The sequence below is a fragment of the Lytechinus variegatus genome, chromosome 14 (assembly GCF_018143015.1).
Source record: "Lytechinus variegatus isolate NC3 chromosome 14, Lvar_3.0, whole genome shotgun sequence".
NCBI classification, from domain to species: domain Eukaryota; kingdom Metazoa; phylum Echinodermata; class Echinoidea; order Temnopleuroida; family Toxopneustidae; genus Lytechinus; species Lytechinus variegatus.
This window is the reverse complement of record NC_054753.1, coordinates 10,826,939-10,971,117: the sequence shown is the minus strand read 5'-3', so window position 1 is coordinate 10,971,117 and position 144,179 is coordinate 10,826,939. Positions and strand designations below refer to the sequence as shown.

Below are 144,179 nucleotides of genomic sequence, written 5' to 3'. Positions count from 1 at the left end.
TGCACAATTTTTATTCTTAGCCAATCAGATTGAAGAATTTCGGTAGCTTTTAACTGTTATTGCCAATTTGTTATTATAACAAGTTTTATGAAACAGGGGCCCCCTAGTTCATTACAGCATGAAGATGGATTGAAAATGCACACAGCAGCTCCATTTACACGGGTTTGTCTTTGTACTTGGGCAATATGACATTATGTCAAGGTCAGTGAAATCTGAAGGTCATATAGAGAATTCTGAAAAAAAGTTTTCTCTAACATGAGAATCAAACATACATGTATTTGATTCTAGAATCAAAATCATGCAACAATCTTTGCTCTTATGTACTATGATGAAAGCGGTGTGTTTGATAATTTTTTCTTTATGTACAATGGTTTTGATTCATAATATTTCAATTAAAATAGTTGAACACTTGGTGCTATGCATAGCAACACACGCATTGATTGTGAGTTTAGAGGTACTCGTCTGCCATGAAAATACTGAGATATCTACCAAACTTTCCTTTTGATTTTGGTAAAATACTTGAAATCAACATGAAAACTACCACATAGTTCACAGAATGGTGAATATCTAAGTAAACCCTTCATCAAGATGAGAATTAATGAAGCCTGTTTGTCAACTCAGACAGACATATTTTTAAGCCATGTTACATAATGGATGACAATTTATTTGCACCTATGCTTAAAGACACTGATCGCCCCCATCTTCAGCTTACAATCTTGTTTGTATATCTGGTCTCTATGGCAACTACAGGAAAAACAGATGTGACTGCCACTGAGTGAAATAATTAATAGGGGTTGTCATGATATTTTCTGATATTTGTTTGGTTTTAAAGGCTGTTGTGTTAGTCTAATTCATGATTTACAAGTGGTAAGTATTCTATGATGAATTGAGCGAAAAAATAATTTGTTATTTTCAAACTTTAAGATTTCTCAATCTTGGGTAAACTCAAAGTAAGTGTAAATGCTCTAGTGTGTGCTTCACTATACAAAGCCAATTGAGCCAAACATTTTTAGGGGGCCAGATATGGCATATAAGACAAAATTTATTTCTACAAAAGCGAGTAAGCAAACAAATTTCACCTTTGTATTTAAAAAAAATCAATTTTTCGACAAATTTTACATGACCCAGAAAACATAATATTTTGTAATGTTTCCTTGTCTTTCTTCTTCTCTTTTTCTTTGTCTCATTTTTTACTTTGTCATGAAATTTTTTGGGCCCATGACCCCCAAGCCCCCATCTATACGCCAGTGCCATAATAAATCAAAGCAGAGTTAGAAATTGAAATTGAATATTTATTTTGTGAAATGAAGTAGTCTGGGGATAAAACAAAAATAACATTTACATTGTGTTTACTGGATTCTGGCAATGATTCATTCATCACTTTGATTATAGGCCTATATTTATATTATTTTTGGGGGGCATGTCTCATTATTTTGTGAATTAATCTTGGACTGAAGCAAATAAAAGCTTTTCAAATTCATAGATGAACCTTTCTTGGATATGTAGCTTGTTGTTGTATTTATTTGTTGTTGCTATGTTAGTTTAGCATCAGGCAATCATTTAAGAGGTCAAAAGCAACAATTGTTTTGTAAGAATACTGATAAATTACTTCATGGGCCCTTTTTCTTATGACCTTGAAGATATTCTGAATGTTGCTAGAGACCTCTGCAAATTTTATGGAAGTAATATTTGCCTGTGATATGTAGCTATTTGATGGGAATTCCTCAAGGATTTGATATCTATAGAAATGACAGGAAATTGTTTTTAAGACTGAACAATGCCCCTACATCAGATAAGAATAATATTTGGCAACACAAGTTCTCTGTCTCTCTCTTTTCTCTGTTGACTCCCAGACAGACAGTCACAACCCCTATTTCTGAATGAATTTATGAATGGAAAGGATTTTTATGAATGGTTCTAGACCCATTATGGGTGATGGTGGCTTGAATAGATTCTGGCCGAGACTTTGGGGGTTCGTCTCGTTTGCCCGCAACGACAGGGGATGAATTGGGCTGCGGAGAGCGAGGGATCGGAGATTCAGTGGAGCGGAGTTCCCCGGAGTTTACTCTGGAGACTGAACAGGGATCTATTTATGAATGGAGTTTAAGATATCTATGCCAAACAGGAGTAGGATGATGTTTTATGATTGAAGCCGATCGTGTTGTTCTATTCTTTGTTAATGGACTGAAAATGGGGGCAACCAGGTGCCTATTAGTCCTAATTAGTACCTTACAAGCACTGGTGCAGTCGGAGCACAATTCGCGTCTGCCAATGGTTCAGAAAAAAAAAGGAGAGAGGAAATATTATTCCTAGTTATATGCCTACTCATTAACTTATTAATTTGTTCTTTTGGGGTAGATTTCTTGGCATTTGGTTCTCCAGTTGACCTCGCGTATAATAACGACTTTGTTTATTCTTGAAGTGTTTTGATATTCTATAAAAAAAAGTGCCATTTGTTCACAAGTCTCATGACACTCATGACCCAAATTTTCAGGTTAGAGAGAAGCTGGCTTGATTTTTTTTTTTTATTATTTGATTTTTATTTAAAAAAAATCACTACATAGGCCTGATGTTTGATCTATGTTATGATGAGAGGGCATGATTGTTATATAAAACCATGGATGATAACTTATCATCAATGATGTTTAAAGCTTTTAATTTAGGCATATTCTACAGTCATTTTTTTTTTTTGGGGGGGGGTATACAGTGGATCGCTCATATTTGTCCCAATAGCAATGATAATAATGAAACGTTTTTGTATAGCGCAAAATACATAAGCAAAGTTGCATGTCTCTAAGCGCTTTTTACAAAAGGAGTGGAGACTGAGGGGAGAGCACCGGGTTCTTACATTGTTTACAAAATGGTGAACAAATGTGTTTTCACGATTGTAGTAGCTACTTCAGCATTGTGTGCTATGCTATCTACAAACACAATCAAAATCAAAGTTTCCATGGAATTTAGCCTAAATTGCAGATACTAAAAAAAGTATTTCATTTGGGACCCACAGTTTTAAACATTCCTGTCTTGGATACATTGTGCTGTTTTATATTTGAAGAGCCAGGTATGTGTAGATATGAATACTGTTCATTGTCTCCTCATCATGATATATATATTTTTTTGATAATTTCTTGAATGTACTCTTTTTAAAGTAAGTGATATAACCATAGGAATGACATTGAAAAATGTCCAAAAAATTCCTTGAGCTTTGCTCCAAAGGCAGACTTGCAGTGAAACATGCCATCAGCTTGTAAATGCATACAGCGGACCATCGCTTTTAACAAATACTACGAACGGAGAATAATGCAATTGTTTTAAAAGAGAATAAAACACCATCACTCGCCATTGATGAAGACCGATTTGGTGGTTGATTTTCTTCACGCCTTTTGCATTCCACCTGTTAAACGCGGGCGCTAATTGTTCCCTCGTGTGGGTCCGTGGGAACCCGTACGGGGTGCGGGACAGGGAAGCGTTGCGGTTGAGGGCAGCAGCCAGCCATGCTTGTATGCCCATTTTTACACACTGCCTGGATGGCATGGACTTTTGTCTTTCCAACACATCAATCATTTTTACAAATGACAAAATGAGCCAATTTGTACTTTTTTCCCCTCCATTTTGAATTTTTCTTTAGCTGTGTAATCCTAGATGAGATTTATTAGAGCACAGATGTTTGGTTGCCTTTGTGTTGATGACAAAGAAACTACTGAGAAAAAAAGCTTTCATATTAATCTTTTAGAAAATAGTAAAACTACCTTTACATTGTAGAGATATTATCTGTGTAGATATCTCCATTATCAAACTAAAATAAGAATAAATACTTAAGGGGAAAAAATGAAAATATACATTAATTGCATGATAGCAAAAATTTACAAAAGCCTGAGACACTTGATATAAAATTTTGGGTAGGAGCCTATTTCAAAGGTTTCAATAGTGCTGAATTATGGAGGCTCTTTTAGAATGTACTTTTAATGTAATCATTTTAGTTGATTAATTAACAGAAGATATAAGTTACAGATAGTGGTCAGCAATGCAACTGATATTGGGTCTCAGTTCTATTGAACTAATCAGCAGGTTATCTGTATGTGTACACAATTTTGTTTAATGTGATATTCATCTGATTGCTTCAGTAATCAGTCATTCTTATTGACATAAGGAAATACTGATATGCACCTTTTCTGGCTTAAGAAATCTTTAGTATTCATAACTAGAAAATAGAAATTTGAAGGAAGAAAAAAATCCTGGTCCAAGTATTGATTTCTCATTTTATCCTCCTCCAATCATCCTAATACTAGAATGTGGCATACCTGAGTAGCTCCTGCTGCCCTTGAAGATAACCCACATACTTCTGTCTGACCTTTGACCCACCTTGTCCTGACATGACCTCCATTTGACCTTGGTGACCTTTGCTGACCTTGTAAGTAGGCTACCTGATACCCCAGGTTCTGCCAGTGCTAGTCACATTGGGATATTCATATGTCTGTAGCTGTATTTGCAGGTGATGTGTAGTCTGGGTGTGCAGACTCTCACTTGACTTGATTTAAAAAATTTTAACGATTTCTACATATTCATGTAATTTTCACAATTTCTGTGAGCTGCCATGGTGTAGCTAAGTTCTACCATGGATCCTGCCAGAAGAGCCAAGTGGTTGAGTTCTCAAGCCATGATAGACCCTGATCCTGATAACTATGTGATGTAGACCTACCTCAATGGAACATGTGCCCCTGGCTCGATACAGGTGAGGGGGGGGGTGCATTTAGTGCGAAAGGACAAGATTGATGAAACAAAAGCAAGAAGTTTTTCTGTAGAATAACCAATGAAGAAGCATTTGCCCCTTGCACTGTTTTTCCTAAGTATGGCTTTGTCATTATCTTGTATTTATGTAGGCCTATATATGGCTTATATGTTGGTACTTATGAAAAGATTGGGCCATTTCTTATGATTGTCAGCACTAGTTGGTTTTCATGATCTGACAGTTACCATAGTAACATGCAGACACCTGTGCTCCCAGCCAATCACATGCCAGGAAAGTTGCAACTTCTCAGATGACAAATGTAGATGAAACATCCCCTCTCCCCATGTTCAACTTATCCCAGATAAAAAAATTTGTTAAACATTGATGTTATCAATGCCAAGAAGGGCAATCTCTCTCTCTTTTTATTGTTCTTTTCTTTGTAATTGTAAATGTATATCATTGTTATTATTTTTAATTAAAAAAAATATACAATACAAACATCTTAATACTTTATATCTTTAGTTAAATGCAAAGATCAACATTCAATGTTACATTGAAATTATTTAATTTTACATTGAAGAGTATAGTTTTAAATTTGAATACCTTATTCTGAGGTGAGACTCAGAGCCAAGCAATTCACTTTTTATTTCTCTGAAAGTCTTGCATTCCTGTCGCAGTCAAGATTTTGGCTAGTTTTCTCCTGTAATTCAATTATTTGATTAAGGGTGAATGTCATGACCGCTTTAGGCCTTCCACATACCTCCATGTGTAATTCTAACTTTTGTGAGGTTTATCATGTTTATGGCAGTGAATACCATTTCAGGATTACTTGGAAATGTCAACTTCATGAAGTGTACTTTTCAACAAGAGTTTGTGACCTTTTGGGGTGAAAAAAATGGGGGGGGGGGTATATTGCAGAATGAGAAAGAAAGGTAGTATAATGTATGGGCACCCAATGGTGCCAAAGTAGGCCCAAAGACTGCTTTAGGTTTGGACTGACTTGCGGAGTTTAGTGTCAATGGAGCCATTTTGTTATGAATAATTTACAAACCTGACAAAATATGACACTGATGTTGGCAAAATAGGCAATATATTCATGTCACTTACATAATTATTTTGATTGAAATAACATTCTAAGAATAATTGGAGCAATTGTTAAAGATAAATTCCAGTTTTGGTAGCAACCTCAAAATGACTTTTTACAGAATCTAATTCAATGACCACTGAAGTGTCTGTTTGTATGAATAAAAAATATGTACCAAAGGATTCTGGAAGAAATTGTGTAATTGCTGAGAAATAAGCAAAATAAGCGCGGATTCGGTCACTTCCGTCGGGTCTTTATTCCAGCAATATTAATACACTGTCCCACATGTGCCTATCTGTGTTGGTGATCTTCAGTGTGAACATTTTTCAGCGTAGATTTCAAGATTTCACAAAGTTCAGTTTATGTTACTCTACCAGATCTAGATCCTCGATGATACACTGACAATTAAGCCTTGTTTTACAGACTTTCTCATGAAATCAGTGTTCACTGCAACTACTGGAATTTCTCTTTAACTCTCTTGAGAAAATTCTTTCTAAAAGTATTTTTGCTTCAATACTACTCAGCATGTGAATGCCGTACCAGTTGCAATATGAGGAGGAAAGTCGTATTCTTCAAAAATTTGGTCCCATTATTTTATGAATGGGTCTGCTTGGAGGAAGAAAGGATGGGGGATTTCTTCCGATTCTCGCGAGAAGGAGACCTCAGCTCTCAAGAATGTGTATATCGGGGTCAGACCTCGCAGAGTTTGTCATGGAAATATCTTGAGCTGTCCGAAATCCGATGAACCCTTGGCTTTGGTTTCAGACCAACCAGATGAACATCGAGTTCAAAGCGATATCCTAGGGGGCATGTTTCATGAAACAATAGTCACTTGATCATTGTTATAAGCTACTAGAAACCCTTACATCTGATTGGCTAAGAGCAAATAAGTCAGTGGTAATCACCGACTAAACTCTTCATGAAATGCTTCCTTAAATGTTAGACTTGGAGGCAAAAGCTCGAATTTAGAACAAGAAAAAAAAAATCGATTTTGTGGAAGCGAAAGAAATATAATAGAATCCAGTAAAAAAGAACAGATGGGTGTTGAATTTCTTGATAGAAGTTACTCGGTCATGATAATTTGGTAGAAGGACTAGTAATTGCTCTTTAATTATCACATAAGCACATTGTTCTGTCAGTTGATGTGTCTCCAATAGTAACGCAACTCCCCTCTTTTATTTTACTGTGTTTTAAATATTTAGCATACTTTGACTTTAGCTGGTTTTATTATTTTTTTCACCGTACTTCCCTTTCTTATAAACTTTGGATGGATGTTTTTGTAAAGCTTGGATGTCTAGAAATGTGAAATGCATTTTATACATGAAAAAATATGTAGGTCATGAATGACTTGATTTGAATGAAAATAAAATATTGTAAATATTACCAAAATTGTGATAAAAACAAATGAGACATCCCCCCCCCTAAAAAAATGGGGGGGATGTTTGACATAACTAGAACCAGACACCAGATCAACTTCATATTTTGTTGGGTTAAAATTATTTACAGCAATATTTCACCACTAATCGGATCCACAAGTCAGTCCAAACTCTAAAACTTTCTGGCAGATTGAATATTCTTGCGTCATATAGAGGGGAAATTCATTTAACGCTCTCCCCTCTGATTCATGCTATTGACCTTCTAGGGCGATGTCAAATAATTATGTAATTATTGCAAAATTCTTCCATGGTCCAAGTCTGACTCCAGTTCTTGGTATTAGTTATAATAATCAGTATTGTTTCCATGGTAACTAGACAAACATTCTCTGTAATCATGTTACAGCAGTGCCTGTCAACATTTGGTTGATTTTGTTTTCAAAATGACGGAGTGACTGTCTTCATGCCTTTATAATCTGTTTTAGAAATTACAGTTTCGGGCCAAACCTTGCTTCCATTTTGTGCTGAAAATTGGTGAAATTGAGCTTGATTTGAGGGTAGATTTGCGTAAATCAGTCACGTCTTTGGGCATTATAGGTAAAATGGATATAGACAAGAAACATTAGATGTGATGACATACAGACATATGTTCATATTGGGGCAATGTGGCATGGTCTATGTGATGGAATTCGTTTTCAATGAAGAAAAAAGGGTAATCGTGTTGGATAGAAACATAATACCATAATAATTGCAAATATTATGAGATAGAAATGATTGTACATATGTAAGGTTTTGAAAAGAAAGTTCACCGCTGTTTCTTTGAAAAGGAGAGATGACCTTTCGATCCTTGTTCTTATATCACCTGTAGTGCTATCTGATCTTTGTCTGTTGACATGTGCAGTCCTCCCATAACATGACTGGAGTAGTTTTAACACAAATGGGTGTTGAATGAACACTATGAATATGATACTGGTGTAAAATGCTTTGTGCTGTCATCTCACAACATCAAATTTATGTAGTTTTAACACCAATGTTTGTTGAACTAACACCATGATATAACACTGGTGTTAAATGTTTGGTGTTTCCTCTCCCAATACCAGCTAGTGTAATTTTACACCATAGCGTTTGCAGTGTTCACTTTTTCATGTTCTCTTTGGTGCACGAGACCCAACTGAAGGTGACTTTGGAGAGCAAAAAAAGTTTTCATGGAAAACAGAAAAGACCCACTATCAACTAAAGAGACAGTAGGTGGTTTCAGACCGCCTCGAAGTTCGCCAGTTCCAGGTATTCTCTGATCGGGAAATTTACCCCGATCAGAAAATACCAGGTATTTTGGTAATGTGAAAGCAAACTACGCGTAATTTCCCCGAAAGAAAATACCCGCTAAATAGTAGGTACTTGGCGAAATTACGAGAACTTTCGTGGGGATTTTTCCTAGGTCGCAGGTATTTTGGCGATGTGAAAGCAAATTACGGGAACTTTTATCCCAGCGTGTCGTTGGGCGCGGCGGCGTGGGTGGCTGCTGGGCAAGTGATTTTGAATCTCCCGCCTTGCCTGCTTATCAGACCACACTGCGCATGCTCGTAACTTCGGGAACTTATCCCGAAGGATGTGTTTCGGGGCGGTGTGAATGCAGGAATAATTAACGGGTATTTTTTAGCCTTAAAAAGTTCTCGTAATTTAACGGGGATTCTTGTAATCGAGGCGGTTTGAAACCGCCTAATAACCTATCAGAAGTCTGCTTATTACAACCTCTAATAATCTCCACACTGCATGAACACCTTCATAAAGTCTTCCGAGACTGCGTTCAGGCAATTTTCCTAATTAGAACCACAAATAAATCTGTCAAACAGACAACATGATTACTATTTTGGAGCATTCAAGTGATTTTTCATCAACACTGATACCCATTCAGCGTATTCCGAAGCATTTGCATTCCAAAATACATCTTATGACTCAAAATTGCTCCAACCTGTTTTATATCAACGTTGTTGATAAACACTATTCAGGGCAGAATTGATGGTTACTTGAACACAGCTAATATAAAGCCGCTTGTGATTGACTTGTAAAAGTCAATTACAGTAATCCTAGATTTGAAGTGAGAGGGTAGTTTAATCTGGATAATATCCTTTGAAATTAGAAAGCAATTAAAGTTATTTATCCAATCGGTCCGTTTTCATTACAAAGACTTTTAAGAGTATCTTTGGAGGTACATGTGAAACTGACAAAGTCGAACTTTTATCTGTTCGATTTAAGTGAAAATGATCTTTGAAGATGTTGATAAACACATGTTGTGCAGCGCCTATTTTTGTATGTTTTGGGTGATATTTTTGTCTTCTAAAAAGTTAATTTTTAAAAGTTATGTAAGCAGAGTTTTGTGTAGTGTGAAAGAACTGTATTTGGCTTTTGGGTTTTTTTTCTTCATTTATATTTATAATGTGTTACTGAAGTGGCTGCATTGCGATGAATTTCAGTTCTTATTCTTGGATTGTTTATTTATTCATTAATGCTCTAGATGAGAATTCTGTATTGTTTTCTGACTTCTGAAATTTATTATAAAAAAGAAGAAAATAAAGGCATTTCCAGAAAGATCAGTACAAAACAATATTTTCGTTTTCGTTTTGTAATTTTTGTTTATATTTTTGTGCAGTGCCCCTAAATGTATGTAGATCTTTCAATGTTATTGGATTACCTACATACCGTCAATGGTCATGAACTACTTGCACTAGTTCATAACACAGTAGTTTATATTATTGTGCAATCCATATACTGTCAGTGTTCAAGATGACCCTCTGACAGCAAAAAGAGCAATGGTTTCGGATCACGACATTAGTTCATAACGCAGTAGATCCCTTGTGACCTTTCGCTAGGCAAATCTTCAAAGAACCACGTTTTTAATACTAGTTTATCAGAAGGTACAATAAAGGGATTATCCTTCTTTTCCCCCCATTTCTCACATTTACCAGACTGTTAATGCTGATTTTTGAAGGCAGCATAATGGGATTTAAAATGCATCCTGCTACGAAAGCATAGTTTAAACGGTTTATATAGGCCAACTGTTTATAATTATATGCACAGTTTAGTCCCAGGTAGAGCAGAATGACCATACATTGTGCATATTTGTCAGAGGTATGTTCAATTATATGATTTGCATTTATATATTTTTTACCTAGAAAGCTGATTTTGAAGCGATTCATGTTATATGACAATATCATGGTCCAGTGTTTAGGCCTTTACTGAAAGATAGTAAGGTTGCAACTTTTCTGAATGAAATGTAATTGCTTAATAATAATAACAATTATTTTGTGTATTGAGCTTTACAAATTTCTCTAAGCCCTGAATATTATTATGACAGCTTGAGCATAACTGGCAATAAAGCTCTTTTAACTACTTCACCCAGGTTGAGTTAGGCAAACATAGATTGATGCCTTGGCAAAGGACACAAATAATACTAAGGAAGAACCAAACCCAGATCCTTAGCACTTGATTGCTAGTCTGGAGTCATATCCACTATACCATGACACCCTTCTGGGTTCATACACAATGTAAAAACAGGGTTTCACACCAGTTGGTGTCTCTAGAGGATCGTATCTTAAAGTGTTAAAATTACACCCTGGAGTTTAAACATTAAGACCAAAGGGTGTTAGCTTACAAATACATATAGATGTTGTAATCACATCTGGGGTGTAATTCTAAACACTATCCCTATAACACTGGTGTAAAATGACTGGTGTTTTCCTCTATGAACGTGGATAACACCACACTCTTTGGTGTATATTCTGGATAGAGAATGGTAAGCTCGGACAGACCAGTCACAAATATACACAATAATATGACTTCATCTCAGGATTTGAGGGAAAGAATAACCGGACACTGTAACAAACCATCTTTTGTGGCAGTTTCCGACCCCATATTATCCCTTTTCCTCCCTTCGTATTGAAATGAATGAGGGATTATCCTATGATTAGCGCAGGAAAAAGTGTTTAGCTCCTTAGAGCATGGAATTAGATCCCATTTTTGAAAGGAGGCAGGGTGAATACATAATGAATTGAGGTGATTTATGGTCAGACAAAATACAAGACTTGTATTTTTTTTCAGAGCCAAGCCAGGTAAATCTGATTGTGCGCAAAATAGGTTTCTTCCCCCCGAAACCCCCAGCATGGTCACTCCTTTCACTGTCTGAATGCTTTGTGCAATCGCTGATTTTTAACATGGATACATGGTTTTCGAAATCTTTTAAAAACCCCAAAACCTTCAACTGAAGGTGCTTAACCATTCAAGGAATTCCTACCTAATTAACCCATTAACTAAACCTGGGTGGAGAGTGGCAAATATAGATAAACACCTCGCCAATGGACATAAGTGTTGTGGTGGGATTTGAACCTTGTTGTTCAAAGTCTGGAGACTGTATTGAAAACCTGAAATCCCCCCGACCTGAAATGCTGAAAGAGAGGCATATTGATGGAGCGTTGTGGCCCAGTGGATAAGTCTTCGGACTTTGAAACAGAGGGTCGTGGGTTTGAATCCCAGCCATGGCGTAATTTCCTTCAGCAAGAAACTGATCCACAATGTGCTGCACTCAACCCAGGTGAGGTAAATGGGTACCGGTAGGAAGTAATTCCTTAAAAAGCTGTGTGCGCTATGAACGCCTAGCTTAGCCGGTTAATATAGGAGCGCCTTGAGCACCTAACAAGATGGATATGTGCGCAATATAAATACCCATATATTGAAAGGAGATTCTCAAGAACCATATACATTAAAAATCAATTGAATTGTCCTGAATTCAGTGTTCTATTTTTAAGAAACACAGTACTTCCATCTGTGACTTAATGAAGATGTAGCAGAACGACTTATCCTTCTTAGGTGGCACACTCATCAATTAACTGAAAACTCTTCCTAAGATGATTGATGATTGGTCTAATATTGACCAATGTTGTACACCTCCTTTAAGAGTTAAGTGTTTGAGAGTTTCTTTGTGAGATCTTCAACCCACTTCATCATGAACTCATGACCCTTTGGATCAACTTCGCTGGGGGTCCTTTGGGTTTGTGAGAAATTTTGGAATCCAATAACTTTTTCCAAATATCACGGATCTTCACCCGACTATGATGGACACCTTTGTAAATACCCCTTCTATGAAATATACTTAATGTTATGGAAGTATAATGCCCACTTAATTGTTATGGTTGAGCAGAATATAGGATTTTACCAATTAGGCCCTAATTTCTTTCAATAACTCCATACATCTACTTGATTTGCTAGTTCAGCCCTCTGGACTGCCATACCCGAATAGAACCCCAAGGATTTAAAAAGCGCGAGCGCGCCCTCTCCCGTTCAGGCTTACTACCCATGATCACCGCGCAACTAGCGTCCATCTTCCTCTTTTGCTTTCGGCAAGCCACCTGTCAAGACGTGCTCAGATAAGTCTCCTAAGAGCTCAAATCTTTTTGAGCTTTGGTTTATTATTTTCGCTTATCTGTGGTGCATTCTCCCTTTTAATATCAATCTTTCCATTTGTGTGTAAGATTGTGTTCAGAATTTACACTTGGCGTGACTTTTTAGACGTGTTTTTGGAAGACACTTAAATTGTTTTTCTAACGTTTGAGTTCTCGTCGCGCCGCATCGCTAGCGCGTTCGCGAGGCACCGGGCTTGGCCTGCCTACGTGGCAGCAAGCCTTCACCACCTGTCATGGTTATTGTTCTTCACGTTCAAAGCGTGGTGGCTTTTGGTGCCGTTTTTGAATTAAATTCTAGACAGCCTCTACACTTTGTTGTCGAGGGTGTTATTGTTATTTCTTTTTGCAGGTTGGGATCTTCAACTCTGTTCCTTCCTTGCTTTCTGGAATTGATTTATTAAGATTTTCGATTGATTATTGATTGATTAATTCTTCAATTCTCTTTCCTTTCTGTTCTGAATAAATTTCTTAATTGATATTTTATTCACAGGCGGATCTTAAAGCTCAATTCCTTTTTCCTTTTGTTCTGAATAAATTTCTTGATTGATATTTTATTCACAGGCGGATCTTAAAGCTCAATTCCTTTTCCTTCTGTTCTGAATAAATTTCTTGATTGATATTTTATTCACAGGCGCATCCTAAAGCTCAATTCCTTTTCCTTTCTGTTCTGAATAAAATTCTTGATTAATATTTTATTCACAGACGCTTCGGGGATTGTTTAATTCGGCTTACGCAATTATACCTGATGATTGTTTGGTTATTCAATCCCCCCTAAAAAAAAAAAAAAAAATTTTTTTGTTCTTTACAGGTGGGGTCTCCTTCCTGTTAGAAATTTTTTTGACCTGTCCCGGAATTGTTTTCTTCGTTCAATTCCCTCTTCCCTCCTAGTCTTATATATTTTTTTATTTCGACAGGCGGGCTCTACGATTCCCTTTGAGGATTTACTGTGTCGTTCTTCCTCTTGGAATCGTTACTAGAGACGTTCCTCCTTCCTCCTGTTCTGAATTTCTTTACCTTTCCACAGGAGGTTACTTTTTTTTTTCCTCTTGGAAATTATCGTAAAATTTCTCTTATCTGGAATTATTTGTCTCTCAATCCCTTTTCTTCCTGCTCTGAAATGCTTGTTTTTGTGTTTCTTCGCAGGTGGAAACTTCGTTCTCTTCTGAACTTGCATTCATTTTTGAATTTTTGTTTCGAATTTTTCCTTCGGGCACAAAAAAAAGAGAATATAGTAGGGGAACCTTGTAGGAGTTTCTTTTTTCAAAGTCTCCGACCTCCTTTTTCTTACAGGCAGATACCTAAACTATTCTTAGGTTCTTCTTCCTCCCTACCCCTCCCCTCTTGTTTTGTTCTGTTTGCTCAAACAAACTCCTTTTAGGAGGAGGGAAAGACCACTCCGGTCTCCACTTTTAATCTAAGCGAGATCTTTGTAAAAAAAAAGAAAAAGAAAAATTCTTGTTTTTCCTTTTTCAGGGTAGAGAGAGGTATCTTTGAATGGGACTAACACAGCCCCAGAGGACCTGGTGCCCTCCACGGGGACCGCCCCGATTGCAAGTTACAGAAGTCGGCCGCCTCCAGGCGAGCAGGAGGGACGCCGCGGTGAGCGCCCAGCGGCGGTGAGTATGAGGGTGCGTCGATCAGCATTCCGAATTTGCGGTCGGATGCTAAGAGAAGGAAGGCCGAGACTGTGGTGCCACGGTCTCGGACAAAGGAAAAAGTGGTAGCCAAGGCTTCCAAGCCTAAACTAGGTCCTGCCGCCGCAGCACCCATAGGGCTATGCGACCCACCGGCTACCGGGTCACCAGAAGTCCGGAGGGAGAGTGCGGTTCTCTCCCCCCGGCACAGGTCAGGATCTCTGCCGTATAAGTCGTCCTCCGTTGACAGCATCGGGAGAGATCGCCCAGCCCCTGACCGCGAGAGGCGTCACACAGACTGTAACCACAATCTGATCGTGACCACAATCTGACCCCGTCAGATTCGGGTGAAGTTTCGTTGTTGGCGGCCGCCCTGCCAGGGGCGGCAAATCGTAAGAGATCACCCGTGCCTCTTGTGCCTTCTGCTCCGGCCACGCCGGCGGAGCCCGCAAAATAAGAAGAAGAAGAAGAGGTCGAAGGAGAGGTCGGCCAGCCCTGTTGCCATGGGCATTCCTCCTTCAGACCCTCTTATCGGTGGCCAGATGTTACAGTCATACATGTTATGCTGCTATATTCTGCTACCGCGAGAGGCGTCACACATCGGGCTGTGACCACAATCTGACCCCGTCAGATTCGGGTGAAGTTTCATTGTCGGCGGCCGCCCTGCCAGGGGCGGCAAATCGTAAGAAATCACCCGTGCCTCTCATGCCTTCTTCTGCCCCGGCCACGCCGGCGGAGCCCGCAGAATAAGAAGAAGAAGAAGAGGTCGAAGGAGAGGTTGGCCAGCCCTGCTGCCATGGGCGTTCCTCCTTCAGACCCTTGTGTCGGTGGTCAGATGTTACAGCTATTCATGCTGCTACATTCTGCTACCGCGAGAGGCGTCACACATCAGACTGTGACCACAATCTGACCCCGTCAGATTCGGGTGAAGTTTCGTTGTTGACGGCCGCCCTGCCAGGGGCGGCAAATCGTAAGAAATCACCCGTGCCTCTTGTGCCTTCTTCTGCCCCGGCCACACCGGCGGAGGCCGCGAAGAAGAAGAGGTCGAAGGTGAGGTCGGCCAGCCCTGTTGCCATGGGCGTCCCTCCTTCAGACCCTTGTGTCGGTGGTCAGATGTTACAGCTATTCATGCTGCTACTTTCTGCTTTCGAGTAGTGCGGGTTCACCCCACCCTCGACGTCTACTCACCCCGCTGATGCCCCTGAGCATCAAGCGAGACAAGTGGGCAATAACCACCAGACACCCGGGAAATCCTCGAGCGATTCTGTTAAATCGCCAGCCAGTGCACCGACTAACCGGGTGCCCCAAGATCGCGTGTGCTTTCCAGCATTTTCGTCGATCTCAGAGCACGTGTCCCAGCCGACACGCGGGGCCACCCCGGCGCTTACTGGACAACCCCCCGGTTCAGTCCATAGAGCGAGACTCCCTTTACGAGGACAACCCCTATCCCGCGGTCGACTTTTCAGTAAGCGCTCAGGCGCTGCTTGACAAGTATCTACCTCACATCTACCCTCCGAGCGGGGGTATTGATGAAGCAAAGGAGTCCATATTTTCTCGCCCCGCCTCTTCAGGCGCTCCGAGCTCAATCGGCCGAATTGGGGGTCTCGGAGAGTGACGGGGTCGCTCTAGACGAGGCGGCTCCTACGACGAGGAAGCCGCCAGCTCCGTGGGTGTAAACCCACCCCCGCTCTGCTGCTGCCCGGAAGCGCCAGGCTCCGGCGCCGCCGTCTCGAAATTTTTCAAGCCTCTCGAGGCTAGCGAGAAGGCAGAGGCGGGGGGGGGGGCGATTATTATGCAGGTACTCCCGAATTCGCCCTCTACGTCAAGCTCACATACGGCGACGACTCCTTCAGCGGTAACTCTCTCCATTCTTCCCCCTAAGCGGGCCCGTAGATTGGAGGTATGAATCTCTTACATACCGCATGCCGCACTTCTCTCGTGAGAATGTTTGGCTGCTTTGAGAGGACAACCTATCACGTCCGCGGACCGTCCGCCCAGGCGACGGGACCGTCGCTTTTCTGGCCTGAACCTCACTTTCTATTCGAAAGTAAGGGTGCCCTGTCTTACTTAGCTCCTACCCTTGCAACGCCAGAGTCAGGGCTAGTACAGACACCCGTTCTCCAGCGATCGCCGCTGAAGAGAGGGCGACTCTGATATGAGCACCATCACCGCTCAGCGGTATGTCTCACTATCTCATAGCTCTCCGAGCTTATGAGTATGTATATCGGATCTGAATGTCACGGCGATTAAAAGTTCTCCTGTGCTTAATAATCGCTATGCCTTCACCACCCGGTGCATTATGGTTATGTTAACCTATTTGTCTCGTATTCGGGCGGCTCGTACGAACCCTGCCCGAGCTGCCATCACCGGTCGTCCCCCCGGACACCGCCGGCAGCACCCGCACCGAATACGTGGAAGGAATCAGCTTTTCATATGCTAGATATCCCTCCTGTTGACATTCACAGCTGTTCCCCGAGTCTTTCCCGGTTGGGTAAACATCATCTCGGAGGAAAGTAACCGCCGTACATCTCATGAGATTGTTGGCTATGTACGCGCGTTCAAACTTGTTTAAAGCCCCAGGATTCTCTGTCGGCATTCTATGCCTACTTTCTGGGCACACCCACCGTACCGGGTCGGCGAGTTCACACCAAACTGTACACCGCCAGACCATCGGTCGAGCTCTAACTGTCTATCTTATAGACTGCCCTCTATGTGGGTCAATCTTGCGGGCGTCTCCGCCGCTCCCTCCTTGTGCGGAGTGGTCTACGGTGGATGTCTTTACCGTGCCCGTTAGTCGAATCGGCTTCTTTCTTAGAAATTTTTTCACGGCACACTCGAGTCGCCCCGCATGCTGCTTTCATCCTCCTTCCATGCAAGGCATGTGGCCAGGGTCACCGCACGACCGAGGATGATGTAACAGTGGATGGATGTATGCTTATGCCTTCCTAACCACGATCACTACGACCCGCCTTCTCTCGGGCCGACTGTGGATGAGCCTCTCCATGTAAGTGATTTACTTCACTGGAGTTCTTCTTTTAGAAATTTAGATTCTCATCCCCCGCTGCTTAGGGCGTCATTTTTGCCGCCCCCCCCCCGCAGCTTTTTGGAGCTCCTTATCTTACCGATATCGGACTTTTCCACGCTGCCGCAACCGGCGCCGGCGGTGCTCGCTCTTACGATCACCTGAGAAACAGGCCTTTTGACTGTTTTCATAAACAACTGGTTCTCACCGCAGACTGATGGAAATTTTGTGATTACTTCCTCAAGTCTCCTTCGCTTGTTTCTTCAAGCGAGGACTTCGACACTCTTAGCCAGTTTCCGTCCCTAACTTGATAGGACAGGGCCGTTGCTACCTCATTCGATTCCGTTGGGAATGTAACGGTTGAGGTATCATATCTGGCGATGTCTGTTCGTTTAGAGCATCTCTTGATGGTCGTTTACACGTAATATCGTGACAGATTTTTTTTCGCCAGCTCCCTCTGGCGTACACTTGCTGCTGCTAGGGATTCCCCCGCCCAGCGGACAGCCATCGCAGCCTAGCCTCACGGGCTCTCTCGGCGATGGTGGCTTGAGCCAAGCCACCTCTTCCACCGCGGGCACTGCACCCTCAGATGGGTGCTTCAATCAGTATGGGAGAAAGGGGATCCTGAGTTCTCTCTCGATCACTCGGTCTAACACACTTTTGTCGTGATGTGTACCGCGCTGTATCCCTGACACGCCCGTTGAGCTGTTTTGACCAGACTGCTCTATTCTACATAGGCAACATGTCCGCGGCATTCCTTATTAACAGGATGGCACTCAGTCGCTTTCTCGACCCTTGTCTGCCTTGCGAGTGGTTTTCTTCCTAAATCCCTACTCTCCGTCGTTCCTAGTCCCCTTCGGACCGCTAGTAACTTTTTACCACAGCTCTCTATCAGAATTCTGCAGATTTCTGCCCTCACGCATTTGAGACAGATATCGAATTCTGGGCGCTTTCTCCCACGCGGAGGCTTCCCCTACAGAAATTTCCAAGCTTGTGGGAAGCGTGCGACTAGCTTGCGCAAGCTTGCGGCATGCTAGTAACTAGCATGCGGTTAGCTTAATAAGCGTGTGATATGCGTACAGAGTAATAGTTAAGCGATCTTTTAGCGAGCAGGGACTGTTCGCTAGCATGCACTCGCTTATTAAGCGAGTGCCCTGCTAGTCGCATGCTAGTTACTAGCAAGCGGCACGCTTAAATTTCGGTAGGGGTTCTGAGATATCTCGCCTTCTCAGATTGGTCGATTGATCACTTACTGAGCCTTAAAAGCTTCAGTTTTCCGATCACGATTCTTGTTGAAATTTTCAACAAATTTCAATTCTTACGCTCTAGTCAGCAGGTGATGTTGTTCTCCTGACACTAGGCCGAGGGCCCATGATACTTAGTATTCCTGAGTATACAGGGCATTCCTCTCGAGGACATTTTTGAGGGCCGCCTTTTGGCGCTCAACTAACTCCTTCACTTTTTTCTACTTGAAGGACATTCCGTCCAGCGAGGCGAGATTTGCTGCTTCGGCGCTTAAAGCAGCTGCGGCTTTTTCCCCCTCTCCCTAAAATTTGTTGTTTTTGTTTTTTCTTTTAAATTTTCTTAGGCTTACAATTGAAAACATGCCTCCCTACGGTTTGAGTCCGTGCTGGTCTAGCAAATCAAGTAGATGTATGGAGTTATTGAAGTAAATTATGAAAATACTTACCTGATTTTCTTATTTACGAGATAACTCATACATCTACTTGATACCCTCCCACCGACCCTCCGCCTTGCGTAGCAACATGTTTCAACGTATGGGCTTGCGAAAGGTGAGGAAGATGGACGCTAGTTGCGCGGTGATCATGGGTAGTAAGCCTGAACAGGAGAGGGCGCGCTCGCGCTTTTTAAATCCTTGGGAGTTCTATTCGGGTATGGCAGTCCAGAGGGCTGAACTAGCAAATCAAGTAGATGTATGAGTTATCTCGTAAATAAGAAAATCAGGTAAGTATTTTCATAATTTCTTTGCAATACAAGAGGAATAGCTGAATGAGTATACAAGTTAAAATGCTTTTGTAATGATGATAATGGTACTGCATATAATTTGTCCAGCTTAAGCAGTTTCCTTTGCTCAGGTGCTCAAGCATTCAAGGATTCCTCCCTATTAACTACACCTGGGCGGAGAGTGACAAATATGGATAAACTCCTTGCCAAAGGACACATGTGTTGTGGGATTTGAACCTTGTTGCTCAAAGTCTGGATACAGTATTTTGAAAGATGCACATAAACCTGCAAATTTACAGGTACTTTCATTGTATTTTTCTACATTTTCAAAAAATTGGTATTTTTGTGATTGGGTGATGCAAAAGCTCGTATTGAGGTTGTTTGCTATCCAGTGATTCTGAACTTCAAGGGGGGTAAAACGTGACCAAATTACACCCCTCACCCCAGCTTCACCCACCCAGGAAGGGGGTCAGGATCTTACCCCCAAATGAATCTGTAACTTACCCCTTTGCTTGAAGGCCAAGTCCACTCACAATGACAAGATTCTTTGAATGAATAGAGAAAAGTCAAACAAGAATAACACTGACATTTAATGAAAACGGGTGCAAGATATGAAAATTGTGACATAATGCATTTGGGCTTAATTAAAAACAGTGATATTCACAATGTGGATCTTACACAAATGAGAGAGCTGACAGTGTGTCACAGGCACCATCCTCACTCAATCTTATGTATTTTATTATGTGAAGTATGAAATGTTTAATTTATCGGCCTTTATTAATTATCTAATAAAGAAGATCTTGATTAAAGGTAAATGCTAGTTTTGGTAACGATATCAAAATAAGTTCGTACAGAACCCAATAAAATGACCACCAAAGTGTCTGTTTGTATGAATAAAACGCATGTGCCAAAGGATTCTGGAAGAAATTTTGTAATTGCTGAGAAATCAGCAAATAAGCACAGGATGCGGGTAGAGCGTTGGGCCCGACGCTCTAAGCAATAATTATAGATTGTCCCACGTGCGCTTATCTGTGTTGGGGATCTTCGCTGTGAACATTTTTCAGTGTAGATTTCAAGATTTCACAAAGTTCAGTTAATGTAACTGTACCAGATCTAGATCCTCGATGATATACTGTTAATTAAGACTTGTTTTACAGACTTTCTCATGAAATCAGTGTTTACAGCAACTACTGGAATTTCTCTTTAAATCATACTGATACAAACATGAAGTTACAGTAATGATTGAACATGCTCAAGGTGGAGACAGACCAATTACTTATTAAGGAAAAGTGAAATCTTATATATTACAATGAAATAAAGAAGAAACAATGATTAAGGAGTATCTAGCAGGAATAATTCCTTGAGTGCACTGAGCACTCCTGATGAAGATACAGTTGGTGCCAATAACACAAATCTTAGCAATGATCATAGAACATTTTTATATGATTGATTGCCTTGACTATAATGTACAATCAATCATGAAAATCAAGTGTGCGATTAATCGCTAACCTCTGTGTTACAGGACTTGGGAGTAATAATAGTTGCCCTTTGTATCCTCTGGAAAAATGTGCTGTATAAATCCAGCTATTATAATGCTATTATTATCATCAATTAATTGCCCATTTCATCACAGTATTATTCTTATAGGCCTGTAGGTGATATGGTACTTCAGGATAACAGATGAATGCTAGGATTATGGAGTGCAATGGAAAAAAATCTGTTTCTGCAATTCCACTGTTCTTTAGAGTAATGTTATCAGAGGATATATCAGATCGAAAGTGGAAGGTTTTCTTGCACGATTGGGCTCAACGGGTGCAATGGGGTGACTTATCTTTCTTGAAAAGCTCTTTAGAGGGTTGGTGATTTATTCCAGGTTTACAGAGTTTTGAAACATTAGTATTTATTGTCAGAGGATGTGGGTTTTGGGTGCAAGCATTTTCTCTTTTGATGCACTCTCATTCCCCGTCATGTGTGTAAAGTCGTAACTGTTCGTAATAGGATTGTGTATGGCCTGTCTGATTCGCAGTGACAGTTTCACTATTCATGGATATTCATTGAGCTCTTAACAAAAGTTACATTTCACATGGTAATGTAAGGATACAAGCTACAGTGAAGTATTAGCATGTTAGTTAATTACATCATGCTTCAACACTTTTGAGCATTCTTGCTTCTTTTGAAAATGCAAATTGCAGTATTAGATTAATTGTCAAAATAAAATGTTGGAGCTGAAATTGATCCAGTGGAGTTGTATATTTCCTGTTATTCAGCTTTAGTGCCCCTGCCATTGGCCTGTCTGCTGTGCAAACCCTTCACTCGAGTTAAGGGTCTGAATGTGCAGCCTACTCATGCCTTGTGTACTGAAGGCCCTGAATTGAAACAAGTTATGTATGTGCTAGTCTTTGCGCGGAGACACACTTGCTGGTCAAAGTTTCAGTCAGGGTCTGTGCCTGCAGACTAGTCATTGTCCTAGGAGATTTGTTGTACTTTTTTTTTCTTCAAATTGTGTCACAATGTATTGTTTAACATCATTGTGCAGTTTTGATTCTTCAGTTGCCCCCCCCCCCCTCTCCTAACCCACAAAAAAGACCCCAATGCAAGTTACTGTGTTACAATATTTTGAAACTGAATGATTTGATCCAGACAAATGCATCCCATCTTCTATCTGGGTTAATCATCTGACATGACAGAGAATGTGCTTGAAGACTCCTGTTAACATGCAATGTGTCATGTTAGACACATTCTCTCATATGTTTCTGTACATTCATGAAAACCCCAAATGATGAGAATCCATAACCGAATTCCCCAAGGAACGTTTAGATGGTTGAAACTGATAGTTCATTTGGGGGTAACCAAAGTCCAGAAGAGCATATCTATAAAAGTATATTTTATATCTATATATTATTATGTCTGTATTAAGATTGTGAATGTGAATGATGTCATGAGCAGCATATCGACATATTTATCTAATTTTCTTACTTCTGGTAGCACCCAATGCTCAATAATTTATTTCGGGTTATGTTTTTAATTCTTATTGCTCATGCATGTTAACGTGACTTGGAATCTCATAACAAATTTATTAAATGCCCATGCTCAACATTTTAGTCAGCATCGATTTACCACAAACTGTTAAACTCAAAGTTAATACCTAATCTTCTATGTTTTGAAACTTAGTAATTTGGTTGCTATGACAACCATGATAGCTCTAGATTTAGGATGCCATTTTTTCTTGTGTTGACGAAAGAACTTCAGTTTTGAATCCCTCTTTATAATTTCTCAAATTTTGTTAACTTTCACCTTTGTTACATTTAATTGCTTCAAGGACAATATATTTCATTTTGTCAAATTTTGGGTTATGTTTTGAATGTATAGAATCATAAATTCACAAAGAAGAATACCAAAGCTTGTTAGATTTTTTTTTACAATCACATTTATAGCTGTGATATGATTTGCTGATTCAGTTATTGTACAATGCAAGTACAGTTTTAGGTGACCCCTATTTTAAAAATAGAATTGAGCGTTTCAGAAGAAACGAACATGAAAACGGAGTATGATGTATCACATGAAGAATGTATGTGGGTTGAATTGATGACTTTCCTCCCAAATAAAAACCAATTATTTCAGGTTTTTCTCAAATTATAGCAACCTCAGCCCACCTGACTTTCATCAGGGATGATTATTGGAAAATTCATATCCGATGACATCATATCTTACCAAAAATTGATACCGATCATAAAAATCAGAAGAGTTGGAGCTTTTTAGATGTGTCTTTTTCACTTCAGCTTGAAATCATTTTTTCCCTGTAATTTGTATTGCACCTTTCAAATTGATATTGTAGCCGATTTCTGGTGGTGGAAATTTGGTTTCAAGAGCAAAATACTCATTCCTACTAATGGAATATATCATACGTACAATTCCATGATGCTGAAGATTTCCTTGTTAAAATTGTTAGTTTGTGAATTGTATAGCTTTAACTGACCCTGATCTTTCAAATGCAAATATTTGAATAACTCCAATCACTTTAAGAAGTTGTACCTACATGTACAACTTCTGGCCAAAGGGTCCATGCAATCTTTTTGTGTGATTTCAAAAAATGACTTCATAAAATTACAGGAAAAGGGGAATCAGCAAATCTGTTATTTTTTTATTTTGTCCGAAGTCTGCAGGCTATAAGAATGAACAGTAAACAGAGTACTATGGTAATATATATGAACTTATTTACAGTGAAGTACTCCAGTAGTCCAATTGAGAACAAAGTAAAAAACATTGAACAAATATTTTCCACATACAGAGTGCAAGATCATGTCCATCTTTATAAATATTGATAAATTAATTTTTGAGGTATGAGAGAAAGAAAGGAAATGGGAGAGAGAGAACCAAATATTTTTTTGCCAGTCGGTGTAATAAATGGTGCAAGTTGAACTATTTCTTGAGGTGTGAAAATCAATCCTCCCCCATTCATAATTTTTTCTGCCGCATTTCAGAGGGTTGGCCCGGGTGTATTAAAGACCTGGGCGGTGCAGGCGGAGTTGAAGGTCAGACACCAAATCAAACCAACTTGTCCCCCTTTAAAGGAATATAATTTCTTTCATCTACTTTGAGTTTTACAAATAAAATATGCTACATGTGGGTCTGCTATTCATTGAAATGCCTGAAGAAGTGTTTTCGAAACAGAAGTAATTTCTTGATATTGCAATCAAAGCGTGTTTCGATTTAAAATTTGGATAAACTGCCAATATCTGATAATAAAAGTGATAAGTCTGGAAACTGTTTTATGTTCAAGCATGTAAAAGTATCATTCCCTTTCCACTCAAATTTGCATTTCATGTACAGATATTTTAATAGCATGCTCTTCAAAGTTGAGCTATGCTTTTGAAGCTGATATCTTTGACAACATAGAGCATATCATCCTCATGTAAATTTCAAAATGGACAGGACCATATTTGACCTTTAAATATCTCCACCTTCTCCCCAATCCTCATTTTCTCCTTATTTTGGAATGAAAAGAGCCCAAACTGCGAAGTCGTCAAGCAGAAAATTGAGGCTTTCATAGTTGGTACTGGATTTTTCTGAGGTGGGTGTAATTATTTTCCGTCCTGTTGCTCCTGACACATTACTTGAGCAAAACGGTATGACATGGCTCTAAAGGCCAATCAAAATATCAATATTGGATTCTTTCATCAAATAAATTTGTAGGAGCTATTCAAAATTTGATGACAGAAAAAAAGGTGGGCTCTAAAAGAACACAAAAAAATACAAGAATACTGGTGATTCATTGTGGTATATATATTTTTTGCATTTTTTGTCATAAGTATTTTAGGTAGGTACTAATAGGCACTAAAAGCATTGTGAAGTGTAGATAGATATAATCTACATTGATATAAGTGGTTATAAATTAATCACCTATTGTTTAGTTGACCAATGTTTGTTTTATTTAATATTCAACAAGATTGTTTTGAATAGGTAGATGACATATGTGATTTATTGTAGTTAAAAAGAGGCAATTATTTTTTAATGAATTTAGTTGTACAATTTACATTTGTAGAAAGCCAACTTTGTTCCACCGATAATACCGAAACAACTCATTTTTGAAAAGAGAGACTGCATGGCATCATCTCTCCCCTTTTTGAATTTGTAGGCCCTACTTAGATTTCGATTTTATTAAATTTATTTATTTCCATTCAACAAAATAAACAAATATAATCGAAGTAATAGTACATATATTCAAATGTGTATTCACCTTTGTATTTTCACCTTGAAGAAAAATTAGGCCTTTATTCTATGCTTGTCATTCAAATTTCCAAAGATTTTTGTCTGAAGTGTGAATGCATGCCCAAATTCTGGCTTGTTTCACATTTCAGTGTGAATATATGCCTTTTTGATACATGTAGATAAACATGTGAATGCAGGCATTCATCAGTATATCCTTGTCCATTTTCATCTGCCAACAGTGTGAATACATGTTCATGCAGCATCTACTTCAAGGCTGTTTCATGTTTCATATGGTGAAATTGTTCACACTTACCCCACCTTTACGCTTGTTTCACGTTTCACCTTAGAAATTCCTCTAGGAAGATAGTGATTTCTTCTCATCATCATTGTCGGATGAGCCTAGCTTTACACAGATGTCAATAATATTATTCCAGTGTCTGTTGCAGGCCGGTATGCTTATTTTCCTGCTCTACATATTTCATAAATCTTTCTTCTTGTATCCTGCTAGCCTGGTTTCAGACTTTTGGTGGTTGAATTCTCTCTGCCATCTGAGAGGAAGAAATTGGGCAACTGAGAACTTTGGAAAACCATAAGATTTAAAGTTATTTTATGTAGGTCATGGTTAAATTTTCAATTAAAATGATAAGCGTGGGCCTAGCCGGCCTACTGTGCTGGCCAATCGCATTTTCATATTGCAGTACATGGATTTGTGATGGTTATTGAAAAATATTAGGATCTTAGCTTTCCATCTTTTCTTGCTTGTATGATTGCTTTGCGAAAGCGTAGATATATTTATCTCCTTCTTGTGTCATCTACAGAGTCCCAATTTTGCTGTCATGTAAAACGTTGTAAGAGTTTGAGTTGAGGAGATATTTATATCTTCCTCTCTATCTGAGCAACATAGAAAATAGGGGTGGGAGGTGTTTGAAGTAGGGGATGTGAGGAGGCATGAGACTCAAAACTCCATCTATAATTTCTCATGGATCCACCCTCGGAGAGATGGGGGGTGAGAAAGATTTGGATTGAAGGATGGACAGAAAAAGGATTCATGATTAGTGTCAATCTCAACAAATGATTTAAGAATGTGCATCCCTGTTGGTGTTTATAGGCCTTTTGTCATGAGCAAGGGAGGGGGTTGGGGAGTTTTGGAAAAAAAAATCCTTGACAGTTATACCTTGGTCACATATGATCTACGGCGGCCGTACGGCGAGTCGACAACAGCCGTTTTATTAATTTCAATTCAAACCACCTAAATGTAGTTGGAACAAAAATGTTGAAACGGCTGTTTTCGACTCGCCGTACGGCCGCCGTAGATCAAATGTGACCATGGTATTACCAGCAGATGAGCTGTTATACCATGGTCACATTTGTTCTACGGCGGCCGTACGGCGAGTCGAAAACAGCCGTTTTAACACTTTTTGTAACAGCTACATATAGGTGGTTTGAATAAAAATTAATAAAACGACTGTTTTCGGCTCGCCGTACGGCCGCCGTAGAACAAATGTGACCATGGTATAATGAACCATCATCAGTGATTTGAGCTTTGAGAAGCAGTGGTGAAAATGTGTTCAGATTTAATAAAGAGAGGAAGGGGAAGATAGGGAATGAAGAAACGGAACAGGTGAAAAGAACATTTCAAACAAGGACAAAAACGTTTTCTTAAACTAGTTTACTAGAAACCAATTCAGGAAACCAGTTCGGAAGATCGATTTGTTAGCGTTCTCACTTGATCACACAAAAGTGGTTTTCGAAATCACTTCATGTGAAGCGACCTTGTTGCTGTAGAAACGCTCTCAGTGGGTCGACACGTTTCGTGCGAAATTCGAAACTGCAGCGTAGGCATTCTACACCTGTCGTGTGGAGTAGCGCGCTCAAAATGTGAGAAGATCGCTTCCCGAAGAACGGTTACATCGCGAGGTGGTTTACTTAACCGGTTTGGAAGATCGCTTCCTAGAACATTTTGACTGTTCTCACTACACTTTAAACTAGTTTCCATTAAACTAGTTTCAGGAAGGGAGTGAGAATGGTGTCCAAGAGAACAGAGAAAAGAACTCCATGTATTTTGTCAGGTGTTGGGGTTTAAAGTAACCCCAGTAATTGGAGGTGAAAGGAAAGAGAGGATTGAAGAACCTCTATGTAAACTCATGATTGATCATACCAAAGAACTTCAATATTTATTTCTGTTTGGGATAAAGCGGCAGCATGAACCTGCATTTGTGGGACTGAAGGCGGTGTACTATTATTGCCTCTTGGAGAGATGTGCAGGTTTGTGATGGAATTTTGGTGTCCCTAGGGACATTTTGATTAATATTCTTGACAAATGTGGCTGATGAAATAAAATAAGACTCACTTTATTCCAAATTCAAAACCTTGCCTTGCCTGTTATGACCCTAGAAGTCAGATGTGCATAGTTTACGAGCGTGTGAAATGAACCTATCATATAATGCTATCATGTCATTTTTATCTTTTGAAAAATTTGTACTGTAAATGTCATATTTGATTGATTGTTTGCAAGCATTGTTAAAATGAAGTGTTTTCATTATCCTTTTTTTCCCTTTTCTTTCATGTTCATCTCTCTGATGTGTCTTGGCAACTTTTCTGATCGGATGTTTTTTTACCCTCGAATCATTTTTACCGTATACAGGTAAGTGAGAGATGGAGATGATCATGATTATGATGATGATGATGATGTTGACAGGAATGATTTGATGTTGGTTTGATGGTGATGATGATATGATGATGATGATGTTGACTTTAATGATTTTGATGGTGATGATGATGATGACGACGACGAAGATGATGTTGAATATAATTATTTGATGTTGATGGTGATGACAATGTTGACTAATGATTTTGATGTTGATGGTGATGACGATGACGACGACGATGATGTTGACTATAATGATTTTGATGTTGATGGTAATAATGTTGATGATGTTGCCTATAATCATTTTGATGTTGATAGTAGTGATTAGGATGACGAGGATGATGATGATGATGATGATGATGATGATGAAAAAGAAAGATGTTTAAGGAAAGTACAAGAATGAAGAGGTTTTAATTTGCTCTATTCATCCAATTTTACTGCTTCTATGAAGCAATTTTTGGCCAAGAGTAGACATATATCTGATATTCTTTTGATGCATGAACTATATTTTTGTTAAATTTCTTTTCTTGAAATTGTCAGTGATGTGTGTGTCACATGGCCTGAATTTGATCATCCATTTGAACAAATCTAATATTTGCCATTGAAATTTTGCCACCTTTATTAGCCATTGACAAAACCATTGAAATCATATCCTATTCTAATTTCTTACTGACTGGCGCCACATTTTGTAATTAATTCCAAAAATCTGCACAGAAAACTTGATATTCTGGCCATTGTAGTTTTGAATTACCGGAATGACCATTGACATTCTGACCGGTAAATGTAAATATGGAAGCTTGCATCCGAAGAAGAGGATAACAAAGGTGAAATGAAAAAGGGCCAAGGTAAAGACGAAAGGAAGAAAGTTTGGATGATTTGGCCCAGTATGGATTTCACGACAACAGAACACTATCTGCCGAGCATACAGAAGGTGAACTTGTCCCATTCTTAAGCGTTGTTTGGTCGTAGAGCTGGTTAAGTTGAAAGTCGGCCATTCTAGCTATTGTAGTTTGGAAATCAACAAAATTCTGATCGGTAAATGCGAATATGAAAGGTCACATCCAAAGAGACGCAAGAAGAGGACAGGAAATGTGTAATCGTAAAGAGAAAGCAGAACAGAAGAAAGTGGAATGACTTGGCACAGTAAGGATTCTTGAGAATGGAACACTACCCGTTGATCATACAGAGGGTGAACTTGTGCGATTCTTCAGAATCAATGGCGTTGTTTGGTTGTAGATTTGGTGAGGTTGGCTGTCGGCCGTTCTAGCTATTGTAGCTTTGGGATCATCGGTTACTCTCTAACCGGTGAATATGAAAATGCAAGTCCAAAGATACATGAGAAAAGGAAAGGCACATTGAAAAAGGAAAGAGGAAAGGAAGAAAGTGGAGTGGCTTAGCCCAGTATGGATTTCATGACAAGAGAACACAATCCATTGATCATACAGAGGTTGAACTTGTGTGATTCTTCCAAATTAAAATCCGTAGCATTGTCAGGTTGTAGATATGGTGAGGTTGAACTTCGGAAGTCAACCATTCTAGCTTTCAGAGTTATGGCATGACCAGTGACTCTGACTGGTGAATGCGAATATGAAAATTCAAGTCCAAAGATACACAGACGAGAAAAGGCATACTGGAAAGGGAAAGAGGAAAGGAAGAGTGGAATGGCTTGGCCCAGTATAGATTTCATGACAACGGAACACAATCCGTTGAGCATACAGAAGTTGAACTTGTACAATTCTTCTGAATCAGTGGCGTTGTAGATCTGGTTAGGTTGGAAGTCACCCTGTTCTGTCCTGCCCTTAATTCCCTTGTGTTTATTGATCTTGAAAGGTGAGACATTGATCAGTCTAGGTGAGCTTGTTGTGTTCACACTAGTCTCATTAGGAACTGTGACAACTTCCCGATCAAGGTTCGCACTATTCCCACTAGGGACTATCACACCTCCCGATCAAGAAATTTGAAGAAGTGATTTTCATCAACAAAATGGCTGTTTTTGACTCGCCTTACACTGTGGAAGTTTTCTTCACAAGTTTTGAGAGCATTCATGCTTTCTGCAAAAGACCATTCATTACATTTTGGATGATATCAAAACACAGTGGAAGAAACATGAAGTTTATTTTAAAAAAAACCTTGAAATATGCATCAATTGTTCATTGAGTGATGGTAGAAGCCTAGACATTTCACACTCCCAGTATTTACCCCACACCTCCAGTCTTAACCCTTTTCTTCTTCTCCTTTATGCTTCTCACCACTCTGTTCCATTCTGGTGAAAGAAAAGTCAAAATCTACATTCATCTCAAATTTTCCACTATTTTTTCACAATAGGTAGGCCTAATTCACACCCACCTAGTTATCAAATACCTTTAAAAATTAAAAGAATCTTGCTTTTCAGACCTCTAAATACCTGATAATTTGTTGGGTTTTTTTTTGCGTTCGCACTTGCGTAAAGCAACCTCACTATTGTATTTCTATGCGAAAGCTGTGATTTCTTCCTATTTTCCATCAAAATTTCTTGTAATTTGCTTTCACACTGCACAACAGCTGATCCCAAGACTTTCAAGAAATTGGAGAGATCCCTGTAAAATTTTTTAAAATTTTGAAATTGTAATCACCGATGTGCAGTATTGAAAAAAAAAAATGTTACCGATGTTTTGCTTTCATACTGGCAAACTAGTTTTTATTTTCTTATCCAAGTAGAATTCTAAGTAGGGAACTGTTTCATAAAGCAAATAATCAGTGATTTTCACCAACTAATTTGATTTTAGCCAATCAGATGCAAGGATTTCAGTAGCTTATTTCAGTTGTCAGTGAAAATCACTGAGTATTTTGTTTCATGAAATGCTCCCCTGGAAGAACCAGATACTTTTTGATTGGGTGGATGTGAAAGGTTGTATTGAAGTCAAAATATTTCAAATTGTTTACATTCATTTGAACAGTACTCTCTTCACACTTAAAAGTTTATTTTTCAAAAAAAATTGTGAATGTTGGATGGGTTAGAGTTCTTTGCTTGTTCACAGGTTTTTGTTTTGTGTTTTGTCTGCATGGCTTTTCAAGATTGTGTGGTAGTGACCATGGCATTACATGGTGTGAAATTTCAACACAGAATAACATTCCAGTCAACTCTTTCAAGTTAAGTCAGAACCATAAGATGCATGCATGAAGAGTTATGGTTGTGAGAGTTAAGTTAGAAAAGTATTATATCAGGCCTTAAATTTCACTATCTTAAAGGTCAAGTCCACCTGAGAAAAATGTTGATTTGAATCAATAGAGAAAAATCAGACAAGCACAATGCTGAAAATTTCATCAAAATCGGATGTAAAATAAGAAAGTCATGACATTTCAAAGTTTCGCTTATTTTTAACAAAATAGTTATATGAACAATCCAAATGAGAGAGTCGATGATATCACTCACTCACTATTTCTTTTGTATTTTATTATATGAAGTAGGAATATTTTTATTTTCTCATCATTGTCATGTGAAATGAAGTTTCATTCCTCCCTAAATGCGTGGAATTCCATTATTTTAACATTTTGTGCTTCAGGCAAGGACGTCCTAATCGTCAAATTCGTAAAAATTGAAATATTGTATAATTCAAACAATAAAAAACAAAAGAAATAGTGAGTGAGTGACATCATCGACTCTCTCATTTGGATGTAACTGGCTTGTTCATATAATTGTTTTGTGAAATGAAGCAAAACTTTAAAATGTCATAACTTTCTTATTTTACATCACATTTTGATGAAATTTTCAGTGTTATGCTTGTTGAATTTTTCTCTTTTTATTCAAATCAAGTTTTTGTTGGGGTGGACTTGTCCTTTAAGGCAAGGACAATTTTCTCTCTAGGACACAATGAATATTAAAACCTAAACAAAGAAAATACAAACAGGTAAAGAATTCATCAAATTATGAAATGAATACAATCAAATTATGAAATTAATAATTTCAAATTATGAAATGAATAATATTAAATGATGAAATGAATGATAATTTTCATATTTACCAAAATATAACTTTTAATTTTATTTTTCATATCACATGAGAGTTTTTCTAACTTTATCATGTAGTCTAGTTTGTTATTTTCCAATGACTTCTTTTTTTTCTTCAAGTAATCTGCCTCTATTGCCATATTGCTTTCCAAATCTATTCCCTGAACAGCAGCATTTGAGACTGTAACTGTATGCATAGCATACAGAATAGTTTAAAGTTCATTCTGCCATGTGACTTCATGTGATTTGAGTGGAAGAAACCTGAGCTCATTAATAACAATTACAGGGGTGAAAGCCAGCATCTATGCCAGCGCCATAAGAGTCTTAACGGTGCTAATGTCGTCTGCCTGTCCCGCCAACCCAATTAGTTATTCACAGAAGATACGCAGAGAGGAAGGGAGGAGATGAGTTTTCTTCATCCAAAGTTTTTCTCCTTTCTTCCTTCCACATGGAAAAGGTGATGTTGTATCTGGAAATAGGGATGTTTGGACAGATTTGGTAATGTTTCCAGAAAAGTCAGTATTTTCACCTTTCCGTTTGATCATGAATATGGTCCAATAATCAGGGTGATATAGTGATACCCATTTTCTATAAGGTGTATAGACCAGTGGTAGTTTCACACCATCACCCAAGCACATCTAAACAAACAGGTGTTAGTGCATATAAATGTATAATCATATTATGTAATCATATATTATACAAATATAATCCTATATTGTTTCAACTAATAATCTGGCACCGATATTTAGAAGGCTATTAAGGCATAAATTCTACATATCTAAGCACTAATATACCGTGTTTACACATTGACTCGGCTCGGGTGTTGAATCCGCGAGCCGGGTTGAACACTGCGAAGAAGGGATCAGAGATCGCGTTTATACGTACATATAAAAAGGCGAGTTCAACACGGCTCGCGGATCTCGAACGGAAGAAGAATTATGACGTCGCAAATTAAACGCGGGAAATTCACCGCCGGAATCGAATCTTGTCTGTGCGAACAACAACAATGCCAAAAGTGAAAGCGCGCGCAGTGAACTGGTCAAGAGAGTTCGACACGGCTTTCTGTTTACACACGAAATAATTGCCGAGTCTGACTCGGCTCGCGGGTTGAAACCTACGATTTTGGCGGATCAAGAAAGCCGTGTTCGACACGGCTCGCGGATCACACTGATCGCGTTTACACAGCATAAAATTGCCGTGTTGAGCACGGCTCGCGTGTCGAACCCCCGAGCCGTGTCACTGTGTAAACACGGTATTAGATTATCAGTACCCAGGTCATCACATCAAATTAGTCATTTGTCTCACAACATATACACATCCTTCACTCCCCAGGGAGTATTCCAGCCATTTGCCGTGCAAGGATCTTTGATTGCGAAACAATATACACTGCAGTGACTTTCACCTCCTTCCATTTACCCATGTGGGTGGAGAGTGGCAGAATTTTTATAAATGCTTTGCAAATGGACTCTAGACCACAGTGGAAATTGATTCACCTAAGAAATCCTTGCATCAAAGAGGTTGATGTATTCTGAACCTTCAAAATCTATTAGTTACTCACTAACGCCATTTTGAATTCTCTTCCATTACTACTGATAATATGGCTGATTTTTGTCGGTCATAGACCTTGACAAATTTGAGCTTATTTTACATGACGGAACCATGGCGCTATCACTCTCAATGTGTGGGAAATTGAGAAAATTCAACCTCATTTTAATGACAGAAATCTTTCAGTTTTGAATATAGGTATATCTCTTTCTCACAAAGTGCAGGTAGATTGCAAGCTGTAAGACTATAGAAAGTTCATTTTCTCTTCCCTAATATCTCCATAATCGTACTTTCGGGACCTTTCATATCAGTTTTGTGAAAAAGAAAAGGTTGGGGAAGTCGAGTGTATAGGTCAGTAAATGTCATTGTAACCAGCCTATTAACAGATGTAGGTAACTAAATATTGTTTCAATTACACCAACACATGTTGGGCGATCGGCAAATGTAAACTGGCATGTGGTTGGTCATGTGAAACCAATAATGATTGGTTATTAATTGGGGTGTATTAATGGGCCAATTTAATGGCAGTATTTAGCATTCAAGGGTAATACTTTAACTACTGGCCATTTGGTAGTGCAGGTGAGGGTCAAGGGATGAAAGGAGGGGGGGGGGAGGGTGGAGAGAAGGGTCTTTCACACGAGGGGGGGCAGTCAAATATATTGCTGTACACACAGGTGACCAAGGAATTTCCAAACACCCCCTGAACAAGTTTTTCTCTGTGTGCAAAATAACCCCCTAAACAAGTTTTCGCGGGCTTTATTTACACATCTTGGCCCCTAAACAAGTTTTCGCCAAAACGCGACCTCGGGGGGAAAAAGCTTTGGGGGAAAAACATACCCTAAATACGTTTGACCCTGTGATTGACCATTTATCAGTCTTTCAAAACCACCCTTTTTCTTGAAAATCTGTGTTTTTGATACCCTTAACGAGTCCACGCGTGGACCCCGTCCAAAACTAAAAAAAAAACCACCCCTTTAAACACGTTTTTTTGGTCACGCGTGTGTTTCACACCCACCAATAAAAAAATAACAGTAAATTATGAGAACCTGTTCAGACATCTAAATACTGGATCCTCTATTTTTTTACATTCACGTAAGCCTGAATCGTATAAATATTCCCTAGTTATAACCTAGCAGCAAAGCTTTTACCATCCTATGCAATACAAGAAGGCAGCTTTTTATCGCTATGTTTCTGAAGTCTCGTATTAAAATTTTAAAAAGTACAACTTGCAGATATTGTCTTTCAGTTGATATACAAGTTTTTCACTTTCAACCTGGCATAATACCTGGTATTTTCTGATTGAAGTAGGATTCTTGATCAGAAAATACCAGATATTTTCTATGATGGGATGGGTATGAGAATCACCTGTAGAGAGACAGAGAAAAAGATGGACAGACGTAAAGAGAGGAGAGACAGGAGGGGGATGGACAAGGTTCATCTCTCCTGTAGTTTTGGGAGTTTATTTTCATTTGGTCCAATGCCAATTCGTCCAATTGCCAACTCGTCTACTATCATTTGGTCTACCATCAGTTCGTCCAATATCCACATGGTCTAATTGCTATTTTGTCCACTCCCCATTTCGTCTAATGACCGGTTGGTCCAGTAGTCACTTGGTCTATATACAATTTGGTCTAATTAGGCTAAGTGTTAATTGGGGAAAATGAATGAAAATAAAACAAATATTAGACCAACTGGTTATGAGACAAAATGGTCATAGATGAACTGGTGATTAGACAAAGTGATGATTAGACCAAATGGTTGTCAGACGAAATGTTGATGGACGGAATGGCATTAGCCTAAATGAAGGTAGATCATGTGGTGTGTGGACGAATTGGCAATTTACCGTAATGAGGAGGGATAGAACAGAGAGAAATGGAAGAGATGAATGTCAAAATTATAACCAAGATAGATTAATACAAAATATTTAAAAGATATCAGAGAGAAAAAGAAAGAAGAAAACAATATATCCAGATGTGGAAGACCTCTTATCTTTTATGGAACAGAGAATCCATGGTTGGAGTAAGAATATCCAGCATCACAGGTGACTTTGAAGGTGTTACTGACTTCCGATACATGAAGGTCACCATTAAAGTTCAACGGTGTTGCGGTTGCACCCTTCCACCCAGGGGGCGAGGGGTGTCAGGTGGGGGGAAAGGTGACACCCTTGGTAGTGAATTTCCTCGGTATTTGAAAACAGTTTATCCAATTTCATACCATGATTTAGATTGAAATGCTGAAATTTAGAATAACAAAGCGGTCTGAAGGGTGCCATTCTCTTGTGTCCTGTAGTGATTATTGCGTTTTGTGTTACAAAGAGCTCGAAGATTTGAGAGGATCTTGGTCAAAACTAATATTTTAATCTATGAATTCATGAAATCATACATCTATGAGTTATAATATACAACAATTATGCATATTTTTTTCCTTTATGTTATAAGCAAAGCAACATGTATCAGATTTAAAGACAGAGTTTGATACAGGAGATATTGAAGTAAGCTCTATTTTTTTTAAATGGTGACTGAAGCTTCTTTAAATTTAGACGGTTTTTAATACATAAAAAATAATGAATAATGATTGAGGAATCAATGATAAATAATGACTGATGAATCTTACAAATAAAGAATAATGGATGATGAATAATGAATATTATATAACAAACAATTGTTAAATGAAATATATAATGCAAAGCTTAAAGCATCACAATTATTGGATAATGGATTGTATGCTGTGAAATACATGTAGATCTACTTGGGTAAAGCATGGATAAGATATTTGAAAAATGAAAATTATTAGAAATGGGTGGATCATAAACATGAGAGAATTTCGAAAAGTACATATACATTTATGTATATGGAATTACAGTTTTATATTGTGTATAAATTGATTCATTTTGACAAGTGCCTTTAGCTGCAAGTCTTAGTATATGCTTACATCTTAATCCATTTTATTGCCAGCCCAAGATTCAATAAGCTACCTGATAAATATAAGCTGCCATGATACCACTGATAGTGTCATCCCCATGTCTTGCCCTCTGTTTAACCCCAATACCATCCAAAGAGGGTCTTTGCATTACCCCTATATTCCAGGTCTCACTCCTTAATCTTCATTGATTGTTCACACCCTACTGCCCATTTTCACGCTCATGTTCCCCTGTGAGGAAGACCCGTCTTCAGGACCAAGGCATCAGACCGCGGTCCCCTAATCAGTTTAATGGTACCTAAGGACCAGCGACTGATTTTATTGATCCGATTGTCGCGCTGGGTTGCTTCTATTTAAGAGTTGTAAATATATTGGTAGACTGTGAAGTGTGACTGGTATTGAATGGAGGCTCTGACGTACATATACTCTCTTGAAGTCCCCCTCGAAGAACAAGATTCTCCAGTAGCTTCAATGTATGTTATACACTATTCGTGTGGCATAGCTGGTTACATGAGTGGTCCTATGATGTTATCCTGAGTAACCCTACAGAGTACTTACTATAACTAATGAAGTGGAAGAGGAAAGACTGATGCAATGATTTAGATATGTTATTACTATTCTTTTTTTATATTTTATTGATTCTGTGGTAAATGGACTGGAATCGGCGTTTGTGTCATTATCCCTCAAAATTGATAATAGGCCTAAAAGATTATTTAGTTGTAAAATAAATTGTTTGGTTCAAAAGCACAGGATTTGTAAAGCATGTTTAAGGAGCAAAAAAAAATATTCTTCAGTTGCACCCTAATCATTACCATTTTGATTTCTCTATAACTTCCCAAGACTTCGCAGTGAAATCATCTCAATATCCATACATTCCATTATCTTGGGAATATTTACTTTTGTTTGGTTTCTATATATATGCGTTCGGGTTTTCTTCTGCTCTCTTTCATCATCTTTTTAAGACTAACTAATGCAACCTATTTCCTTCCTATATTACTCCTGTTTTGAATTTGAACCTCTTCCTTCCAATACCATCGTAAGATTCCACACCGGAATACCATTTCTGAATGAATCCAACTTCCACCATGGTTACTTACCACCAGTCATATTGCTTCCAGAGGGGCTTCCCTTGGCCCTACCCATTCTTGACCCGGAGGTTAGACCCCGCAGCCCATCTCTCATCCCTCCATCTCCCAACGCACCGAGGGTTCAAACATCCAGACTAGGGTGACACACTTTACCCCCCTCTTTATCCTATCAAAGATGCTACCCAGTCAGAGCTAGAAGGGCATGAACTGTGTATAAAGTTAGAGGAACTACTACCCTTCTGCTACCAAAGGATGTGATGTTTTGTGATATGATGTAGAAGTTGTCTGTGTCGCTGTGCTTCCTTACACGTAGAAGTCATTTGTCATCCTTAACGTGTGTCAAGATCCGACTAATATTGTCTGATCTGGATGATGAATTTTTCTCACAGTCTAGATTTTATTTGATAAATGTATCTATTTTATCATTATAGGGTCTGTAATGTTCAGTACCTGTGTTTCTCTCCCTTTATAATTTTTGCAGTGATCTTCCAGCTCTCCTGTTCTGTTCAATATTTTGTGCCATCTTTCCAACCCATCACTCTTTTGCCATGTCTGTCTGTCTCGCTGTCTCTCTGTTTCTCTGTCTCTCTTCTTTATACGCCTCCCTTTCTCTTTATCTATCTTTCTTTCTCTCTCTGTCTGCTTTTCTCTGTCTTTTTCTCCCATCCTCTCGTATTCAGACTACATTGCTTCAGCTAAAGAAACACCGCAGAGAGCAAAGAGATGCATATCAAAGTAGTTCAAGAGAATCGAAACTTGCAAACAAACATGGAATGGTCCTCCAAATCCCCAAGCCTCCTTAATCTCTCTCTGTTTCATTACTTCCTTCCAGTGTTGAAGGAGATGCAAGCCTCCGCTGAACCTGAAATTGGCTTTAAATTTGTCACCATTCTCCGCCTCTTAGAAGCCCATCTTCTTGTCTGTCCTGACCGGTTTCTTAACAGCTGCATCTTCTTTTTCCTTCCTATTTCTTACTTGCATGATTACACACAGAGTCTAAATATTAATGATGACTATTCTGATAAATTGCTTCTTCCCCCATGTCAAATGTGTATTGAAATATAGAGATAGAAAATAAGATAGTGATGAAAAAGTGCAATTTATCGCGCGTTGTCCCAGAGGGTTAAAAGCTCCTCCCAAAATACTGACCATCTGCCACTGGTTTATTTAATCTCCTTTACAAGAATCTTTAGAGATGAGATGATGAAGATGATGGTCTTTAACATCAGGTGCAAACAAAGAAGTACAAAAGATCCATATCTTTATCTTGATCAGTAGTGAATCCTATAAAGTCAAATGCAATATTTTGTAGACACGAGGCGGAAGGTATGATATGATTGGATGAGATGTAAATGTTTATTGTTTGACAGGGATATAGGCCTAGACAGATATGGGATTATATTACCCAGACTATGAAATTCAATATTTTTATGGATGAATATCCAGGGCAATAATTCAATCAAAACACTGACCTCTTCATCTCAATATCATCGTCTATCTCTCTCTCTCTCTCTCTGATCACGGACTTATCCATGCTCTCACACACACACACACACACACTTTTGCTCCACCTTCCATTTCATTGGGGTATATTCCCCCATCTTTTTCTCATTCATTCACTTTGCCCCCATTTTTTGTTTTAATGTCTGTTTTATCTCTTTTGGTTTCCTTTTATTCCCAACCTAGTCCATCAATGTGAACAGACTCTTAGCCACTGACAACTCACAACCTATACAAATAACCAATCCCTGCCCCTTGAAGACTCTTTTTTTTTTGCTTGTCAATTTTTTCTCTGATACAAAATCCTATATTTGGGGTTGAAGACGTTTTTTTTAATGTCAAAAGCTTATAACAGATCAGTTACAATCATTTTGTCATGTAATCACTTGTTCATGAGACAAATCCTAGCATATCAGGAGCTAACTGTCAATGTGAACAGACTCGGTAGTAAGTGCATGAGGGATGATCATAAAGTCCAGCTCATCATATCACTTTAATACATTCATGCTACGATCATGCTCGGGGAAATGCTCCTCACAGCGGGTAGAAATTTGAAACTCCTGCTCATTACACCTCCTCAAATTGGCAGTAACACCATCTACGCAACCAATCACAGACACCCATTATTACTCATGTGATGGGCAGAGGGCATAAATCGTACCAACCTCATGAAATGTTTGGATTCCAACATCAAATTTAATCTGAACAAATTGCATGTAAATTACTCTCATGTATCCATGTTTTTCCAGCTTTTAACATCAAACGATAACATCATTCATAATCTGTAACACACCTCAAGTCGACTGATTCTAGCCATTTAAGCTGCGATCGCCCTCCCCTCGCCCCAAGCCATGATAAAAGCTCAGTAACTTTTCCTTATGGTTGCCATGGCGACCGCATCATCACCTATGTGTTGGTTATGAAATGTTATTCAACTTTGAGTTTGAAACAGGAGCTATGTTGACTCGAGGGTGACCTCCGTGGAGCTGTTGATGCGGTAATTGTATCGTTCACATCTTCCATGATGGAGCTCAATCCTCGGGGATTTAGAGCCGAACATGCTATGTTCTTAGGTCATACCAAGACTAGAGAGGGAGAGAGAGAGAGAGAGGGGGGGGGGAGAAGAGAGATGAACAGAGAGGACAATATAAAAAGGGGATAGACAGACAGAATTAGACACAGAGACAGAGAGAAAAAAGAGAGAAAGTGGGAGACTAACATATCATAGATATGCTCAGAACGTGTTTTCCTAGTAATTGGAATTCACTTGGCTTGTATCATTTTCATATAATCTTGTCATCGCTCTTGCTTGCATGCTGAATTACAATTTAGGCTACCTTAAACTTAAACCTTTTTGTGTATGTTCCTAATGGGAAAGTTGTCCGTTTAAGATTTTTTCATGTTTGCATGAAATATAGGCAATAAGAGTCAAATTTCAGTCAATTTAAAGATAAATTCCAGTTTTGGTAACGAAAATGGCTTTTTACAGAATCTAATATAATGACCACCCAAGTGTCTGTTTGTATGAATAAAAAATATGTGCCAAAGGATTCTGGGAGAAATTGTGTAATTGCTGAGAAATAAGCAAAATAAGCGCGGATTCGGTCACTTCCTTCGGGTCTTTATTCCAGCAATAATAATACACTGTCCCACGTGTGCCTATCTGTGTTGGTGATCTTCAGTGTGAACGTTTTTCAGCGTAGATTTCAAGATTTCACAAAGTTCAGTTTATGTAACTGTACCAGATCTAGATCCTCGATATTCTGACAATTAAGCCTGGTTTTACAGACCTCATGAAATCAGTGTTTACTGCAACTCCTGGCATTTCTCTTAATGCCAGTTATTCCTTTTCTGCCACTTCTTTATTTTTAAAATGCTTAGATTTTGGTTCCACAGAAACATATGGTAGCTTTCAACATGTAGAAATAATTAAGACTGAATGAATGTTTGAAATGTATCAATCTCACATGCTCGGTTTGAACACAGCTCCATGTAAAATACTATAGCTCCCTCTGGGGAAATTCCTAGGAAATTGATTCTTAAGTGGAATCTAAATCTTCCATGAATTATCCCCCTCCTAAAATCAATTTATTAAAATGACACCACCATTTCCCCTGGTCCTGTCTCAAAGCTTCATAGTGCAGTGATAATGTGAAAATGATTTTTCTCCCGACGTCTCTGGTAATATATTTTTTCAGTCCTCATGGGTATTGGTAGAAATGATGATGAAGTACATCCATGACCATATTTGGCATTTAAGGACTTGTGTTAGAATCTAGCTTTTCTGAAAGACCAAAGTAATGTGAAAAAAGTAGTATGAAAGAAATACATATTTTGACATTTTTAGTAGTATGTTTGTCATATTTATTTATCTTCCTATACAGGCTTATGTATTCTATACAAACAATCCTTAGACTTTTCTGATCAAGATAAATTTTAGCATCATGGACAGTTTTAGAAACATAATATGAAAATTTGGGTGAAGAAGATGTGTTTGGGAATTGTGCAGGATGCTAACTGGGTTTGAGGGGGAGGGAAACTGGACAGAATATGAACTACTTTCTAATTAGCCTTAAGACATTGTAGATTTCAGTATTTTATATTTCCAAGGTGTGGCATTAACATCAAGCCACTTTAACATTTGATCGATTGCAGTTGCCTAAAAGAATGTTGTAAACATTATCATGGGTCAAGTACAAACAGATATCAAGTTTATTTTTGTAACAATGCACCACCATAGTCTTAATGTGGTAGTATATTAGTAAACCGATTACTATTACCCCACCTCCATTCTCTGTATGCCCCCCCCCCCCCCCCTTGTACTGGCTACTTCCATACTTAACCAAGGTTTGGACATTTTCATCCCTCTTTACACTAAATCACTTAAAGCATTGTATATGGCAAGGAGACGTAACTCGCTCTATTCAAGGGGATACGTGGTGTTAGGGCACGATTATCAGAGTCAAATTGTCGTCCAAATAAGTCTTAGGTTTTATGATCCAGGGTCGATCATAAAGGCCAAATGGGCGGTGCACTTGATGGTTGTAGAGTAAACTGGTCCTTTTTATTCCTGACGCAAGTTTGTTTTTACTGCATTTTGGAAAGCACAACAGACTGGAGGGTCTTGGAAATTAAATGGATTTAGGAAGGTTGAAAGTCAAAGCCGGTTCTTTCTTTGCTTTTTTTTCCGAGAAAAATTTACACAGTCTGTGATCTGATCTACTTTTGTGACTCATTTTTTTTACAGGGCTGGAATATGTTGAATTATGCTTAAATTAAAAACAAGATTAATTGATGTTTTTGTTAATAAGTGACATATAATCCCTTTTCTCCCCTTTTTCAGTCTCCCCCCCCCACCCCTCTTCCCTTTCGTATCTTTTACCCTCTCTCCCTTACTTCATTTTTACTTTTCTTTTTATATATTTGAATTGATGAAAAAATGAAAATGAGTAAGGGAACTTGTAACATCTGGGCCCTCTGGCCCTGTAACGTGAATATATACAATCAATTGTCCAGTTTTGTGTAACTGAGTGTCTATGGCAATCCATGTACAAAAAGTTACAATTAATCCTAAAATTAATCCTACCTCTTCATGTGACACCCTCCTGGAAGTATCAATTTCCATTGCCGAGTCGTCAACCTATCCACCACCAATCTTTGACTTTATTGTGCTGGACTTGACACTAGCACAGGTAATATGATTTGCTCCACCAAATATAATATTTTTCCCTTGTATGATGTGAAAGAATATGATAAATGGTTGGCATGCAAGGAATGCGGGATTGAGGGACCACGCTTTAGAACCAATTTGCGTGGTGATGTATGTGTGGTCTTGGCAATGAACAAGTACAGATCATACTTAATGAAATATGTTGAGCATTGTGTAAACATGATGTTAAAGGGGATGTCAGAGTGATGGAACTGTATATTTATGGAGAAACAGTTTTAGAAATAGAGAAACTGTTGAAAATTAATAAAGGGGAGAAACAGAGAGGGAGGGAAGAAGAGAGTAGTGATGAGGGATTGAGGGGTTTTAGAATGTTTTTTTTATGGGGGGGTTCAGAGGGGGAGCATGGCTATTTAGAGAGAGGCAGGTGCACTGGCACATCCAAGGGCACAGCAAGCCAGTGCCTCCCCCCCCCCTTTTTGAGAGGCAAAATTAAAATTTGTAATGCAAAAATACCGTGTAAAAAAGACTGTGCCCTCCCTTTTTAAGGTGAAGACTTTTTTTTGCTTGTAAATTTTTTTGTTAGGGAAATGTGCCCCCCCCCCCTTGAAAACCCTGGATCCACTCTTGGGCAGGTGGATCATGACTTTCAGACAAATCTCATTACCAAACATGGATATCAAATGAGAAGTAATAGAATAGGGCTGTGAAACAATTTTTAAAGTTTGTGTGTGGGGGGGGGGGGGGCTGACAATAAAAAAAATCACAATAAGATGCCAGTTTTACGTTTAGTAAATGTTTACAGAAAACAAAATGGGGGAATGAAACCCCCACGGTCCAGCAGCCCCTGTATAGAACCTAAAACATGAAGAGGCAGGGTGCCAGACTTTGAGGAGACAAGTAGCATTTTATGTTTGGATAATGTTCCATGACCTTGTACTCTGTTTATATATCTAGAATATGATATCTCAATGATATTGTTAAAAATAACCCAATTGCGATTGGTTCTGCCATCAATCACTTTCTTTCACATTTTCATTGCCTCAAAGAAAATAATCTTGTAGATATTGCTATAATTGTACTTACATAAAATGCAGAGGGAGAGTACCACAATTCCTTTTACTGCTTTTTAAAGCACTTGTGAAACCCTTTATAAACCCTTTTCAGTTTGTCAGGTTACTTTGGAAGGAATTTCATTGTAATTATCAAGTGTTGAGGAATTTACTACTTATGCCTGTGATAATTTTTGTAAAATATTCATTTTTGAATTTTTTTTTTAGCATGGGTACCTTGAGGAATTTTATAAAGAAATATTCCTTCTTCAATCTAAGTCACTCCTAAACTCATGTTTTTCATGCCTCACTTGGCTTTTTTCACCCCCCCCCCCCTCCTCTGTCTCCATTTCTGTCATTATTTTGGGGGAAATGTGAAATAAGTTTGCTTTATAGTTGATCTTTTTGATTAGCTCGATTTGTCATTCTATTTCAAATTAGTATTTTCAACTATGATCTATTTCATTTACAAAGCTTCAATTTTATAGAGGGGACTTGCCAATCAAATCATACACAAAAAGCCTGCAAAACTGTGAAGGACAAAATAAATTTAAAAAGAAGAGAGAAAAAGGAGCAAAATGATTGTGAATTTGTCACAATAATGCAAGTTTTAAGCAGGTGTTAACAATATAACAGAGAGGGTATTTATTTCACCTTTTGTTGTTTACCTGTTGGTCTGTAAAAGCATTCTTTCATGACATATTTCTCTACATTCCCTTTTCTTCCTCTTTTTAGAATTTAATGGGGGTGGGGCTAGCCAGTGCCTTTTACAGCACTTGGGCCAGCTCTAAAATTTTGCAGCTCATCCAACTTTTTTTGCTGGTGCCTTTTTTTTTTTTCTTCAAATTTTCATTCTGCCCACCCTTTTGCTTTCCAGGATTCCTTTTTTTTTGGTTTAAGTCAAAGGTAATGAGTGTATTTTTTAAAGGTTTTTTTTCCACCCCCTGATTTTTTTTTTTAATTGAAATTCAGAATCAGGTCGAGTGCTCACATGTCATATGATTAAACAAAGGCCTTGCCAGCAGGATGGATTTTGAAATTAATTACAACCCTATTCTTTGCTTTAAATGTAATTTGAAGATCACTATAGGCGGTGTTGCACCAGCCCGAGTTTGTTCAACCTTAAGATTTTATCCCGATCGGCCATGCATCTTCACCTGTAAATTAGCAGGATAATTTGTAAATAGCGCGCTATTTTGCAAATAATCCTAAGTTCGGAGATTAATCCAGCAAACTACCCCGATGATTGCATCTCCATTACAAATAATGTCGAGATTGTTCAGATCGGTATAATTTGGTGGATCAGAAATAGCGTGATTATTTTAAACTCGGGCTGGTGCAGACGGATCTTTTGGACACTATCCTGCTGATTTATTGCTATTTATTGATGTGCATTTCAGCGATAAGAATAATTACAGAATCTAGAATCCAAAGGAACAGTAGGAATTCAGTAGATTAAAAGGATGACAGGAATTTCATATATCAAAGGAGCTTAGGAGAGCATCTTTCAAGCTACCAATTTTATCTCGTGGTAGTTTCGAAAGTCTCTTGACCTATTCTTAAAGAGGTCCCGTTTTGCAGACAGAAATATTCGTGCAATTCGGAAGCAAGGATGGTTGTGGTTGATACCAAACTCAGAATTTTGCTTGGTTTTGATTGTGAATCTGTGATAGAGACATGTTACTTGGCATTTGTGAAATATTTATTGAAAAAGATACAAAAATATATAGTTGAATCTGCCTCTCAGGGGCCTGTTTCATAAAGAGATACAACTATTGTAACTTTGCCATTTTGCCAGCTACCATGGTTACAAAGCCCAGTAGCCAATTACAATCTAGGATTCCATAGGAGTTACGATAATGGCAATGGTTACAATAGTTGTAACTCATTATGAAACAGGGACTCTGGAAACAGTTCATGGTCATATTTTGTACCAGTGAGGATTTGAGGAGTTACAAGAGAAAAGGGAAGGGGAGGGGCAGTGACCTTTTCACCAAAAAAATATTTACCATTTAGAATCTTCAAAGCACAAAGCAATCATTTTAATGTAATATCGTTCATAAACCTTGCTCATCAGTGGCAACACAATGTACAGGACATCATTATATGGTATGCACAATAAAATAATTACATTTCTAGTAATATTTCAAAGAGTTCCTCCAAAAGATTCAAGTAGAAATTTGTCCTGAAATTATGATTAAAAAAAAGTGTGAGGCAAAACACTGAAAATGTAATTAAAAAAGATTGAAAAGATATAAATTTTAATTGTTTCTCCAGGCTGAAAAATGCTATCTAATAGATAATATTTTAGGTATAAGATTTTACTCTCTGTTCAATCATATAATTCTCAGCCCACAGTAACCCTTTAAGTTGGACATGGTCTTTGTCAAGCAAAGCTCAAGTCCATCTGATGGTCATCACTCTCTTCTTGAGGACAAGTATCAACAATCTATTGAAACTGATGACCACAAGTGTTTTCACACGAGGATGTTGCATTTGCATTAAGATTAAACTTATGTTAGTAGTTCGTTGTCTTTACCTGGTTCAAAATGAGAAAAGGTGCGGCCTCTTCATGAATGTCCATGTTGTAGGTAGAAATTATCAAAAAAACTCGGCATGTTGTAAAAATGTTAGCCAAGCTGTTAACAAGCAGAAAAATGTCACATGACTTTAATCATGAATCTGTCTCAAGATCGCCGGAAGCTTTCCCCGGAAGAAAATCTGTTTTTATGTCAAACCATACTAGTAAGCATTTCGTACTGAAGAATCGTTCTGGAAAACACTTCTGGCCTGTTGGCTTGTAACATGAATCACATGATTCAACTTATTCTCTATATTTGTTTGTCGAGCTCCATTATTAGAGATTCATCACTATAATCTTTACCTAATAATTCTTTCGATCCCTCTGACTTTGTATAGGGACCATCCAGGCCACTGGTTCATTCAAATGAAGTAATCTAATCTTCACTCGTGTGAAAACACTCCCAGATGCCTGAAATTGTGTTTACAACTGGGCTGAGGTCATTATCATATCAAACATAAACACAACTCAATATATTGCCATAATGTTTGTCCATGCCAGATTGACTGAAGAATTTCATAAGGTAAGAGGAATTAATACCCTGAGACGCCAAATCCATCAACAAAATGATTTTGAATAACTAGAATTTAATTCGTCATGCGGACGAATTAGGTGGTCTGTCATGATTTTTCATTCAGAGTCGGCTAATGTATAAAATGAATAATTTAGATATGATTGATAATCTTCATTCTAGACATCCTAAGAATAAATTTTGACCATTGCTCAATGTGATTATTAATGTTTCCCATAGACTTTACACGTAAGCAATTTTGAGAATTACAATTCCAATATTGCAAGTGAAAAACGGGCATGATCCCGGCATCTGATCAAAAAGTGGAGGGCACATTACCGAAAGCCCAGAATCTAAGCTATAACATATTAAAAGCTCCGGCAAAACTGACCAGAAGAAATGGAGATATGGCTCACGAAATAGAGGAATGTCGAATCTAGTTTTGAGAAAAAGTCATGTCCCATAGAGATTACACACAAAATACATGTGATATGAAAAAAACAATTATAATCTGTTTTATCTTGCTAAATTTTAACTTTCATACCTTTTAATTATCATAAAGGATCATGTAAGAGGTGGCAAAAAGAAAAAAAAAATGAAAAAAAAATCATCTTTTCTACCCCAGGAATCGAACCTCCGCCCTCGAGAAAGCAAGTCAAATGCGTTATCCATTGAGCCACGATATTCCCCATAGAGATTACACGTAAGCAATTTTGAAAATTACAATTCTAATTTTGCAAGTGAAATACGGGCATGATCCCGGCATCTGATCAAAAAATGGAGGGCACACTTCCGATAGCCCAGAATCTCAGCTACAACATGTTATGAGCTCAAGGAAAGCTGACAAGAAAAAATGGAGATATGGCTCACGAAATAGAGGAATGTCGAATCTAGTTTTGGGAAAAAGTCATGTCCCATAGAGATTACACGCAAAATGAGGAAAAATGACATGCCTCTTTTCATCGCTGTTTTACGCAATGATGCGTTTCTCAAAACGAATATTCATCTTAACTGAGGAGAAAGAGTACATTATAAACTACAACATATTGAAATCTGGGCGAAATATGATCTATATTCGAGAAGTTACAGCCAAATTTGCATAAATTTGATGACGTCATTTTTGAAAAAAATGAAATTTTTAGTTTGGGCGCCTATTTGATGACGTCACGATATAATTTAGGGACAATGGTGACATGAAATCAAATTTACAATTAATACTCTATCGATATATGAAAAAAAAATTGGGGGTCAATGGACTTTTTAAAGAGCTACAGTGAATTTACAATAGGCATGTTTTTGCCCATATATGGCCTATAGTGAGAGCTCGCGCGCACACGTGCTGCAAAGTTTAACGGGTGTTAATTTCGTTATTAATGGTTGTAGAAAGTTGATCAAGGTATCAAATTGCTCAGAATTTTATTAGCAATGCAATGATATTAAAGAAACGGTTTTTCTGCGTTGCGTTAAGGTGTAACGCGCGGAAACGCGCGCGCATATGTGCGCGCGCGCAAATTTTTGAAATGCTTAAAATGACCTGAAACGTACCCAAAAAAATTTATAGGTCATTTGGACGATTTTTTTACCTTTGACGCGCGCGTACGCGCGCGTCATGACCTCTACATGACCTTTGATGACATTGACATTTGACCCTTGACATGAAGTTAATGTCATGTAAATATTGTTAATTTTTGACAATTGATAATGAAGATATGATCAAATGAAGAATTTTACAAAATGGCGCGTAGATGACGTCATCATGACCATATGACCTTGAAAAGCTTATTTTGCCGTCTCTATGATAGATTCTATATATGACGAAAAAATCAGCAAAATTGATTCAGCCAATTTCGAGAAAAGTTGGCGACAAAAAATAGGTACTATGAATAAAGAAATAAAGAAAATTCTGACGAAATCAAGAGGTGATCTGTCGTAGACAGACCACCTAAAAAGAAAAATACCAGAAGAAATAGCTCGATAATTCCATATAAATTATGTAGATATATTTTTGGGTCGGTGTAAAAATTGCAGAGGTGGAATAGCGGGGAAAAGGCAGAGGCGAAATGGCAGGGGTAAAAATCGCTGAGGTAAAAATGCACCTCTGCCATTTTTACCTTGATTTTTGTTTTTTACTTCCCCTAACAAAATTAAGTTAGTAAAATTAATCCAATCAGAACAATAAGGTAAATTTAAGGTTCTTTTCTCCTGATGAGAACTGATATTCATCCTCTTTCCCTATGCCCATCTTCCTGCGTTGCTTGATAGAACCCTTCAATGAGTAGGCCTACTTATGAAGAAAGACTGTCCCATCATAGAACATTTTAATGGTCAGTTTAATGGTCACTGTCATTGGTTACCTCAGTCCTATTTGAAGGAATGTCTTTCTTCATACCCCCCATCTATACATTTACAAAGAAACTTGAAAAAAAGAGAGAAAATTTGGAACAGCCTTGTTCTCTGTTTGGATGCATGAGCCATAGTTTATTTTAAAAAAAAACGTTTTTAAATCACAAAATATGCACAGGACAATAAATGAATCTTAACTGATAAGAAAGGCGTTCATATCTACTGCTGATAGTCCATAGGGCAGGGTGTGGGGTTATTATTCTCAAGACCTGATTAGTGCATTATCAGATATTAGCAACATTGCAGAGTTCAGCAACACAGGTGAGACAGGACCTCTATGTCCATAATTGTGCTTGAACAATTAGTCTTGGTACAAACTGTTTATTGGAACTTCAACAGAGCCCACCAATCAGTGATAATTGCTACTCATTCTCATCCTTCAACTTCATATCAAGTTTTCCTTTTCTCTCTATCTACCCCCCCCCCCCCCCCCCCCATTCCTCTTTTTTACCTTTCCCTTCTCCTTCTTCCACTTTCTTTTTTCTCCTTTCTCTTATTCTACTCCTCTTTCCTCTCCTACGTTTCACCCTTTTTCTTCTCTTCTGGCCAACCAAACGCTTCTTTGTAACCATTTTCCCACCTTGAATTATAGGTCAGCCCTAGTCTGACCAGAAGAACCTCTTCTCCTAGCCAAAAGTTCCAACTGGGCTAAATAACACTTTCACATCTTTATTTTAGCTGGGTAAAATATTTTGCTGACCAAAAGGTTGGATGGGAAAGGGACACTGTATATTAGTATTGGTCCAGTGATAAACATATTGAAGGGATGACAGAAGACCTCTATAGTTTACAGAGAGAGAGGTCAAGTTGATGTAACATGATCAGAGAATTATGATGTAAATGTTAATGGCTCTGCATACCACTCTGTGCCAATGACTTGGCTTTATATACAAATGGGTAATAATCGTTCACAGAGGTTGAGAACTGTTCTCACTGCCAAAGATTGTGACGGTGTTGGAAGCTGTCGTGATTCATAAGCCAATGGTGTTAGGAGGGAAGTCCACCCTAGTAATTCAGTGTTAATTAAGTAAGGGCCCTGTAACACCAAAGGTTAGCGATTCATCATTAAATGAAATGGCCTATCAAGATCATCTTTGCTTGCGCATCTTACTCAGTAGACTGACTAGACACCAATCACAACTTCTTTCAAATTAGCGAATAATCGCTAACCTTTTTGTTACCAGGCCCAGAAAAACAAGAAGTAGCCTATATAAAGGTTTCTTTTGTGCCTCACATGCAAGCAGTAAAAACTGAAATTTGTTATTAAGGACTGTACCCTGAGGTATTAAATTACAACCTAGAGTTTGAACACAACACCAGTGTGTTGAAATAACCAAAGGCGTAATAATAGCACTGATATTAACACCAGGTATTGAACCAACACCACACATCTAGCACAGGTGTAAAATGACTGGTGTAGTCATCTATGCACTCTTGTTAACACATCAAATTATTTACTGTGAAATTCTGCATTATTCAGTAAACTGAATACTGTGGGTAAGCATATTTCTTTCTTTTTTTACTTAATGGTCAAAGGAAATTATTTTCATCCATTTGAAGTGATTTATCATTTCTGTAATAAAAAACTTTTATAAGTGGGAAGACAGATATCAGACCATAATTGAGTTTTGTTTGAAATAAAGCTTATCTGGCCATCAGTCACCATATTGATGTCTTCACATATTTGAAATTCTCCATTCTTTATCTTAGATAATACTTTTTTTTCAATGATATAAACTGAAATATGATTTTGATTTTCCCACAATTTGTCTGGGAGAAATGATGTGGAAGAAAGCTGATTCTACCTTTGGCCTTTGCTTTTAAAACCTGACAAACATAAAGTTGACAGTTTATGGGTGTTTGTGATCATGAAAGGTAAAAGGTAGAAACTAGGAGGAGGAGGATCAGGAAAAGATTGAGGTGGAGAAGAAGGAGCAGGAAAAGATTGAGGTGGAGAAGAAGGAGCAGGAAAAGATTGAGGTGGAGAAGAAGGAGCAGGAAAAGATTGAGGTGGAGAGGAAGGAGCAGGAAAAGATTGAGGTGGAGAGGAAGGAGCAGGAAAAGATTGAGGTGGAGAAGAAGGAGCAGGAAAAGATTGAGGTGGAGAAGGAGCAGGAAAAGATTGAGGTGGAGAAGAAGGAGCAGGAAAAGATTGAGGTGGAGAAGAAGGAGCAGGAAAAGATTGAGGTGGAGAAGAAGGAGCAGGAAAAGATTGAGGTGGAGAAGAAGGAGGGGGAGAAGAATAATATGACCGCAATGTGAAGAGAAATAGAAAAGTAACATATGTGAGTGAAAGAGAAACACAAAACCGACAGCTTATAGTTTTTTATCATGAAGGATATGAATGGAAGAAAAAGAGGAAGAAGAGAAGAGAAGAATGAAGGGAAGGAAGAGGACAACTAAAAGAATTTTTTGAAATGTGAGAAATAGGAGGAAAATGGGATATGTGATTATAAGGAGGGGAAATATAAAGATGCAGCTTGTTGATGTTTGCATGAAAAAGAATGTGCAGAAACTTACAGAAGAAGGACAAAACAATGGGACATTTTAAGAAAGACGAGAATAGCATAGAAAGAGAGATAAGAGAAAATAAGAACAAGACAAATATGAGAAAGAGGATATTTATGTTGATATGTCAGGTTCGTGTTGATAACGAGAGGGGATGACATGCCATTCAAGGGGTCGTTAGGGGTCATAGGTATGCCATCTGCATCTCTCTTCCCCTCTTAGGCACATCACTAGAATCTTCACATGAATCTTGGGCATCTTTCCCACTGACATGAAATGCCATAGGTGGGACTGCACCTAGGTTTCCATATTTTGCAATTTGTTTAACCTATAGACTCTAATAGGATTATTGTCCCGATCAGACAATGGTGGCAGTTACCTTGGGCACCCCCCCCCCCCTTCCCCGTCAACTGCCTTGATGATGCTCTCAAAACTCCCTTATTATCAACAGTTTTTCTAAAGCGATCCTACCAAAAATTGCCTTGCCCTTGTTAGGCTAACTGCAACGGCTGCCCCTTATGCTTGAACATATAGGCCCATATTTTCCATATGTGCAATGCTCGAAGATGGGATTTACTGTAGAGATGGCTCAATCTCCTTTTGGAGGAAGAACATTGTAGTGTGAAAACCTTCCCTCGCTGCAGTTCTCTCAGCTGCCAGTTGAGATCTATTAGCTCCTCCAATAAGCTACTGTAGATAGTTCAGTATACCTGTCTCCATCAGCCCAGTTTTCACATAATCTTACTATTTCTGATCTGGCAAATTCTTCCCTATTTTCACAAAGTGACAGGTGGTCTTGAACCAATAGGAAGTGTTTTGGACAGATAATAAAACAGCTTTCAGAGATCCATGGCATATTATCAATCTTTTTAATGCATGAAGGATAAAGGCATTGTATATCATGAGAGAGAGAGATTTTATACATTTTCATTATTTACTATGGTTTCATCAATTAATTTTGTAAATGTCACAGTAGACCACAGACTCATGTTGATGTAATGCACTTTACATACAGTTGTATAATTTTTTTATTTGTACATGTTAAAAACACCAACAGACACAGAATTATGCATTTAGAATACCAAAGAACAGAGAATTATGTGTTTAAAACACCAAGAGAACACATCATGGGTTTAGAACACCAAATAACACATGATTATGATGTGTTCAGAACAACAGAGAATATACTATGTGTTCAGAACTTTAGACACCACAAGAACAGCACATAATACTGTTTTTGACACAAGAGTTGAACTTAGAATTCACATTTTAGTAATAAAAAAAATGTTAACTTCAGCTTATCAGGATAGGATCTCAAGATCCATCCAACTCTGGCTAGCGGAGAACCTTCTACTGTCATCTGTGATGTCGTTAGGCAGATGAGAGGGATGCCCCTTACATTCCGTTCACTTAAACAAATTTGTTTTCCATCTGTTGTCACGGTAATCAGACAGGGTAGAGAGTGGGAGGTTTCTTCCAAAAGACAATAGCGAATGATGGTAAGAGAAAAGAGTTGCACATTGGGTAACATTCCTGGAAGTTAACTGGGAGTTATTGGTGTTATCTACTAGACAGTTAGGCATAATGAAATGTGATGCTTAGTTGAGGAAAAGTTCAAGAATTTCATCTGTCTGATTTGAAATACTAGCAATCTATAACCAGTGCATGGTTGCAATCTAAAGGCAATGTCGAGCCCAACAAGAAGATGATTTGAAGAAATTCAGAAAAAAAATCAGGAAATATTAGCACAATGCAGAAAAGTCATCAGAGTCAGACAAAAAGTTATAAAAATAAGGCATTTTAAAAATTTTAAATTGTTTTCAGAATTTATATGCACAACATGGGCAGAATGCAAGAGGATATTTATTATTTATGGTCATTATTAGCCCCTTTTGAAGGTAACAGCTTTCAAGATCAACGGAACATTCTTGCTCTTCAAGTATGCATACCATTCCTTCAAGTCAAATCTTATTTCTTTCAGTACATGTTTCTTTGAAGTGTGCCTCACATTGGCAGTGAACGAACTGATGCATTGAATGATGATCAGTTACAGAGAGAAGTACCCCCTTCCCCACAACCTTCTTAAACCTTCTGTTTTATTCACTGTAAAATTTGTCTGCAACAGAATCAACACTAAGTGTTTAATTTTCATTGAAGTAAATCCAAACGCAATCAATGATCAACGTGGATGCTTTGCTCTCTGACTTATACAGGCCCCCAATATATTCTTGCCTCCTTGACCCCCTCCCCTTCCTTCCCATCCTTTAGAAAAAAATCCTGCACAATATGACTATGGATACGAAGAGTGGGTTTGTGGTCCAAGTTGTAAAGGGATTGGCTTTCTACTTTAAATCATAAAAAAGTCCCAAGGTCAAGTTCATACCAAGTTTGTTTAACAGGTGCACCCTCTCACTTATCGCTAGTGTCATGGGAACATCGGAAAACATCAGTTTGGAAGTGGCTTCTTTCTTTCGTCAGTGGCGTCGGCACGTAATTCCACTGACAGTTATGACCGGCCAGGCAGCCCATTGAAAATTGTTGACATTTTAAATGTCAATGACCATTACACGTATTTCAAATCAAGATCTGTATTCTTCCATTTGGTTTGATGAGTGGGGAAGGTGATGTAAGAGACGGATGAAAATAACCTAGTTGGGATTAGGTTAGTTGACTGAATTTCTGATTTATATAAGATCCGACATCATTCCTGGTAATGGTTTGTACCCTCACCCATTTGTTACAAGATGTTTTATTTTTAGTAAAAACTTATAAATAGAATTTTTTTTTTATAATTGGGAATACAAAATTATAGATTGTACATCTTGGTACCAACAAATTTCACATAGAATATTTGTATTTATGTCTAGCAAACAACAATTATTTGATTCCATATGATTGTCTCCATTACTCCAGCCCACTATTCTCCATTCAGAATACAAGCATCATCACTCCAGCCCACTTTCATCCAATCAGAACACAGGCATCATCCCTCCAGCCCACTTTCATCCAATAAGAATACAGACATCACTCCAGCCCACTTTTGTCCAATCAGAATAAAAGCATCATCACTCCAGCCCACTTTCATCCAATCAGAACACAGGCATCATCCCTCCAGCCCACTTTCATCCAATCAGAATACAGGCATCATCCCTCCAGTCCACTTTCACCAATCAGAACAGTGGTATCATCACTCTAGCCCACTTTCATCCAATCAGAATACAGGTATCATCCGTCCAGCCCACCTTCATCCAATCAGAATAAAGGCATCATCACTCCAGCCCACTTTCATCCCATCAGAATACAGGCATCACCCCTCCAGTCCACTTTCACCAATCAAAACAGTGGTATCATCACTCTAGCCCACTTTCATCCAGTCAGAATACAGACATCTTCCAGTCCACTTTCATCCAATCAGAATACAGACTTCATCCATCGAGCCCACTTTCATCCAATCAGAATACAGGCATCATCACTCTATCCCACTTTCATCCAATCGCAATATAGGTATCATCCGTTCAGCCCACCTACATCCAATCAGAATACAGGCATCATCACTCCAGCCCATTTTCATCCAATCAGATCACAGGCATCATCACTCTATCCCACTTTCATCCAATAAGAATACAGACATCACTCAAGCCCACTTTTGTCCAATCAGAATACAAGCATCATCACTCGCGCCCACTTTCATCCAATCAGAATACAGGCATCATCTATCCAGCACACTTTCATCCAATCAGAAAACAGGCATCATCACTCCAGTCCACTTTCACTAATCAGAACAGTGGCATCATCACTCTATCCCACTTTCATCCAATCAGAATACAGGCATCATCCCTCCAGCCCACTTTCATCCAATCAGAATACAGACATCACTCCAGCCCACTTTCATCCAATCAGAATATAGGCATCATCACTCCAGCCCACTTTCATCCAATCAGAATACAGGCATCACTCCAGCCCACTTACATCCAATCAGAATACAAGCATCATCACTCCAGCCCACTTTCATCCAATCAGAATACAGGCATCATCTATCCAGCAGAAAACAGGCATCATCACTCCATTCCACTTTCACTAATCAGAACAGTGGTATCATCACTCTATCCAACTTTCATCCAATCAGAATACAGACATTACTCCAGCCCACTTTCATACAGGTCCCATCACTCCTGTCCACTTTCATCAAGTCATCATACAGCAAAGAGATACAGAATTGTATTCCACTGTCAACCAATCATATTACAGCATCCATACTTGTTCTTGTGCGGTTGTTCAGAATGAGTTTGATTGATCATCTTTGTCTCAAGTAGGGATCAGCTGGAGATGGGAGAGAGGGGGGGGGGTTGGAGTGAATGAAAAAGAGGGAAAGGGTAGGGGAAGAGAACGAGAGGGTTTAGAGGAGGGGGGGGTAAAGAAAAGAGACAAAGTAAAGAGTGCTAGTGAGCTGGAGATATACAGAGATAGAAAGAGAGAGAGGGAGGGAGAGAGAAAGAAAGAAATTATAGGAAAAGTTGGAGAGAAAGAAAGAGGATGCCTAAGGTGCAAATAAGGAGATAAAGACATATAATGAAAGGGGAGAAAGAGAGAGAGAGAGATAGTTTAGAAAACAGTGAGGATAGGGAGAAAGTAAGAAAGATTGAGATGCACAAACATGCCCTGACAGCGGGGGTGAGAGAAGGGGGCAAGCAAGCACTCCTTAAGATCATGTTATAGCAACATTTGTTACATGCCTTGTCACATTAGAAGTAAATATTTTGGGTTGATGAGATAAGACCATGCAGTCCGGCCTGATTGTGTCTGCCTTCATTGTAGGAAGGAAGTCAAGACTCTTTTTAAAGGATGTAGGTTCACAGACGAATTCGTTTTGGGTGCTGTTTTGGTGTGTTTTATTCAGTTTCTATCTGAGGGGCTTCATGTACACCTCTAAAAAAATATGTGTTTTTACACATTGTCTAACATGATTATTGCATGATCTCTTGAAAAAGTTTATATTCATTAAAAGCCCCCCCCCCCCCCCCCCCTGTTATGGCCACCATATTCACAGTGCTCTGAAGTAAACTTTAAATATAAAGTTGTTACAGTAAAAGATTGCCTTTAGCTGTCAAGATTTCTCATTTATCTTTAATAACAAAATAATGAAATATGAATTTTCATAATAATACTAAGTATATTTATTAGTGATTTAAAGTTTGCAAACTGTTCATTTTCACGTTTTGTGTATTTGAAATCATTAAAGCAGAGATGACTAAATTAGAAATAGCCCTTTTACAAGGGTGTATTTGCCTGCTCCTTTAAAGAAAGAATGAGTCTTCATGGTCTTGCACTTGGTGTTTACATCTTAGCGGTACCTTTCTGTTCCCGAAATAGCTCTGTATACATGCAAGGCAGTCACGGTATTTTGTTTGTTGTGACCCACTTTGCCTCTCCTCTTTTTCCACTTCAGAAGTAAATTTTTTCTCAGTAAAAAAAACTACAATTTCTTTTTTTGTCAATGTATTATTAGTGGATACATATCATTCAAGCCTAACCGCTCACGATGGCGGTCTCCTGCGTTCATTTTTTACATTATATGTATACGTTTACATTTATAAAAGATTAATTTATACTCACATCCTTATTTGTATTTATTATGTAATATGACCACATTGTTTATATTATGAATTATTTTGTATTTTGTAATTACAAATAATTTTGTATTGTGTTTTTGAACGCAGAAATAAATGCAAACAAACAATGTTTACCAAGAAAGCAAATTAGATGGGGAAAATTCTAATAAGTAACATTAAATATAAAATATACTTTTTGAACATGTAGATCCTAGAAACATTCCCTAAACAAGGCCCATAGCTTGTTCAGTTGTACTCAAGTGTCTGTTCGATTCAATTTATTATTGTCCCTGTCGATATTTACCTTACTTGTGTCAAAGTTCTTGTATTTCCTCATAGGGAAAATATGAGCATGATGAATTAAACATCTTGCTCGCAGTGGAAGTGAGCCCTCTAGAGTTAGAAACTGGAATGTGTTCATGAATGTTGATGCAGTCCTGAAAGCTAATTTTGAAAAAAAAAAAAGTCAAACATAAAAGAGGAGACAGGTAGACACATGTGGCACCATGCTATTCCGGGGGGGGGGGGTAAAATATATTATTTCATGCTCAAATATATACAAGTAATTAGTGAGCATATCTGAATCATTTGATAACCTCCTTAATCATTTAAATTTCTTCATTTAGACCCCCAGTTAAGATTTTGATTTCATGTTCCTGATTCAAGCTTGATAAGAAACAGTTAATACACCCCATATTTAGTAACCATGCTGAATATCCAGTGTAGATTCTTGTGTAATTTGCTTATAGAATGCCCTGGCCTCATTATTAGGATGTGGTCAAAGTTATGTCAACAGTTTGAAAGTTTGCTTTATTCCTGACTACTACCCACTTACAGAGATTATGGATCTTTGAATGGGAGTCCATTACTCAATGTTTGTTTGTGAATAGTGGGAGATGGCCCTGTTCATACTCATCCAGGATTCCCTTGGCTTGCATTCTAAAGTCTAGCTTAATTAACACCACGGGCTAAATCTGTGCTAATGTTATGCTGGGAAGCCAAGAAATGTCAAGACTTGACTTTTAACAGCTAGTCTGTTCCCCTTATGTTTACTGTACCCTACAATTATCATTAAATGAAGAGAATGTATCATTTACAATCCAAGGGAGTTTTTAGTATTTTGAGGTTCAAATGTTCTCAGTTCAAACTATTTGTAAAAATAGAGGAAACCTTATTATTAATCTCTTTTTGTACTCCAAATTATATTTTCAAAGTCATTTGTAATCTTATCATATTTAACAATGCTGTTAAATATATTAACTAATCATATAAAGGCCTGCTTGGACATGTTCCACTCCCTGGGGAGAACTATGGCCATGTGGCAAGGGCCTTCACCTGGTTACAGAGTGGATAATGTGAAGTACCTCCCAACTCCCCGGTTATATCTTGGTTATTAAACACATGAACATTTTATGCATATTTTCCACTCCCTGGGGAGCATTCCAGTCATGAACAAACTTAAGACCCACACCTGAGAGGAAAATGTATATTTATATTGTCTAACAAAATTTCAATGATTTTTGCATCTTATTATTTTGTGTGGGATCAGAGTCTTTGTGTGGATAAAGAAAGAGAAAATAACAGTAGTGTTGGAAAAGGCTAATCTGCTTTGAGAAATAGATAAGGCCTAATGAGATTCATTTGAGAGTAGACTTAGGAAGGTAAATGAATATTAAGTAGTTTTTCACTTGGAGACATTACAAGGTTAGTAAATATTTAGTGTAGAGTGTGAGAAGAATAATCTTTGTTTAAAGGTATTGTTTACCTTTGTGAGCAGCTGATTTAAAAAATTCTCAAACCAAGATGAAACATGTGTACAAGTGCATGTATTAGTACTAATAAATGCTGAAAACAACCATTATTGAGAATGAAAAGCTAAAACTACAAGGCAAACCCCAATTTTGTAAATAGGAGTCTTATAGGCTGCGTTTATGCGACCTCAACCCAGAATCATGATTGGAATCACGATTTGAATCATGATTCAAAACAGCAACGTGAATCACGATCCGACAGAATCAGCGTTTATACGACCATCTTTCTAACGCTGTTTCTCCCTGAATTCGGGCCGATCCAGTGCGCATCACAGTGGCAGTTTGACCCAGGAAGTATAGGTCAACATTTTCGCGCGTGTTTCTAAATTCACGTCGGCTGCTAGATTTTTGCTGCCACCGGAGCTAACGCGCGATCGTTTGTGCAAGTGCAACTCGGCTTCCGAAAAATAAATCTTTTACTTCCAGAATTCTGTGTATTGTACCTCGTATTGTTTTTGTTTACTTGTATTCAATCTTGTCGGTTCATCAAAAATGGTGTTCGGTAGCCGTAGTACTGGGCACGAATTCTGTTAATTTTGTCTCGACAGGCGGTGCCACATCTCCGTTGAAATCCCTCCCTTGCAAGCGCCGCTGAAAGGGACTCGTAGATCGTCTTATATTTCTGTGAATCCCGGTAAGGGATGCTTGTGCTTCAGGCTGAGCCCAAAGCACAAGCAGAGCCCTGAGTTCGTCGTCAGTCCAATTTGTGCCTTTGGAACTCCTTGAAGACATGATTGATGAAAACAGTGAAATCAGGGTGACCAGACGTCCCGTATTTCCCGGGATTGTCCCGTATTTCAGAATATTGAACAAAATGTAGTTAATACATTTAAAAGTGACGAATTTTCATTAAATAACCAACAGCTGACGAAGCAGATACAACAATTAAATCGATAACTGTAAACTTTTGCAAGTTCTGCGATGATTTCTTGCTAATACATTGCAAACGAACTGGCCTCCTGCCTGTGTGTGGCAGGCTACTAGCTAGGCATGGAGGATCGAAGCTCGAAGCAAATTCTCAATGGTGCAAACACCTCACATGATAAACAGTTTTTCCACCAAAATAATCACAAAATCGGCAGCAAATTCTTATAATTATACTATGGATTCTCAGTTTAATGATTTGGAGATGTAATCGGAGGAAAATGTTATTGACTTTTCATAGATCTAGTTGTTTCAGCTTTCGTTTTGAGTCTTGGTGTGCACGATGCCGCGATGTTTCATCTAATTTTTAAGTTTGACAATATGTTTCACTTTGAAATTTTATTCATTTCTAAAACATTTTATGTTTAAAATTTTAAAAATACATTTAAAAAAACACCAAATAAAGTTATGATTTTTATTAGATGATTGGATTTTTTGTTTACTTGAAGTTTGAACTTTTCCCTTTTCTTTATTTTATATATACCCTATCCTTTCTGCTTGCCCTTTTTTGTTCCATCTATCTTTATTTCCTATCTTTCTTTCCTCGACATTTTCTTTTCTCTCTCTCTGTTCATTTTTCTTTCTTTCCTTCTTTATCCAATATACTTTTTTATTTCCTTCATTCTTTCTTTCCTTATAATTACCTTGGCTTCCTTCTCTCTTCGTCTCCTGTTTCTTTTCGTTCTTTCTCTCCTTCCATTATTTTCTATTTTTTCGTTCTCTTCCCTTCCATTCTTTATTCCTTTCTTCATTTTTCCCTTCTTATTCTTTTCCCTTATTTTTATTTTCTTTCTTTTGTTTCTTTCTTTCAAAGAATGAAGGAAACATGTTTATTTCCTTCATTCTTTCTTTCCTCCTTTTTCTCACCTTTCCCCCTTTAATTGTCTCCTTTATTTTGCGAGACATTTATTAATCTTCCCTTCCTTCCTTTCTTTCTTTCTATATTCATTTCAAAGAATGACGGAAACCTTTTTTTATCTCTTTTATTATTTCTTTCATCTAACTTTCTGTTATTTTTTCTGTTTTCCTTTATTTTCTTTCCTTCCCAATCATCTCTTTTCTTTCTCTCCTTCATTCTTTCGTTCACCTTCCCTTCTAATTCTTTATATTTTTTTCAAAAGTCTTATTATTATACTATGGATTCTCAGAAGCCCACACTTTGTGTGGGCTTCTTTGTTGATCTTCGTTTGTCAATTGTCCCGTATTTCATTTTGTGAAATCTGGTCACCCTGAATGAAATATACAAATGACGCTATAGTACAACCCCGGGGTACAATACACAGAATGATAATTCCTAAATGCACATGACAATTGGCATATACCGGTACTAGTACACTGGCAATCTGCTACACGAAAATTAACCTGCACGAAACACAGCGCGCGCCTTTGAGTCGAACCCGGAAGAAGCACGACACAATGACGTCATAGAATCATGATTCAAATCACGATAGCGTTTATACGACCCTTTTCGTTCGTGATTCTACAGAAACGTCTTTCCAAACGCCCCTTTTTCCGTGTTTCATGTTTGTGATTTGAAAGACGTTTATTTCCACTTTCGACTAAACGCAATCGTGATTCTGCAGAATCGTGATTTGAATCATGATTCTAATCATGATTCTAGGGTAAAAAAGTGTCGAATAAACGCACCCATAGACGCCTAAATAGTACACATACGTGTATGGGAAGAAATTAAGATGGTGTTCCCGATCACTTTATATTTCAATTTTGAAGCACTAAATAATTATTTTCGAACACAATTTTTTCTGGGCTTCATTTTTTTAACATATCACAGACACAGGTGACAATTGTGACCTTCTAGCTCAGATTTTTTTAAAGTCAAACCAATGTTAACCAATCACTTTAAGGAATAGTGGGTTGTCAAGTAGTACATCTCACTTCAGCAAAATGAACCCAAAATTTTGCGGGAACTAGATCTATGAGACGCCAGTGTATGACTTCTGGTTGCCGACACGTTCTAGACAACACAGACTGCAATGGTTATTTGACTTTAGATCTGTATACTGCCATCTTGTGTTCAGATTTGTCACTTTAAATGTGGGGTGGACTGGTTCAGTCTACATACAAAATACTTCTTCATAAAAAATTAATACCATCAACTTTTCCGTCAAATTATTTTATGCCAGCGCCCTCTATGTGATTATTTATCCTCATTTAATTTACACGATTTGAGTGGAGGTTTTTAATATCAGTGGTTGTCTTAAGAAAGGGACTCATAGCAAAGTTTTAACTGCTGTTAATTTTGGTGAATCAATTTCTGTTTGTTATATATGCACAAAATGTATTTTTCAATTCATTATGAAATTTTCCCCAATTGAATCTCATGACAAGAACTTATCTTTAACTTGGTTGTTGGAACTCTTGGTGGTTGGGTGGGGCACTCAGTATATAATTAATGAGTATGTATTGTGGAGGGGGGACATTGTTTTACACTCTGATTTTTATACCAATATTGTAATACAATCCTTTCCTTTCTTGAGCGCAGTAAGAAATACCATGTTGCAAGGCGCCTAAGTTCTTTTCTTTTCATGGTAAACCATTTTTTTTTGCCAAGGACTCATAGGAGTCCTACATTTACCTACCTCTTTTGGGGGTCGAGTGTACCCCCCCCTCTTCTTAGTCATCTTTTATGACAATAAATCACTTTTTGTAATGATCCCTACATATCAAAAAGAAATTCGAGCTTGACTACAAATCAGAATCCTTTTACTATTTCTGTCGATGTAGGATACTGAAAAGCTGCATTTTGGATATTAGATATCTGGATATTGGAGTCATTCACATATATTTGGTCAGAAAAATGCAAATGTTTGAAGTTTGGAAAGTGATCGGTAGATCAAATCAGATCATTGTTGGTGCATGGAAGGCCCATGTTTAGTGTAGGTTCTCTCAGTAGTCTCACAAATAAGACTTTGTTTGATTATCTGCAGGAATATATGACACTAATTAGCCTCCATTTCAGCGTACAAGGGAGTTCAAATATACTTGATGTTGACTATTCTTCTTAAGTGAGTCAGAAATTAAATCTTTATTATTTGAATGTTATTCAAATAACAATGTTTGGTAGCTGAAGTGAAGTTGAAAGGCTCTTTCTAGGCATGTTTAAAGATGATCTTAGGAGCAGTGTCATTTTACCACTGACTAGCATTCATTACCTGCAGGGTCCAATCAACTGATTCAGGCCATCACGGCTATGGAAAGCCAGTTGTGCCATAAGTCATCGATGATGCATATATCTGTGTTGCTGTCATGAATGATAGAGAGAGAGATAGAAAATGATGAATGGATGGATGGGTGGGTGGATGGATGGATAGATGAATAGATGTATGGATGGATGGATGGACGGATGAATGGGTGGGTGGGTGGGTTGATGGATGGATGGATGGATAGATTTTTGGATGGATGGGTGGGTGGGTTGATGGGTAGATGGATGGATGGATGGATAGATGGATGGATGGATAGATGGGTGGGTGGGTTGATGGATGGTTGTATAGATAGATGGATGGATGGATGGATATATGGATGTGTGGATGTTAATCGTGATGTTATTGTTGGCAACTCTTTACATATTTTTTATGAAATTTGTTAATGAATTTCATATCTATAAATATTTATAATCATCCGATAGAGTAGATCATGAAGTTTGTATAAAACTTGTCAACTGGACTTACTTTTTTATTGTGACATTTCTTGGTTTGATGGAGAATCCTGGAGAGAGGATGCAAAACATTGCAATATAAAATAAGTCAAATTGGCATGTTCCTTCTTTCTTTCTTTATTCTGCTTTAATTCAATAGCTCATGTCCTTATGTATATCTTTCTTTTTAATGTTTTTTTTCAGATGTTCCTTTTGTCACAAGAAAACCAGAAAGAAAAGGTAAGAAATATAAAATTACTTATCATTCCACTATTTAAAGCATTTTTTTTAACTTGAAAAGGCTCGATATATTCTTACTTTAATTCAAGTTGTAGAGACCATTACTTCACTTTTCATATATGATTCTCTTAAATTTTGGACATGGCCTTAATTGATTGATATAGATTTAGCACCTTCTATGGGGATTTAAAATTGCAAAATATCATTGTATATAAAGAGGAAAACAAACTGATTTTCAATTTTCAAAATTGTTATAACAATACACTCTTAAAACAAATCAGTCAAATTGACTCGACAAGTAGTCAGCTGGGAGCAACTGATATGGCAATCACTGATATTCACATTTCTGACATATATTCTAGTCAGAAATAACTCTGTTCTAGTAAAACATGACTAGAAAATAGTCAAATAGGACTAGAATAACAGTTGCTCCCAGCTGACCCTATTAACCAGTCATTTTTGACTGATTTGTTTTTAGAGTGTACAATTGGTCAGTCTTCTTATTTTCCAATGGATGTATGTAAAACTTAATATTTTCAGATCCCCAGAAATGTCTAATTCCCTGTGTATGTATTATCACCTTTTTTTCATTTTTTCCAGCTCTTAAATGACATATTGATCAAAATATTATTTCACTTTTAACTTTTCACTACTCATTTTCTTTGCATGAATTTCAATATAAAATCTAGTGCTTATTCTCATGTTCTTTGGTTTGCTCCAATTTCCTTGATCCATCAATAGCTCAATAAGCAAACTTTCCCACAGCCATAAATACTCCCATACAAATTATAGTGTTATTCTATGTTATCAAGGGATAAAATCAAATTGGGGTTAGTTTTCCTTGCATCGCAGTCCTCTGACCTATTTCGGACTTTTAATCGCAAAGATTTCATCAAGCTAGCCAATTTTTTGACAAGATCTGGTGCCTGTGGGGTCAAGTTTTCTCAATATTTTGCTTTCTTTTCCTTTTATGTAACTGCCAGTAGTCGTGTATTGGGTTTATTGAGTTTTTGGAAAAAATGACAAATGACTTTTGTCAGTCATTAAACAGGCAACAATGCATCAATTTCTAATCGAAATATATTTGTAGCTGCAAGATTATTTTAAATTCCATATTGAAATTGGAAAGGAAAAAGAAGATCTGTGATGTGATTTTGACTTGGCCATGTTGATCATCTTTTTGAAAGTTCATTTTCATTTTTGTATGATTTTTCATTCCTGTGAATATGTATGTGTGTGTGATCCTTTCTGAAATCATCGACACGCTGAGTCGACTGTTACCATGAATATGTGATATTTGAAGAAAAAAAAATATTAAAACTGACAAGATTAAATTATTAAATTTATATCAAGTCATCTTTGTAGGGATATTATCATAGAATTTAGGCAATATAAGACCACTTTTAATTGTTTTATTCTAATCATCGTATAGCCATCGTTACTCATCATAACCTCAGGTTAGGAAAACTGTTATCGTCCCTTTGCATGTTAAAGTTAATTTTCCAAGTTTTTAAGTAAATAAGAAACAAGATATTAGTCTTCAAAGTTACAGAAAGCCATTGTGAAAAAAAGCGAAAATGGAGTCATTTAACCTTGGAATATCAACCTTACCTTACAGGAGAGGGAACAAAAGGGTTCATTTTTTCTTACAGTAGGAATTCGAACATCAAGCAATTCCCTCAATCTATCAAATTTGTATTGATATTATGAAGTCAACTAAAAGAACAACCCCCTCTGGCTCAAATTCAGATATTTTTTCTTTTAGCTGATACAAAAATACATCATTTAGGAAATAAAATCCTTTTATTCCTTCCAGTTGTAAATGGTAGTAACAGCCATTGAAATGCAAGGTTTATAGATCTACAGCTGATGAAAATTTGATGAATCGAGTATCTAATTCATTTGAATATACCCTTTTTACTTCTTTTTCTTTACTGGAAATGTCTCTTTGATCATTTATTAATATTTGTCAGTCTGTAGAAATCTGGAACCCTGGCTCTAAGTACGTTAACTAGTATTTGTTATACTTTTTCACCAGAATTGATTATTTTTCACACTTTTTCTCATATTAGATTATTATTGCCAATATCTCGAATGGCTGCTACGACATTTCAGAATTGAGGATCAAAATGAAACTGTTAAAGTGGTGTTCTTATGAAAACATAGCGGTGAAGATTCAGATGAAAGACACATTCATTGTTGGCGATTATTTTTTGTTATTGTTGGAATAGAGAATAAGGGACCGTCTTGTAAAATTAATCCAATTTTTCTGAAAAGAGCAAGACCTGTAAAGTGTGCAAATTTGATCATTTTTGGGGTATGGGTTGCAAGGATGCCATAGGATTGAATGGCTATGATACCTCTAGTATTGGTGTAATCCAAGTTTGTTTAATCCCTATTTGATTTCTTCTAGAAGGGGGAGGCAGAAAAACCAACATGAATTTCAGAGTGGGGAGAAGAGGAGGCACAGAATATTTGCCAAGCTCCCCCCCAAAAAAATAAAAATAAATAAATAAATAAATAGGGAATTGCTCTAAATTGGCCACTTGCCTCCTAAAAATGACTCCAAACAGGGAAAATCACTCCAAAAGCAGTCATTTTTCATCTTCAAAGTTAAGTTGTCAAGTTACATTGTCATATTTTCATCCTCACTCTTAATTGGTACACAGTACAAAATAGTTTAGTGTAGGACTTTCAGTTTTGTACACATTTTAGTCCAGCATTTAGCAATTTTCTTAATATTTGTTAGAATTTCATGAAATTGAAGGCCAAAAAATATAATGCATTAGATGTAAAATATGAAATAATGTTTGGCTAGTAACGAACAATAATGTGCTAAGTTGCTAACCCTAAATTTTACTTTTGCCTAAAATGATGATTTTATAGACTGATATTAAAGAACACTGTGCCGTATCTTGTGTATTGATGAACGCAATCACGTTTACTTTTCAGCTCGCAGGGACATGATTAAATGCATTTATTCAATGCCAACAGACATAGAGAATTAATTGAGGGAGAACCTTCATTTTCATAAGTATTCAATTTCCCATTGCAAACAGTGTTCTCTTAACCTTAGGGGCAATAGTCACGTCAATGATGTGTTCCCACATTGCTTATCAATGGTTGAATAGGTGAGAATGATGTCTGTTATGTTTCAAATATGATAGATACAAAAAAAGAAATGATACCAGAAATCATAATAGGCATATATCTACAAGTTATACTTTACTTTTCTTTTCCTAAAATGTATTCTTTACCTCAGTTATGATTTCATTGGGTTCAGCAGATCGAAGAGGGTTTTCGATTAAAGTCTGTAAGATGTTAGCCTTCTTGATATTATGAATTTATGATGTATGTCTTGTTTTCTTTCAGCTGCTATATCAGGCAAGTTTTACAAGCTTCATCTTTGTATCAGACGTTTTCCTTTCATGCCATTGTCCTGATATTCTTGGTGATAAATTTCATTTCATTTAAATGATAGTAGTAGCAGCAGCCTTATAAAAGTAACAGCTTTCTTCTCCCATGGTAACAGTGGTGGTAACAGCAGAAACTAGTAGTAGAAGTAGTCTTTGTAGTCGCATGGAGTAATGGAGTATTGTAGCTATTTCTCCTTGGTTAATACATAGAGAAAGGAATAGAAAGTAAAATGAATAAGTGTTTGGTATTGAAAAATTTGAAAAAAGCATTAAAAAATGGAGATGCTGAGTGAGAAAATCTTTCAGAGACAAACCAAAGCTTTTCAACATGTTCTGGTCAGAGTAAAATCGCTTGAATGAAGTAGGAGGGAAGAGGAAGAAAGAAAGAAGACATTGCTTTAATAACTGATGAAGCAGCAACGTTTTAGACTTTGCTTTGTAAATCCTACATATGGAAGCGACATTCTTTGAGTGTGAACTCCTCTCGACTGCCAAGAATGTATAAGCGTGAGTCATGGAGAGGCAACCCCGCGATCTGTGTAAAATGAAACGAAATTGATTGAATGTTGGAGGAAAGAATCCAGGCTCCGCATCCAATGGCTCATCATGTGTGTCTCAAATCGGGGCTTTGGATGACTAAGACTGATAAAGCGGTGCTGATCGATCTCCTTTTGTTGCTTTTTTATTTGGGAAATTTGTCATTCGAGGGCTTTTGTGGACATGATAGAGTCATTGCAGGGGTGGAATATGTTTCTGAATGAAAGTAAAATGCACTTGTGATATGTAGCGGCATATCAATGTTTCGAGATTGAGAAGAATGGGTCAGATATATTTAAATGGTTTGGAGAGAGTTTGGTTGCTGCCTGGATATTGATATGTTGTAATAGAAAGTCAGACTAAGAGAAAGAAAATAGTTTGATAGATGCTCAGGAGGAGATTCTAAGTGCCAAATTCAGTGAAAAGCTTAAACGATCATGATGAAGGGGCTTTAATATTAAGGCTAGATAGATTTTATAAATGAGGATATAATCTATGTACAAAGCTTTCTAACATTACATAGGTGTAATGATTTAATAATCAGATCTACAAGATAAATTTTTTGAAGATTCTTTATCAGGAAATATCATAAAATGGCCAAAGGCAGGGTTTCTAAATCTGATTAAATTGTCAAATTCAATTGTTTACAAAGAATCCATCATAAAAAATATCATTTAATGGTCACTATACTCTTATGTAATGTTGCTGTCACACCTAAACATTTCATCCAATATGCAGACGTACATACTACGCAGGCTATGGCAAGTCGTTTTCTTAAAATCACATTTCTTGTCATCAAGAATAACCTTTGGATTTATTCAGATGATTTTGAAATCTTTTTATTGTTTGATAAAATGCAATTCTATATATAAATAGCAGAATGCTTCATATCAAGAATGGTATTGAAGGAAGAAGCAGCTTGCCACGTGTATCATTTGCATCGTAGAATAACAGTGGAATGTAATAGCAATTAATAAACATGTACTTAATTAACATGTACTAAAGTTTTAGACAGGCTTTAGTTTGTGAAAAAGTAGAATAGAAAAGCAACAATAACAGATATGCTTACACTTATAATGTGAGGCGAAATTGATATGGAGAAAATGAAAGAAAGGTATTTCTCATGGATTTAACTTCGAGAAAGTAAAATAGATAGAGCTAGAGCAAGAGAAAGCGAGTTGGTGGGAGAGGAAGAGAGAAGGGGGAAGAGAAAGAACGGGGAAGAGAGAGAGAGGGGATGGGATGGAGAGAGCAAGCAAGGCAAAATATTCAAAATAAAGACAGCAAGGATATATGAACTTCATTTTGAGAAAGTAAAATAGAGAGCTGGAAAGAAAAAAAAGTGTGAGTGGGGATGGAGAATCAGATAATAGAGGTAAAATGATGGTAACCATGGTAACAGGTTGCCCCTAGATACTAGGACCACTTAACTGGATCATGTTACACACTCTTGAACATTCCTCACCCTCTTAGACCACATCACATTCAGACATGGGGGTTGAGAGTCACAAGGGTGTAACTCCAGATCCAGTTCTGGGGGTGGGGATGTCCAACTTTTTCATTGTGCATGACCATAAGGGTGTGTAAAAGAAGTATCTTTTGGGGGTTAAAACGTAGAGCTCGATGTATTTAGATGTCAAAATTCAATTTTAAGTTAAGGAAATATTCTCTGCACTTAGGGTGTCATTTTCCTAAAATTTGATTCTTTTCTGACTTGAAGACAAGGCAAGCTGCAGCCAACATTGAAAAACAAGTTATTTCACTCCATGGGATGAACAGTAGAAGTCATTTATTGTGAATGGCAGAAACAGCCTTTTTCCAGGCACCCCATGAAATGTGCCATTACTTAAAGAGAAATGCCAGTAGTTGCAATAAACACTGATTTCATGAGAAAGTCTGTAAAACCAGGCTTAATTGTCAGTATATCATCGAGGATCTAGATCTGGTACAGTTACATAAACTGAACTTTGTGAAATCTTGAAATCTACGCCGAAAAATATTCACACTGAAGATCACCAACACAGATAGGCACACGTGGGACAGTGTATTATTATTGCTGGAATAAAGACCCGACGGAAGTGACCAAATCCGCGCTCATTTTGCTTATTTCTCAGCAATTACACAATTTCTTCGAGAATCCTTTGGCACATATTTTTTATTCATACAAACAGACACTTGGGTGGTCATTATATTAGATTCTGTAAAAAGTAATTTTGAGATCGTTACCAATACTGGAATTTATCTTTAACATGAAACGAAATTTACAGTCTCTCTTTCACTTTCAGGTTCCACTGTGTATGATGTTTCTTAGCTTAGGAGTCTTTTCTGATGAGTGGTTTTAGCATTTTCTTTATTATATTAGAATTATATCATTAATATCTTTATTCCAAGTAAGTGCAATAATCAAGCATGATATGACTTTGAGAATAGCAATGTACATAGCAAGTGACAGGTGGAACTGAAGGCATTAACTTAATTTCCAATTTTGGTATGATCTCTTTAAATAAAAAAGCCCTTTATTTTGATAATCACCATTCTGGTTCTATGATTTAGGACTCTTTTGCCCCTATTATTTCCACTGGTTTGCCTGACATAGCAAACTGTTTTATTGTGTGTATAATTACTCTAAGAACCTATCTTCTTTTTTCCGCCCATCATTCAGATAGCAGCAATGAATTGGTATAAAAACCCATGTGAAAGCTCTTCTCTATTTATCCCATCACAGATTAATCCTATCCCTTTCACACGAAACTCTGTCCTAAAAAATTTTTTTTTTTCAATATCCAAGTGCCCCCAGTCCCAGCTTAATCTCCCATTCCATTCAAGCCATAGTAACTATGCATTTACTATCAAAATATTCAAATTGAATGAAGTTTGTAGATGCCACTGATTTTGGAGCACTACCAGTTGGTATTATGGGAAGGGCAGAAAAGAATCCCATTATCAATCTCAAAATTTGTTCACTCTGGTATAACATGAGAAATGGGTATCAGGGACCTCCTTGCTTCTCTCTCTGGCTGTTGATCTTCTTCTGGAAATGATGAATGTTTCGGTTGTGCTGTGCCAAACAAACTGGCTGTATATTAAAGGACAAGTCCACCCCAACAAAAACTTGATTTGAATAAAAAGAGAAAAATTCAACAAGCACAACACCGAAAATTTCATCAAAATCGGATGTAAAATAAGAAGGTTATATATGGCATTTCAAAGTTTCGCTTCATTTCACAATAACAGTTATATGAACGAGCCAGCTACATCCAAATGAGAGAGTCGATGATGTCATTCACTCACTATTTCTTTTGTTTTTTATTGTTTGAAATATGAAATATTTTGATTTTCTCGTCATTGTCATGTGAAATGAAGTTTCATTCCTCCCTGAACATGTGGAAATCCATTATCTTAACATTTTGTGCTTCAGACAAGGAGGTCCTAATCGTCAAATTCGTAAAAATTGAAATATTGTATAATTCAAACAATAAAAATCAAAAGAAATAGTGAGTGAGTGACATCATCGACTCGCTCATTTTGATGTAACTGGCTCGTTCATATAACTATTTTGTTAAAAACAAGCGAAACTTTGAAATGTCATAACTTTCTTATTTTACATCCGATTTTGATGAAATCTTCAGCATTGTGCTTGTCTGATTTTTCTCTATTGATTCAAATCAACATATTTCTGAGGTGGACTTGACCTTTATAAGTCAGATGGACGTCAGATCATTTGCTGATTGTTTCCTCGTGTTTTGAATAAATTTGGTCACAGATCTGATGAGAAACTTTCCCCTGATGAAGAATGAAAAAGACACCCCACCTCAGAAGTCACAAGCGTTTGCAAAGATTCTTTAACCAGTTTGCTGTGAGATCAAAACATATACTGTATTGAAGCAAAGATAATCAAAAGAGAATTTAGCATTCAGCTTATTTAGAATTTCTCCATAGGATTATGCGATGAGAATGAAGAGTAACTTAGGCAATTACAGTCAATTAATAACATGTCAGTTAGATAGTTACAAATTAGTTAGAAGTAAAAGGATTGGTCATTTAGACAGTTATGACAAATTTATTGGTTAAGTAATCATAAATTAATTAATTGGACTATAAGTATTGAGGACTTAATAGGAGCCATTTAAGATTTTGCTAGTTAGACAATTGCAAAAGAATTAGAAGTTTAATGATTAGTTAGTCACAGAAGAATTTAGGAGATGATTAATTAAGATCTAGTCAATCAGTTTTAAACTAAATTTAGATAATTTTTCAGTCAACTGGTTAACAAGATGTAGAGCAAAAAAATTAAGTGTCTAGATTTGAAGTATGCAGCATCTCTCTTAAGTGCAAGGTCATCCCAGATAACCCTATGAATAATAAGTAGTCCATTTTGCTCCAGGAGAAAGGGGTGATGTGCAGAATTATTTTTTTTCCTACCCAGTACCAACACCACCAAAGAATCCACTATCAACCAGCAAGAAAAGTAGGCTTAAAACTCCTTCAAAATGAATTGTGACATGAATGGTTGAAGCAATTAGCCTAATTATTGTTTCATGAATGTCAGATCTAATTGCGTATGCTTTGTTAAATGTATGCCATGTTATTTGCAAACAAAAGTTGAATTTCTGCCTTCAATCTGGTTAGAGGCTGAAAATAGTCTAGTCCATTATGTGGTATTGTCTGTTTTCAGTTGTATTATGAACATGCCAAAGCAATTTGGCCATTGAAATGTTAATTTCTGTATACCCGGTAATTCGTTTAAAAAGAACATATATGGAATTATGTGGAATACAGTACAACATGTAGTAATACAATTTTTTAATGTATTTTTCTTTTACTTTATAAATGGATTTATGTCTTTAAAAAATATGAATCGGGAGAGTTCAGTAGATAAATGCAAAATACATATTTCATTTTCACAATCCATTAAGGTTTTGCAAATGCTCTTTTCTCTCCGATGGTTGGTATGATATTGCATTGATTAATCCTTTTGTCAGAGTTTGAGCCATGTACAAATTTATTTTGTTTATTTTGAAATTTGATTGAGAATGTTTTAATATCGAGGGTTATGCAATATATATAGTGATTTCTTATTGAAAATCTAAAAAAATAGTTTATTTCTTGATGGGAATCTGCAGATTTTCTGTAGCATTTGTATAGAAGTAAATATAATTATAGAACTTTAGTGCAGTCTGCCTCGTGCATTAAATAATCCAAATAACTAAATCAAAATCTAATATAAATGTGGTATTCGGTACCTGGTGAAATTCCTGGCAATTTATTGTTGGAAATATTTGTGATGCTGTGATGCCGGAGCACAGATAATGTTTAATATCTTATCTGTCCCCAAATCCATGTAAAGTCGTATCGCTCCCTACGCACTTTCCAAATGTCACTAATTCATTACTTTCTCATTTATTCATTAAATGTGTATGGGGTTGCTCATGGTGGGTTGTGTGTATAGTGAGGAGGGGGTGGTGGTGAGGGAAGGAGGGGGGGCATTATTATTGCTGAGAATAGAATGATATACGAAAGGTGTATGGGTGTAGGAATAGGCAGGGAATCGGAGTAGGGGATACCTTGCTACCCCCCCCCAAAAAAAAAAAAAATACGAACAAACAAAAAAAAGAAGAAAACACACACACACTCTTGGTATTAAGTTGCAAATGTCTTTATTTTTTAAATTATAGTTTGTGAAAGGGGAGTTTTTTTAATATATTTTTTAAAATCATTTCTCCATATTCTATATTATGACAAGTGATTAGCCAAAACATCATTGTCACTGATTTTAAGGGGTGGATGGCATAGATCTGTAAGAATGGAATTCCTGCCTTGTTTCTTGTGAGAGTCTTTATATCATAATAGTAATGTGAAAAGTGGTTGTGTAGTTGTTGAAAGTGGAGGGGGGGTGGGGATGCCACTAGGGAGATGCTGAATGGATGATGAAGAGGGGAGAGGATGGGAAGATAATGAAAGGTCTAGTGGGTGGAAAGGAGATGAAGGGGATGAGGAAAATGGGGGGAGATTAGCGAGGGGGAGGAGGAGGAGAGGTAACAGGAAAATAGAAGGAGGAACAGGAGGGGGAGGCGAGGAGGAGGTGTGGTGGTATTGGTGGGGATGAGGAGGAGGAGTCTGGGGTAGTAGTAGTACTGGAGGAGCTGGAAGAGATGGCAGAATGTGAGCAGGAGGAGAGCAAGACTGGAGGATGAAAGGAGGGGGAGGAGCTGGGGTAGTAGTAATACTGGAGGAGGTGGAAGAGAATGGCAGAATGTGAGCAGGAGCAAGGACTGGAGGATGAAAGGGTGGAATGGATGGTACACTGTAAAAACTGTGGTGTTAAAACTGACACCAGTTGGTGTTAATAGAGGACCACACCCTGAGGTGTTAAAATCACACCCTAGAGATGAAACATAACACCAAATAGTGTAAATGTAACAACCAAAGGTGTTGTAATAATACCTATAGGTGTTAAACTAACACTGTCAATTCAACACCTGTGTAAAATGATTGGTGTGGTCCTCTATGTACACCGGTTAACACCACAGTTTTTGCTGTGTACAAAGGAGGAGCAGTGGGTGGAGTGGATTTAGATGGAGATGGAAGGAATTTGTATGCAGGGTTGAGAAGGAGGAGGAAGAGGCGGAAGCAGCAACTAGTCCGTTTGGGATCACGTAAGAGACAAGATAATGCCCGTTCAGATTTTTAGTGGGAGTCTAGGGAGGGTTGGGAAAGGAAGTGGGGAGTTGCTGTCCAGGAGAAAGACAATGCAAGGGGCAAGTACTTGACATTTTCTTATGAGATGGTGCTCATGCCAAGTTTTGGTTCCTGTAGAAGAAAAATCTTATCTGGATATGAGGGAAAGGAGAACGGAGCAGGCAGGGGTTTCTCAAATTTGGTAAAGAAAGTCTGAGAGTATGGAGGGGAAAAAGAGAGGAACTTTATTAAACTGTTCATTTTTATTCAATCTAGGTATTTTTTTATATTACATACAAGGGGGGGGGGAGATATTTGAAATGAGGTAGTAATTACTGAAATGTCAATTACAAAAACTTACATAAAAACATTGACGTGACTGCTAATCTCAAAATAATTATCATTAATTGAAGAAGAAAAAAAGAGATGTCAGAAATTTCATATCATCCAGACCAGAACCCATTTTGCATCAAGATAAATAAAAAATCAAAGAGATTCTGAGGTGGTCCCTAAGTGTGGCTGGGAGGGATAGTCTTCTATATGCATTGTGTGGTACGGAGAAGCAGACGACATTGAAACGCTATTGAGCATGGTGAAATTTGGATTCGTCTTGTGACTCCAACACTTCTGTCGGGCCTCCTAAGCCCCTCCGGCCGCTCAAAAATTATTATTTCCATCCGAGGAACAACACCCGGGACAAAAAAGCGACAAAGAGCCTTCCCCCCTCTGTTGCACGGGGAGAGAAAAGAGCAGGAAAATCGACGAGTGGCTGCTGCGTTCTTGCAGAGATCCTACCAGTTTCTAGTTTGCTGCGCTGGAATGCAGCGGTGATCTAAGAACTTGCTAAAAAAGGTGGAAATCTATATAGGAATGCTACTTGAATGGATGGAATTTGCCGAATTTGACACATATCTTTGGATTTCCTTTTATATAATTGGAATGGATAGCATTTCTTTTGGAGTGGAAAGCATTTCCTTTTGAATGAAAAGCATTCTATCTGATGTGAAAAACATTCTATTTGGAATGGAAAACATTCTTATGGAGTGGAAGGCAATTCTTTATAATTCTTTATTCATGTGGAAGAATTTCTCTGTTGATTTTTCTATCTCGAGGATTTTGTTAGCATTTTTGTGAAAATTTGTTGTTCCTTGGATCACTTGAATTTGTGCTTGGGAAAAATATTTTCAATCATATTATTGGCAAAGTGAGGAGCAAAAATGAAGCATTATTTGTATGGAGAAAACTGCTAGTGGAAAATTTGTTGTTATATCAACAGAGAGCACTTTGAGATGAGAAGATACCAGTCTTTAATGGAAATAGGTGGAAAATATGCTTCATAGTATCTTTATCCTATATAGATCAGTAAATTATTTTTCAAAGTAACAGGTTGTTGTATGACATCTGTAAGCCCTTGGATATGTGCGTTACGATTATATCCTTTAAAATTCTTGTAAAATTCACTTATTTATCCATCACTTTGATAATACATCAAAATTACCTGATAATTCAAAAAGATAAAATGTAACTGAAGATGGAGTGATAAAAAATGGAAATGTGTGTTTTACAGAAGTCAAAATGTGCTATATGTCACGTAAAGTAATTATTTTTTATTGTAAGGGATTATAATATGTTATAATTAATCAAAATACAGAAAATATTAGCAGTCAAAATAGGTGGTTTCAAACCGCCTCGATCACAAGAATCCCCGTTAAATTACGAGAACTTTTTAAGGCTAAAAGATACCCGTTAATTATTCCTGCATTCACACCGCCCCGAAACACATCGTTCGGGATAAGTTCCCGAAGTTACGAGCATGCGCAGTATGGTCTGATAAGCAGGCAAGGCGCGAGATTCAAAATCACTAGCCCAGCAGCCACCCACGCCGCCGCGCCCAACGACACGCTGGGCTAAAAGTTCCCGTAATTTGCTTTCACATTGCCAAAATACCTGCGACCTTGGAAAAATCCCCACGAAAGTTCTCGTAATTTCGCCAAGTACCTACTATTTAGCGGGTATTTTTTTTGGGGAAATTACGCGTAGTTTGCTTTCACATTACCAAAATACCTGGTATTTTCTGATCGGGGTAAATTTCCCGATCAGAGAATACCTGGAACTGGCGAACTTCGAGGTGGTCTGAAACCACCTAATGTAATGAAAAATATTTTGAAGGTTATTGTCCAAGATCAAATAAAGTATAAAGTATAAAGAAATCCTATCCAGCTTAAAATTTGGGGAAAAGTGGCATAGAATTCCTGAACATGTAATAGCATTTTGAATGTGAATATATTTACAAACTAAAACCAACTTCAGAAATAATCTTTTTCAGTAGATTTTGATTTGAAGATTTTAATTTGAAGCTATAGGTCAAAAAGCCCCAAAGATGAAAAATCACTCTAAAAAGTCTAAGCAGTTACCCAGAATGAGAAAATTTGAATCACAGCCAAACTGATATTGGCCACTTGCCCAATTTTCTTTTTAGGCCAAAAGAAAACGCGAAAAGGAATTTTTTTTATATTTTCCCATTATCCATCTCATATATGTCATGCAGTTTTGTTGGAATCTGACATTCAGATGCATTTAATTGCTTTGTCACCTTTTCTGTACACATCCGATCGAATCAGCATTATCCCTTGAATCATATTTAAAGGCTGTAATAATTTTGACATACAGTGGTGGTAATTGTCAGAGTCCATGGAGATTCCAGAATATCTAACCATTTGAGACAGAAAGCACGAGCTATGATATTGTATATTGTTGCTAGACTGTGAAAACCTCAAAATTTTAGAAAATATAAGGAGAGCTCGGAATATTATCTTCGAAATATAGAAATGGAATCAACCTCATATTTTCTCCTAATGATAAAATAACCGTCTCCTAAACAGAAAATTTAACAGAAAGTAAACGGAAAATAGCAGTTTCTTAATTCCTTTACAGAACTCTATCTCAGAAGAAGAAAGTTATCATAACTCTAAAATAAGGCTTTTCTTTAAGTTGCCCTCATTTTTTTATGCAGTATGAACAACCAAGTGATGACACATGTTGTAGTACCATTATTAGGTGGTCTGTCTATGACAGATCACCTATTGTTTTCGTCAGAATTTTCTTTCTTTATTTCTTTATTTCTTTCTTTATTCTTGGCACCTATGTTTGTCGCCAACTTTTCTCGAAATTGGCTGAATCAATTTTGCTGATTTTTTCGTCATATATAGAATCTATCATAGAGACCTCAAAATAAGCTTTTCAAGGTCATATGGCCATGATGACGTCATCTACGCGCCATTTTGTAAAATTCTTCATTTGATCATATCTTCATTATCAATTATCAAAAATTAACAATATTTACATGACATTAACTTCATGTCAAGGGTCAACTGTCAATGTCATCAAAGGTCACCTGGAGGTCATGACGCGCGCGTACGCGCGCGTCAAAGGTAAAAAAATCGTCCAAATGACATATAATTTTTTTTGGGTACGTTTCAGGTCATTTTAAGCATTTCAAAAATTTGCGCGCGCGCACGGATGCGCGCGCGTTTCCGCGCGTTACACCTTAACGCAACGCAGAAAAACCGTTTCTTTTAATATCTTTGCATTGAAAATAAAATTCTGAACAATTTGATACCTTGATCAACCTTCTACGACCATTAATATAGAAATTAACACCCGTTAAAGTTTGCAGCACGTGTGCGCGCGAGCTCTCACTATAGGCCATATATGGGCAAAAACATGCCTATTGTAAATTCACTGTAGCTCTTTAGAAAGTCCGTTGACCCCCAATTTTTTTTTCATATATCGATAGAGTATTAGTTGTAGATTTGATTTCATGTCACCATTGTCCCTAAATTATATCGTGACGTCATCAAATAGGCGCCCAAACTAAAAATTTCATTTTTTTCAAAAATGACGTCATCAAATTTATGCAAATTTGGCTGTAACTTCTCGAATATAGATCATTTTTCGCCCAGATTTCAATATGTTGTAGTTTATAATGTACTCTTTCTCCTCAGTTACATGAATATTCGTTTTGAGAAACGCATGTTGCGTAAAACAGCGATGAAAAGAGGCATGTCATTTTTCCTCATTTTGCGTGTAATCTCTATGGGACATGACTTTTTCCCAAAACTAGATTCGACATTCCTCTATTTCGTGAGCCATATCTCCATTTTTTCTTGTCAGCTTTCCTTGAGCTTTTAACATGCTGTAGCTGAGATTCTGGGCTATCGGAAGTGTGCCCTTCATTTTTTGATCAGATGCCGGGATCATGCCCGTATTTCACTTGCAAAATTGGAATTGTAATTCTCAAAATTGCTTACGTGTAATCTCTATGGGGAATATCGTGGCTCAATGGATAACGCATTTGACTTGCTTTCTCGAGGGCGGAGGTTCGATTCCTGGGGTAGAAAAGATGATTTTTTTTTTTCATTTTTTTTCTTTTTGCCACCTCTTACATGATCCTTTATGATAATTAAAAGGTATGAAAGTTAAAATTGAGCAAGATAAAACAGATTCTAATTGTTTTTTTCATATCACATGTATTTTGTGTGTAATCTCTATGGGACATGACTTTTTCTCTAAACTAGATTTGACATTCCTCTATTTCGTGAGCCATATCTCCATTTCCTCTTGAAAGTTGGGCCGGAGCTTTTAATATGTTATAGCTGAGATTCTGGGCTTTCGGTAATGTGCCCTCCACTTTTTGATCAGATGCCGGGATCATGCCCGTTTTTCACTTGCAATATTGGAATTGTAATTCTCAAAATTGCTTACGTGTAAAGTCTATGGGAAACATTAATAATCACATTGAGCAATGGTCAAAATTTATTCTTAGGATGTCTAGAATCAAGATTATCAATCATATCTAAATTATTCATTTGATACATTAGCCGACTCTGAATGAAAAATCATGACAGACCACCTAATTCGTCCGCATGACGAATTAAATTCTAGTTAAATTTATTTATTTTTTACTTACACTGATGTCACAATCTACTGAAAATCCCAGGTGTTCACTTCAGATATAATCTCCATACATAATCTTTTGGTAGACTTTTTAATTGCATCTTCAATTATACATATTTAGTGAATCAGTATGATTATCTAAAGGAAATAATATTGTCACTCTAACTAACTTTATACTACTGTTAATTAATATACATGCATATTTAAATTTCAAGCATCAGATAGACTGTGGTTCTTATGCTTGATAAAATCAAAATCAGTCTTTTCTCTGCTCACACAAGATAGATATTATTTATTGATAAACAAAAATTGTCCCCCAGTCTGTAAGAATTGAAATGATTTTGATATAATTTTGTGTTCAGGTCTTAGACACAAGATTGCCCACATGACCCCATGCAAGTACAATCTAATCCTTCTCAATAATTGAATTATTGTGATGATGATGGTTATGATGATGATGATGATGATAATGATGAGGAGGAGGAGGATAATGAGGAGGAGGAGGAGGAGGATGATAGTGATGATGATGAGGAGGAGGAGGAGGATGCGGATGATGATGATGAGGATGATGATGATGAGGAGGAGGAGGATGATGATGAGGATGATGATGATGAGGAGGAGGAGGAGGATGATGATAGTAAATTTTAAAATCCCTTAGAGACACTGTCCTAGTATGTAATGTAGATCTAGGCCTACATAAAAGCATAATAATTACTTTGTATTTCTATTTGTTCTGAAATAATTTACAAGAAATTCTGATCGTACTTGGACAATAGTTAACTTACTCTGTTTGTAGCTCAATTATTCTACTTTTCCACATTCAAATACAAATTTCAAGTTAGAATTTAGACCATGGGCAAAAATTGCTCATTACCCTGCTACTTGCTCTAGCTGAACACTTTTCCATGGCAACGCTTTCAGAATAATGATGCTGTAGCTGCAATTACAGGTAGACATTCTAGACTGTCTGTTGTATAACCCAAGGGCACTCCTAAGGGGACGATACTACTACTTTTATGATCTTGAGTTGTCATTAGGGTAATTGCTGATTGGTCTATATTATGCTTTTCACACTGCACTTTTTTTTCCTGAACCCACTTTGTTTTCACACTACGTATTAGCAAAGCTAGCACCACACTTGTGGTGCTAAGAGATGCAGTGTGACACAAAACTGGGCTGAGGAAAAGTGGCTAAGCATTAGCCAATCACAGAAGTCCAAATTGCACATTAATAGCGCTCTGTACGGTAAAATCATCAATGTTCAGCTAAGCAAAGAGTATGGGGTTAAGGAAGACAGTGTGAATCCAAAAAAAGATAGTATGGGGTTAAGAATATTCCGAGGTTAAGGATGGTATGGGGTTATGGATAGTCCGGGTTAAAGATAGTATGGGGTTAAGGAAATGCAGTGTAAAAAGCATTTATCTGTTTCCTCTGTTCAGTCTCATCCCATATGGTCTTCTACTTCGTCTACAACCATTCCTCAACTACCATTTTTTCCAATTGTAATTTATACCATCTTGTCCAAAGCCCACCTTTTTAACGTTTAGATTCCTCCCACTCTGTATGTCAGTTGTGGGTTGGTCTATATGGAGGTGCGAATCTTATTCTTATTTTTTTTTCTTTTTCTAATTGTGAGTATCAGTGATTAATTCATTTATTTGCTACAATTTTACTTTCATAACTAGCCTAAATACAACTTTATGAAGTTATTCAAACCTACATCTAGTTCTAGTTAGGTATTTCAGTTCCATTTACTTGCTTTCATTTAAAGAATGACTCAATCATCTTGATCCCCTTTCCATTTAATTGCCAAATGAGAAATAACTTGTGCGAGGAAAGGAACACAATATTTCTGTTTTATATTGTTGTTGTAACATTCTGGTATATTGTTTATTAGCCCTAGCCAACTACTCTTGTGTTTTTAAATGGCTAAAAATGAGGCCAATTGCCGGTAGAATGCTCATCTGTCTAGCTGCAAGCATATTAAAGACTGGAAGAGGAGCTTCAGCTAAGAAATTCCGGTCTGAAGTACAAATCGTTTGAATCAAATCCCTGAGATGGGAACAAACACATTCAAGACCCAGACTTTTGTCTTCTCAATTTCTTTGGAATTGGTTCGTTATTTGTCCATTATCTCTACACTCGCCTCATTCATGTTGATGAAAAATGTGCATGCATTGACATTCTTCTGATGCAGTTTTCATGGTAACCACGTCCATACCTTTTATAAGAAATATGTATTTTTTTCCCATTTTGCTCCAGATGCCAATTCAAGTACTATGAACCTGTATTTCATGTTGGATTAAAGAGATAGGAATCTATTGATAACATGCATAGCACTAGATCTTGAAAGATCTCGTGGGAATGCTCCACAGGGAGTAGAGAATGTGCATACATTGTGTGCATTCGAGCTAAAATACATTGAATATTGGCCATGATAATCTATACACTACCAAGGGATATCTCCCAATGTTTAGAATGCTATATAAACAGAATATTATTATTATTGTTCTCCTCATTATCGTCATCACAATCATCATTATTATCTTCATCATCACCTTTATCATCATCATCATCATCACCATCATTATCATCATCTTTATCTTCATTGTCATCACTACCACCACCATCATCACCATTATTATCATCATCATCATTTTCATCATTACAATTATCATCACCATCATTATCACCATCATCATCATCACCATCATTATCATCACCATCATTATCATCACCAACATTGTTATCACAATCATCACCACCACTACCACCGTCATCATTATCATCATCATCATATTAGATTTTAGCATCAAGGCTTCATCAATTCCTCCTTCAAAGCAAGAGTAATAAGAAAGTGAATTATTTTTCACTCTGCTAGTAATGTTATCATAACTTGATCCTTACTGAGCTCTTAACAAGTTTTTAGTTGTTGGCTTTTTTTTAAATAGTTTTCCTGCTTAATGATAATAAGTCATTGTAACCTGATTAATATATTTATTATCCATCCGTATTACTCACAAGATGATACAGTTAGAATGTTAATGGTGACATCAGGAGGAGTTTTATTGATGTTCCTGCTACCTCATGTAGATGGCAATAGATGGGGGTTGCTATGGTTACATAAATCATTCAGCATCACTGCATCTATCTCAGTATTGGGAGCATCACCTCTAGCCTGAAATTCAGACCCAGTAGAAGTATTGAAAAATTGCTGAGTCTGTGGCACTTGAGTTTGTGAAATATGAAGATTGCCTCCTAAATTTAAATGAAACTTGAATAAATAATAGCAAAGAGATAGGAGAGGGACTATTTTTTAAACTTAGCAATAATATTGTGAATTGATTTATCTAATGAGTTTCGGGTCCTTTATTGGCTATTTATCTTCTAATACTGCAGAGTCTCCTTAGCGTCACAGATTGAGGCCAATCAGGCATTGGATTTGGTCTATCAGAAATATTAGATATTTGAAGAAACTGATAAAATTTATCCTTCTTTTATTATCCCCAAAAAATGTAGTTGAAATATATCTTTGAAGGTTCTGAGAATCTAATTTCTTTTAAAGAATTAAACTCCCTTCTTTGACTAGGAAATACAGACGTTTACTAATTTTGTGCTTGGTCAATAAAGCTGTAGTATGAATGAGAGCAATTAAAACAGTTCTGTATAGAAAATTATTACAGTTTGATTTAAAACAAATGTAGTCCAATTTTGTTTATTTTTTTTATTTGTAAGTCGGAACTGCCTTAATATAACAATTACCTGTAATTTACACTTGTACACAACTCACTACTTGTTTCACTCTTGAAACCACAGAATCTATATACAAATTAATTGCAGCTACTACAATGTTAGGAATTGAAACCTTATTATTGTGAGCTATAAGTGCTTCTATTTGTAATTTTCTTTATATAGCTACTAATTCACTGTCAGTTTCAATATGAATTTAGTTGTCTATGATATGATTTAATTTAATTATATTGTAAAGTTTTAACCTAAAGAAGCAGTAAAGGAAAATTGAACAGCTTGCATTAGTTTTATCTTGGACTCTTAAAAACACTCTCTTTGCTAGAAATATCTTGTCATTATCATTGAAAGACAAAGTCTGAAACAAGACTAGATCTAAAACACAGACAAGCAATTTACTAAGCTCAGATAAATTGGTAATTCCAGGGGCCTTAAAGAAGGTATGTTCAGCTCTGTATAATACGAATGTTGTACGCTATCATGTGAAATTTTGTTAACATTATTTTTATGATCTTGAAAGAACAAATCTTGCATGCTTCCGCCCACTGCAGGGGGTGCCAGAAGCATTATGTTTTTGTTTCTTCTATCCGTCTGTTTCGTTCTTGTTCTTGCAACAACTAAAGAATCATTTTGAAAGATAAGTTGCAAATTTGGTTTGACTATGCATATAGTACAAGGATCTTATTATTTAGGGTCACAAGGTCAAAGGTCGGTTTAATTATATACACAAATTATTTTCGTTCCCATCATAACTAAAAGAGGACAGTTGAAGTATCATTTTCTAACTTCAAATTTAATGCGATATTTTGAAATCCTGATCATCCATCTTGATGAGAGATGTTCTTAACCACCTGACAATTTCCTGAGGCATACTGGACCTAGCAACAAGCAACGTCCATCTGTTCACAAACTCGACCATGTATATTTTCTTACATTAGAGTAATAACATATATTTAAGAAAAAAGTCCTATCAAAACACTATATCGGGAATCTAAGAATACCCAAGGAAAAAAAAATACCCATGAATTTGAAAAGCATTAGCGGTAAACCACTCTATTAGTCCAAGAAAAAGATTGTCTCTCCTTTACTCTTATAGATTCAGCTGCATTGCAGAAAAGTGCTTTGCGTATAGACTGTACTTCTGCTTGTGTGATTTAGAGAGTGAGCGTGCAATTTACCGCTTTTAAAGATTATTTGTAAAAAAGTGCAGTGGACCTGAATATCAAGACACTCCTCGTGTGATACTATTAAAGCACAGTCATGTTCTTTAAATGTTAGATTGTAACGTTATGGAGTTTGCAAAGGAAGGCTGATAAGAGGAGATGTGTATTTATGCGAAGGTAGGTGATGTTTTGTAAATGTTGACATTTATCATAATAATTATGAGCCATTGAAGGAAATCAGACATGAGAGAGAGAGAGATGTACTGAGTATAAATTAAAGGTGTTACTGTTTCCATGTGAAGATAGATCATATTTTGCAAAATGAAATATTATGTAAGCCCTTGAATGGAAAAGAGCAAAGGTAAGAGAGGGAGGTAAGAAGAGCTTAAGTGGTTTAGTAAAGAAAATTATGACAATGAAGAAATGTGTGTGTATTTGAGTTTTGTCAGACGTGTATCAATCAGATATGATTATTTACGTCTGGGACCGACCTTTAACGTCACCATCCGAAAGACGTGACCAGGGCTCGAACCTTTGCATCAATTTGTAACTTCCCCACAGCTTGGATTACAGGCACATGCCACAACGCCCAGTTGTGAAATTGGGAATTCATGGAATAGTATACATGTACAAAAAATAAACGAGTTAATATTTGAGTGTTAAAGAATCCAAATCATTTGAAGCAGACATTGTCTCCCTATAAGAGGCTATCGAGCTCAAAAGAGTTGGATGGGTAGAATAATTCTTCCACCATGGAGGCTCTGGTTGAGATGGGGGAGCATTTCACAAAAGAGTTTTATCATTGATTTTCACTGACTAATCTGCTGTCAGCCAATAAGACGCAAGGATTCACAGTAGCTTGTAACAATAGTCAGTTTGAATCACTGTCAAGATGCATCATGAAAAATGTTCACCAGGAACAAGAGAGGTAGGAGTGCATCACTTCATCTGTGAGTGATCATGACAGTGTGACTCACGATGCTCTACCCCTCAGGGCAACTGAAGCATTTCTTGTCGCATTCTGGATGTAATGCACATTTTAAAGCTGTCATTGGATGGTCACAACTTATTCTTTTTTATCCCTTGTGCCTCCAAGTCTGGGCCCCCATGACATACATGAATAAAGTCATTTGAAGTGAAATGTCTGACTATGGTGATATACAGGATTTTTCTGGGAGGGGGGGGCAAAAATATATTTTCAAAAGTGACCAAGCTAATTATAAAGGCATTCTCGTTTTACCTAATTATTTTTTAGGTTGCTATGCAACAGTAATGCCTCCTGTAGGCAGTGGAGAATATCATGATCTTATGAATAGGCTTTTAGTTTTCTGTATTTTTAAAAAATCACTTTTTAATATTTCTTTTTTAATGTATACCATTTTTATATCAGTCACGTTGATTTATATATTTTTTCAAAAAATGTTGAAGTTGATTTCAAGCACTTGTTTCTAATGGATCTAAATGAAACCGTTACGATACAAAATACTCAACGAAACTTGTTTGTATCATAAATCATACATTGTGAAATGCTAAATTATTTCAGGTCAAGGGCAACATATTCATCTCTTTTTCTCCTGCAAAGAATTTTTATTTCAATTTTTTTCAAACCAGACTAAAAAATAAAGGCTAGCTCCTCCAAAACATTTCAATCTCATTCAATCATTTGAGTAGGTGAGGTGTCAGGCGTACATGCAGTTAGCCAGCTGAACAAAGAGAGCCGAGGTGTGATTTCCGCCAGCCGAGGTATAAAGCTACAAAGTTAACACCCTCGCATGGAATAATTTTTGGCGTGGCAGGTGGTTAGGTATGCTGGGATATAGGAGTCTTTTGAGCATCGTCGTCAGTGTTGGTTATTTCCGTTCCTGATTTTACCACATTGTATTCTCTGTCTGTGAAGCTATTTGCCCCCCAAAATGAACTGCTATTCTGGTTGTGATAAGTACATGGACTTGCGGGGGAAAATCTTATGAACAATTTTGTTAAAATGTCATGTTTCAGGCCACATGATTATGTCAATATATATATATATCTATGATATCTTTTCATGTTTTATTTGCTGTCAATAACTGGGATATATTTATTTGATTTGCTAGTTCATTACGATTAACTTGCACGCCAAATAAAAGTACACAATTTTCCTGTGTGCGCGCTGCATCTCCTTTCGCACGCACTTCTTTTTCATATCTTTCCTTCATTTATGATATTTTTTCTTCCTTCTCTCTTTTCCTCCTATGTCTTCTCATTTATTTTCTTTTATTTCATATTAATCAGCCTTTCACTCCTTTCTGACTTTCTTCTTTATCTTCTTTCTCCTCTTCTCTCACTTTTCTTTCTGTCCTTGTTTATTTCTATCTCTTTCTCTTAAACTCTTTCAGTGACTTTGTAGAACCAATATTTTGTGGTTTCTTTGTGTAATTTTTATACTTCTCTCTATAAGGGATGACTCATTAAAACCACATCTTACTCTGTCGTATTTTTTAATAGAAAATAATTTGATAAGAGATGTCCACATTATTAATGAAAAATCATTTTTCATTACAATTTAATAAGTCAAGATCCTAGTTTGTGGTTTGTGGCTTGCAAAACTGGATTTTTTTTTTAAATTACAAAGACTTATCTTTAAATCTCAAATTATAATACCAAATCTTTAAAGCAAAATGTATATATAGTTTTGACTGGTATCTTATTAAAGCTGATCTGGATTTCTTTTAAATCCATGAAATTTAGAGAGAAATTTGTCACCAAAATGAATAATGTTAACCCATACATTAGAAGCCCACATTCCAGGAAGCAATTATTTCATTATCATTTCACATTCATTAATTTTGGATAAGGAAAATTATTCCATATTTCCCTGAAAGGAAAATTAGCTTGTTTTATGTTCCGGTAATCATGGGTATAAAAGAACCATAAGTATAGCATCCCTTTTCCTTTACAAAACAAGACATTTTAATGACTTGGTATTCATTTCCCAGCCATAATTTCTCTAGTCTTCAAACAAAGACCTTTATGCAGGACCTTCGTTTAGATAAATTATTGGAATAGAAGTGAAATAAATGAAGTTGTATATGTTCAAATTTTTGTACAAAATATCATATTTGATACCCGGAATTGTACTTCCTTGCTCTCAGTGTAAATCCAGTAAAGACAAATGCTCTATGTTCTCAGTACAGGGTCTGCGTTTGTAGTCTACATTGCATGATGTCATTGGGGGATTTCCCTGACACTTCTCTCCCAGCTGCTCTCATCCACATGGGCAAAATAGCTTCTATCCTGGCTCTCATTCCTGTTTACATTGCGCAATTCTGAGTTCATTTCAGGTTGGAAACTAACAATACTCCTCTCAGAAACTATGCCCAACCAGTAATAATGATTTGGGTATTTTCCATCTCAACTTTTAGTCAATTTCCATCTTTGTGTATTCTATTTTTGGAATATGCTTAGAATCTCAACCAGTATACAGGTACATGGATATCTGCCAATGAGGTTATTTCTCCATAAGAAGCTCCAAACCCGTATTACTTTCAATATTACTAGTTTTTAGTTGTAAGACTTGCTATTCCAAGCAATGTATGCTTTTTGATACCAACTCCTCCATATTTTCTGGATTCAGTTTTTAGTTTATACTTTGGGAGTGCCATACAAAGTCATTTTCTGCAGCTTCTCTCTTTCATTGCAAGAGCTTGTAACTTGTCTTGGATTTAAAGACTTGTGATGCTTCAACACTTCAAAGAATATTTTTTAATATAATTTTGAGCTTTTATTTGCTTTTCATAGGGGTATGCCATGAACATTGGAACTTCGAATACAAGTCATGTCATGAAGTAAACATTTGAAATGCCCCAAAAGAGACCTTTGTGACTTTGCTAATGACTTAATGATGTTATCATCATTTCATCTACTACGAGGAAACAGTCTATGAAGTTTTTGTATCTGCAAAGTGGTGTTACATTATCAGCAACATTAATTCTTTGAACAAACTCATTTGCTATTGTTATTTGAATTAAATTACCTCTGTAGACAATTCATTGTTATAATTTACTCAATACCTCAAAACTCATAGTGTGCATATTGTGAGTGGACTCCATGGACAATTTGAGAGATAGATCTGCTTCTTTTGACTACGGTCAGACTTTTTAGAATTCAGCGAAAAAGTTCAACGAGGAACTCAAGTCAATCTGTGAATAAAGTCTGTAATTGATTTGGTTTTCAAGAACTACAACCACCATTGATAGACGCTTGCCAGTTTTAACGCCTTTCTTACCCTGATATCATTGTGACTTGCAAGGATACCTGTATCATCATCAATCATTTTTTTTGCGAAAATTGATTTGTGGAGGATCGTACTATAGAGACTGCTTGAACTAAAGCCATTGGATACTTCATCTTCAACTTTTGAACTTCATCAACACTTCACCATTGTTAACAAGCTTAATCCAAGGAGATTAAAACCAATCATGTTTTCTGCACCCCACTTAATCCTCTTTCTTACCCTCTTCTCCCCCTCGCTCTGCCGAATCTTCATCTCCACAGGACCATGCGACATGGTTCTCTGCATCTTCGGGGCGGTGTGCGTGGAGAACGAAGAAGGGCGCCCCCAGTGCATCTGCGACCGGGAATGCCCGGACATCATGGCACCTGTCTGCGGGTCAGACGGGACCACATACCTCAGCGAGTGCTTTCTGGATAAAGCATCGTGCGAGCAGAAGAGAAGGATATATGTCGCATCGCAGGGATCCTGTGGTAAGTAGAAACTTTTCATCTTCTTTAAATTATCAGGGTGTAGTTCACAAAGATTTATAGTACGACTTAGAGTCAGTCTTAAATGCCGACGCTTATATGTTATACAACGTACAATCTCATTAATTAATGAAGTGCGCGACCTGTTGGCATGATCTGACCAATGCGGTCATGCCTTTTATATCATATGCTACTAGGCATTTAAGTGTGACTCTATATAAAGGGCCGTCTGCACCACCCCGAGTTTTCAAACTAGTGTGCTATTTCTGATCGGGCAAATTATCCCGATCTGAACAATTTCGAAGTTATGTGCAATGGAGACGCAATTATCGCGCTAGTTCGTAGGATTAATCTCAAGATTGCAATCCCAAGTCAACTAGGGATTATTTGCAAAATAGCATGTTATTTTACGAATTATCGCGCTAATTCGTAGGTGCAGACGCACTTGGGATTATTTATTCACAGTGTCAGACCATAATGCATCGATGCCTCGCTCAAGCAGGAATCGCTCTTCTTGCGTTGGTGGAGACGGGGTTTCTTTAATCTCGAGATTAAACGCGAACAGGGCCAATCGGGCTAAAATCTGGAGATTGAGCAAACTCGGGATGGTGCAGCACCTCCTTAAGTCAATTGTGAAACCCCCCATGAAGAAGTCAAACTTGCTCTATTGACCACCTCTAAAGAAAGACCACCTGTCTTAAAAGACCTCAAAATTGGTTTCCCTTGAATAGCATTCTCTATATGTATTGAAGGAACCTGCTGATAAAGACTGCTTATCTTGTCTCCCTTAATGGTCTTTATACAAAGGTTTCACTGTAAATGAATCATAATTCATAATGTAGAAACATGTGGTGCATTGGTTCTGACTCTTGCATTGTAATCAAAGGGTCATGTGTTCACATCTCATCGTGGCACTTATGTCATTTGGCAAGATGTCAATTTACACTTTTCATCCTCCAAGATACAAATGTCAAAGCTTTTTTATTAGTAACCAGTAACTAATCAAATAAGTAACCAGTAACTAACCAAGTTAGTAACCAGAAATTAATACATGTGTGCCAATCTCATTCTCCGATTGCTTTTAATGGAATACAAAAATTGTTGCTCAAACCGTCTTCCTCATCGCTGCTAAGTGATTTCTCCCTCGGCAATGCAAAGTCCTCCTCAAAATCCAAGAAAAACAGACAATATTTTGACGCCCATTGGAAAAGAGTTTGAGGGGTCAGGAAATATGGTTGAAAAGAAATTTGAAACTTTACTCTGTCCATTATAGATGAATGCTTGAAGCCCCATTGTGTTTTTCTTATAATTAGTAGCTGTAGTATCATGGTTGTATCCAAAGTGTGAGTATAATAGAAAAGTGGACTGTTCAAGGACACGTCTTGCTTGCGTTTTCGCAAGATTGATAATATGAAACTTTTCTGAAGTAGTTCTTTAAAAGTAATACCTGTACCTCTTTTACAAATTAAAGGCTGCTATATTGGATCTGTGATATGCCTTCAGCAGAAGTATGTTACCATGTTGAAATAATATAACATAAAATCAAATTTATAAATTCTTTTAGTATTAAGTAAGTTAGTAATTGTAGGAACATAAAAACAATTTGCAAGACAAATTTATCAAACCGTGGAAAATAATCATTTGAATAGTTTATAATGTAATGTCTAATATCACAAAAAACTCTATGACACACCTTTTTAGTGGTACTGCATTAAAAAAAGATGCCTATTGCTTTACAAATGGGTGTGCCATGATTGTTGTGATCGGTCATTGGCATTTAACGATCGATTGTAAACTTTCATGCAACAGGGTCTAGGTGGGTGTTTCTTAAAGGTCAAATCCACCCCAGCAAAATGTTGATTTGAATAAAAAGAGAAAAATCAAACTAGCATAACACTGAAAATTTCATCAAAATCGGATGTAAAATAAGAAAGTTATGGAAGTTTAAAGTTTCGCTTATTTTTCACAAAACAGTGATATGCACAACTCAGTGACATGCAAATGTGTCAGTCGATGATGTTGATGTCCATCACTCACTATTTCTTTTGTTTTTTAGTGTTTGAATTATACAATATTTTATTTTTTACAGATATGACCATGGGGACCGACTTGACTGAATCATATAGTATTAAGCAATGCTAATATCACATGTTCAGGGAGGAGTTGTACACTGTTTCACTTGACAATGAGGAGAAAATTAGAATATTTCATATAATAAAATACAAAAGAAATAGTGAGTGGATGACATCATCAATCTCCTCATCTGCATACCAACCAAGATGTGCATATAACTGTTTTGTGAAATTAAGCAAAACTTTAAAATGTCATAACTTTCTTATTTTACATCTGATTTTGATGAAATATTCAGTGTTATGCTCGTTGGATTTTTCTCTTTTTAATCAAATCAATTATATGTTGGGGTAGACTTGTCCTTTAAAGCTGTTTGTAACTTAAAAGCAACTCTAAGAATGACTGGTGAACCTTTCTTACGCGCTAATTAATCACAAATGAACATTTCATGGTGAACACCATTTACCGCAAGAAAAGATCACCAGTCGTTCTTAAAGTTGCTCTTAACTTATGAGTGAGTATATGGCTATATGGGGCCCCAGGTCTGAAACACTACACCATCTTCAATCTTTAAACCATTCTATGATACCCCAGTATGAAACTTGAACATAGTTTTTTGCCAAAAGCTACCAGCAGGACCGTGATCGTCAAAACATTTCCCACCTTAAACATCACCTTGATATGGAGGTGTGTGTGAAGTCTGATATTGTCCAAGCGTTGAAATAGGTCAAGCAATTTGTCGCGTCTTTTGCAATTATGTTGGACAAACCGCTGAAATTGCGAACAAACATATTACTTGCCTGTTGCTTGTGGACTCCTTTGATCTCTTACTTACAGAGTGGCACGGGTGTGTTCGTACAGTTTGCAGAACGTGTCTCACGGGAGGAAACGCTTTTGGAAACAAAAGTGACATTTGATGGATATTCAAAACATACATTGTGGGAAGTTCAAAATCACAGCATTATATAAACTTTATTTGAATAATTATTATTTTTATTATTCATATTTGATATTCACTTGTGTAAACACATCCTATTCATCTTGCACTGTGTGGAAAATGCCAGTCATGGAAATTGAAATGCAACTTATGGTTTTTTTGGTGTGAATGCACCCCCAAAGACATTGGCCCTCATCACACACACTCTTTGGTCCTTTGCAAACAGCCAAAACAAACAGCGCTCATGAATAGAGCATAACGTTTGTGTTCTTGACATTCCCTTTGTCTGTGACTCCTCTGCGTAAGAAACGGGAGACCCCTGTCAAAATATAATTTCTGTTTGCTCAGGAAATAGTTTGGCTTAGGGGACATCTTATGAATGTTTGCTGGAGAAACGCTTAAAGGGAACGTTTCTGAACATGGTTAAGCTTGAATTCAAAGTTATTTGATATTGACAAATGAGCAGGCCATTGTACAACTTAATCCCAAATTGATAGCTATCAAATTACACGGGGGTTAGGGTATTATTTATAATCATTTAATTTTCTCAATTCCAAGAGTACTTAGTATATTTCTAGAAAATAGTTTCATCTATTTGGTTACAAGATGCCAGCATGTGCCTTATTTTATAAGTTATGTTTTATAAAGTGAATGTCTTGATTTAATTAGCCAAGTATTTCTAAGTCATTATTTAAAGTGAATGTTAATATTAAAGATGATTTTATTTTTGCCCAACATAGCATATAGACCGTTTACTTTATCAATAGTAATTATCGGTCACTAGGTCCCATTGAAGGAAATGCCCATAAATGAATGAGTTCAGTTCTATCAGATGTTTTATAAAGATTTTACTATTAATCTTAGATTATTAGCCATGTGGAAACCTGTCCTTTTTCTTACATTTTGATAGCAACCAATATTATAAAAGAAATGCTCTTTTTAAGTATTACATTCTTGCAGATATCTGCACGAAATATGCTAGACAATTTTTTTTCTCTCTCAAAATGAATGGATCCCTTCATAGTATCAAGCTCTTCATGTGAAAAGCATAAGTATTGTTTGAATATGACTATTTACAATGCGACAGTATCCATCATTCATGAGTAGTTGCTAACGACTCGGTAAAGGAAGGCAATTGGGACATATCAAAAGGGGTAACATTTGCTGGAAAGCTTGTCTGCATCGCCTGGTTTTTAGTGAGATTTTGAAGGTGATGATTAAGAGAGGATATATTTTGGATGTCTTATGGAATTTAATTCCATAGGCATGGCCCAGCATATTCTAATGATATCATGTCTATCATGTTTAATTTGATATATTGATTGATATTGATTTTGTTCATTCAAAGCCACCCTTAAGATATTTTTATTTTCTTTTCATAAGCCCCCCCCCCCCCCCTCTGCGTAGTAATAATCTGGTACACTCTACAGGATTGATATTGATATATTTATTGGATTTTTGATTATGTTTTCAATCATATCAGACGAGCAGGACCCATGTGAAGATGTCCAATGCAGCTTTGGTTCCCTGTGTATCGTAGAGAACGACAGAGCAACGTGCGAATGTCCCGATGTGTGCGCTCTGGTCTACAGTCCCGTCTGCGGGAGCGACGGCGTTTCTTACAGCAACAACTGCGAGATGAGGGCAGCAAGTTGTAGGCAACAGAAAGAGATCACTGTCGTCAGTGAGGGGATGTGTGGTAGGTATCACGTGGGGAGCATTTCACAAAACAAGTAGTCAAGTGATTTCCACTGACAACTGTTGCAAGCTACTGAAATCCTTGCATCTGATTGGCTGAGGGCAAATTTGTTTGTGACACGAGCTTAATAAAACACTCCAATGGTCTGCGTTCAATTTACCGTTACTCTTAAGTGTATTGGGAAGCTGTTCGCAAATGATGTAAAAGTCTAATAATTGTTAAATCTTTGATGGAGATGGACTTTATTCAAGCCTTCAACAATGTTTTTCATTATTTATTATTTTTTCTGCTATTTTTACAATGAGGTTTTTGTCATGGTCCAAAGTACAGGCTCTCTCAAATCCTTACAAAATCATGCATTCTCCTCTTCAGCACCGTGCTTCATGACAATTTCCCCTCTCTTTGTTTCCCCCACAGTTGAGGCAGACCCATGCGACAACGTGACCTGCAGCTTCGGTGCTTCCTGTGTCGTAGAGGGCACTGTTGCAAGTTGCCTGTGTCCAGAGATTTGCTTGGAGAGTTACAACCCGGTGTGCGGGAGCGACGGCATCGATTACAACAACGAATGTGATTTGAATGCCGCGGCTTGTTCTCAACAAAAAAGTATAAATGTGGTTTTCGAAGGCCTGTGTGGTAAGTCATCTCAGTTATAATTTTCATTTATTGATTCCACTTTTAAAACAAATATAATATACGTAACAAATGTGGTCATAAACATAGTGTATCAATGATAAAATTAAGTATCTAACATAAGTTTTTAAGCATAAGGTACACTACAAAATGTAAAAAAAGTGAGGAGCCTTAATAAAAAGCAGAGCTTGTAGAAAATTAGGCTCCCAATGGGGAAAAAATATAAGTTGTTACTTTCCATAAACTTCTGAAACCATGCTTAAATGTTATTATAATAATAACAATATGTAGTTTTTGCATAGCATATATCAGGTACCATTCGATATTTCTCACTTCAAAAGGACTTAGATATTGCCCTGTCTTTTATTTAGCCCTTTTAGCCTTTTACCAGCACCTTATCATTCAAGGAATAAATTCCATACCTTCCGTGTGGCGAGTGCATGCTGCACAGTGTGACTGGGGATCGAACCCACAGTCCTCTGTTTCAAAGTCCTGAAACTAATCTTCTGGGCCACAATGCTCCACAGAAAATGTAATTTAACTGGAGCTTTTGGTTAAATGCAATGTACTCAGAAAAAATGCTCTCGTGTGCACCTCAAGTTAAAAATGTAAATGTAATATACCTCTCTTGAATTGGAATACACTGTTACCTGCAATGTATTGAATAATGCTATAGTACGCACTTTAACAAGTCAAAATATATAAGTGTGGTATACCAAAGCTTGTGTTGTAAGACCTTTCTTGAAATGGAATAAACTGATACCTGCAATAAAAAAATACCATGGATCCTACTAAAAGAAATGCTAATCTGTACGCTTTACAAAATGTCTGAGCTGGATCTTGGAAATTGTGGAAATGCTCACTCAGACGTAACATAGATAGCATAGCTTGAAGTCAGTTGAAAAGGTGAATGGCAATTAGACCAAATTTAGACAGAACTTGTTGAAGACAAACTAGGATGAGACCTTGTGGGTTGAGGCCAAATTGAAAGTAGACAAAGCGAGTGTCTACCAAGTAAGAATTACTTAAAGCAAAATCATTATATTCTGTCCTGTATAGACCCGTGCCGGGATGTGGAATACGAAAACGCAGTTTGTAAGCTGGACCGTGAACGTCAGCCTCAGCCGAGCTGCGAGTTTGACTGTCCCGAAAATGTTGTGAATGCCGTCTGCGGGTCCGACGGTGTGACGTACGCCAATGATTGTGAGATCTCGCGGGCTGCATGTCTTAGCAACCTAGAAGACGTCCTGATCACCTTCACTGAAGGGCCCTGTGAGGTTGGAACTCGTAAGTGGATGGAAGAATTTTGCTTTTCACATTCAGGAGAAATCCACACATGTCAGATAAGGTCACATCGTTGAAGGACTCCAAAGCTAACACTAACCTTAAACTTACAACATATCATTTTGAAACTGAAACCCTATCATAACACTAATCCTCACTTTACAGTTTCAGATCAATTACTATACAACACAAGTTAATTTGTTTATTCCTATTGGTTAAGGTATTTTCACTTTCAAGGAAAAATCACAGGGGTGCTCTGGATGATTTTTGCCCCCCAAAATGCTCAAAGAACCCTGGAAACCAAAAAAGGAGCACTGGAAAATCCCAATTCATTGCTTTGTTAAATCTTGTCCAATAATGCAGAATTAGGGAGGAAGCTGTGAAAAGTAACCCCCCTCCCCCCACCCCCGACATTAAATTATATTTTTGCCCGCTTGTCACAGATCCATGCGAAGATTTTACCTGCGACTACGGCCAGTGTTTGGTGGACGATTCCGGCATGCCCCAGTGCGTGTGTACCCCGTGTCCGGAGGTCTACAAGCCCGTCTGCGGAAGCGACGGTATGACGTACTCCAGCGTGTGCCACATGGAGGAAGCCAGCTGCATGGAAAGCACTGACATCACTTTGGCTAAAGAGGGCGCTTGTGGTGAGTATGAGAGTGGTTTAGTCATGTTTATGATCTGTGGGAATGAGAATCGTTGTTACGATATTTGATTTTGATTTGATTTGAATTTATTTCTGCACTCAGCATAAATATTCAACATATCATCTAGGTGATACAATTAAGTTTTACAAAACAAGTTAAGAAATAGTCATAACAAAGCAATGAAAAATTAATATTAAAAAGTAGCAATATTCAATGAAAATAAAATAACAGTTTAAACGAATGCAGGAGACCGCCATCGTGAGCGGTTAAGCTTGAAAATGATGGCGGCCTCGTAAAATGGTACATAAATTTCTTTCATTGATCAAGTGGGTGCAATGCAGGTGCGGGTGCAGTAAAGGGCAGTTGAATAATTAACTTGAAGAGGGGGATGCATATGATTCAATGGTTTTTCTTTTAATAGTGGCTTTAAATGAGTATATTGTTGAACATGACTTAACGTTGTTTGGAAAGTTGTTCCAAATATCGGGACCATAATGTCGAATTGATTTATGAGTTATTAATAACTTAGGGTTGGTGAGATGAAGGTTTCCTGATGTGCGGGTTGGGTAGGAATGAACAGACCTGTTAAACCTAAACATATTATTAAAGGACGGAGGAAGTTGATTATTAAAGTATTTGAACATAAAGATAGCTACTTGAATCGTATTGATATCAAAGATTTTTAAGGTTTTAAGTTTATGAAACAATGGGTCAGAATGAGCCAAGTAATGTGACCCTGTGCACATACGGATTGCTCTTTTTTGTAGTTTAAAGATGGAGTTTAGTTTAAAAGAACCACAATTTGCCCAAACGATATTACAATATGTTATATAAGGGAGGACTAATGAATTGTATAATAAGAATAAAGTTTTGTCAGGAAGAGTGAATTTTAACTTAGAAATTATTCCAATACTTTTGGAAACGGACATCGTAACATGGTGTATGTGTTGATTCCAAGTCAAAAATTCATCCATAATTATACCTAAAAATTTAGATTGGTTTTTCTGTTCAAGGGGGGTGCCGTCAATGTTAATGTGAATCGGTGTGTTAATGTTATGGGAATGGTGTCTGAAATACATAAAATGTGTCTTTTTTGTATTAAGGGAGAGTTTGTTGGCTTTGAACCAGTTTGACACTTTGTCTATTTCACGATTAACGATATTGTTTAATGAATTAAGGTCTCTATGAGAATAAAATATATTACATCAAAGGAAACTGACTCTAAGGGGGGTTGGTCGAACCCCCCAAAAAAAATTTCAAAAGCAAGAAAAAAAAAGGGAGGAAAAAGAGAAGAGATAGGAAGAGAAGGAATCCAGACCCCTAGTTGAAAACCCTAGTTACGGCTGAGCATAATGCATCAAATTGGTTGGATCATGGACAAATACCTCCTCTTTTCTCATGGTGCAATAGGATTTCTTGCATGATAAATTTTTGGACCCTGATTTACTTACCTGTAAAAGTTTGGTGATTTAGGAATTCATATGTGAATGTATACCTAACATTTCTCTTTGTGATGTCATAAACAAGTTGCATCAAATTTGAAGCTGAAGTGGCTACCCTGGGTAAAAAAAAAGAATTATGATTATTGTTGTTGTTGTTGATGTTGTTATTGTTATTATTGAGGTGCCCTCCCTCCCTTTGATTGTCTGGCCCTGCAGATGGACCAAACCCAATTGGCTGTCAAACCCCTGCCTGTAATCAGACAGAGGGCGCTGTCACCGATGTGTGCGGAACGGACGGTATCACTTATCCTGGATTGTGTGCGATGCAGCATGCTGCTTGTGAAGCCGGAATCAACATTTCAGTTGCTAGCTACGGACCTTGTGGTATATGTCATTGATATTTTCTGTAATATCGTAGAAGTATGCGTATTGGAAAATCTGCTTGTCATATAGTTTTAGTAATTGCTTACTTCATGTTTGGTAGGATACAGATAGTTGATAGTTATAACATTAACCCTTTGCACGCTGTTGTTGCAATTTTTCACATTCGTGCAATTAAATTCAACAATCGTAATGATTAGTTTTCTCCCCTAACTTCATATTTGAGAAGTTAATAAATAACTAAACTTCTAGGACACCATCTTTATAATAATTATCAGTATCAATTGTTCAAAATGGAAATCCTGATTCAAAGAAAATGAAATGGAAACAATTGTAATTATTATTCCCCAAAATTTAATTCAGCATGCAGAGAGTTGATATTGTCAAATTGTATAGTAGGATTATGCATGCATACCTTCCTGTAATATCTTCTGTCGTAGCCAGGCATGGAGACCAGTTGAGTATTTCACAAAAGATTGAGGGTCATACTTCAATTTCAGTTGTGTGTGGTGTGTAACGCATTATCAGATTAATATTTTGCCAAAAAACATTGGTGCTGCAGCAGGGAACTGAACCTTGTGCTTCTTTATTCATTTATTCAAAGTCCATGCATGAACCTATCCATCTGTGAATAAATTCAAACCATAAAATATAATTGCACCTCTGAAATTCTTTATTAAGACCTTTATAGATATTGTTTGTGAGTCAAAATTGTCTCAAAATAAATTAGATCTGGTCGTAACAATAATATAATATTTATGTATCTTGTTTGAATATTCAGAGTCGTGCGAAAGAACCGAATGCAGTCATGGGTCATTCTGTCAGATGACCCCCGATGGCCCGACCTGTACTTGCAGTGACCTTTGCCAACCGGTCAATCTGCCAGTCTGTGGTTCGGACGGTGAGACGTATGCCAGCGAGTGTAAGCTCAACGTCATGGCTTGCAACATGAGGAAAAACATTACTGTTGTCTCGTATGGAGCTTGTGGTAAGTGCCAAAGGGTCTTTAGATTTGATCTCATGTGAAGTGGGGATGGAACTCTGCCTTGGAACCCACAACTGTCGTGAAACGCACTTACGTCTTTAGAACATATCTTTATCTATTTAATGCCATCATATTTGACAAATGCATAAACTGTCGATTATGAAAACTGCTTAAACTGATAAAAACTAGGAAACAACTTCTGAGAAAGGTTAATTCTAAGTAAAAACTGCCAATGCAAATCGAATTGCGAAGAAGAACTGCTATCATTGAATTTATTTTGGGAGAGGGTTTTCAATTGAGTGGAAAAGCCAACCTGAATTTACTTGGCAAATAAGAATAGACCCCTTGATTTAGAAATTGATTAAATGAAATGTGTTTGTGTTAAAATTCATAATATGGAATAATAGTGTGGAAAGAAGCAATCTAGCATTACTGACGGTATCGAGACCCTATCAAGGGAATGATTTCAACAGTGGAAATCTATTTTGGTAGAAGGTATTAATGGATTCAACGTTTGTTCTCAACACGAGAACATTTACCTCAAAACTTTTCGTCTATCTCCTTCAACAATGCGACCTTATTAGCTGCCAAGTAGTACTGATTTTCAGTATTTAGTAATGAAAAGTGAGGAGAATACTGATGGTTTCATGCAAAATACTGATTTTTTAAGTTTCAGTTTATGTGTTGTCCTATGGTATTCCTGTGAAAATACTAATTTCCTCACCAAAATACTGATTTTCAGCCTTGAAAATACCGAAATGTTCTTGTTCAGGTTGGCAGCTCTGCCTTTAATGACATAAAAATGAATCATTGTGGTGTAATCAATAACTGAAAATTTATCGATTGGGTTGTGTAACAGAGGACTGCGTTGGTGTGACCTGCGAGACAGAACGCTTCAACCAGGTGTGTTACCAGGGTATGTGTGTGTGTCAGGAGTCCTGTCCTATGTCACGGTCAGATGAAGACATGGTCTGTGGCTCCGATCAGGTGACCTACGACACCGTTTGTCATCTGAAGGCTGCAGCGTGCCAGATTGAATCCAACCTCACAGTGGAGTACTACGGGCCTTGCGATGGTGAGTTATTTCCCTCACTAATTCAACTGATCTGCCTCCTATACCTGTTTCATTGATTTAACTTGCTGCCCTACATGTTTTTTTTTTTTAAACAAGTGCACACCTAGTTACCAATAATGCATATAGCGTTTCCATTTATTTGAAAGTAGGATAAAAGAGCATTGTAGATAAAATGCCTTGCTCACGGGCATAGGTGCCGCGGCCGGGGTTTGAACTCTGGACTTTCCATGTATAGCCAGGCGCCTTAGACCACGGCACATCCACCTACATGTAGTACTCATATTTTCATGCATAGTGCCCTCATCTGTCACCTTCCTGTCAATGCGTTCTCCACTCTTTTTGAAAGAATGATTCGATCCCAAGTGGTAGTGGTGTTTGTTGGTTTACCTGACTGCTAAGAAGGCATGAAGGCTTGTAAGAAAGGAACAACTGATGACTTAAATTCCTCTCTGAGGGATCTCGTATTGAGGATGGATACAATTAACAATAGGTTCTGTGCTAGTTGTAGATTAGTTTCCTTTCCCTAAAAATAAAAATATGTACACATATTTCACCGATTTATTTGACCACCTGTCTTGTACATGTGACATCATTATCTCCTTATTCTAACCTAAATAGAGTTCTCTGGAAGCGGAACGGAATTCCCAGATATCTCAGGCAGTGGTGCCACGCCTCCTAATGAATTTGATTTTGAGCTCTGTGAGGAGAACTCATGTAGCTTTGGTGGTATCTGCCGCCCTCTATCAGCCGATACCTACGAGTGTATCTGCAAGTTCAATTGTCCTGCGGTGAGGATGCCGGTTTGCGGATCAGACGGAGCAACGTACGGTAATGAATGTCAGTTGAAGGAGGCCGCCTGTGAACAGCAGACGAGTATCATGCTTGAGAAAATTGGTACATGTGAAGGTAAAAATAATAATATTCAGTAAATTTGTTCATACAGTGCATATCACAATGAAGTAAAGAAAAGAAATAGTAATTTGGAAAAAAGAAATATTTGTAGATATATTTATTTCTAGGACCGAACACATTTGTGGACATTTAATTACATCTTTCTACAACATTCTACATGTACATACATGTACTACATCATCTTTGAAGCTGTTTTGTTCATTTTGTTGGATATAGTATAATTCAGAATAGACTGTGAGTGATTTTATTTGGAGTATTCTTGGAAATCGAGAAGGAATATTGCCTTGCAATAAAGCCTTTCTTGTAGAAATGTAGAAAGGATTCTGTTAGATTTGTTGTTCAACATTTTACTTACAGAATGAATATCAAACTTTTGTGTGAACATACATTTACATGACAAACCTCTGGAACTTAAGTCAGGTTTAACTTACACAGTGGTCTACCTCTAACGCTAAAATTATGGGAAGCCAAAAGTGTCAAAATTGTAATTAAGTTGTATGTTTCTTATGTTTACTGTGCTCTTTCACAATTCATCGATGGTAAAGACAATCATCTATTTATACTTCCTGCATAATCATCAATGATTTGAGAGCCAAATGAGGTGAAATATTATATCTCAACTGTTAGTGATTTATGTAACAATTGGCTGTCTATACTTAAACTACAGCTTTAAACCAGACTTCAGAATATGGGCCTTTGAGTTGATGAAATTGTTGGAAATGATGATCGGTATATCTTTTGTAATATATCAGGTACTGATGTAAAATAATTACATTGCGCCAGCATTTCAATGGAATTCATGTATTCAAAAACCAAAACACTTGTTCTTTGCCTCTTGTAGACGTTGAAATGGAGCCTTGCGACGGAGAGAGCCCTCTATTGAATGAGCTGACAATGGAGGAATACACCTGTCAGGAGGACAATGGGGGCGAGGATTGCCCCTCTGGTAGTTACTGTCATATACATCCTCTTGGAAAGTTCTCAGTCTGCTGCGCCGGTGAGCAAGTAGTAGATGCATAATAGTAATGATGATAACAAGTAGTATAGGCATAAAAGTAACAATGATAATAATAATATGATCTATTATAGTCCTTTTCATGAAATGCACATCAAAGCGTGTTGCATTGTAGATAATAAGATTTTTTTTAATAAAAGAAAAAAAAAAAACAGCCTGACCAGATTTATGTCATAATCACACCTGCAATTATTTTTTGATAAATGTAAATTGCACATACGAAAGAACCACTGAGATTGGTTCCTGGTCAGTGTTATGAACAAAGCGGGCATGCAAAGATGATCCTAATTGGTCATTGGCATTGTTAATTACAAACCTATGTTACAAAGCTCGGTCAGACCAAAGCCATTGGGCGGTTTGGAGCAGGTTTCATTGGTGTGACTGTAACATTGATGGGGGAGGGGCGAGGAGGGGGGGGGGGTAATGACAAGCAGAGGGCTGAAACTTGGAGTTATAGAAAAGGGGAGGGTTTGTATTGCAATAAGTGAGGGTGTATTGTTTTTTCAAAATAACGACAGAGTTTTTAAATATTGACACTGAATAAAAAGACGAAAGGATTTCATATAATTGTATGGAATGGAATTTTCTTTTTCAGGGTGTAAGATTTAAATTAAATTACAAGTAGTATTCGAAAAGTCATTCCAGAAAATCACTTTTCAGTATTTTTTTAATGTAATGTAGTGGTAAAAACTTAAGAAATATACATTTCAGTTAATAAAAGTTTTATGCATGAAGATTTGTAGAAGAAAATTTATAAGATTTGTAATTACTGTCCTGCCTTCAGTATTAACCATAAGTAATATATTCTACCACTCAAGTAAAATAGTTTTATATATGTATTACCATTCTGTAATTACATCATGTAATACATTTACTCAGATATAATTCATTCTTTGACATCATTTAACGTTTAGAATTCTAGTATTATCCTTTTCATGCAATATTAGTAATATATACTCATGAATGATAATGATTATCCTCAAATAGATTTGTTTAAAGCATGTACCATGTAGAATGAGAAACCAGACCCTTTGATTTGTAGTGTAGATTAACTATATTACAATTGGTAAATTCATTTTACCTTCTTGAAAGTATGTATTGATTTGACTGCTGTTAAAGTGCTCTTTTCCAAATGCTGATTTCATCTTGATATTAATGTATTCTTTGGTATTCTATTAGCACCTTTGGATATGGTTCTTGTTTTGATTCAATCCAATTTATTCATTTCGTAAAAAAATAAGAATGGAGTAATAAGTATCAATATTTGTGTCCATATGGAATGAAAAAAAAATCAAATAGATTGTCATGATAAATACCTTGAAACATTGAGATTGCTATTTTTATATTAAGAAATATCTTCAGTGACATAATAACAGGGGTCTTAGATTAACTTAATAATAATTAGTGCTCATATTGTATCGTAGATACATGTAGGTCATGCATCCAACTAATGTAGTACTATTGTCTTTTTCTCCTTATTTTATCCTATCTTATCTCCTTCCTTGTCCCCCTTTATTTTAATTCATTTTTCACTTTTCTGAAATATACATGTAAACATCATCTGTGTTAAATTAATATGTTATCCCATCCATTTGTATGGTCTGTACACATCCACTACTGTTTTGATCCTTTGGTTTCTGTATTTCAATCTAACTTGTTCTATTTGCTTGTTTCATCTTTCTTGTAACATAACTATCACTAACATTGTGTCCTGTCTTGTGCTTTCATACTAAATTATTGTAACTTACTGTTAACTGTATGTTTAACATGTGCCACGCCCCTTGCCTTGATTATGTTATGTGTTTTCCATTGTTTATGTCCGTGTGTGTAACTAATCACTTGTGTTCTTGCCTATTAAAATCATGCGTGTTCCATGGTGCCTTTTCTACATTTATGCTTGCTTTCTGATAATTTGTCTTGTCATTTTGTCTAATTCTTAATTACCTTTCTTTTCTTCTCAAAAAAATCTTTCTTTTCTGTTGTCCATCTGTGTTTTTAAATTTTTCTTGACCTTTTTACCTTCCTTTCATCACATTTTCTTCCTCCCCTTTCTCTCTTTCACCCAACCCCTCTTCATCCCTATATTCCTCTTTCCTTCATCCTTCCCAATCTCTCCCTCACCACATGTCTCCTTCCCTGTCTTTCTAAAAATGTCAATCCCTCCTGTCATTCCACCCTGTATTCCTCTCTCTTTTCTTTCTATCCTCCCCTTCAATTTTCCCATCTCTATATTCTTCCCCTCCCCTACATATCCCCTCTCTCGTCATTTCTTGTCTATCTTCTCCTTATATTACTCTTTCTCCACTCTCCCCCTCCCTACATTATCCAACTTCTCTCCCTCTCTGCTATTTCCTTTCCTTCCCTCTCCATCGCTCCCTCTCTCTATCCATCCCTCCCTCCCCATCTTTTCCTCTCTCTATTCCTTTCTTTTCCTCTCTCTCCTGCTCAATCCATGATCTCTCTGCCATTCTCCATTTGTCTTTCTCTTACCTCTTTCTATTTGTGTACTTCTACTACTTCTTAACTCTTTGCCCCCCCCCCCCCCCACTTTCAAATTGTTCTTGTTGTTGGTGATGGTGTTTATATGTGTGTTATCTCTTTCATTTTGTGCTGGCTCTTTATCATATCAACTCTCATCATTCTTTGCTAATGAACCCCTTTCAAAATGACCCTATCTTTGTATAACCCTCCCTTCAATATTCATCTTTCCCCCTTACCTTCCCTCTCTCATGTCTGGATCTGTTCTTCACTCCATCGCTTCGGAAATGGCTCCTTTTTAGTCCAAGGAGGTTTGTCTTAGATTTTTTTTACATTCTTTTAATTAATTATGATTGATTGATTGATTATATATTCATTATCAAAAAGTAAACACAATTTTATTACCTTGATGATGCAAGAAATTCAAATATACATGTATTTCATCATTAAATCATCAAGCAATGGCATTTTTCAGGCAAAATCAAGAGATCAGGCCATGTTTTCTCGCCAAATATGACATGACTTATATTAAGTGATTTTCAGACTTTCCGATTACTTTATGCTGCCATCCCTACTCCTAATGGCACAATAATTACAATCAAGAAGGAATTTTGGATGTACTTCTTCTTTGTAAATGAAATTGGAATAGTTATTGAAAGAAAATAAAAATTGCATTATCCCTAATGATGTGTAAACTTAAAAACATAAAATAATTAATTCAGAATTAGATTGTAAAAGAAAAATAGAGTGAAAATTAAAAATTACGAAGTATATAAAGGAAGATTTCTTTACTTTGGTTTAGAATCCCCCCCCCCCCCATTAAGGACAATTTTCTTTTTTTCAATTATATGCTTCATATGTACGATAGGATTTTGCTAACTGTGGCTTGAATAGTGTAGCCATTGAGATCAAAATAAATTTGAGGCAATTCATGATGTAGATAATTGTAGATGCCAATTTAAACCAGTATTTTTAACATTCATTTAGATCCCCTGAATTTTGTAGTATTATAATCAATTTATATAACACCCTTTTAACAAGTGTAATTTTCCAGTAGTGATTAGTTTCATATATCCCTGATCTAACATGAATTTTGTAATAATTATAAACGTATTCATACAAAGGAATATGCAAGATGGCTTTCATAAATATTCCTATTACCCAATGGAAAATCTTTTTTGGGGGGCCCAAAAATGAAGTAGTTATTAAAAAAATACTTCAAATTTGAATTAAACATAAAATTGTCTTAGGAACAGCTTTCAAAATGTGTTTCTGAAAGCTTTTTACAAATGTTGAAAAGGACTGCATTTATGATCTTGTGTTATTGTAGAGTTTGCGACGAGGAGGGTTTTTGGGGGTGGGGGCATGCAAGGCGCACAATTTTATCTATTGACTTGATTGTATACTTGACATGGAAACAAGTGGTATAAACATATTTCAATATGATTTCACATATCTCTTCTGTAGAAACATGTTTCTGGCTCAAACCCATTTTGGACTGCTCAGATTTGTGTGATTCTAAAATGTCCTGTAAACCCTGTAATCAAAACACACTTGTATTAATTATCTGCCAAACGTGCCCAGCAGTGCTTTTATGATCCATAATTCTACCTCCATAAAAGGAGATGATAGACACAGAGTGATTTTGAGAGCTCAAGTCATAAAAAGAAAAGTTATGTTCCTCAAAATTTGAGATACAAGATTATACAAGAGTAACTAAATGAATGAGTTGATAGCAGAAAATATTGAATTTCAAATGCTAAAATTTGAGATATGAAATGAGTTGTTAGTAGATGATACTGAATTTTGACTGCCAAAATGAAAGGTATAAGATCTTGTCAACCCCAGTGGTGATATAAAATTCTGACTGCCAAAATGGAAGGTACATCTTGACAACCCCAGTCACTACAGTGAATGAGTTGATAGTAGATAATATTGAATTCCAATTTGCTAAATTTTTAATACAAGGTCTTCACAAGTCTAATAACCAATTAAAATGATTTGATAGTATACAAATAATGAATGTTTGTGAGTGCAATGGACAGAATACTTCATGAGGTGAAAGATGGAATGATCCATTTAACGAGTCGTAGCCGAGTTGAATGGTTTATTATTTAATTTTTCATTGAATGAAGTATTCTGTCCACTGCACGAATGAAAAAAATCATTATTTGGTTTATATGACACCTAAGTATCTATTTTTTTCATATGAAATTTATGAATTTCGATGCAAAACATGCTCATCAAGTGCGAGTTTGGTCTGTTGATTGTTACATCATTACAACGTGCACTACTGGTGCCTGCAGCTGCAAAATCGTATGGATCTAAAATTGCACGGTTGATGCCGTCATTGCAAAATGGGCTGAATGAACGATATCAAACTACCCAACAAATCACAAGGATCTATCTAGGTGTTATATGATATATAATACTGAATTCTGTCTGCCTGTATACAGAACAAACGTCTCAACCAAGCTGCATGGAATCAACCTATGGATGCTGTCCTGACAACCAAACAGAGGCTCTTGGGAACAACGGAGAAGGATGCCCAAGTGAGTTAACAATTCCATTGATTTCTGGTTTATATTTTCATAGGACTTATATATTATTCAATTTGTCTTGCTATTTACATTTTTGTTATATACATATTTTTCTAGTTTTAAATATGATGATATTTTAAAAGTGTAAATGTTAATTTATATATGTTTTTAATACTCGCAAGTTTGCTGATTTAATTTGGATGATGATAGTTTTACAATGTTATAATTTCAATCAATTTTAATCTTTTTTTGAGATTGTCCACAATTATTTTTTCTGGCTTTATTTGTTGATTATTTGTCTAGCACTAGAATTGTGATATATTGTAATCTTTTAATAATATACATGTTCATTTTTAGTTTGTAAATATGATATGAGTCTTCGGACTTTTGTCATGTACCATTTTCACAATAAAACCAGAATTTAATTGAATTGAAATTTCTCATACTATATTAAGGAGGGGGTGTATATCGATGGGTCTGTTCATAAAGGACTTTTAGTTACGTTAAACTTTACTAGTATGGTAAATAAAATAATTGCTGAACTACATATTTTTACTATGATTTCATATTGTATACTTGATTTTTTTTCATGTACCGTTTTATCATCATTACATTATTGTTTTATGTTACATGAATTGGCAAATTTTCATACCTCTTGTGAGTGCATATATTTCAATTTTTTAGCTGCATTATGAGTGAGATTGATTTGCTTGAAATAAATAAACTATGAAATTGAATGGTAACTATAAAATGGAAATGTTGAATATGATTGGCTGCTGATGAGCCCTATAAGCCATGGTAGATACCACATTGTAAGGTTACCGTAATCATATAAGTCCTTTATAAAAGTTACCATGATACTTAATACAATGGGGCCCAGATGATTACACATAGTGGAGGAGCCGTGGTGTAGTGGTTTTGACTCTCGCCTTGTAAACAGAGGGTCGTGTGTTCAAATCCCACCATGGTCTGGCGTCCTTTGTTAAGGCGTTAATCCACACTTTGCCACTCTCGACCCAGGTGCTAAATGGGTACCCAGTAGGATACTGTGAAAGTCATTGTAGCTTGTCCAGTATACTGTGTGTGCGCCTTGCCGACGACTGACTGGAATACTCCCCAGGGAGTGGAGGATGTGCACACATTGTGTGTCGGAATGATTGATTGAATCCGAAGACCGGGGTAATAATATATCTGTAAAGCGCGTCATTCGGATGTATTAAGCGCTATATAAAAGCGGATTGTTATTATTATTAGTTATTGATTGAAATCACTCTTATGGTTGATGTTATTCATCTTTATACAGGTGTGTGTAACTGCAACCCACTCGGATCCTACTCGGTCTTCTGTGAACCGAGCAACCTTCAGTGCCCGTGTAAGCCAGGCGTCGGTGGCAAACAGTGCGATAGATGCGAGCCGGGCTACTATGACTTCTTGTCATTGGAACGCACTGGAATCGGATGCAAAGGTAAGGTTTTCATGTTGTAGTTTAAAGAGAAATGCCAGTAGATGCAGTAAATACTGATTTCATGAGAAAGTCTATAAAACCAGGCTTAATTGTCAGTATGTCATCAATGATCTAGATCTGGTACAGTCATATAAACTGAACTTTGTGAAATCTTGAAATCTGCGCTGAAAAATATTCACACTGAAGATCACCAACACAGATAAGGGCACGTTGGACAGTGTATTATTTTTGCTTTGAATGTCGTGCCGACGCTTGACCCGAATCCTGTGCTTATTTGCTAATTTCTCAGCAATTACACAATTTCTTCCAGAATCCTTTGGCTTATATTCTTTATTTATACAGACACTTTGGTGGTCATTTCATTGGATTTTGATCGAACTCATTTTGATATCGTTACCAAAACTGGCATTTACCTTTAATACTAGTCATGATGATAATAGGAAGTTTTCACACAGCAACGTATGGAAGATTCAAGAACATGGAAAATGTATGCCCTTCGTGACAAAGAAAGACCAAGAAGTCTTTGTTGAAAACTGGTGAATCAGAATAGCAGTCTCGTCCTGGACTCTGGACAAACGGCATATTTGTAAATGTTTCGTCAGCTCTGAAACTGAGGATGAAACTGCAGTTCTGATTGACAAATTTTCTACAAATACCTCACAGGTGTACTTTGACATTTGACAGGCATTTTCTTTACATTTAATGTGTTCTTGGATCTGTCGTGCGTTGCAGAGCAAGAACTCCCGAACGATGATTATGCAACTTACCCAGCCTGCAAAGTACATTGTCTGTATAGTAGACAGGATGTAACTGGGGATGATGGTGGTGATATCCACCTTTGAATGCATTGTAAGTTCCTGGGGCCCGTTTCATAGATTATGGCACCTACCATTAAAACCTTGATTGCAATCGGCTGCTGGAGCCCTGTTACTACATGTACCATAGTAATTGCCATAATGGCAAAGTTACAACAGTTTTAAGTCCTTTATGAACCGGACCCAGTTCCCCTGTAAGCAAACTTTCTCATATCAGCACTTGTATTTCCAATCTTTTAGCATGCGGTTGCTCATCTTATGGATCTCGTCGTGATGACTGCGATCAGACGTCGGGAGCCTGCCGATGCAGAAGAAAGGCCATTGGTCTCAAATGCAACATGTGCCCTGAGGGTCTGAAAATGACCCCGATGGGATGTATGACAGGTAATAAATCAAATTTTCACCATCCACTGATGACTCTTTTGAGTTCAGCCACCAATTTCAAAATCTCTCCCATCCTGAACTTGAATGGTTTGATCAGCAAAATATCTCTTCCTGAAACATCCACAGTGATTTGTTGAAATGAGAATTTACTTTGGATTTGGATGTTTTCAAGGAAGAGTTACTAACATTTGAAGAAGGAAGGTTGAGGAAGTCTGGTTAATCACAAAGAGATAACAATGATGATTTAAAGAGAAATGCCAGTAATTGCAGTAAACACTGATTTCATGAGAAAGTCTGTAAAACCAGGCATCAAGGATCTAGATCTTGTACAGTTACATAAAGTGAACTTTGTGAAATCCTGAAATCTACCAACACAGATAGGCACATGTGGGACAGTGTATTATTATTGCTGGAATAATGACCCGACGGAAGTGACTGAATCCGCGTTTATTTTGCTTATTTCTCAGCAATTACACAATTTCTCCCAGAATCCTTTGGCACATATTTTTTATTCATACAAACAGACACTTGGGTGGTCATTATATTAGATTCTGTAAAAAAAGTCAGTTTGAGATCGTTACCAAAACTGGAATTTATCTTTAAAATCCCACTTCTTCTCTTGTTTACCTACAACAGAGGAGGAACAGATGATGACCAGTGCCATTACTTGCGCAAACCTGACCTGCCCGTTCCATGCTCGATGCCAGGAGTCGACCGTAGAGGGCCAGAATGCCACCTGCGTCTGTCCGACCTCGTCGTCGTGTAACAACGACACCATTCAGATAGTTTGCGGAGACAACGGGGAGACGTACCCCAGCCGATGTCAGCTAGAGGTCTTTGCCTGCAAGGAACAGAGGGACATCATGGTCCAGAACGAAGGAGCCTGTGAGAGTAAGTTCACCAAAAGCAACAGTTCAGAGGGTTCTTGGACAACTCCCACTTGGATCAAAGGAGTTGTTGAATATTTGTTGCTTGATTTGCTTACAGCTCAATGAAAACATATTTCTATGTTTAAGTAACCTGTAAAGAAGGACCACTTGTTTACACAGACCACAGGTTTAGTTTCCCTTGAAAAGTTTTCCCCATTATTTTATGTATTTTTATGTATAAAAGGATTCTGCTCATACAGAATGCTTTTCTTGTCTCCTTAGTTATGTATAAATTTCACTTTGATGTCAAAAGATATTTTTTCCTAACTCCTCAATTAGATTTGCCAGTTTTAAGAAGTTAGATCTGAAATAAATTTTGAAGGTTTCCATCATGGAAGCTTCAGGTACAACTATGTATGCCCTTGTGGGTATGTGTTTGGTCCTCAAAAGGACGACCCAAATCCGACCTTTTGACTGTTCTTGTAATCTTCTCCTGAAGCATCCACATTGATTAATTCAGACACTCATTCATCATATTTCTTTTTTGATTTCACCATGTGCAGCTGTCATCGTCACGCCCAACGAGATACGTCCAGGATGCGAGGGATCCGAGTTCGGATGCTGCCCCGACCAAATCACGCCTGCCAGCGGCCCTGGCCTTCAAGGTTGCAGCGATGCCTCAGGTACACCTGCCCTTGCAGCAGATCAGAGTGCTGGTGAAGCATCTGCTTCCTCTCCTGTGCCACCTCCTGCGGCACTAACAACCGCCGCTGTGGCACCAACCACTGCCGCCGCAGCGCCCTCTACTAAAGTCTCTTCCACCACCATTTCTGTTGCACCCTTTGTTTCAACTGCTCTTACCACAGGTGTGCATGCTGTGACATATATGGTTTTTTAATTTGCCATCTCATTTTCATTTTTCTTTTTTGGTCATTGTTTAAAGACATTCAGGATTTGGCTTTCATGGGGAATGTGACACCATTAGTGTTTTTACTCAGTAACAGGTTTCACCAATCATCCAATTAGGAATCAAGTTTCATGACTTGTAGACATTTCTATTATTTCAAGTGTCAAGTTTGTACATTTCCACAATCTGATGAAAATAAATTCTTATAAAAATATAATATTGGAAATACATTCAAAATACATATATTTGTGCCCTTTATATTCCACCCTTCATCTCATATGATAAAAGTCTCAAATTATTTTTCTTGAATTGACAACATTTTGAATAGGCAAATTATTTAAAGTGTGGTGTTGTTAATATACATTGTAATTAATGTAATCCCTCATGAAAGCACAAGACAGACTGCCTTTAAGTTCTCATGTTAATGGTGTTGTTTCCAAAAGAACTGTGATTCATCTCTCATTTGATTTCGTTAAAGTTTAATAATGATCCACCTCTTTCAATCATTATTTCATATTTTTTGTAAATAAAGAGTTATTATGGTAACTAAAAGGAAATGCTCAAATTTAATTTAAATCAATCTGTACATTTCTAATTTTCACTTAAAAAGATATTTAAGATCTTTAACTTTGAAAATTCTGAAATTCATTTTAAGCAATATTCAATATCTGCAAAATGATGTGAAATAGCTATGTGCATTCAACCTCAGGCATGCATCCTTATGTTGTAATGTTTGAAATGTATGAGTGCAAATATACATTTTGGAAACGTGGCTATAATTAAGATTTTTATTTGATAAGATCTCAAAGGCAGATTAAGCCAAAAATTTCATTAAAAAAAATTGGGGAAGAAGTAGTTATCCTGCAAAAAAAAAGTTTTAAAAAAGCACAACAGTGCTTTTGGAAACAACACCTTTGTTGCATCCTGTTCCAATAAATGACTTGAATCTAGGATTATCAAAATTTAAACATGATTCTATGATACTGAATTAATGGGGATAATTCTTTTGTAAAATTCAACATTTCATGTGAGTTGCTTTGGTATTAAATCTTCTGAAAAAAATTCTTGAACAGAAAAAATCAGAATCTCAATATTTATAGACAAAATATCATCTCTGTGAGTGCATGTCAAGGTGTACTTTTATACATGTTGGAACAGGAAGTAATGTCAAGCATTTCATGTTCATATAAAAATGAAATTGTGGCTAAATATGTATTTTGTTCAAAGTTTGCAGTGAAATTCCATATATTCCATAATCTAGTGCTATATAGACAATGTTCATTTTGTTTATATATTCTGTGCCTTTTTACATATCGAGCTACCTATTGATAAATGTTGTACTTTGATATGGAGGATCAATTTTAAAAAGTGAAATATCAGTCACAAATCTTTTATCTTTCTTGAAATATCTTAGCATGAAAAGAATAATATTAATTGATTCATTTATACAGATTTCAGGCAGCATTAATGAGCATCAATGCTACATTGTAATGATTTAATCATACTTATCATTATGTAACAATTACAAAACATTGTTGAAATTTGCAGTATAATGCTCTTAACTTATCAACCCAATACTGGAATTATAACTATGCTAATGGTGAGATCAATGATCTTGATGATGAATATAAAAATAACAGTAATAATTGATGTAATAAGAGTTAAGTTTATATTTCATCGTCTGCAGAAAAGGTAATGTGCCATCCATTTTCAAGGGATTTTCAAAGACCATATAAGCCATCATATTAATTTTATAAATAATTTCTTTTTGCTACCAGTGGAAAATATTTATTCATTTTTTTATTTTTGGAGGGGGTCATACTATAGATTATCTTTCTTCATTCATGTTAAATCTAGGTTTTGCATATAAACTAATATATCCTGATTTTATTTGAAGATATATACACTATCATATCATATTTATTTTAACTTATGTAAAGCTCAATAACATGGTTTTATTTTTAAACATTTTCTGTCTATTTTTCCCTTTTTGTGCACCTCTTAGAATTGAAAAAAAAATGCAGTCATCTTTCTCAGCTCATTTAAATCATATCAATATTCAAATGCACTTGATTTTCTTGCACCATTTTATGAATTAAATTAATTTTCTAATATTTTGATTTTGGTAACATTCAATATCTACTTTTTATATACCTCATACCTTTCTCATGTTTAAAAATTCATGTACAGCAACTTGGCAAATCAAAATCTAAATATTTTTTCCAGTTATTTTTGCATCGTTTATCAATTAACAAAGTTACAATCAAACATTCCTAATACAATTTTCTGTTACAAAGCAAAAAAAAAAAATTTTTTTCGCTTACTTTAACGCTTCTCTTATGAATTGTAAGTAAAAATTGTGGTTGAACATTACTAATTGTCATTTTTGTTCTGTAAAGTATCAAATTGTTTTTTTTTTTGCATTTTTGGTTCAGTATCTTAAAGATATGATTTTTTTCCTTGTTGTATATTCTATTTCATAAAATGTTTGGCTGCATGCGCTCTTTTTCATCAAACTTCTGAGTTGAATATTTAATCTCTGTCAAAGTGGTGGAAGAGATATTTTTTCTTCATTATTCGAAATACAACAAAATATTGATGATATTAAGAAAGTATTTTATCCTGCCCTAATCCAATTTTACCACTAGTGTTTAAGAATTGTTTCTGAAGTGTGCAATTTTTAGGAAATAATCTGTGTTTTGACCTTTAAGAAAAATCCTGTAAAAAACTAAATTCTGCACACATTTTTATGATGTTATTTTTTGAATAAATGGATGTGTCTGAATAATTGAAAAGAAAAAACTTGATGGTGAAATAAGTTGTTACAAATATTAGTTAGGATAAACGTCCCTTGTCTGAGAACACATGATACATGTACATGCAACTTAGGTTCCTTGGATGTACAAATATTCTTTGTAGGGTAATGATGCCATATGCAATGTGCACTATTTTTTACATAAATTGAATTGGAAAATTATCCATTTTATTCAATATCAAGCTTTTTTATAGTCGATTTGCAACATTGATTTGTGTAGGGTAGAAATAATGAGTTGTCGAAGTCCTTTAGTATTGATAAAACTGATGTCTTTGTAAGTAAAAGGTAATTAGCAGTGCTGAGACACAATCATCTGTTATCAGTATTCACTATATCATTGCTTCAAATTGGCAATGCAATAACAAACATAATCACTATTCACAAAGATCATTGCTTCAAATTGTCAATGCAATGACATTGATATTCATGATAATCAATATAATTATTCACAGTTTCTGCTTCTAATTGTTTATGCAGTGCAGCATAAAAATCATGTTTCCATATTAATTTTCATGATCATTATTCACAGATATCATGGCTGTGAATGGGCAACACAACAAAATCAAACGCCTGTGATCAGTATTCACAAAAACCATGCCTCAAATTGGCAAACCATTGACAAAAAATCACAATCATATTAATTATTCACAGACATCTGCAATGCAAGACATGATCATGCTTTCTACCAATTTTAAAGGCAAGACAGTGTTTTAAAGACCATGTTTTACTCTCCCACCCCGATTAGGAGTGCCTTATTTGTTGACATTTTATTTGAATTGTATTTACTTTGTAATTTCATGACCTTAACCACTCCTTGAATTTCTAGATTCTGTCCTTGGAACAACAACGGTGGTGACTATCGTCCAGGGATGTGACAGCAGTCCTTGCCAACATGGCGGAACATGTCAGAATGACGAGATCGCTCCAGGCTTCAGGTGTATCTGTCCTCTTGGAAAGGGCGGACCAGTCTGTAATGAAGGTAGGTTACCATGACGATAGGGATGTGATTGCTATTTCTGTTTTAATTTGGTTAAAAAATGTCTAAATCTGTCAATGATTTGCCCAATTTTTTTTTTAACCTAGCAAGACAAATTTGATTAAATAGCAAGGAGACTATTTTTTTAAATGTAATATATGCCCCACATATGGTTCTGCAAAAGCCACAAAAAAGCTTCAATACAAATTTGGTGTTATTTAGTACTCCCAGCCTTCATGGAGTCACCAGTATGGAGGCTATTTTGACTTTTACTTTATTTGATGATGATGATGATGATGATAATAATGAAAGAGGATAAGAAGGAGAAGAATAGTGATGATGAAAATGAGGAGGAGGTGGTAAAGGATGATGGTTATATGTAGTTATGATGATTATAGTTAAGATGTTGATGATCACAACACTCATTATTGTGACAATGACGATGATGATAATAAGATCAAGATTATGAAGATGATAATGTTTATGATATTCTTAGGATGAGATGAAGATGATATCAATTGTTCTGTCAGAATTGAATCCTTAAACCTTGTTATAATGGAGAGACCTACATGGAAGTTTCTCTGTCTCAGTGAGTAGGAATTCTTAAAAATCTTTTCTTGAAAAGAACAAGTTGTTGCCATGGTGAATCTCACTCATATCACCATTGTCTCCTTTGACCTTTTCCACCGTGTGACCTTTGACCTGCAGTCGTGACTTTCATCACACCCTCCTTTGCTGGGGACTCCTACCTCGCCTTCCCCGAGATGGATGCTTTCATGGAGGTTGAGATCATTATTGAATTTCAACCAAACGCCACAGAGGGCGTGCTTCTCTACGAGGCACAGACAGCAGAGGGAGTCGGTGACTTTATCTCATTGGCAGTAGTCAATAATCGTGTTGAGTTCAGGTGAGCATTCAGAGAGATGAATTTTATAAAGTTTTGGGGAATTTTTATGTAGTTATGTATATATTTCATTCATTTTATGTTTGCCTTCTAATTGGTATGAATACTTTGATGGCTCATCTACATGTATTGAGTGTATATTACAAGACTGTTGTAAAGGAATGAATATTAAATGAAGTTACTAAAGAAAAGCCAATTCTGACAATCCATTATCTCATTTCACTTTGAATGAAAGTGGTGATATTTTTTGTATACACATTTGGCAGAAAATTCCACTGTTAAAAGAAATAAATTGCTATTGGGAGCAAGTTTTATTTATTGCTTGATTATGTAATTTATACCAACATCAATTAATTCCTATTCCTGCTCATTGCATTTCACTTGAAGTACGTGTGTGTGAAAAATATATTGTGACCAAGTCATGCAACCTTTTATGATAGCCTCTTTAGGACATAGCATCTAAATACTGGCAAATGATAATCACTCCACTCTTCGGTTTCAATCAATCTTGCCCATATACAATGTATTCAGTTGAAAATATACATGTATGTATATGAGCCATCAGAGACTGCAAACAATTAGGATCCTGCCTCACAAATCAATGACAAGTGCCATAGATCTTTGACAGATCTGATCACAGTCAATCATGTAAATGGATTTCAGTGGCTTATAACAAATATTACATCTTCCAAGTTTTGTGAAACCAGGCAAACGCATATTCTCAATTAAGTGTTCCAAAAATATTTGTATTTGTCCAGTATTTTTCATACAAGGTGTATTTATTTGACATATATGTATTTCCTGATATAGCATCAGATTTTATTTTCACAAATGGGCAAAAATGGAAAGAATCACTTCATTTAATACTTTTATGTGATGCAGACATTTCGTTGTTTGTGTGAAAGTCTTTCCATTAAATTTTCACAATCTATTTTTATGTGGTAAGACTCACTATAACAATCGAGAAAAAAAATTCTTTGTGGATTCTCACATTTGAAGTGTAGATGTTTCATTCTTATTTTTATTGAACAGTTCTAATCTTTTGTTGCATGATGGGACTGATATTTTTTTATTTGATTGACGAATGTTTTTGGTTTTTTGCATGTTTCTCTTGTTAATGTTTAAGGGGCTAATGTGTGAGATTTTTCATTACAGCAATTTTATTTTTTCGAAGGGCCGATATTTTAGGCATGATAAGACAATGCAACTAGCTATTTAGCGCATTTTACTTTTTTAAGCTTTAATCTTGCAATGAGAGTTAATCTTACTTTTATTTCTTTAAAGAGAAGCTTTTCGATATGCATTTATGTTTTTCAATTATTTAATTAACAAGAACGTGATATTCCTCTTTCTTTCTTTATATTTATCTCAAGTTTAGAATTATTTTAAAACAATGGATATGTAAATTGATAGATAAATTTCAATAATGGTATTTTGTATTGTCTAATATATCACAGACTAGAATTGTGTTTCATCTTTTTCCTGTTTGGTGAAATTACATTGTTTTTTGTTTACTGTTAAATACATTGTGTTCTCCTCTTTCAGATGTCTATAATGTAAACTTGATCTGAATTTTGTTGTCTTTAATTTGTTCTACACATGAGATTTCACGATATTTCACAATCTTTCTCTCTGGCACTGCTATAGCAAGAGACGCACGCTTGAGCTAGGCTTCAAGGCTGCTTTGAATAATCCAGACATTAGGCCATCCATCCAAAATCTGCCATAGGCCTTTGATTCCAGATACACTACGGAAATATACTAATTCCCCCATAGCGCTATTTAGTTCCAAATTTAGATATAACTTTAGTCCAACAGGCTTATATAAGAATCAATCCCTATTCGAACTAGTATTTGACCAAATTATATTTTTAAAGAGAACAATTATCAGCATTTTTGAAGAAGTTAATTTCTCCTGATGTCATCAGATTGCCCTCAAAGTGGATGTTCTGTGGAGTTATTTTAGGTTTTTATTTATTTATCCATGCAAACATTTGGCATTCCATATGCTTTAAGTCAAATACTGTGGCAAGCCATAGGGGTAGAGCCCGAGAGGATGAGAATTACTCAATTTCATGAATTAATTATTGTAATGAATTCACAGTGTTTACCACTGGAATTATGGAGAAGAATAAAAGTAAATATTGTATATGACCATTCCATGGTTCGTCATTTCTGCATATCCTCCTAATTCAGGTTTCTTGCTTCCGACCAATCAAATGGGTGAGTGAAATCATGTGACCCAACCTTTGATCAGGTTGAGTGAGAAGAGGAATTCCAAATCTTCCTTATTGCCTGCTAAAGTGGCAAGGAAATTGGTTTGCCCTCACTTAAAGGACTTTATATGAATCCCCAAAATTTCAACTAATTTTGCTTCATCTCGCTATATGCACATCACTATTAATCGTTGCAATATACCTATGTATTTATTCTATGTATAGATGTTACTCGCATACATTGTTTACATTCTGTTTTCACATCTTTTATCTTATTAATCTGGGTTTTTTTTTACTGCATGGCTGTTCCAGTTTCATTCTTCATTTATTTCACTGTTCTGTTTGCGTTTACTGTGTTGATACTATCATCAAATCTGCTTCATAAAGCAAATGTGATGTGGCACCTGTTTTATTAGTTGTTTTATTGTTACTTCAATTGTTTTCATTTCATTTATTTCCACATAAAAACACATGATACATAATATACATAAAGCTGAACATAATTGTGGAGGAGTCACTAAAAGCCAAGGGCTTGTCAAGAGTGACTCCTATATTGTAGAGTTACTTTTACATAATACATATACATAATACAAGTATCAAATTATTACAAGGAAAGAATATTACTACAAAAGAGAGAGGGAAGAAGAAAGAAAAGCAAGAAGGACATTGATAAAGTGATAAAACAAGCAAGTTATGTGTTGGTTATTACATTACATATTCTCTAGTAGCAACTGTTTATATTTTCTCTTACCTGTTAAACCCTTAACTCTTTGCTATGAGCAATGCACAGCATATTTTTCCTTTTAAGGTTTTTGCATTTTGCTTTTGCATGTGGTAAAAAGGTGGGAAAAGATGAGTAGGTTTACTGCACAGTTGAGTCGATTCATGGTGTGTGTAGAATGCACATTTAATAGTAAGTGCTGTTATTTCTTCCTAATTAAAAAGTCTAAATTTAGGAAGGAAATTTATTCAGGTTCTGTTGACATTAATCTGTTTTCATTAGTGTCTTTGGTAGCTTTTATGCATGAATTTAGATGTTGAAGTTAATGCATGATTCAGCATTCATTTAGATCTCTGTTCAAAGAAGTTTAGCAGTTGTCATCACAATGTAAGACTTCAAGCTTGATATTCTATCAAGTTTAGATTATTTTTACATAGATAAGGCAAAAGAAATGTTATTCCTTGCCCAGTTTCTCTTAAACTTTTACCCTTAACAATATTGGTAATATAGGTAATAAACAAATTCAACCATTTTTGTGATAAGATTTGTCATTTAAAAAAATCCTTTAGAAGTGGAATTTACTGTTCAAATCTTTTCACAACATTAATGTATCATTAACCCTTAATTCATAAGTGTACGTTTAATTTATTTTGATACTTCATCCATATTATAGAAAACTCTAACACTGCATGATATTATTTTATATAATTTAATGTGAACACTAGCTACCTATTCCATTAAAAGAGAATTAGATTTGAGATTCATGTAATTAGTTTATCTTTATACATTCAATATGTCTTTATCAATTAGGCTTTTATTTAATTGTATTTTAAATAATTACTAATTGTATGCATATTCTTAGGATCGCATTTCTGAATTATAATAGAATAAGATAATTTTGCATTACAACTTGAGGATGAAAACACAAAGTTTTTGTAATTGCAGAATATTAACCATATTTAAGGAATTCAATTAACAATATTAATGAATAATACTTGTTTTTTACAGAGTATTTGTACAAATTATCTTACATCTATAATGTAAGATGCATTAATGTTGTAAATTTTGAGCTATATTGATGTACTCTGAATAAATTTGGTATATTATGGGTATGTGAAAAATGTGTGTCATTTGAAGGTAAAGTCTAACAGTTTTATTTTAAATGCACTAATCATATAGTTGTATTCAAAACATTACTACTAACAACATATATTTGGTGAAGCCTAACTATAAGATATTTTCTGACTTTGGTTGCCAGCAAACTACATTCACTTTTTTGAAATGGCGCAATGACAGCTTTTTGGATGTTATGCAGCATATTATGCAATTATTCAAGAGGGCTGACTAAGCAACCCCTTTCGTGGGTGTAATTGATGCTATCTTAAAATAATTTGATGTCATAAATGACTATGGTGTACAGTAGTTATCATTTGCATAGAAACTGAATCGATTTTAATAAATATGCAAATAAAAATATATAGTGATTTCATTCTCTAAAGCAATATTTGTGATTGTGTGCATTCAAGAGATTTCTTCTATTTTTAAAATGAATATGATTATGTATACGCATATTTGTATATATAAAAAACTTAATTGGCATGAAATATATGTACTGTGTAAGTTGTGATCTAATACATGTACAGCTAACATTCATGGAATGAAATAAATATCTGTCATACTGATATCCAATGTCATTAATTATTGGCAGTATATATATTTTATCATGTGTGCAGAACGCATTTCATCGCCTTATTGCAGCAAATATATCCTCATATCAAGATTAAGCTGATTATGAAGAAGTACTTTGCCAGTTAAAATGCGTGTTAAAGGTTTGCTTGGGAATGTTACACATTGGAAATATATTTCTGGGTTGCACCTGGTGATTTTATTGCATATTTGATCTGGAAAAAAAGAAGAAAATCTGTCATTTGTTGATATGATTTCTAGTAAATTTCTATTTTCATTTTACATTGGCCTCAATCAATTTTCTTGTCTTATAGATGTAGAATGTATTTTTCTTTGTTTCCATGCACAATATTGCACACTCATAATCCTTCCTTTTTCCTCTTAATCTACTGGTAAATGTTTAAGGCACTTTGATCACTTTATGTACAGTGTATCCCATTCATATCTCACATGTATATCCCAAAACAAATTGAAATTGGGCAGAATATAACCAACAAAGCTTTCATTCCTGATGGCTTATGATATAATGAAATAATGACCTTTAACCTTAACACTTAACCTTTCACCTTAATACTTGACCTTTCTCTTTTAAAGATTTGACCTTGGATCAGCTGACCCTGTCGTCATAACAAGCACCATCAACCTTCAACCTTCGACCTGGCATCGTCTGAGGGCATATCGCAGTCGGCGGGACGGCACACTGAGCGTGGATGGGGAGCCAGAGGTCACGGGGTCAAGTCTGGGTGTGTCTGGTGCCCTCAACCTTGGTGAAGATCTCTTCATTGGATATGCTGTGCCACCTGAAGTGTGAGTTGACCTTGTACTCATTTTATGGGGCAACACATTATTTTTGTTTTAGTGCCAATGTGCTAAATTGTAAACCATTATTATGTGTCCCCAGGCTTCAACTAACCACACAGTGTGATTATATGTCATGTATCCCCAGAGCATGTATTGACCAATGTGATATGTGTACATCACATGTCCCCGGATCATGACCTGACCAATGCGATGTTGTGTATCTCATGTCCCCAGAGCATGTTCTGAATAATGTGTTATGTGTACATCACATGTCCCCGGATCATCTCTTGACAAATGTGATGTTGTGTATCACATGTCCCCATATGTTCTGACTAGTGTAGTGATGTGTATGGCATGTCCTTATAGCATAAGCTCACCAGTGTGATAATTCCTATTACATGTGCCTATGAATGTAGGACATGACCTGACCAATGCAGTGGTTTGTCCCCAGATCATGAGCTGACCAACTTGATGTGAATAATGTGTCATTAGTTTATCTGACCATTTCAATGTGTATCACATGACCCCAGATTAGGCTTTAAAATCTGCTTCATCCATTTAAAGCACTTAATTTTCAATATCTTTTTACCTCCAGAGGACTGCGTCTTGCCAACACAAACCAAGGATTCGTTGGATGTATACGTTACGTCGAGATCAACGGCCAGGAGCTAGATATTTCATCGTCAGGCTCTTACGTGGAATACGGAGCCAATGTGGGAGAGTGCGGTAATGATCCCTGCAAAAGCAAAGAGGTCCCCTGTTTCAACAATGGAATATGCCAGGCTGTCAATGCAGAGGCATACAGGTGTATATGTCAAGGAGATTTCTTTGGTGAGTCCATTTCAGTTGTAGGGGTGTTTATAGTGCAAGTGACCCTCAGTGTCACAGAGTATCTGACAATCTTTAAGCCACATGTACCATATGTAATTCCTTCTATAATTTATGGGAATTTGCCCCACCCCTTTCTTAGTAATTTCATTTTACAATGCTTTTGATTTGCAGGTGTATTAGTATTCAAAGCAATGAAGTTTTATTACTTACATGTAAATATGGGCCTGTTGCATAAAACTTTTTACCTGAGATAACTCTGGTAAAAACTGAAAACTAAGGTTAGTCTGATTTCTGCCATTGATTTTAACACAGGGCAAAAACTCAGGTAAAAACTACCTGAGTTTTCTCAGGTATAAAGTTTTATGCAAGGGGCCCCTGGTGAGTGTATTGTGACTCTGTACCTGTTGGCCTAGATCCACAAAAGAAGTTCAAACCAGGAGGCGGTTTTGATCATGCATAAAGCAGATTTCATGTATAATTGCACCTAATTCAGGCACATACACTGCGAAGAAAGGTCCAATAATAAAGTTACACCCTGGGGAAAAGGCAGGTAAAATTCATGCATGTTGCCATGGTGGTTTCTGTAACTAAATCATGACTACTCTTTGCTATGAACAAACATGTATCTTCTTTTTTTTTCGAAGGAATGAATAAATAAATCTTAGGATTTCTTTGATTGTAGGTGCGCTATGTGGAGATGTACTGATAGACCAGTGCGAGGGTCACATGTGTCACGAGGAATCTACTTGCGTAGCATTACCAGAGGGTGGATACAGATGTGACTGTCCTGAAGGTAGAACAGGAAACATGTGTGACGAAGGTAAGAACTTCTGACCGTCCAGGTGGGTGTTTCATAAAGCTGTTTGTAAGATACGAATGACTTTACGCACGACTGGTGATCCTTTCTTGTGCTTAGTGATATCCCTATGTAATTGATGTAGGACCTAAGAACATATTCCAGTCGTACGTAAAGTTGTGCGTAACTTTGCGAACAGCTTTATGAAACACCCACCAGAGTCGGTTCTTGTCTATGTGACTGCAACATTGCTCACAGATTTAGAGCAAGTAGTATTAGACTAAAGCTGTGATCCCTTTATGAGTAGGCAGTGCTGCTTGGAACCATTCACTTTAATTCCCAACACAACTTCATTCCCTGGGGGATGTTTCATAAAGCTGTTCGTAAGTTAAGAGCGACTTTAAGAATGACTGGTGATCCTTTCTTACGCGCTAAACCATCGCCTATGGTGTGTACCATGTATACAATTTACCAAAAGAAAGGATCACCAGTCGTTCTTAAAGTCGCTCTTAACTTACGAACAGCTTTATGAAACGGCCCCCTGAGCTTGACTCAAATGTACATTTTTTCAATGGGAGCACACCATGGTTCTGACCCTTTTTATCAGAAAGTTGTGGGTTGAAATTTATCCTCTTTGTGCTGCTCTTGACCCATGTGTAGTAAACAGGAGCCAGGCAGGAATATTGAATCCTTTATATGCTTGTGCACTGGGATGATGGTTAGATTATGGCCAGGGTAACATTGAAAATTAGCGCTTTTAGCACTCTTCAAAGTAGATATGTGCAATCTGTGAGTCACATAATTATTGCTATCATTTTTCAAAAAGTAAAAGGCAGCATCTGACACGTTTTGTTTTATCGTCACTCTCAGAAATAAACAAGGTCGTGATACCAGGGTTTGCCGGCAATTCCTACGTGCAGCTGCCTTCGCTTATGATGCCCGACACCTCCGCCATCGAGGTCGAGTTCCTTACCTCCTCACCGAATGGAGTGATCTTCTACAATGGCCAGTCCACTGACGGCAGGGGGGATTTCATCTCCCTGAATATAAGGGATGGTTTCTTGGAGTTCAGATATGATCTTGGTTCTAGTATCGCAGAAATCAAGTAAGAATTTCATTTATGTGGTTTACATGGTTTCTCTACTTTTTGTGACGGCCAGAAAGAGCAAAGAGGAAATTGCCCCAAGACATTTTAGTTGAAAGAAAATCCTAACATTTCGGTATCCCCTTCTGAAAATCCCTATGCCTTATTGACATGGTCTGTAGTAATTTGTTTTATAGTTATTTTTTCGCTACTTTTTTATAATAAAAACTGCTTTGATACAAGCAACTCCCACATGCAATGATGGTTTCTGAATGTGGCTTCCATTTCAGAAGAAGGTAACATTTTATCATCTTGGGGGCGTTTCATGAAAGGACTTGTCGGACGTTTTATCCAAGAAGTCCCATTTTATCGGACAGTTACCATAGGAACAGTGCCTCTCAGCCAATCAAAATCATGGAAAGATGTCAGATCTGACAACTTGTCGGATGAGAATATTGATGAAACGCTCCCCTGGAATGAAAAAGATGAAGATTTTTATATACATGTATATAAATAAAGATTTACGCATCAGTTATGGTTGAAATAAAGTAAACGAAATACGGTTGTGAAAAAAAACCTGGAGATGAAATTTCCTAATAAGTCGGGGATAGCCCCTCTGTCAAGGGTGACATTCAATGACAGTCAATGTGATGTATTTGACCATTTATTTTTGTCTGTCTCTATCTCTCCAACTCTTGCTTCATCTCCCCCTCTCTTTCTCCCTCTCTCCATTTCTTTCTCTCTCTCTCAGGAGTATTGATAGGATAGCTCTGAATGAATGGCATACAGTGAGAGTGATCAGGATGGGGAAGAGTGGGGAGATGATCCTCAACAACCTCCCACCAGTTAAAGGAACATCACCGGTAAGTAGATACATGTATACCCTCTCTATTGAGTTCTTTAAAAGTTCTTTCATAAATTCGAGGGTGTAGACTGTTCTATTCATGAAGATTAAGGGCCAGAATAGTCCCAAATAGTTCTGACTGTAATCCTGAGGTTTTGTGTCATCTAGTGGTTAGAGCAGTGGACTCATGATTGTATGGTTGTGAGTTCAAATCCCAGCTCGGCCATTACCTCCACTTTAACTAAAAAGGCATGTGAACAATTTCTGTCATCTGTAAGGTTAGCCACATTCACTGATTAACTCAGACATATAATGTTTCCCATGTAATTGGTTATATACCAGCTTGGCTTTGAAGCGGCAGAAAGCTGCTTTCCGAGTTCCTATGAGAGTTACATCAACAGTACTGCCATTATGAATGTCCAAACTAGGCTCTGTCAATTTCATCTTGGAATTCATAAATGGGACCTTTTTCTTCTTGATGAATTTGATATTGGTAATATTGAATTTTATAATTATTTTTATGATTAATTCTTTACTGTCAATGATGAACTTGAATTTTCTAAAGATGAATATGATTATTTATGATGTATTTCATCTGTTTGCTTGCCAGCCTGGGGCATCACAGTTGAATCTCCGTCAGCCTCTTTTCATTGGTGGTGTGAGGAGTTATGGAGAGATCTCAAGGAGAGCAGCTATTACTGATGGTCTTAATGGAGCAGTTAGGAGGGTAAGATTGACAAAAGAAAGAAGAATGATGGAGATGATGGTGATGATGGTGATGATGATGATGATGATGATGAACGATGATGGAGATTTTTCTCTTTACTTTGTCTTTGTCATAAAAAAGGAAGAAAAAAATTAGTTGTCATTTGTTGTAAAAGAGAGAATAAATTTTAAAATTTCCATGCATTTTCTTTTGCTTCATTTATCATCAGTTCGTTGTAAATGAAGAAGATTATTCTGTTCTAAGAGACTTTGCCGAAGCTGAAATTAATGTGGAAGAATTCAGGGAGGATACCATGAACATGATCCCAACAGCTCCTAGTGCTATGCCAGGTAAACCTTGCACAATGTCTTATATACTTCACTACCCTCCTGTTCAGATATACCAAGACATGAAGTTTATACATATTATTTTCTCAATAATGCATTGACAGAGTGAATGCGTTTATGAGGAATCTTGAAGAAAATTAAAGATTTTATTTAAGAAAATCAGTTCCCAACTTTATAGAAGCTATACATTGATGTTTTAAGAGCTGCTTAAGGGATTATTCCTTCAAGGTTCAAGGTTATTATTGTAATTCATCAGTAGTGATTGTAGTAGTAAGGTAATTGAAATAGAAATAGTAGTAGCAGCAGTAGCATTGATATAAGTCCTTCAGCAAGAAATTTATCCACATTGTGCTGCACTCGACCCAGGTGAGGTGAATGGGTACCCGGCAGGATTAATTCCTTGAATGCATGAGCGCTGAGAGGCAGCTCGAGCTAAAGCCGGGGTAATAATAATAATAACAATGCGCCTCGGAATAGAATATTTCTAGATAGATGGCGCTATATAAATGCCTATTATTATTATTATTATTATTATTAAGTATTATACATTATTTATTATAACCATCATTACTATGTCACTATTACGAGATATGGAATGAAAATATATCAATTTCCCTCAAAGAATATTTGTTACATTTGGGGTCACAGAAAAGGAGATTTTAATTACTTAATAATGATTGCTTTCATTAAACATCAACCCCTTTCTATTGTTTTTATTTCCATCAGAAATTCCAGTAACAGTTACAACCACCAGAGCACCAATGGTTGCCACAAGAGCAAGAGTGGCCATGACAACAGCACCAGTATTGGTTATTGATATCAACGATCCTCTAAGGTTTGATGGCCAGACGAGTATTAAATACTACAATGGGGTTACAAAAAGGTGAGCATGTTTTTATGTTGTTTTGGGGCTAAAGGGACTCTCAGTCATGAATTTTTTAGAGGATGTTGCAAGAAAATATTTGCAATCAATTATAAGAATTCTGTTGCAGTTTTACAATTGATATATCAATTTTATCTGCAGCAAATTAGATTACATTCCTTGTTACAAGAAGCATATAAAAAGTCATTCATAAATTTGAAATTAATTGCAAGACATATGACTGATTCAGGGACTGGCAATAGACTTGTAATTGAATTTTCTCTTGTCAAATTCTCATCAGGGAAATTTTTTGCTGTAGCAGCTTCCAAGACTTGGAATATTATTTTCCTTTCTTTCAATATGAGTGGATTTCAGTATTTTTGCCTCAAATTTTATTTTCAGATTCACCTCCTTCCTTAGTATTCTACTTAGTACATTTTTTCTGTTTTTCTTTTAGCGATGGCTTGTTCGTGTACTCATGTATTGGACATGCTGAAATTCGTTGTATCATTTGTAGCACTTCTAAATAATGATGATGATTATTGTTGTGCAAGACGCATGCTTTATGCAGTTCCAGATTCTGTTGTGTTCCTATAGGTTGGCCGGGTCTATGGAGCATCTTCTGAAAAGTTTTATCGGAATGGTTTTCTTTGATGAATTTTCTGTCAGCCAATCAGAGGCAAGGATTTACACTAGCTTATAACAATAGTCTGTGAAAATCACCTTTTTGCTCATGATAACATGATAAAATCCTTTCTACTTCCAGACAAAGAGCCCTTCGGACACATCAAGTCGAGCTCTCATTCAAAACAGCTGAACCGAACGGCGCCCTCTTATGGAACGGAGTAGGTAATGCCGACTTCCAGGCCGTAGGAATATCGGACGGATTTGTAGAATATGCTTACAATCTAGGAAGAGGTATCACAAGGATAAGATCAACGCAAAGAGTCAATAATAACAAGTGGCATACTGTTATTATAACAAGGTAGGTGGATTAGACTACTTTCACGTTCATATCCATATTTGAAAGTTGAGGCTACCAAATGAGTTCGTTCGAATAAAAGGTGAAAAATTAAACAAGCGTATCACATCATATGTTTTTGCCTGTTTTAATCCTGCCACTTTGTATCACATTTATTGTGTACTCACATACCCCAGGAGGGTGATTGAATTAATAAACTAAACAATTTTTTTTTCATCAAAAGTTATGTTTTAAATTTCACTTAATTCAGTATTTGCAGAACATGCTGCATGGCTGATATCCAAATGAGAGGGTTAATGACATAATCTCGGAACATCATACATGATGTAGATTTTTGTACATCTAAAGGCAATCAATTGATTGAATCATAGCTTGTATGTTAACTTCATTAAAATTTGTTGACTGTCAATTTGCAACCCTTAAGGCCACCACAGACCTTACGACCCGACTGGTCGCCGACTGGCTTGCGACTGGGTGAGGTAAGATGTAACGTCACAGCTCTTGTCAGCTTGAGCGTCGCAGATTGGTCAGAGACAAGTCGCAAGGAAAATCGGAAGGATTTGACATGTTGAATCCTTATGACTGGATTGCAAGCTCATTCCAACCTCAAGCCAATCAGACAGCAGAGTTGCATAACGCATATTATGATAAACAACGCGCATACGCAGTAGTAAGCGCAATTTCTCAGATGCTATGCCAAAAAGCAAAAAGCGCATGCATGAGTCGCAGATCAGATCTCAAGGTGTTCGGTGTCGAGGCTTATGACTGCCTTGTGATTCATCTTCCTTCACTTCTTCCTTCAGTCAGGTCGTAAGGTGCGCGTTGGCCTCAATCAAGTGATGTCTATAAGTGTGATGTCAAGGTGGATTGTTTTTATAATTATTCTTTGTTTCTCTCCAGAAATTTAATTGATGCATCGCTTCAAGTAGATTCAGAAGAACCAGTCATGGGTCAGTCTAGATCAGGGGCTTCACAATTAGATACAGATGGATATTTATATCTAGGTGAGTCTATCTATACCTAAATATTTCATTTATCCTCTACTTTTATGTTTTTCCCCTTTGTTGTTTTATGTAATGATATTCTTTACTTACAATTTCATTTGTGCTGCCTAGTGAATCTCTTCAGTATATATCTATCTTTCCATTTCCTTTTCCTCTCATTCTCTCTCTTATCCTCTCTTCCTCTTTCTCTTTAATTGTCTTTACCATTTCTATCCCCCATTCATTCTTTTGATCTCTCTCCTCTCTCGTTTTTTCTCTTTATATGCTTTCTATCATTATTTCCTCTGTCAGTGACTCCCCCCCCCCCCCTCCTGTCCTACAAATTCAATTATTCTCTCAACATTCACATTTTTTTGTATGTACTTGTTATTGATTGAATCACCAGAGATTAAAGTTTGCCTTAAGTTTCTGGAACATCCCTCAGTTCTATAAAATTCATAACATTCATTCAATAACACCCTTTTCTTTTCTTTCCCTTTTTTTTGGTGTAATTTGTAGGTCAAGGAGTCAATGTCCCTGGTAGCATGGCTTCAAGTTATACATATTATACAGGCTGCATAAAAGATGTTTTATTAGACGAAGACCGATTGCACCTATACGAAGATGCACAAGGGGAAAGGCCATCACTGTTCTGTTCTGAACCATGAGGGCAGTATAACCTCCCCCATCTGAGAACCTACAAAGCTCATCAGATGTAATAGCATTAAAAATGACTCCAAAAAAAAAGAATAAGAAAATGAAAAACAAAACAAAAAAGTAAACTATTTATATGTATAAATGAGCATTATATTATTGAGACGTGTCACGAAGGTATTTTAAATTTAGATGTTTTAGAGGTGTAGCAGAAAGGCAGTCGTAGAACAAGAAAGTTAACCTTTTTTTTATAGATGTACATCTGGTGTGGTGGATTGTGACCAAATTTCTTACTTTACAATTAGTAAGAACCATTGTTATCTAGGCATGGCAGTACTACACATGACAATATACTTAGAACTTATAACCCGGCATACAGATTTGCTCAGTTCTTAAAGATATTCATGCACTCTCTTACAATAAAAAATATGCAATGAATTCATCAGATATTTGTTTTCTTGGGTAAGGTTTTTTTCTTGAATTTTAGTGGGATGATTAGAACGTGACAAGTCATTTTCATTCTTTAAGAGAAGAGTGTTAATGTTTCACACTCTCATCTTGTAATGAGGTAGAAATTCTCTTAATTTGCTTTCATACTTACACAGAAAATATCCTAGTAAACCTTGGACAAACTTCTGATTTTAATAAAGTTACCTCAAACTGAGGATTTTTATCAGGGATATTTATGAGTACTTAATTTCCCCTTGACAAGCAATCAGGGGTCTGTTGCATAAAAGAAAAACTCCGGCATTTTATTTTGCTAGAGTTATTCAATATATTATGCGTCTCTGGCATGTTTTTGTTTGCTAGGGGATAGTTGTTGCATGAAAATTTTGCCATAAAATAAAAAAAAAATCTAGCAAACAAAATTATACCTTTGGCAACAGCACATTGAAAAATCTCGCCAAAAAATTGCCAGAGTTTTTCATTTATCCATTTGGCCCCAAAGTTTTTTTTTTCATTTGCCAGATTTTTTTATGGCAAAAGTTTCATGCGACAGACCCCTGGACGTTTTTTTTCTAGTAAAGAGGTGCAAAATCACACTCTTTGTCCATTCATTGCTCCAGTCACAGATTTCATGATATGATAATTCAGTTGTAATTATGAATAGTGAAAACTAAATAATATATATATCCACATGCTGCAGACAAGTTGTATACAAGTTTTTGTCAGACAAGGGACCTGTAACATAAAGATATACAATCAATCATACAATTAATTGTAACTAAGTCTATGACACATTGTGTACAAAAAATTACAATCAATCGTGAATATCAATTGTACCTCTTTAAAACGTAACAGATTGAATCAGTTACGTGTACGTTTATTGCACTCAATAAGCAATTGGTTACAATCAATTGAGTTCTTTATAACAAAGGGGTCGAATGAATCTGTAACTGTTTAGCAAACAATAAGGAAATGGTTACAATTGATTGTAAATATTAATTGTATCTTTTTATGTTACACCCCAAAGAAGATGTATATAATATTTGTTCAGGTAAGCACATGCTCGAGTTAGAGTAGGTCAGTTTATGTAAACGTCCGAAATGGACGCAGCGCCACCTTGTTAAAATTACCCATCATGCTTTGTTGATTGTATATAGAAATGCACATGGTCTACGCTGTTATAGTTTGCTGGGAGACACCTTTAATAGAAACATGTAGGATTTATTTTTGTTTGAAATTCGATTCGACCATTTAGGGGAATGGGAGTCACATTGTCGTCAGTATAGAAACCAAGAATGAAATTGTTATTTGTGTGCTTTTATTTTTCATGGTGTTTTATATTGGAAGCCCGTTCAGTTGGTAGATGGTATTGACAAATTCATCCAAACCAACTACTTTCTATAAACTTCAGGTTTAAAGCATGTCTGATCTAGAGTACGAAACCTTTTTATCAATTGACGCACATGTCTTTTCAATTTTTATACTGTTATTCCTATACCTTTTTATTCCAATTATGAATGTAACTATTAAAGAAGACTAAATTTCTCACTCATTTATCATTTATCTACATCATAGTAAAATTGGTAGAAATGTTTCCATATAATGTAAAAAACTAATGACTTATCAAGTTTAATTTTAATTTGTATCATACTACATGTATTAACAAAAAAATGAAGTAAAAATAATTTTGGTGGTTTTCGTAATATCCAGCCTTTGAGTTAAAAAAAAACATCAATTTTTTCAGCCAATTTTAAGTCAGAAGAAATCATTATTTTTCGACTTAGTTTTGCAATGTTATTTGTATTGTAGCTGTAGAATTAAAACACAAAAAAATGGTCAATTAACAACGAATATTAGAATGTAGTTTAGAAATACCACAGTGAAAATGAATAATTTTCTTTAATATAAAAAATTATTTTGATCTAATCATATACATCCCACCTCTCTTATCCAGCCATTTGAACACACATCAAATCAATAAATCTTACTCAGTGTTTACCGGTACATTCATTAAAAAAATTTACAAAGGACATTTTTCTACTTGTCTATTCCATCTTGCCTTTTAATTTGTACCCATTGGCAAGTTGCGGGGATTATTTTAACAATATGGGCTATTTTCAGAATTTGGGGGGCTTAATTCATCTCTAGGCTCTTTGTTTTGAGGGAGGAGGTTGAGCTGAGGAGACCGCAAATTATGGCTGGATAAGAGAGATCAAAATAAACTTGTATTTGAAAACAGCCTTGTTTGTTATGAAGATCGATATGTATATGTACAATTAATATTATCGATGTACAATTATGAAATGTTTTTAAGTGTCATCTGTTGTTACTATGCAAATTTTTTGTGATTGTGATGAATAATTGTAATTTTTCATTCTCCATTGTGTTACCTTCAATTCAGTGAAATTATGTGATTTTATAGATTCTTATCAGATGGATTAGAACTTACTGAAACTACATTGCTTATTTTGAGCTACACGTATGCTGTGTGAAGTTGGCCCCAGAGGTGTGTAGGGTTTATTTTTCCTTTGAAGATACACATACACCATTATGGACCGATTCTTGCATTGTATCTTTTGATCTAATGTAAAATTGCCAACTGACATTAAATAAATCCACAAGCAGTTAATGGTTTTCTCTTTTTTCAGGTTTTCACCAGAAAATGAGCATGAAGTGTTCAAGTACTGCCATATTTTAGATATTTAATTGTGAGTCCAGGTGATGAAATATTACATTCAATCAAGTTTGTTTCTCTGGACTTGCCTGACATTGCGGTGTTGCTGTCTACATTCAACACTAAGCACGAAGGAGTGCATTTGAGTGGGGTTCGCTCAAGCTTTTGAGCACAGCTGCATATTGGTAGCCATTCATGAATTTTAATGGTATTTAAGTCGGCCATTTCTCAAGAATGCAATAAGCCACACCTCTCATTTTGAAATGGATAAATAATTCGAGCCCAGTGCACACTCGGTTGATCTACGATCCAAAGACAAGATTTGTGTTATCAATTCGAGACATTGAAATCATGCCACAATAGCAACGTCTTATGATTGACTGAAGAGAAAAATGAAATATTCAGTGCTATTTTTTCTTTTCCCTTGACTGGTTATATATTCTTCATCAGATTCTCTGCACTTTCATTTTTTCTAAAAAAAAATTGTTGTCAAAGAGTGTGCGCTGAGCTCAAGACTTGATAAATGAATGAAAAAGACTTGTAACATGTCAAATTTTAAATGTTTGTGAATTGTTGATGTTTACAATTATTTTAAGCTATTGTACTTTCATAGAAATTATGAAAAAAAAACTATTCAACAAATGTGAATATGCTATCATAGTTTTGTTATAATTATTATTATGCAAATAACTTGTACATTTTGGTCACTTGCTATTCCATGTATACTTTGTATTTATTAACAATTTCAGTTGTGACATAAACTAAGAGATTAAATAATGAGATCAAAAAGTTCAGCTGAAAAGCTGCTTTAGTTCCTAGTTTTCTTTCATCAGACATATTTATCATTTATGTTATGTGATTATTTTTTTAGTGTGATATATTATATATTCTTAATCTCTTTCTAAGCATTTTGTATTTTAAAGTTATTTCTTACATGTAGATCGTTAAATATCTCAAATTCTATGTCTGTTTTTAGGTTGTGATTTTTTTTTAATGTCCAATGTGAAATTATATCAACATGGGAAAAAATATTTTGCATTATTGTAGCTTTCTGGGTAGATCACCAGACTACTCAGAGAATAGTGTACCAAAATAGGCAAAGGTAGAGGACATTTTGACAAACTAATTTACCAGTGTTTTTGTACTTATGTGTGCCTATGGAACCTTCAACGTACATATAATGTGTATGTTATTATCCCATGTGTTATATCATTTGTAATATTTTTTTTATACAATGTAATGTATGTAGTGTCTTGACCACAAAGGTATCCCTGTACAATATTATATATATAGTCCAAAATATGGAAGAGAGAAAGAAAAAGGTAAAACAGATTTGGAAGTACATGCTTGTAAGATATAGTTGAAAGCGAATTTTCCAAGTTTTACTAACAGAAAAACTGTTTAAGAGAAGGACCAGAGTGGGAAAATCAAATATTTCAACACCACAAAAAAGGTACATTTACCATTTGTCAAGTCCAAAGCTTGGTCACCTGTAGGAACCAGGGTCCCCCCCCCATAATTTCAGATTTTGAATTTGAATTTATTAATGAACTTATTCACTCAACAAACATTTTGCTTTATAATACTTTATATACAATAATAAATTAATCTTTCCTATATGCAGATATTAAGTCGTTTTTGATGTACTTGACACAGTTGTAGACTCGTTGCAATAATTGAAAATAAACCCGATTTTCCAGCTCTGGCCCTTCACTTAACTTGTATAATTAGTTGATGTATTATTTCATTTAAAAAAAAAAGGGTGCTCCACAATACTGATGTCAATAAACTGAATGTCAAAAACTATATTGTTGTTTCAACTTGTATTTATTACTTCTCAAAAATATGAGTCATAGTACTGTGATAAAAATAATCTTTTATTACAATGGCCCGTATTCTGAAGTCGGGTTTAACTTAAACTCAGGTTTAAAGTTGTGGTTTAAGTATGGACAGCCAATTGTCACATAATCACTAACAGTGAAGATATACTTCAGCTCATTCGGTTCTCAAATCATTTATTAATTGTGTAGGAAGTATAAATAAATGATTGTCTTCATCATCGATGAATCAGGAAATAGCACATTAAAAAATAAGAAACATATAATTTGATGAAATTTTGATACTTTTGGCCTTCCATTTAAGTTAAACCAGACTTCAGAATATGGACCAATATGTCTACAAAAGTATTAAATTGATTACAATGCACCATAATCATCAACCATGGTAAATTACAGACTGGTTAACACTCACTTTTGTCTACTAACCATTTGGTCTTACTCTTAGGTTGCTGTTTTTTTTTTTGGGGGGGCTAATATATTCATTTTGTCTATCACCATTCAAGTCTACATTTTTAGATGAATGTTCAATTGACAAAGTAAAAAGGATAAAACATTGAAAAAATAGACCAGATTGGCAATTAAACCAAATTATAATATGACGAAATATATTCATATAGTGTAGACCAAATGGTAGTTAGACCTCATTAATAGACCAATTGGGTTTAGCCCAAATTGTATGAGACTATCTGGGGAAATAGACCAAATGAATGTAGAACAAGTGAATATAAACTAAACAGGGATGCAGTCAAGGCCGACCTTGACCCTGGGCCAAGTCAGGTCTACTAACCATTTGGTCTCTCCACTGGGTATCACACTATTTACTCTATAAGGTTAAATGTCAAGTCCAACCCAGAAAATTGTTGATTTGAATCAATAGAGAATTTTTTTTTAAATATTACATCTTATTCATTGTTAAGCGCTTTGGGCCTAATGGGAAAAGCGCAGTACAAATAATAAGCATAACGCTGCAAATTTCATCGAAATTGGATGTAAAATAAGTTCTGACATTTTTAAGTTTCGCTTATTTTTCACAAAACAGTTCAGTGCACGACTCAGCGATATGCAAATGAGAGAGTCGATGATGTCCATTACTATTTCTTGTTTTTTAGTGTTTGAATAATACAATTTTTAATTTTTTACAGATTTTACAATAAGGACCAACTCAACCATAAACTTAAAACAATTCAGGGAGAAATAAAACATGGTTTCATTTGACAGGGAAGAAAAATTAGAATATTTCATCAGTCTGCCAATTTGCATACTGACGAGAATGTGCATATAACTTTTGTGAAATTAAGCAAAACTTTAAAATGTCATAACTCATATAATATTACATCCAATTTTGATGAAATTTTCAGTGTTTTCCTTCTTGTATTTTTCTCTTTTTTTTCAAATCAACTTTTTGTTGAGGTGGACCTGTTCTTTAAATTGATTGTTGATAACCAAAATTTTCATTTGAAAAAGTGAAATATTACATAGAGTGGATATTAGACCAACTAGGCAATAAAGTATGTTAGAATTAGACCAAATGTAGTGTAGACCAAATAATGGCAATTAGACCAAATTAAGTAAAGGCCGGCCTTGACTCTGGGCCGAATCATGTGTTTTCCAGATGTAAGTCTATGAGAGAATATTTTCTCAACTGGCCTCATGACAATGGACGCAGCTACATCCCTGATCCTATTGCATGAAATAGTAATCATAATAATATGCGACATTTATATAGCGCTTAATACAAATGTTTCTAAGCGCTGCAAAATGTTGGCTACTATGGTGACTTTACAATTATTCTGTAGGCACCGAGAATCGTTTTCACAAAAATTCATGACATAAATTCACACCTAATTTCCTCACAATCGTGTGAATCTGCCTTTGTCGAGTTTCCCGGGACTTCAGGGGAGCGTTCTTAAAGAACTTGAACATTATATCCTTCAGGTCCAGTTTTATCAGACAGTTACCATAGCAATAGTGCTTCTTAGCCAATTAAAACAAAGGAAAGCTGTAAGATCTGCCTGGGCATAAATATTGATGAAGCGCTCCCCTGAAGTCCGCTTGACTTTGGTGAAATTCAACATTGAATGGGCAATAAAGTTGAAATACATGTGACACACGCTTGGACTTGGGTTATTATTTGAGGTATGAAAGGTTGACTTTATAGGCAGACTAATGCCAAAGCTACACCAGTGAAACAGACTCCAGGGTCCTGTCTTACAAACAACTGCGATTGATCCGATCAACCGCAACTATGGACAGCCAGCAACCTCAACATCTAAAATGAATGTTTCGTTCAAAATATTTTCTAGATATGATGCATACATTCATCATTCTCTTGGACATTCAATGCGATTCTCTTTGTTTACTACGAAGAGTGTGAATTTTCCATAGAAAAAAATTATGGTACGGATGGATTTCCATATCTTTGCAATTGATTGGCTCAATCGTGACTGTTTTCAAGACTGGGTCCACAAGGGTTCGAAACCTATAACGTTATTTCCAATGACAGATTTATCTGTCAGTTGGGACTCTTTCACATTGGTGTGTCTGTAGCATAAACTAAACATTTTCCTTTCACACAACATTGTCAACAACCCAATGCTGGTCAAACTTTACCAGGCATAGCAACAAATATGATGACACAACATTCGCTCAGGACTGCGATATTTGCTCCGATCTTACTATCTCAGGACATAAGGTTAAAGATAGGATTGTAAAAAGAGTCAGTACAGAATAATGTAAAGGATAGGATAGGGGTTTACTTAGCTTTGGCTCTAAGTGTAGATTTTCCGTCAGAGCAATTGTTGCCAGAGCAAATGTCATGAAACAATAAACTGAATTCCAAATGCATTGTTTACGACTCCAAATCAAAGGAATACATTGTTTCTAGGTTCTTGGGTCATATTTGAATCACTTCAATCCCATCCAAGTCATATGATTGGATGAAATCTATGACGTAAGCATGCAGTCATCTATTTTAGATAACTGGTGAACTTGCTAATAACTGGTACTAATAAATAGTTGTATTGCCTAGTCATGGTTCGAGATGATGGTTTATCAAATAATAGCAAGGATCCAAATCACTACATGTATCTTTTAAAACATAAAAATACCCATCGTTTTGCTCAGGCATTAGTATAATGACACACACTTTTCAGGTTTGAAACAGCATAAGTGTGTTATAACTGTTTTCTAACATGCTTTTAATAGAGCAATATTGACTGGCCTCGGGGCGATATGACATATATCGCCCACACTAGATTTATATCGCCCGAGTCGTAGACGAGGATGATATCAATTTAATGAGGGCAATATATGTCCTTTCGCCCCCAGGCCAGTCAATACTGCTATTAACCAAATCAGACATCTAGAGCAAAAATCGTAAAAATTTTTAGAATGAGAATCTAGTTTGTCATGTTGAGCAGACTGGGTCTCTGAAATTTACCATTGTGACGTAATTGAAATAACGCGTCCCTGGCCTAGGGACGCAGTATCCAACGTTGTCTCAACTTGATTACCATTATGACGTATATCACAGTGCGGTTCAAGAACGCGTACAAAAACGCATAGAATACCAGGACGTTAGCACTGCCTTTCATTGCCCGCTACATTTCCACGCATTTTCTCTTTGACTTTCCTGAGCGGGCAATAAATTGGACCCATGGATAAACAATTGGAATTTTATTGACCGGCCATTTGATCCCAGTCTTAAGCAGGCAAAAATGTTTAAGTTACCCTGCTCCGATGTCTGATAGGGTTAATAATTCTTAATAACGGCCTCAATGAAGTGTATTATTTATTACTAAACAGGTTACTAAATACCTCTTTTTGAGAACCTCAGGATTCTCTGGACGGATGAAAACATTTGTGAATTTGAATCACTTTGTAAATGGGCCATTACCACCATAGCACAAATTTATTATTACATGGTTGCACTTTTCACCATCTTGTTAATAACGATCACCAAAATTTCCATTCCAGCACATGTATGCTGCCATTTTGCAGGTTTTCACATGTAATATTATAATGCTCAATGTTATCTTTATATTCAATTCAAAAGTACACAAGTACAACACTCCAGACAATATAAACCTCTGCATTTTTTTCTTTCTTAGCCAAGTACATACATATATGTAGGGTATAGAGAGGGAGAGTAAAATATGACACTGATGGATTTCAACAGAGATATGATTGATTGGATCAATCATCGGCCTATGTAAGACGGGCCCCAGGTGTCTGCTGCAAGGCATTTGTACTAGAGGTATTGGGAGAGACCTGCAGAATAGAGTAGGTTCCAACACTGCAATTGATAAGAATTTTCCAAGATTACTTTTTAGTTTCCAGGGCTCTTTTGAGCACTTTGGAGGCCAAATCGACCTTATTTCTTGTGCATTTTTTTCTGTTCTACAGTCTAGACTTCAATTCGTTTTTATTCTTTTCACCATTCCTTGTAGTCTGAACTTAGGTTTACGAGTTCAATGTTATTCAGTTGCCAATCATTCGTGTTCACTCTGAAATACCTTCGATGTTGTTCTCTTTTGTCATCTTCATTTTTTGCCTATTCAGGTGTTCACTCATTCCATGTCTCACCTAAATCCTCCATAACTCATTATTACATAGTCACCCATAGTAGTATTTGGCATTCATTCTCTAATTTCTCATTAGTTTCTCTCATGAATAAGCTTCTAGTTCTACTCTGCACATGATCAGAAGATTCTGTGCATGATCAGAGGTAGGTCATTGGTACTAACGTGACATGGTCGTTTAAATTAAAAGAGATAAGCACTAGCTTTGATGTCTTGATTATTCTTTTGAATTGTATTTTTCATTTACATCCACACTAAACACAGTGCATCCATGAACGACTGGTATTTCAGTTTGCCAAGTACATTGTACAACATGCTTTAATATGCATTCAAAGTCGGAATGCAACAAATACCTTCACAGAGTATTCACTGGTGTGCTATTATAGTCACCTGTCCTTTTCAATTTTTTCATCCTGCTATGTAAGGCATGCTTATATGTACAACACTTACTTTGAAATCTGCCTATCATAATGAAATAAATGAAAGGTCACTGGACCAAATTTGTCTAAGAAGTAACTACGAACTGGTCTATTGGACTCTCACATTTTAGTTTAATCATTCCATTTCTTTAGCTTGATTGGTTGTTGAGAATTCAAATATGTCAATAGGCATTTGTGTGAAGCTTTAGAGATGAGCTGGGCAAAGTAAACCCAGGGTTTATAAAAGCAGATCAGAATTTCAGAAAAGGTTTCTATTCAGAATCATGGGATTAATAAGAGTATAAGGTAGTTGTGAGCGAGAAGTTCACATACAGGAAGTCAAAATCATCTGCTTCCAAATCCAATAAATATCTAATGGGCATGGTACCTTTAATGCAATTTCTAGTGAGAAGCTGGGAGTGGTACCACTTTATGCTTACCCTGAAAGTTGCCGAGGAGTAATCATGGACTGATTGTCAAAGGTGTCTCCAAGCCGAAAAATCATAACAAAAGTTCTTGAGTACCCGAACAGCTTTCGCTTGACACAAGATTTGAAGGTAAGGAAATTATTTAGACTTCAAGGAAAAAATTTAATGTTGGAGTCATTGAGTGCTGTTATGTTCACTCCTTCCTTAACTTTGGTCTTTTATCTTAAGGGGGGGGGTCCCATTAGACAGGAGGTTTATAGAAAATGACAATCATCCAGTAACAGAACTGGAGCGTGTATGCTGTGTCTATATCATGTGTGTAGAGGACGGGCACAGTTGCAACTTTCACCCTCCATTATTTCTACTTTCCCTGTAAAAGTTCTAGCCTTATATTATGTAAATGGGCTGGAATTTCATTTCTGACATTTACACATGTTTGATCACCTTTTTTTAAACAATGTATATTTTTTTAAAAAGTAATTTGTCTTTGAAGTGGGACAGAGCCGATTGTTCATGTTACTCCCCCCCCCCCCCCCTTTCACCCAGGAGCTAGTCGGCCAACTCAGATCAAGAGAAGACATTATCCCCCTCCCCTTTAATAATAATAATAATAATAAAGGTATATTTACCCAGGGTAGCCACTTCAGTTCCGAAAACTGTTCTCCCAGCGGGCCCTGCTATTATTACCCGGCTAAGCTAGGCTACCTTCTCGGTGCACACAGCTTTTTGAGGAATTACTTCCTGCCGGTACCCATTTACCTCACCTGGGTCGAGTGCAGCACAATCCTTTCCGAAAAAGGATGGGTTGACGCCCCATGTGGCGTCGGGAAAGTCCCAACAAACTGAAAAATATCCCAACAAATTTGTTTGAGAAAATGTATGGTCAATACTTTATTTGAAATAGATTATAAAAAAAACAAGTCTGTCAACATTTTCAAGTATTTTGAAAAGTTGTATTTTTAAAGTCATGTGAGTCACATAAGGTCATAATGAATTAAATGTTCCTTATATTTTTATTTTGCTCATTATTTCATGTAGGTCATGACAAATGTGGCTGATTTTCCCATTGACAATGAATTATTAGATGAATTCATCCGTCCCCCTACAATATCAGTAGCAGAAGCAAGGGGATCTGTGCAAAAGAAGAGATTTAGTGTCTGTGGAGATATAACAGAGGTAAAAGCCAAATTGCACTATAGGCCTACAGATTACGATTTTTGCCTGAGAAGCTAAATTTTATGATTATGAATCTTGTACATGTAATGTTCATTCTTGTCAGTAATACTTGATTACCCCTATCTGTATTTTTACCGTGTGAGATAAATATGCTTGCAAAATGGCAAAGTTCGATCACTCTTTACATTTGCGCCCCACTCGTAAACAAGGATTCTGGAAAAAATAGTGAAATTGCAGAAATGTGAGAAAAAAGGGCAAGTAATTCCACATATCTTGGGTCTATTCCTAATCAATAAGAACACACTGTCCAAGTGGGATCATTTTTCAGCTAAAATATCATAATTTCATAAAGTTAATTATACATGTATGTAACTACTGTATTCCAGACCAACATGAACAAGTATGATGATAATTGATATATTATACAATTACATGTAATTTTGATTTTATCTAATTTGTAATGAAAATAAGTGATTACTGAAAGTACGATCATTTACCAGTAACTTTTTGTCAAAATATTTCTGATTTTTTTTTTAGAAAGTTGATCGAAATAAAAAATGATATACAATTTAGCCATTTTTGTCATGTATATCAACAGATCATGACAGATCTTGAAAAAGCAGAGGTGTTACGAAGAGTGCAGAGGGTCTGTGCCCATAACAGAACGAGACCACAACCTCAAACCTATCAACAGTTGTTAAGAACAGACTTGAAACCAAGTAAGACATTCCTTGCACTTATATTTATATCCCCAAATCCTCAAACCAAAACAATACTGAATGACTCTCAAGACTATGCACTAATATTTTATTATTGTTTTTTTTATATTACAGATAACAACTGTCTACGAAAGTATGTCGTTCCAAAAAAAGGGTATCAAAGAAACAGTTCATGGATAGGTGCAGGCATCAATTATACAAAAAGAAGTACTTTGAGTAGAGTATTTTTTTTCCAATATACTTATTTCCCCATTTCCTCTGATTCTCAATTTCTCACCATGTTTGAATTGCTCATGAAAATTCCTATAACAAATACACAAGTCTACGGGTTATACTAATATCATGAAATCAAAATGATTTTGAATTATGGGCATGGTTATCTAGTACATATCGACGCAATTCCAACGCCTCCCACGAGACCCACTTTAAAAACATGGCAGGTAGAATGAAAAACTTATGAGTTGTTGTCGTCATTATTACTTCTTTGATCAACACTATTTTAAAGTATGTATAATTTGAACATCAAAATAATGAAAAAACAAAGTGTAGTTTTCTACTAGAGGTAGAAGGTCAATCATAAAAATATGTAGAATGGAAAAAAATAAATATACATGAGAATATGACAACATTCTGCAAAGAGTGAAATGCCTTGCATATCATATCGATAATGCATTCAAGTAAATGCAGACAGGTGCATGTTTATGAAAATGAATATTACAGTTTCAGATGAGTTAACAAGTAAGTTGATAAGATAATGGAAAATGAATGGATAAGAATTTAAGACCTGATATTCTCACAATTAGAATGTTATGAATTTGACAATTCTTATATTAAATTGCATCAATACATACTGGCATTTGAGAAGGCAGGAGAACGAAAAAGGATAAATTTTGATGTTATCTATGTACATGAGTTATTGTTGCTGTTGCTCAAAATGATATTATCATTGTTGTCATTATTACTTCTTTGATCCAAAACATTCTAAAGTGTAATTTGTACATGAAAATCAAATCAATGAACAAAATGTAGTTTTCTACTTGAGGTAGGTCAATCATTAACATATATATACCGGTATATATATATATAAGAGAATATGACAACATTCCGCGAAGAGTGAAATGCAATGCATATCGATAATGTTTTCAAGTAAATGCAGACAGTTGCATATTTATGAAAATGAATATTACAGTTTCAGCTTAATAGCCGAGTCAATGAATAAGATGTAGGCCTAGACTATGTAAAACTTGTTTGTGTGAGTGTATGAGTGGAGAGGGTTGTGAGGGTGTGTGTGTGTTTGTGTGCGTGGCTCACATATATGTCATGAATTTTGTTTTCTATTATTTGTCAATTTCATGTTTATGTTTTTTCAATGTCTCATCTGGTTTTGAATATGTTACTATCAAATCGTTTAAGCGCGTAAAATACTTGCGCTCCCGGATTTTATATTATCATAATTCCATGGCCACCTTTCAAACAATATATCAGGCACATAATCAAGTCTTTTTTCGTCTTTTATTGTCTGGCCAAATCCCGGTCCGAACTATAACTTCCCTTGTGGTCATTGCAAGAAACCTGTTAAAAATAACCAAAATGGACTGTTGTGGACCACTTGTCAAAAGTGATATCACACTAAATCTCTCGAGATCTCTTTAAAGGAATATACTAGGCTGTATCAAAACCCAAATGAGAATTGGATATGTTTAACCTGTTCATTGCAGCCATTTTGTGATTTAATTTTTACACAATCCTTGATTGATTGCGTAAAAATTAGATCAGAATAACAAATAGATGCTTGAAACCTTGAAACCTATATCCAAACAACCGTTGTCTGGTGATGAGCGAGTGGGCCAGCGCGGCGACCACGTGCAACAAACATTTTCCGTAAAGATGGCATTTTTCAGCATGTTTTTCACCGACAATTTTCGATTTACTGTTCAGCATCAAGATGCCAATTGCCCAAATCTTGGAAAGTTATTCAAGGTCAGTGTTAACGTATTTGAATAAAATCTTAAGTGAAGTCACAGTCATTAAATTAGGAATGAAGCTACGTTCCGCACAAATTGCACATTCACATCATCACCAGATCTAACCTGCAGTCTCTGCCGGTGCCACCATCGCATCAAAGGGGGTGAACACAGTCAGCAAGACCACGACAAGTCATGAGAAGGACCGTTTCACGGTCATGCTCAGCTGCACCGCCAATTGGGGAAATTTGAAAGTTGGCTTTGGGGAAGGCATGGATCAGGGCTGACCAAGTGGCACAGTTTGACGCGCTCCGATGCCATAAGACAGGAGTGAA

At 36.5% G+C, this 144,179-nt stretch overlaps 1 protein-coding gene across 1 annotated transcript; it reads left to right on the top strand.

Moving 5' to 3' along the window:
* Window positions 1–63,587: 63,587 nt before the first annotated feature.
* On the top strand, window positions 63,588–132,282 carry LOC121427250 (agrin-like). The gene is made up of 31 exons (XM_041623571.1): window positions 63,588–63,619; window positions 88,650–88,859; window positions 93,347–93,562; window positions 93,980–94,195; window positions 95,252–95,479; window positions 95,920–96,123; window positions 97,782–97,949; window positions 98,728–98,934; window positions 99,791–100,006; window positions 100,625–100,912; window positions 101,760–101,915; window positions 104,714–104,722; window positions 106,868–106,963; window positions 108,255–108,416; window positions 109,472–109,615; window positions 110,252–110,506; window positions 111,048–111,350; window positions 115,033–115,185; window positions 115,891–116,089; window positions 118,283–118,309; window positions 121,304–121,516; window positions 122,106–122,341; window positions 123,024–123,161; window positions 124,008–124,242; window positions 124,973–125,084; window positions 125,676–125,792; window positions 126,001–126,121; window positions 126,845–127,001; window positions 127,747–127,965; window positions 128,863–128,966; window positions 129,465–132,282. Exons 2-31 carry the CDS (start codon window positions 88,661–88,663, stop codon window positions 129,611–129,613), a joined length of 5,247 nt encoding a protein of 1,748 aa, XP_041479505.1. The 5' UTR covers window positions 63,588–63,619; window positions 88,650–88,660; the 3' UTR covers window positions 129,614–132,282.
* Window positions 132,283–144,179: the final 11,897 nt, after the last annotated feature.

Coding starts and splice junctions, on each gene's coding strand:
- LOC121427250 (XM_041623571.1), top strand. CDS start 88,661: ATGGTTCTCTGCATCTTCGGGGCGGTGTGCGTGGAGAACGAAGAAGGG. Junction 88,860..93,346: donor CGCATCGCAGGGATCCTGTG/GTAAGTAGAAAC, acceptor CAATCATATCAG/ACGAGCAGGACCCATGTGAA. Junction 125,793..126,000: donor TTAATGGAGCAGTTAGGAGG/GTAAGATTGACA, acceptor ATTTATCATCAG/TTCGTTGTAAATGAAGAAGA.